At 46.9% G+C, this 144,179-nt stretch overlaps 1 protein-coding gene across 1 annotated transcript; it reads left to right on the forward strand.

Annotated features, from left to right (window-relative positions):
- Window positions 1-542: 542 nt before the first annotated feature.
- On the forward strand, window positions 543-95,550 carry LOC138246460 (uncharacterized). The gene is made up of 6 exons (XM_069201096.1): window positions 543-754; window positions 32,931-33,254; window positions 71,596-71,742; window positions 76,813-76,852; window positions 91,104-91,241; window positions 94,714-95,550. The coding sequence occupies exons 1-6, from the start codon at window positions 670-672 to the stop codon at window positions 94,733-94,735; spliced, it is 756 nt and encodes a 251-aa protein (XP_069057197.1). The 5' UTR covers window positions 543-669; the 3' UTR covers window positions 94,736-95,550.
- The last annotated feature ends 48,629 nt before the right edge of the window (window positions 95,551-144,179 follow it).

Here is a 144,179-nt window from a genome sequence, read left to right on the forward strand (position 1 = left end):
GTAATTGCAGGTAAGTCAAAATCAGGATTGCACTAAAAAATGGAAGAGGGACATTGTGAAGGCAGAGGCTGAAAAGTCAGTGGAGACGTTGATGTCCTGGGGCGTGGATTACCAGAGGTGTAACAGGGCGTGCAGATGTGAGGTACGCCGCGACCTCTGGAGGCAAGAGCGCGTCCCTCTTGCATTTTTCACTCAATACCGGGGTCATTTCTTCTTCTTTATTCTGGTATCGTTCGGTGCTTGAAAGTGCCTGATTGAGGTATCAGATGAAGGGGAGATGCTGCCCTTTGCCAGTGCTGCTCAGTGGTAGGCCAGGGCAATGTTTCATCAGGAGAGCTTTCTACTTCCTTGCCAATAGTAAACTCGTGTCCTTGTGGGAGCGTCAGCCCTCACATTCCTTGCCCTCTTCCTGTTGGTGCCCAGGAGGTAAGTTGCCTCTCTTCTCTCTGGTGAGGGCATTTGAGCTATTTTTAGAGCTGGCTGGAAGGACAGGTTTAGTGACGCACCTTGCACTTCATGGTTGACATTCCTGCCTCTGAAGTTGATAAGCAACAGGCAAAGCATTGTCACCAGCAGAACTGGCTGTGTGCGTGGGCTTTCGACACACTCCTGGATTGTGAGTGACTGTGACTCCCACCGGTGCCAATCCTCCTACCTGTTCCAGAACAAATGCCTCGGGCTGCACCGATGTGGGTCTTTGGCCTCCTTCTCGCCTACCAAGTGGTCCTTGGACGCACTGATGAATCTGAAGAAAGTAAGGCACGAGTTAATTTTTAAGGCCAATTGCACCCTGGGGCTGAAAATAATTCTGTGGTGCCATTTTATGGTGTGGTAGTAGCACTGTTGACTACCACCCCTGTGAACTCTTCCAGTGTGAGCACGGTGTAGCTTCGTGGGCGGGGGGAGGGGTGGTACACCCCCCTAATAAATGAATGTTCTGATAACTAGCTGGGCACAGAACCTTTCAGTCGTTATGGGGAGACGTCTGCAGGATTTCACCAGGATTTTTTACATTCATTCAGACAAAAACGCACACACACTCTCTCCCTCTCAGTTTTTAAAGTCATCAAACCTATTGTTAATTTTTCAAAATATTGTGATTTCCCTCTCATGGTACCCTTAACAATCCGCATTCCCCTCCCTTTCCACTGCCCCTTAGGGCCCTCCAATGCACCCTGCTTGCGGTATGATGTATTTTTACATTATATGACAGTCTGCTCGTCGGATAATCTAACGCGCACACCCCACAATCTTACTGACCAAGCTACTCCCCTGAGTGTAATGCACTGCTCGTGTACATGCGAAAAGTGGCCTCTGCCTGCTCCCAGGACTCCGTCCTGGCATTGTGCTGTGAGCCCAAGTCCCACACTTCGATAATGAATCTGTGACCTGACTGCTTAATGCTTGCAGTGCTGATAACCAACTGAGCGGCGTGGGCTTCACGCCCCTTGCCCTGTGCTTGCCTGCTACTGCCTGAGGGCACGGGACCCTGAGAACCTGGATTATCATTTATTTCTTGTAGCTCTCTTCCTAACGTTGGTGATGCAGTATGGTAAGTCTGATTGTAGCCATAGTGAACTGACATCCTAATCCTTCGCTGCTTTCCCGGCTTTGCACGGTATGGTACAAACCCACAATACAGACGCCACAGCCCGTGTGTGGATCTATAGCGTTGCCATAGCACCCCCACAGGCCTGGGACATCTTTATTGTGTTTCCAGACTCAGCCACAGATCTGAATAAAACTGCTTTTTTCCCTGTTTCTCCTGCTTTCTATTGTTCTTCTGAGAGTCAAACCTCAACCTTGAATAGAGTTGGTTTAACCAGAAGCAGGGTTCACGTCTTCACTTCTAAATACGTGATATAGGACATAATTTGGTAAAAAAGCGCATTGACCAGAGCTCTATGGTGTGAGCCAACTGTTGTGTTGCGCGCTAACACCAGAAGAATACCTTCCATCTAAACTGTCACTGACTAGCCTGTACTTACTAGCCTGAACTCAGTTCAGATTATTTTTCTCAATTTTTTTTATATACTTCTTTATGGGCTAATCCTAATGTAAAATAATTAAAAAAGATAAACATCTTCAGCATGTGTGAGAGTAAATATTGACTTAAACTTGACTAACAATCTCAGTGTGAATATAAATTAGAAAAACCCTCTTAACAATTGTTAAACATTAAAATTGTCAAAGTGAGAGTTTTAAAATATTACCTTTATATATTGAATAATTTTGTTTCCTGGAAAAATTGAAACGCAAGAAGTCGAACTATAGTTCAACAATCCCTGATCAAGTTGGAATAGTGCCAAGATTATCTCATTGGTGAAATATGAGGAAGGTGTCTAGAAATCTAGGCTAGGTTTAGCATGAGAGCAGCACCAGGATTGCTGGGACACCAGAAGAGAAGAGGAGCGAGGCGTCGTGAACAGTAAGGCCCATATTTATACTTTTTGACGCAAAACTGCGGAAACACAGTTTTGCATCAAAAAGTATAGCGCCAGCTTGCGTCATTCCAGAGTGCCAGCTGGGTGCCAAATTTGTGGAGTCCCGCAAGCCAGCACTCAGGGTGGGCTAGCGTCAGAAAAAATGACGTTAGGCATGTGGGGGTGGTGGTCTAGCGGAAGAGGGTTTTGCCTCAAAAAATGACGCTAGGCTTGTTAGAGGCAAAAAATAATTCCTCTAACCAGCCTAGCATCATTTCCTGATGGAAAACCATCCATACCACATGACTCCTGTCTTAGAAAAGACAAGAGTCATGCTCACCACCCCAATGCCAGCACAGGGAACCACGGACCCCTGGGTATGGCCATTGTACCCATGCAGGGGGCCCCAAGTTGGGCCCCCAATGGCATTTTAATTTAAAAAAAAATACCTCTACTTACCTGGGATGCCCCCCCCATCCTCCGGTGTCCCTCTAGTGTGGGTGGGGGTGTTCCTGAGGCTTGGGGAGGGCACCTGTGGACCCATTCCATGGGGTTAAACCATTAAAATGGGTCCACAGGTCCCCTAACGCCTAGTCTGACGCAGGTGTTGGATAATGTTGCAAGGCAAGCTTTGCTCCATTAGTTAGCCCCTCCCTCCACCCGTGCGTCATTTTAGCACAGGAGGATAAATATGGGGCTATGGGGTTAGAACCATTTTTTAGATGGGAATGCCTACCTTGCATCTCCTTGACACAAGGTAGGTTCATTCATCTCAAAAATAATGCAAACTCCGATGTTTTGACGTTAGACGGGTCTAATGTCAAAATATTAATATGGAGTTAGATTTGCACTGAATTTGTGTAAACAAATGGCACAAATTTGGTGCAAAGCAGGTATAAATATGGGCCTAAGTTTTTTAATTTATTATTTATTCCCCCCGTTCCTGTCCTTCCCCGCCCCACCCCCTTTGAGATTTGCAGCTGCTGGAACTAGATAGGTTAATAGAAACATTATGGGGGTGATTCCAACTTTGACGGGCGGTGGAGGCCGCCCGCCAAAGTTCCCCCAACAGAATACCGCTACGCGGTCAGAAGACCGCCGCGGTTATTCTGTGTTTCCCGCTGGGCTGGCGGGCGACCGCCAGAAGGCCGCCCGCCAGCCCAGCGGGAAACCCCTTCCCACGAGGAAGCCGGCTCCGAATGGAGCCGGCGGAGTGGGAAGGGTGCGACGGGTGCAGTTGCACCCGTCGCGATTTTCAGTGTCTGCATGGCAGACACTGAAAATCTTTGTGGGGCCCTCTTATGGGGGCCCCTGCAGTGCCCATGCCATTGGCATGGGCACTGCAGGGGCCCCCAGGGGCCCCACGACACCCCTCACTGCCATCCTGTTCCTGGCGGTCAAAACCGCCAGGAACAGGATGGCGGTGAGGGGGTCGGAATCCCCCATGGAGGATTCCTCAGGGCAGCGGAAAACCGGCGGGACACCGCCGGTTTTCCGTTCCTGACCGCGGCCAAACCGCCGCGGTCAGAATGCCCTTAGGAGCACCGCCAGCCTGTTGGCGGTGCTCCCGCGGTCGTTGACCCTGGCGGTCAATGACCGCCAGGGTCAGAATGACCCCCTATATCCCTTAAATTGCCCCCCATTTTTGGATTTTGAACCATACCTGAATAACCACTATTAAAAGGTATCCCTTGGTTGTGGTTCTAGTTATTTTTAATCTGAGAGGAACCTGGTTGCAATGTATATCAAAATGCTCTGTGGAATATGTTTGAGCCCATCCTGGTTTTTAGGGACCAGAATGAGACCCAATGATAAAGCATGCCACTACTAGAATATGTGAGAGTCTAACAAAGAAACCTTTTTGCTTAGTGTGAGACTCATAGGCTATTATAATAACCAACAAACTTTGCTTATATAGGATTGTATACCTTTAGATATACTGTAAGAAATATTTAAGGCATTTTTGAAAAATACCTGTAACACTCTGATCGCAGGCAACCCTAGGAAATGTTATACAGAGACATTCTGCAATAAATATTAGCATTCATCTATTGACTGACCAATACTTTCTCTATTCCAGAGACTTCTGGGCAGTCAAAGGGACTCTTCAGACCACAGTCCTTAACAAATTCTGGTACAATACCCTTCTTTTAGCCATTTCTGTAGAAGAATATGAAAATATAGGCCTCTCTTTCCTTGAGACTCAGCTACTGAACATCTAGAATCATGTTCCAAGGCCAGAACGTTTTTTAGCTTTCTGAAAGCCTTCAATAGCTTCCTGTATGTTTCATGCACTGCTCATGGTGTAGTAGGAACTTCAAGCAGCTGGGTCTCACTACACCTAAAGGTGGTTTCATTCATAGTACGTGCATTACAAATTCATTACCCAAATTCATTATCCCCTTACCAAACTCGTGACATTGGTGGCTGGATTACAGAAATTACAGACGTGTCCAAGCAGATTCAGTGGCATGTTTTTGTATTACGGGGGCATGTCCATAATACAGATGGTCGTTGCACTGTAGTACACCCCTATCTTTAATGGCTAATATGCAGGCACAAACGTATCAAACACACAATGATATATGTATGGGCTTCATTTGTATGGACATACCCCCTGACAATTAGGGAATGTCTTTGCCTGGTCTATATTACTAGATCGGCCACCGGAGTAAATTGTGATCCAGACCATGAAACGTGCCCCTCTAGTGGACCACATCAACGCCAGAACCAACAGTAACAAATACATCTTTGCCATTGTGAAGGAGTTCACCTCACAGGAGGCTGCCTTCAACTTGATTACCTTATTCTTAGGACCTCTGCAACAATCTCTCTCAATTCTTCATCAAAACAATCACTGCCATTTACGGCACTTCAACTCACTATTTGACCTGACAGTCTTTGCCAAATGCCTCCCATTCTTTTCTAAAGAACTAATATTAGAACCTGTCACCACGATGAAGCCCATCCACTTAGGGCCACATTAGACTCCTGTCCCACCACACCTTTTCCAGGGTACTGCAAGCTATCAGCGCCATGCTCACACCCGTTATGAACACGTCCACCTCTTCTGTGACCCTCCCAGATCACTGGAAATATACTGCTGTCCTCCTATTGCTGATGAAAACCTCGAAGGGCCCTTCAACGCTTGGCAACTACAGACCAATATTCTTGCTAATATTCCAACCAAGGTCTTAGAAAAAATCAACAGACATCTCGCTGAACACCAACTCCTTGACATCACTTTGTCAGGTTTCTGATACAACCATAGCAGTTAAACAGCCATTATTGCAACATTGGATGGCATCCACATGACTGTGGACAGAGGAGGCACAGCAGCCCTCATCCTCCTGGACCTCTCTGTAGCATTTGCCATGGTCTCCCACCACATCTTCTACCAATGCATACATAACATCGAAATTCGAGTACATGCACTCCAATGGATATGCCCCTTCCTGGCTGGAAGGACCCAGTCTGTCAGCTGGCGCAATACACCTCAGACTCTTGTTGCAACTTAATATGTGTAGTTCTGTAAGAATCTAACCTGATTCTGACCCTCTTCAGCTCACTCTCACTCTGATCCCTCTAGCCAGTGTTGTTCACTCTCACAATATCAACATCCTCTCTTATGCTGATGACAACCAACTCATTCTCTCTGTCATGGACAAGACGCCCAGTACCCGGATCAGGTTCAATGCCTGTGTTGCTAATGTCGCCCATGGGAGGAAGACAAACTGTCTAAAGCTGTACACCAGTAAGACCAAAATCATAATCTTTGGGAAGAGCAAGTCACTGAGGGATTCTGTTTAGTGTCCAACAGAGCTAGGACCGACACCTACCCACATCAAGAACCTCAGGATCGTTATCAACAACAAACTCGCCTATGTCAACCCCTCACCACCTCAGGCTCCCATACTCTGAAGATGCTAAGGAGGATTTTCAAATGGCTCCTAATCAGCACCTGGAAAACTGTCACTCACTCCCTGGTCAGAAGCAAACTGGACTACAGGAATGCGTTCTATGCCGGGATCATAGGCTCTCACTCTGGCTTCCAATACACAAACAAACACAATTTATACTCCTGACCCCCACTTTCAGGGCACTACAGCATACCTTCACAATTGCATCTGTTTTAACCAGACTTCCAGACACCTCCACTTGTCCAGACTCCTACTTACAAACATCACACGCATATGCAAAACCAGATCTGGTGGTACAGCCATGTCCTACGCTATCGCTCCTAAAGCATGGAATGACTTGCCACTACACATAAGTGCCTCCTCCTCACTTCTTGAGTTCTACAAGAAGCTGAGGAACTGACTTTTAAGTAGCCCCAATAGACCCTCAGTTTGGCTAGACTCTCAGCTGCTAGTGACAGGATACCTTCCGAAGTGATAGTATGCTCTGCAAATCTGCACAGCATAACATAACATAGGAAGGCTTTTTAAAATAAATCATCCTCGTATTCTTAGGGCCAGGGACAATAGGAGGTGCTAGATAGGGTTAAAAGGCAGGGGAGAGGGGCTGATGGAACCTCCAACCTGCAAAGTGACTAAATAAAAATGAATCTAAGTGAAGGTAGGGAAGTGTTGTGTCATGTGGCCTGGCAGAAAAACTTGCTGCTTTAAAACGGTGGCAGAATGGCAACCTGAAAGAAAATAAATCAGCAAGAAGGGTAGTCACCTGTTTTTTTCATCAATTGGTGGAAAAATCAGACAAAATACACTCAACAAGAAAGAGTCATCAGAACCACTTCCTTCAAGTGATAGTTTTGGTCAATAGCCTAGTGTTCCTGTCTGTGCCATAAAGAGTGCATTTTGTGCAAATTGATGCACTTTCTCAGTGTCTGCTGGTTGCACACAAAGAGAGTCTGCACTAGTGCACACAGTGCTATGGGCATACCTTGGTGATACAGAATCAGGGGATTAGTAGGTACGTATATTTCTGTAACTATAAACATCACATGCATTTTGATGTTTTGCTATGGTTGTGTGGTTGCTAGTGCTCACAAAATATCTCTATATGATTCATCTGTATACACATACTTAAATGAACAAATACAAATTAACATGTCTTAGATTTTGATAACTGTGAAAGTGAAAAATGTTTGCTGTTCAACAACAAGCTCTCTGAATGAAATGTAATGCTTTGTGAGTGTTAAATGAGCTCCTGTGACCGCACAATGGTTTGCTGATTTGCGTTGCATGAAAATTTGGTAAATATGCCACTATGGGCCATATTTCAAGTTTGGTGGATGGGAAAGCCTGTCTGCCAAACTCCCAACAGGGTAGTCGCCACCTACGCAACGACCACCCCGCCAGAGTTATCATGTGTTTCCTGCTAGGTCGGGAGGCAGAAACCTAAGTTTCGCCCGCTGGCTTAGCGGGAAACATGCTACAGCATTGTCTCCAGCTCGTAATTGAGCCGATGGCAATGCTGCAGCCCTCAGGGTGAACCAGGACACTTGCAATGTTCACTGCAAGGGTGCTTGTCAGGGGGGACGATGCACTGCCCATTGCAAGTACATGGCCCCCCCTGGGGTCCCCTGCACCCCTTCTCCGCCAGCCTTTTCATGGTGGTGTTACCACCATGAAACCACTGGTGGAGAAAGGGGTCGTAACCCCCAGGGTAATGCTGCTTGCACCACTGCCCTGGCAGATTAGGACCGCCACCTTCCTCCAGACTGCCAGGATCTCAGATACTGGCGGAGCTGGCAGTCCGACCGCCAGGGTTTTAATGTCTATAGACTGCCACAGTCGTAATCAGGTCCTAAGTGTTGAAATGCAATATTAATGTGGAAGTGTATGAAAGCTCAAAAACATTCCGTACAAATTAACACAGTACCTTTATCACATAGTCCCTTTTGTTCCTCATAATGTTAATTTTTATTAACTTTATATCACTTCATTACCTCACAATTGTTATACTCTGAAGTAACAATACCTACATATTAACACATACTAAAACCAATAAGTATTTATTTGTTAATATTTCTAACGCAAAGCAATGTCAGGGTTCCAGCTTCTAGGAACAGTCCAGTATGAAAGAAGGATAAACATACAGGTCTGAACAATACAGTACAGATGGAAGGAGAAAGAACACTGCAGCTAAAATGGAGGGAGAACATAAAGCTAGAAAATACTTAGGGGAGGAAGACAAGTGAGATGCTAGAGAGGGCAGAGAAAGGTGTTGAGGAATCAAGTTAAATGAGAGTAGGCAATTGTGAAAGTCATTTCTCATGGAGGGTTGGAGAGATCAAGAGGTCTGAATATACTGAATCCATAAGCATGAGAAGATAAAGAATCAGGTGGACTTTGAGGGCAGAGCTGATAATATGTCGTTTTAGTTTTTGATAGTGGAAAATAAGTAGAACTACATTTTTCAGAAGAGTAGCAGTTGTTTCAGGACGTTTTTAAAGAATTAGCTCAATTTCCCAAGTTCCTTGTGTCAAATGTTCTGACATTTCCCCCCTTCAACTTTCAAGGCTTACCTCCGGAACTTGCTAGTTTACATTTTGATATAATCAGGTAAGGGGCAGATATGGATCGTAGTATAATTCATTTTTGATTGCATTTAAAGAGGTCTGGTAGGTATGTGGATGTTTTTGTGCTGCTGTTTTTCCATACAAGATCTAGAAACCTGTGTTGTATTTTGTGTTTACTGGTTAGTCAGGGCTGCTGTGAACCTAAATAGAAAAGGTGGTGATGTTGTAAAGCAAAGAGGATCCTTTTGTCTCTACTTTGTTCATGCTGTAGTTTTACAATGTATATAGCAATGCAATAATGTAGCCTGGAAAGGATGACTGCCTGGATCAGTTGTTTTCTGTATTGGATGGTTAGACGAGGGCTGATTGTTGAAATGGCATAAAGGTGATAATGTGTTGATATGATGATTGCTTGGATTTGGGCTATGAAAGTTAACTGAGAGTCAAGAAGAACTCTTAGGTTATGGACCACCTATATTGGTAGGGAGGGGGCTGGTTTAATAAAGGAGGGTTAGAGTTTGGGTCTCTAGTTGACAGAGGTATGCACCCTGTCCAAGAAGGGACCACAGTCCTACTGAGGGTAAGTCAGATACACACCCTAAAATAACCTGAGCTCACCCTCTGGTAGCTAGACAGAGGGGTTTCAGGTTTAACTTAAGAGGCAATGTATAAAATACTTGAGCAAAACAAACACACAGTAACACAAGACAAACACCACCAAAATTACTCCACAGTAGTTTAGAAAAATAGAGAATATTTATCAGAGAAAACCAAGACCAAAACGGCAAACGTCCAACCAGTAGAAGTTGAGATATGATTTTTTAAATATTAAATGAAAAACAGAGCTTAGAAGTCACTAGTGGTCAAAAGCTTACTAGAGGTCGTGAGGGATAGGTACAAATCCAAAGTTCAGGCTGACTGTGAGGGAGGGTAGGCTGGCTACAGAACCCACGCAGGGTCTTCTGAAACAGTACCTTTGATGGAGCAAAGCGTCAATGTCAGCACAATGTTATGGTTTCAATCCTCATAGTCGGGTCTCGCGTCCGTGTTCAACTCCGTTAAAGTAAATGGGATACTTTGATGTCGAACCGCACAGGCTGTGAATCCACTGTCGTCAAATAGCCTCTGTGTCATTGTCAAGGGAGGGATGCACCGGAATTTCTCCCACACTCGAGGCAAATTGTCAGTTTTTGCAGAAATCAGCTGCAGAACCCACTTCTGAGACCCAGCACTGGAGAGTGGCACCTCAGGCAAGGTGGGGATTCACAGATGGCAGAGTCCAACATCACCAAGAGAGTTGCAGGCATTCTTTGATCTTCCTGGGACTGCAGAAGAACACAGGCAAGCCAGCTAGCCCTTGGAGTCATTCTGGTCAGCAAGATGGGTCCAGTCCTTGTTCTCAGCAGGTCAGAGATCAGCAGGCAGCAGGGCAGCTCATCAAAGCAGAGAATCAGATCCTTGGAACAGTCAGTCCAGGCAGAGTGCCAGTCCTTACAGCACAGCAGTCTTTACCCCAGCAGAGTTCTTCCCAAGTCCAGAAGGTGCCTTTGAAGTGGGGGTGACTTTAAAGCAGCTCTTTGAAGTGCACATATCCCTCTTTCATCACAGCCCTGGCTCCAGACTATCAGTATGGGGTAAACAGCCGTTTGTGTGGGCACAGGCACTTCCCCATTGAAGTGTGAGCTCCCTTCCAACCTTCCAGCCCAGGAAGGCCCGTCAGAATGCAGATGAATGCAGATCAGTCCTTTGTTATTGTTAACCACACGCTTCTTGTGTTTGTGGCTGTCTTGGGGGAATTCACTTAGTGTAGTTGTCACCTAGCCCAGATGTGTTATAGAGTCAGGCAGCAAGGCACACAGAGCGGTAAGAGCAGAGAAATGTAATTTTCCTAAAACTGGCATTTCCAAAATAGTAATGCTAAATCTGACTTTACCATTAACCCCTTCGCTGCCAGGCCTTTTCCCCCTCAGGTGCCAAGCCTTTTTTTTGATATTTGGGGCAGTTTGCGCTTAGGCCCTCATAACTTTTTGTCCACATAAGCTACCCACGCCAAATTTGCGTCCTTTTTTTCCAACATCCTAGGGATCCTAGAGGTACCCAGACTTTGTGGGTTCCCCTGAAGGAGACCAAGAAATTAGCCAAAATACAGTGAAAATTTCTTTTTTTTTTTTTAAATGGGAAAAAAGGGCTGCAGAAGGCTTGTGGTTTTTCCCCTGAAAATGGCATCAACAAAGGGTTTGTGGTGCTAAAATCACCATCTCCTCAGCTTTCAGGAACGGGCAAACTTGAATCAGAAAACCCAATTTTTCAACACAATTTTGGCATTTTACTGGGACATACCCCATTGTTACTATTTTTTGCGCTTTCAGGCTCCTTCCAGTTAGTGACAGAAATGGTTGTGAAACTAATGCTGGATCCCAGAAAGCTAAACATTCCTGAAAAGTAGACAAAATTCTGGATTCAGCAAGGGGTTATTTGTGTAGATCCTACAAGGGTTTCCTACAGAAAACAACAGCTAAAATAAAAAAATATTGAAATTGAGGTGAAAAAAACTGCAATTTTTCTCCACGTTTTACTCTGTAACTTTTTCCTGCAATGTCAGATCTTTGAAAGCAATATACCGTTACGTCAGCTGGACTCTTCTGGTTGCAGGGATATATAGGGCTTGTAGGTTCATCAAGAACCCTAGGTACCCAGAGCCAATAAATGAGCTGCACTTTGCAATGGGTTTTCATTCTATACCGGGTATACAGCAATTAATTTGTTGAAATATAAAAAGTGAAAAATAGGTATCAAGAAAACCTTTGTATTTCCAAAAAGGCCACAAGATAAGGTGTTGAGAAGCAGTGGTTATTTGCACATCTCTGAGTTCTGGGGTCCCCATAGTAGCATGTGAATTACAGGGCATTTCTCAAATAGACGTCTTTTTTTACACACTGTCTTACATTTGGAAGGAAAAAATGTAGAGAAAGACAAGGGACAATAACACTTGTTTTCCTATTTGGAATTCCCCCAAGTCTCCCGATAAAAATGGTGCCTCACTTACGTTGGTAGGCCTAGTACCCGCGACAGGATATGCCCCAAAACACAACGTGGACACATCACATTTTCAGAAAGAAAACAGAGCTGTTTTTTACAAAGTGCCTAGCTGTGGATTTTCGCGTCTAGCTCAGCTAGCACCTGGGGAAACCTAGCAAACTAGTGCATTTTTTAAAACTAGACACCTAGGGGAATCCAATATGGGGTGACTTGTGGGGCTCTGACCAGGTTCTGTTACCCAGAATCCTTTGCAAACCTCAAAATGTGGCCAAAAAAAACACTGTTTCCTCTCATTTCGGTGACAAAAAGTTCTGGGATCTGAGAGGAGCCACAAATTTCCTTCCACCCAGCGTTCCCCCAAGTCTCCCGTAAAAAATGGTACCTCACTTGTGTGGGTAGGCCTGGCGCCCACGAAAGGAAATGGTCCAAAACACAACGTGGACACATCACATTTTTTCACAGAAAACAGAGGTGTTTTTTACAAAATGCCTAGCTGTGGATTTTGGCCTCTAGCTCAGCGGGCACCTAGGAAAACCTAGCAAACCGTGCGCAGTTTTGAAAACTAGACACCTAGGGGAATCCAAGATGGAGTGACTTGTGGGGCTCTGACCAGGTTCTGTTACCCAGAATCCTCTGCAAAACTCAAACTGTGGCCAAAAAAACACTTTTTTCTCTCATTTCGGTGACAGAAAGTTCTGAAATCTGAGAGGAGCCACACATTTCCTTCTACAGAGCGTTCTCCCAAGTCTCCCGATAAAAATGGTACCTCACTTGTGGGGGTAGGCCTAGCGCCCACGAAAGGAAATGGCCCAACACACAACGTGGACACGTCACATTTTTTCACAGAAAACAGAGGTGTTTTTTACGAAGTGCCTACCTGTGGATTTTGGCGTCTAGCTCAGCCGGCACCTAGGGAAACCTAGCAATCATGCACAGTTTTGAAAACTAGACACCAAGGGGAATCCAAGATGCGGTGACTTGTGGGGCTCTGATCAGGTTCTGTTACCCAGAATCCTTTGCAAACCTCAATGGCCAAAAAAACACTTTTTCCTCTCATTTTGGTGACAGAAAATTCTGGTATCTGAGAGGTGCCACAAATTTCCTTCCCCCCATCGTTCCCCCCAAGTCTCCCAATAGAAATGGTACCTCACTTGTGTGGGTAGGCCTAGCGCCCACGAAAGGAAATGGCCCAAAACACAACGTGGGCACATCACATTTTTTCACAGAAAACAGAGGTGTTTTTTACAAAGTGCCTAGCTGTGGATTTTGGCCTCTAGCACAGCCGGCACCTAGGGAAACCTAGCAAACATGCACAGTTTTGAAAACTAGACACCAAGGGGAATCCAAGATGCGGTGACTTGTGGGGCTCTGACCAGGTTCTGTTACCCAGAATCCTTTGCAAACCTCACAATTTGCCAAAAAAACACGTTTTCCTCTCATTTCGGTGACAGAAAGTTCTGGAATCTGAGAGGAGCCACAAATTTCCTTCCACCCAGCATTCCCCCAAGTCTCTCTATAAAAATGGTACCTCACTTGTGGGGGTGGGCCAGGTGCCTGCAACAGAAAAAGGGCCAAAACTTGTAGAGATTGAGTGGATAGCACAGCAAGTGGATAAGCACATATTTTTCTACATCGTTTAGGCTGACTCTGCTTTAGGGTCCCATGCAAGTGAGGTATCATTTTACTTGGGGGAATGATAGGAACGCTGGGTGGTAGGAAATTTGTGCCGCAGCAGTGATCCTACAAAGAAAAGTGAGGAAAATATGATTTTTTAATGCAAATTTTGAGGTTTACCGAGGAGTCTGGGTAAGAAAATGATGGGGGATCCAGGCAAGCCACACCTCCTTGGACTCCTCGGGATGTCTATTTTTAAAACATGTCTGGGTTTGGTAGGTTTACCTAGATGAAGGCTGCACCCAGGACCAAAACCATAGCTGCCCCCTCCCCACCAACACAGGTAGTTTTGCAATAGATCATTTTGGTGTGTCCACATACTTATGTGATGTTCAAAACACTAACATTGTGAAAAGAAATGCACTTAGGTTATGTTAAAAAGACCCCTCACCCACCAACTAAGTTGGTGGCATGCTTCATCTTTGGGGTCCCACCCAAGGCACCTAGCGTGTCACAGGTGTGCTGCAACGCCTGATTACATCGGAGCAGGTTTTGCCATTTTTACCACACATACTGGTTGGATTTGGCACGAGGGTGAGTGATGGTTCAGTGGATAAAACTTTATTAACAAGAGATTTCACAAAAATGAAAAGCACTGTTAATAACTGAAAGGCCAAAAAACTGAACCAATGACTCACAGCTCGTGAGCTATAAAGCCACGGCAAGGCACCAACCGCTATACAGTCCATTCACACACCTTTCATACATGACACGCACAAGACCATTCACGCCGCCAGCCACAGGCCCAGCACTTTACAACACTCGCATCGACAGACAGCGCCACTCAAGGGCCCATCACTTACATACGCCCACATGCCTGATACAGCAATCACACTAGCTGATGGGAGTGTGTGCCCTGGTGTTTGGCTGGCAGTGTGTTGCAGTAACCAACAGCAAGCCAACATGTACACTATGTACACCCTCAGCCAAGCGCCACTCCACACACAATGGCATCACTTTTTTTTTTAAACAAAGAAACCACTAACTAATTAGAAATTATTACAAAACTACAAACACAAAAGATCTAACTAAGTACATGACAGAAATGCCAACCATGAAACTGAACACATGAAAATACAAAACAGGCAGTTTACACTCATGGTTGTTCCCAGTAATTCTTCTGGGTGTGCTAATTCTTACAACAACCACCCACACACAGCCCAGGCTTTGAAGGACAATCTGGGCAGTACATTCAAGTCTCCCTCCGGATACCTCTTCGAAAACACACTCTACATTTCTTAGCTGGAAAGTCTTTTTTGGGTGTGGGAGGAATGTGCTCATCAAAGTGGCGATCTTTCAATCTAGCCACATCCTCCACCACTGCTTCTCTAGGAACTCCAGCATGTTCCACCACAATAAGGCTCTCTATCACTGACTCCTGAAATTTCACATGTCATCTTTGACTCTGGAGACCTATCCTTAAACACAATAAAAGCATTAAAAGTTGTTAAGTGGAAGAGGTGAATTGCTAACTTCTTATACCAAACGTAAGACTTACGAATAGCAGTATAAGGTTCAAACCTTTGATCAACTCTATCTACACCTCCCATGTGCTTATTATAATCTAAAATGCACACAGGTTTGCGCACTTCAGCAACCTGGCCCCAGTCACGGTGGAAGTACTCTCATCATGGATGGTACTTAGCATGTAGACATCCCTCCTGTCTGAAAATTTCAAAGCTAGCATTCATCATTCCGCAAGGCACTGCACTGTCCCCTCTGAAGTTTCTTACAGACAAGCTCCCTTGGATAGCCTTTCTGGTTACAACGAATTGTGCCACAAGCAACAGTGTCCACTCTAAACAATTCCTTGAACAACTGCACTCCAGTGTAAAAGTTATCTACATACAAATGGTGACCTTTGTTGAACAGTCGTCTACCAAGTTCCCACATAATTTTCTCAGTAACTCCAAAAGTGGGAGGACAATCAGTGGGGTCAATACTGGAATCCCTACCAGTGTAGACACGGAAATTATACAAATATCCTGTACTACTTTCAGACAGCATATACAATTTAATTCCATATTGTGCCCTCTTGCTAGGAATGTACTGCCTAAAAACCAAACGACCCTTGAAGAGGACCAAAGACTCCTCCACAGCTATTTCTTTGCCTGGAACATAGATTTCTGAAAAACGATCTACAAAAGGATCAAGGACAGGCCTAATCTTAAAAAGACGGTCAGAATCAGGGTGAGCTCGTGTTAATGCATTGTCAATAAAATGCAGCATCCTAAGAAGAAACAAATACCGATTACGACTCATGGTTGCAGAAAATATAGCAGTTGCCATCAAGGGACTAGTAGACCAATAAGAAGCTAGTGACGGCTTCCTTATCAACCCCATCAAAAGAGTCAAACCCAAAAGCCTTTTCATCTCCTCCAAATTTGTGGGAATCCACTGGGTAGCTCTAGAGTGTGGCCTAAGTCTAGCAGCGTTGTCCCTCAAATACTGCTCCGCATACAAATTAGTCTGCTCAACAATCTCTTCCAAAAACACATCTTCCACAAATAACTCAAAGAAATTGACAGGCAAAATGTTCTCTGTATTGACTCTACACACCGGGAGACCAGTAAAGGCAGGTAACTCTGGCTGCTCCATGTTTGGGGATACCCAGAGTTCAGGTCTTCTAACGGGAAACCTTTCAGCCCCAGGTTGCTGCACTAATGGCACATCAGTGTCCTTCTCTAAAACAGGCCCTTCATCTGCACTGAGTGTGGCTTCCTCATCAGAAGATTCCTCTCCGACAGAAACTTCCCTGACAGAATCTCTCACTTCCTCCTCTGCCTCAGATGCAGAGTCCATCTCATAATCATGAGCAGACAATGACTCAAAAAGCGTACCAACCACCTGCTGAGCGGTCATCCTGTGGCTAGCCATGATCTTTCCTATGAAAATTAACTGGACAAATGCACTACCAACAACCATCACTGTGTAAGATAAGTCAGTGGTTCCCAAACTGTGCGCCACGGCGCCCAGGTGCGCTATCAAAACAAGACAGGGGCGCCATGAGCTGCATCATTACCGATAGCAGTGACCTAATTCTGCAGCTTCATATTAGAATTGAGATAATCCCCTCCATTAAAAAAAAGTCAGAAGCCGTTTTCCTTGTTTAGCGTGCACAGCTCGTGATTGTGGAATTTCTAGTGAGAAATTGAAATACAGCAAGGAAGGGCCTTGAAGTTTAATCCTCAAACACCATCTAATGGAAGTAATTATAGTACACACGAGTTCTATTCACAAAAACCTGCATAATGAATGTGTACTAGGTCTTCAGCTAGAAAATTAGACAACCAAGCATTTTCCAATGCCAAGACCATAAATGAATATAGGAAGAATGTGGTGAGCGGTTTAAATGATTTTAATTTCTTATGCTCCTTGTAAAAGCAAGGATGTATATTTGGAATGCCAGAGTACCCCAATCCTCGGCTGAGTTATTCTGTTCAAGACAGGAGGTAGGTATTGGTACACCCAATCGAGACCAAAAGCTTTTTAGTTTAACCATGGAGATCCTGCTTTGCCACAGAGTTCTGGTAGCCTGCTCTGCCAGTCCATATTTCTCTTCTCTTCTGCAGTTCCTGCAGACATCTGTCACCTACATGGCAAATGACGTACATGGCGTGCATTTCAAGTTATTTTATTCATGATAACCACCACTTTCTGACTGTATTTTATGTTTGAGCGACTAGTTGAGACGGATTTGCTGCCTCTGGCAACAGTGATTACCACAAACTTAACGCAGTGCTAACTTGCCAGAGCAGTAATTAAAACAGCAGTACTTGATCCCCAATTTTAACAGAAATTTACTCTTCTCTAAAGACCAGTAAATTACTACTCGTAGTATTTTACCACTAACATAAGAAGTGCTATTCCTTCTGTTACTTTTATTTAAAAAACTGTTATTTTGGTGGACAAGTGAAAGACTAATATAGTAAAATGCTGACAGAAGGAAACCTACAGCAATACAAATATTCAGTTGGCAGAAAAAAGACAGGTCAGCATTATTTCATGGGTAATGTATACTACTGTAATCCCCCAAAGGTAGCAAACCTAGATAGGCCATATTTTTAATGCTCAGCTCCTCAACACAATAAAGATATGAGAATGAAATAAGAGAACATGCATTGATGGTAAAGTCATCCTGAAAAAAAGAGCCTTTACACACTATTTATAGTACTCAAAGGGAAATTGACATACAGGCTCAAGTTTACTAAGATTTCACACAATGCGATGAAACTTCGAATTTTGCTCTGCATTGTTGCATTAAAGAGAAAACAGAGTGCAGCACCATATATCCATACCTTTGCATGCTGCTGGTGTCACTCCCAGATCTAGCACACAAATAGGCTGCTTTGTGCGACCCACAGTCAAACACCAGAGTGCAGAGGAGAGCATATGCTGTCTAGCATAGGATTAGTACTGGAGACATTCCCCTCAGTACAGATTTCTAAGCATAGTTTATATTGTTTCTGACTTAACCAGTTATATATTTTTTTAATTAAACAACTATTTTTATGTTGTTACATCTATGATTATAATACCTTCATTGGCTTTATCCCAATTATTTTCAGCGTGAAAAATGTAAGTACTCCTGAGGCCCGGCTCACATTCCCCCTACCCGCCCCAAAAAAATTAGCATAATGGGGAGCCGCGGCCAATAGGTCAAGGGAGCCGCGGGCCAAAAAAGTTTGGGAACCACTGAGATAAGTAATAAAGTGTAGCTTTATTAGTAAGAGTTATAAACTCAAAAACTATACCGCTCACTCGCCTGAAAAAGCTTGAATCACCAGCAACTACTCTGCACAGACACAGCAATCACCAATGATATCCCACTAAAAAGAAAAAAAGAAAGAAAAGCAAAATAGAAATAACACAACACAAATATCATTGTGCACAAATCTAAGGACAATTTCACACAAGCCTGCATTTAGTACACCACCTACAAACATGTAATTCATGCATGGCAACAATACTCCTTTGGAGTAAATTGTTTTTACTTACCTAAAACATGCAACTGTGCAAACCGCAGGTCAACCACCGCCAAAACCGCAAGGAGCCACAGCAAAGAAAGCAAAAGCTTTGAACTAGAACAAAAAGGAAATACTTCGTCAGTTGACGAACATCCCACCATCAAGCATTTAGAAATTGGTGCCTAAGTGGATTCTGCCATAGGGTCAGATGGGCCTACTAAAAAATAGGCCTATCTGCCCCAAGGAAAGCAGAAAATACCTTTAGTAGTGTGTCACCCCCCCAAGCAAAAAAAAAAACACACACACACTATCCCTGGTGCCTACGTGGCTTCTGCCCCCTTGGGGACAATGGGCCTAAAAAAAATAGGGGGGCAGAAATGGCCGCGGTACACGTGCCCCCAAAAGGGTGCGACCCTTGCCCAAGGGGCCACCACCCCATCCACTAACACACACTATCCCTGGTGTCTAAGTGGCTTTTGCCCCCCGTGGGGGCAGATGGGCCTAAAACAAATAGCGGCAGAAATGCCCAACAGTTCAATACCTCCCTAAACATATAGAAAAATCCCTGGCGTTCTGGTGGTTTCTGCCCCCGTTGGGGGCAGATCAGCCTAAAAATAATAGGCCCATCTGCCCACAACAATCATGCCCCCCACATGGGAGCGACCCTTGCCCAAGGGGCCGCTCCCCAGCACAAAACACAACATAAATAATGAAAAAAAGAAAATCCCTGGCGTCTAGTAGTTTCTGCCCCCCTTGAGGACAGATCAGCCTAAAAATATTAGGCCGATCTGCCCCCAAGGGGGGCAGAAATGGGCACACAAACACGCCCCCCTAATGGGCGCGACCCTTGGCTAAGGGGCCGCTCCCCAACACAAAAACATTCCCACAATAAACAAAAAAAATCCCTGGCATCTAGTGGGCATTCCTGCTGCCTGATCAAAACGCGATCGGGCAGCAGGAATGCTCAAAGAGACACAGGGGAAAAGGAAAACCCTTTCCTTTTCCCCGGTGCCTCTTATTTTACAACCCCCCACCCGCTGGAGGAGAAAATCACCTGTTTCTCCGGCCGCGCACTGGAAGCAAATGGCTTCCAGTGTGAACGGCACTGTGTAATGATGTCATCACGCGATCGCGTGCTGATGTCATTACGGGGGTGGTGGAAGGGGAAGGGCATCCCCTTCCATCCCTGCCTTGGGGGGGGGAACTCCACGGGGGGAGCGCTAGCGCTCCCTCCGGGCTCCGGGGTTAAGGACGTAATGGTTACGTCCTCGGCACAGGAGCACTGTGCCGCAGGACGTAACCATTACGTCCGCGGCACAGAAGGGGTTAAAATGAATCCTTTCGATCCCGAGTGGCAATGATAGAGATTTTTCCGCCTCTCAGATTCCCATTTGGGAAAATCAAAGATTTATATTCATTAATTTGAAGACAGGAGTATTCCCCGTAAATCTCAAACATTTCTCTAATCCTGTCTGAATATGTATCAGGATAGGCCAAACATAGCAGTACGTCATGCCCATTACAAGGATTTACGTTCTTCTCAGGATGAATCCCACCTCCAACCTTCAATTTGCGCATCACCTCTCACCCATTCTGCAAATGGCTCTATACTTAATGCAAACAGTAAAGAAGAACGGGGACATCCGTGGTGCGTTCCCTCTCTATCTGGAATATTTTGGATAGAATGCCATTCACCTTCACTCTCGCTTGCGGTGTGGTGTATAGTAAATGAATCCATTTGCGGAATTTCGGGCCAAGTCCCTTTTTTTGTTAGAATTGCAAACATATAGGGCCATTCCACTGAATCAAATGCTTTCTGAGCATTAGGGACACTACAGCCAGTGGTGCTTGCAGTTTCGCCGCTGGCATCATATCACTGTATAATCTCCTAACATTAAAGCAGGTAGAATGATGCGGCATAACGTTTTTTTGGGTCTGGGTATATTAGATCTAAGATCACTCCCCTTATTCTGTTCATCACTGCATTTGCCAATATCTTTGTATGCACATTAAGCAAGGATATCAGTCTATACGACTCCCATCTATCCGCTGGTTTTCCTGGCTTTATAATAGGAATTACCATCATCGTCCTTAAATCCCCAGGCTATTCCCCTGTTTCATAAGCCTTAATGTGCATGTAGGGGAAGTACCACCTTTGCAGCCAGATGATGAAAAACTTCCACCAGTAATCCATTAGGATCAGAGGCTTTCCCCAATTGTAATTGCATAAGCTTTGTCTTTTTCTCATCTTCAGTTAAATCTGCCTCTAATTCTAGGGCTGTCATCCTATTCAATGTTCTGCACAAACAGTCATTCACAAAGGCTTGTAACTCCGCATCAGGATAACTATGATTCCCCCTATAGAACACCTGCAAATAGCCTGCCAAGGTCTCAGCTAGAAGCTTGCTAGTGTGCACCTTGTGCCGTCTGGGGTGTATCTTCTCCTTTTATGTGATCTCACTGTCTCCCTTGTTGCCAAACATGCAAGTAGTTTCCTTGTCTTATGTCCCCCTTCGTATATTCTACATTGTTGTGCTTGATATACTAACTTAACCTCATTTGTGGCTACTGGCTTATATTCTGCTTGTCTGTGTTCTAATTGTCAAGTTATGTGTCCATTGTGACTGGGCCTGTCTAATCTCTAGGTGCCTTATCACCTCCTCCAACTCCATGCATTTTTGGTCCTTCTTTCGTTTATCCCCTACCTCTCCAGCTATTATCTCACCTCTTAGTGTCACTTTATATACCTTCCATAGGACAGTTTCATCCACGTCTGCCTCCCTATTTTCTTAAAAATTATTATATGTGACTTGGGTCAGTCTCTCCACTTCCTCCAAGGAGGTCAGGTGCCAAGTCACCATCAGCCAGGTGCCCATCTGTCCCTCAGTATGTGCCTGCAACCTGATCTCAAGGGGGGGGGAAAAATTGGAAATACCTCAAGCTTTAAAATGTGCATCTCTACATCTGTGTACTGAGAAATGTGGGAATAAACATATAGGCCCAGATTTAAGAGGGCCTAGCACCTCCTTGCGCCACATTAGCGTCATTTGTTTACGCTAATGTGGCCCAAAGAGGCCAAAATTGTGGCACCAGATTTACAAAGTGGCACAACGCATGCATTGTGTCACTTTGTAACCCCTTGAGCCACATTATGCTTGCACCAGGTATAATGTATGCAAGGGGGGTGTTCAGCATTTTTGACTCCTGCTCAGAGCTTGCGTTAAAAGGGGGCACACCATTGATTACAATGGGCCCCTATGTACGGGAGTCCCAGAGAAATAAAAGTATGTCTTATCTTGAAGATGTGGGGAACACCACAGATTCCACCATGCCCAATGCCTTAATAAATCCACTAAGTTTCTCTCCATGGACTATTCATATTTGTTTTGTACAAGTCCTTTCTACAGAGGGGTCCATTATCATATGAAAATCTCCCTCCAATATCTTCAAAGCCTGTGGAATATCTGTCACTACTCTGCTTACTACCCAGAGTGTATCAGATTGGAGACCTGGAGGAACATATACGTTAATGAGCACCATCACCTCTCCCTCCCAATGGCCCATTATTAGTATATACCAGCCTAAGGTATCTCTCATTATTTTATTTATTTCATAGGGGAGAGACGATCCCTTTTATTTCCTTCTATTCAATGCAGATGCATTCATACCACACATATGTTTCTTTTGTAGAAACACCAGATGTACCCATACTGTGATAGGGGTTTATGTACAAGGACCTGCTTAGTTTTGTGACCCAGCTCATTAACATTCTGTTACAATACTGTTAAACTGTTAGCATTCCTGTATGATTGTCTCTTTGGTTATGTCCCAGCATCTCTGTAGAAATTACTCAGCAACGTCCTCCCTGTTGTATTCCCCAGAACCTAACACAGACTAATAACCCCTCCCCCAAATCCCCACCCACTCTATCTTACTGCGCTGCAGACATCCAACTAGCCACTCCCCTAATTCACTGTACACTATGCACCCCTCAAGAAGAAACAGGAAAAAAAAGATAAGGAAATGAATCAATTACCACTTATATCAAGGGCGGATCCTGATGTCTTGGGTAGCAACGTGAAATCTGTCAGGGTTATACATCTATCCCATCTGGTTCTCCACCAATATCTAGATTATTTCCCCTGAGGTCACTGACATCACTACTGGTGCCGGCGGCTCTGTCTCAGAGGGAATCGACCTCGAGCCATCGGCCTCCAAATCTTCTGTATCTTCCTGTTGCACATCCCATCTTGTACCATCCAATGCTGCTTGTTGCCAATGTAACCCTTCCACAGCCTTTGACCTTTCACTTTCCGCATAATCATGGGTGGGTTTCTGCCTGGATTGTTGACGTGGCTTATGTTTCCATTTTGATTCGATCTAGTTACTTTCTGCACCATCTTTCCTGTGGGGGCAGGTACCCCCTCTTTTCCAGCCACTCCTAGACTTCAAGGTCAAGAAGACATGTGTCTCACCTCCCACAATAACACAGAGTCTTGCTGGGAAGAATAGTGCATATTGGATATTTAGCGACCAGAAATGATGCTTGACTGCCAGATAAGTAGCTCTCTGTTTCTGCACCGCCATTGTAAAATCTAAGTATAGAGTCACATTGGTTCCCTCCAATTGCCAGGGTCATGTGTTCTTTCCTTCTGTAATAGTGCACCTCTGTCTCTGTAGTTTAGAAGTCTCACTATCGTCACTCTGGGAGGTGTACCCTGTTGCAGCATTATGGCAGGCACTCAGTGCGCTCTTTCCTGCATAAACTATTTGGAGGTCTTACCCTCTAGCATTGTATCTGTTAACCAGGTTTCTATATACAGTTCTATGGATGGGCCCTCCACATTCTCAGGGAGACATACCACTCTAATGCTGTTTTGTTGTGATTGTCCTTCCATGTCTTCCATCTGTTCTCGGAGTGCTTTTGCCTCCTTCTCCAATCAGGTTAAGTGCTCACTGTGGCATAAGTTTATGAGCCTTGTACGTGCTAGAGTCGATTTGGTGTCTGACACTCTGTCCACCAATTTCTTGTGATTTTCCCTTAGGAGGTCTGTACATACACATAAGTACACTATTCCCACTGTAATGTGCCACGTAGACATACTGCATGCATACCTTCTTACATCCTGAACGAATGTGAAAGTGTAGCTGGTGATAGTCCACCATTTTACAGTCCTTTACAATGGTCCTAAAACATTAGGCTACTTGTGTCATTTAGAATTGTAACAACACCTCTAGGTTTTGATGCATCACAGAAGCTGCATCAATTCTGAGGCCAACTTCGGTGATGAGCCACTTTTTGGGCAGAATTGTTACATCATAGTTACCATAGATGTGTCAGAATTTCTGATGCACCTTGGGTCCTTGCGCCATGGTGCCCCAAATTGTAAATATAGCACATCCATGGCGTCGTAATGGATTCATGTGCATCTGAACTGTTTTTGATGCATTGCTGCCGCAATGCAGCGATGTGTCATTTCTTGTAAATATGGCCCTCACTTTGTAAACATTGAGCACTGAAAGCGCCTCCGCTGCATCAAAAAAATGATGCAGGGACGGTGCATACTCCTTATAAATATGCTCCAATCTCAGTCTGGGCCCCCCAGCCCAGATATTGTGCTTTGTATTATTACTGTTCTCCCTCGCCCAAATGTAAGAGTACCATATCTTCCCGGGTCTTAATGACAAAGGCTGAGAGCTCCATGCCCCCAGGCTCTCATTATTGTTTCAAAGGCTCCCTCCCGGTTTCTCTGTTGCCCGCGCCAAGAACAGGCTCCCTTTCATCTCTCTCATTCAAATATACTTGAGAATCACCGAGGGCACTAACTTTTTACACCGGCCAGGCAGGGGCTCCGTAGCAAGTTTCTCCTGGGGCTCTCAATAAGGAAACAATGTTGCATGCGGTCCGAACAGGATCCGAGGAGAGGAGCAGGACGCAAGTCACTCTGGTCCTGTAATCTCTCCTTGCCGCCTTGGTATCCCTAGTTCTCCAATGATAGGGCCACTTGGAGGCCGGAAATTTAGTCAGCCCATGACAATCAGGCCTTAGTCTGCAGTTCTATTTCAATCGAGCACCACATTTGCAACCTCTGGCCACAGCATAGACTTGCTCCGTTTCTCAGTTCCGAGGCAGTGGAGCAATGTTAAGGAGCTAGGCTGACATGGTGATGCCTCATCAGACTTTCTGCTCTTCCTGCCGGTGGAGGGGTGCTGTCCTTTACCTGTTGAGCAGGGGGTTCCTATTCAAGTTCACAGGGGTTTTAAGCAGGATATTTGTCACTTACACCAGGGTGGACCATGCAGTAATTTTTGAGCCCAAAACTCAAAATTCAAATGCAAGCAGCAGTGTTTTGAATGTTTGAATGTGAGTGGCCAGAAATCATCTCGAAATTATATTTTTGAGTTGAATATTTACCCAAATGGACCATTTGAATGTGCAAAGCATTTTGCATAATAATGTGTAATTTCACTTAATTTTGTGGTAATTGTGCGTAATCACGCTGCAGCAAGTCATCTAAGTTTTGCACATCCCTAACTTTGTTACATTGTATGTATTGCTCAAGTTTATTGCCTACTTCTATTTCAATGATACTTTACAGGAAAGGTTGGATATTGATGGGACGGTAGTTGCTTGGTGGGAAGTATTTAGATTTATTTTTTTAAGCAGAGATTGAACAATGATATGCTCTACAGTGTCACAGAAATTATACCTGTGTATTGACAATACAGATGGTATCGCCTGCTAAGGCTTCAAAGTTCTCTGTTTTGAATCTCACAGACCATGCATCTAGTTTTTATCCAAAAACATAATATATTGATCATCATCACAATAATAGTCCTACCATAATGTGATTTGTAATCTCACCTGAAGGTCATTTTGACACTTGTACTTGCATCTATGATGTCAAAGAGGCAGTTAAGACCATTGCCTTTGGTGTGGAAGTTATCATTTGTTTTAAGCCTGGTGTGCATAGTGTGGTTCCCCTAACTTTTTGCCTTCTGACTTCATTTTTGCTGGCTTTAGGATTCTGTGCTCTTTGCCACTGCTAACCAGTGCTAAAGTGCAGTTGCTTTGAACTCTAAAATATTGTGGTATTAGCTTATTCACATTTGGCATATTAAATGTACTTGTAAGTCCCTAGTAAAGTGCATTCTACGCACATGGGTCTGAAAATTAAATTGTACTGGTCGGCTTGCAGCAATGATTGTGCCACCCACAAGAGTAGCCCTTTAAAGATGTTTAAGGCCTGCCACTGCAGAGCCTGTATGTGTAGTTTGGAACCTCCAGTTCGACCTGGCAAGAGTATCCACTTGCCAAGGTCAAACGTTCCTTTTTATTACATATGTCATCCCTAAGGTAGGCCCTGGGTATCCCCAAGTGCAGGCTGCAGTGTATTTAAAAAGTTATATATGTACTTCTAAGTTTAAGATGTCCTGGTAGTGAAAAACTATTCATTTTTTTCCCACTACTGCAAGATGTGTATCTCTCCTATAGGTTAACACTGGAGGAGCCTTGAAGTAATGTCTAATTGGGAAAAGATAGAAATTTGGAGTTAGAGTTTAGTGCATCTGGATTCACAATTTAAAATCACAATTTATGGTGAAGTCAGACTTTTAACTGTAAGTCTGAAAATGGCACTATTAGAAAGTTGGAATGTCCTTACTTTAACCATTCTGTGCCTCTGCTTGTCTCTGAATACACATCTGGAGTGGGTGACAGCTAGGGTTTTGTGCATTGGCTCCAAGCAGTCATACACATTCGGAGCTGGGTGTGATTTTTCATCACCAGGCTGATGAGTCTTCCTGGGCTAAATGGGAGGGAGTAGCTCACACACCTGAGTAGGGCTGTTCCTCTCCCCACACAAGTGGCTGAATAATCCTCTGTAGAGTGTCTGGAGCCAGGAAAGGAAGGACATTGGCCTTGTGCATTTTGTAGGCCTCTCTTTGAAATTTTCCCCACTTCAAAGGCTCAACTGGGTATAAGTACTGGACCCCAAACCTCACCAAATCAGTACACTTCAGGATATGAAGGACATTCTACCAGGAAGAAGGGCTGCTGTGTGCCAGGAGGGCCTGCCACTCTGCTCAACTGCATTGCTGTGTTGGCTTGCTGCCTCTTGTCTGGGAGTGAGGAGGACTGGACTTTGCTCTCTATATCCTTTACAAAACCAAGTGGCTCCAAGGGCTTGCTGACTTGCCCCCTGTTCTTGCATTCCAAGGACATTAAAGAATGCCAGCAAATCTGTTCCTGCTGCTCGACTTTACCACTTGTGATTCCAACCCTTTCCTGATGTGTCACTCCAGTCGTGGGCCTTAAAAGTGGGTTTTGCCAGTGGTAGCTTGTGACATTTGAAAGTGGTGGGGGGTAAAAGTTGAGTATGACTTTTATGTAGCGAGTGAAGCACACAAGCTTTATGGACAAACGTGGGGTCCAAGGTTGGTCCTACTCCCAAGACAACATTGAAAAAAGATTGACAAATGGTGCATTTGAAGGCAAATGAATTTAATGAGAAAGGAATGTTTATAAAGCAGTGGGAATGTACAGTCTTGAAATTTTAATCACATTAAAAACTGCCCTACATCCTACTGCATTAATACATTCAACAGTTAATTTAATGTGCAAATTGGAAAGCGCGACAACTTCAGGCCTTTAAAGTGAGTGCTTGCCCAGGAGCTTGCACTGCATGTGGCAAGAACTTTGGAAGAAAATGATCTAACCAGGAATCAGGCAGCACCCCCAGCTGCTGGCTGCAATCAAAATACAGAAATGTGGGCAGACAGGTCTTTAAGTGGAATGTAAAAAGAGGGGGCTCTCTAAAGGGAACATGTAAAATAAATGTCTGTGATTCTCATAGTACCCTACACGGCCTGTATTTTGGTTTCTTCCTGAGATGGTATTGCATCCAGAAATATAACAAAACAACTGACATACACCTAAAACCTGTTAATACTATTAGCTTTGTCAATGGTTGTTAGCTGTTTAAGATAAATTAATAACAACACAGATTATTTAAAATAATTAACATTGGAAATGTTTAAATTCTGAAATTGTGAGACTGTGAATTAAATATTATTGAAACCTATGGAAGGAGTATGGCCTTCAGTTATGTTTGCTTTACGTTAGACATGTATGCACTTTTTCTCTTCACATCTCATCCATCTTCACATTTTCAATCTTCTCTCTTTTTTCTTCAGCACCCACTTTTCACTCTCCCCTGAATGCACTCCCTCGCATCTCCCTCATTTTACCACCCCAAACATACACTGCACTCATTCACATTAAGCATGTTATTTAATTTTGCTTTTGCCTTCTAAATATTTTGACCCCTATGCTTCCCTTCACACACATTTACACTAAATTTCATTTGCAAGTGGAATACATCTGCAGAGAGACCAACACACTGAGAGGCACTTTGTTTTGCCTTCAGCCTCAGCACCAGCGCTCTCAATCAAACCCTCTTACAAACACCTGGCATGAGTCAAAGTATGCACCATGCAAGAGTAACACAATGCACAGAAACACAGCATGATGAAACAGCTAACTCTTTGGGGAATGCAACAATAATTTAAACGTCAAATAAGAGGAACTAAAGGGCTGGCAACATTAGACACATTTTAATCTTCATTGTTGGCATATCAATCCATGTTTTTGGCATTAATGTTAAGGACATGAAGATGGGGCCAATTTTAACTCCATGCAGCAGATAACTGCCTTTTCTGTAAGCATGTAGTTCTCCCCTTGTGCTTGCTCGGATATTTGGAACAATTTTGCAAGGGAACAAAAACACTGCTCGTCTTCTGGTACAATTTTGCGAGGAACAGATATAACAGCTGCACTTCTAGAGGAGCCACTGATCCGCAGCCAAGGTCTGGGGTGTGACATGGGGGAGGTTAGCGTAACAAGGGGTCTCAGTACAATACAAATAACACAACAGTAGCATTATAACCCTTACCCAAGACAAGGCACTTAGGACCGGATGTAGCAATATTCTGAATTGTGACCCGCAAATTGTGAGTCAGAGCGACTCGCAATTTGCGAGTTGCAATTTGGAATGTTGAATGGTGTACCTGACACCATCTGGAACTCGCAAGGGGGTCGCAAAGTCCCGCCTCATGAATATTCATGAGGTGGGTCGCAATTTGTGACCCGCCTTGCGAGTACCGGCATTCACAGGGATGGTGGCCTGCTGCGGACAGCAGACCACCATGTCTGTGACTGCTTTTTAATAAAGCCATTTTTTTTTGTAATGCAGCCCGTTTTCCTTAACCACTGACCACTTTTCCATAGGACCACTGCCTGCTCTGAGAAAATGCTTGCAGTGCCATTCAAAACGGGGAAGGGGTCCCATGGGTACCCCTTCTCTTTTGCGAATGGGTTAGCACCCATTTCAAAAGGGTGCAAGCTGCGATTGGTTTGCGACCGTGTTCGTGGTCACAAAGCAATCCTGCATTGCACTGCGACTCACAATTAGGAAGGGGACACTCCTTCCTAATTGCGACTTACAAACACGTTTTGCGATTCGGTAACCAGGTTACCGAATCGCAAAACGGGTTTTCTGCATTGCAGAGTGCATTTTGCATGTGGCAAAAAGTGAAATATGCTGTTTGCGACGTGCAAACTGCTTCCTACATCTGGCCCTATCTCCCATGTGTTTGCATCCACTCCCATTGCGTGACAAATTGGAAGAAAGGGTGGGATCTTTGCCGGTGAATGACAGATGGCTGCCCTCACGCAGGGATGAAGACTCCAAGCCCAAAATCATGATGCTACAAGTGTCACTGGCCTATAGTGGATATATAGTGGTGTGCGTCACAGTGTAGAAAGTTGCTTTACTGCCTTGCTTCCATCACATGCTACAAAATAAGGCGGGCACACAGCATGGGATAGACAGTCCAGACTTAAATGCATCGATTTGTTTAGGTTCGACTATGACATATCGGCTATCCGAGGATACGATGTGCAGCTCAATGACAACACATCACATGCATCTCAACAGTGCTCGACAGCAACGTGGGACAGAACTGCGCAGCTTGACACCAACATATCTACACGATTGCGTGGATCAGAACAGACTCATTGCCTTCGCAATGCTCCTCAACATTGACGTTTGCTCTATCAAATGTACTTTTTCAGCTGGCTCTGCATGAGTCCTGTAGCCGGCCTACCCTCCATCGCGATCAGCCTGAATGTTAGATTTGCCCCGGTTTAGCGTGACCTCAAGTAACTTTTAAGCTTTTGACTAAAAGCTCCACATTGCAGTTTATTCTTTAAAGTTTATACTTTCAAAAATCATATCTCAAAATCCGCTTATTGGATTTTTGTTGTTTTGGTCTTGTTGTGGTCTAGTTTTGCTCAGATAAATATTCTCTATTTTTCTAAACTGGTGTCGAGTCTTTTTCTGCTGTCCATCACTGTGTTACTGTAATCTAAGTGTTGCACAAATACTTTACACATTGCTTTTTAAGTTAAGCCTGACTGCTCTGTGCCAAACTACCAGAAGGTAAGCACAGGCTATTATAGGGTGTGTATCTGACTTACCCTGAGTAGGATTGTGGTCCTTACTTGGACAGGGTGCATACATCTGCCAACTAGAGACCCAATTGCTAACAGTTTGCATGGTTTTTGTGTGAAATATGCATATGGTGAATTTGAGGGCGCTCAACCCCAACGGGTGGTCAACCCTCACCACACATGGCCTTTGACTGTGCAGAGAATGAGATTGACCACAGGTCCTGGTCTCCCAACCCCCATTGTGCACCCAACCACACACGAGCAGCAAGGATACTATTGCCTCAGTTGACATCATGAACCATTAGGCCAAAGGACCAATTGTTATAAATATCACCAGAACGTTGGAATGACAATGTCTGACCACATTTCACGTTATCTGTTATGAATTATTATTACATGTAATGTCGGATTAGATAGCTTAAAAAAGTTGTTTTATCAATGAGCACTAATTGGAGTTATGATGGAAACCTTTCAGGAATAAATTGCTACTAAAATAATGAACAATAGTGAATGCCCGTGGATTTATTAGATTCTTTAACGGCAGCATTTACTGCATGATTATTGATAAACCACATTTTGCACATTATTTGCCACATTTTGCACAGATTTGCAGATTTCACAAAAATATTTGCTTCTAGCTTACAGTAATGCATCCATGGAATGTGTTGCATAATATGGGTTTTTATGTTGCTGCATTTTGAGAAATAAAATCATCCAAACACGATGTAACATTTACCAAGCAAGCTGAACCATCAATCATTGTTACATGATTCAGGCAATAGAGTTGAGTTGCTGTACAGTTTATTTCCAGTTTTTTAGATGCCATTCAACCCCTTAAAAAGTCCTTGTTCTTGGAACCCATGGAGAGAAACATGACAATAGGTTGGCAACGGCATGTATCCTGGTGTTGGGCTGCGTTCATACATCTTTGTGCTGCAACATTATTTGGGTCATTAATAGACATATAACACTATCCATTTTCTCAGCTGTCTGTTGCCTTTTTGACACATCCACTGTCTTCCATTGCATGTCTCACCCATACTTCAGTCACAACCGTCCATCTCTTCCTGTCCTCCCTCTGCTTTTTCGTCCAGCTTATTAGCTCACGGCTCACTTTCTAGGATCTCACCCCTGTGCTTGGAACAAAACATTCTTCCTGGGGTTTTAGACTGCTTTATTAATCCTCCCTTACAGTCTGCCCTTCAGAGTCTCTGGTCTCCATCACTCTCAGCAGAAATTGAGGTGCATGTATTTGGGATGAGAAGCAAAGTATCAATCCTCTATCTGCACTGGGATAAGCGGATTGCACCTTTAGCTATAGAATCGTTGCTTAGTCATACAATTTACCATATATTTTTGGGCTCTGATGGGTGCTTGGGTCAGAGGGCTCTCAAATAAATTACAATTACCCATTTTGCAGTGCAAAGTAAATTATTTTATTTTTCCCATACACATTTTTCTCAGTAGAACTTGACAAATTTAGAATTCAAACGATTTTTGTGTTTATCCAGTGTAGCCAAAGTTGTCAAAGTCTATCTGGCCTTATGTATTGTGTGAGCATTAACGAATGAACTCACCTGACGTGTTTCATTTGAGGTTACTATAAGGACTATATTTAAGCATTTGCAGCAGTATACCAGGTGCAAAGATATATTGTTAATGTCTGCTCTTACTGGGTATCACTTGATATAAGTTCTTCTCAATATCAAACGATTCTAACTATACAAAAAGATCTAAGAAACATAAACCTGGATCTTTAAGGGCTGAGCAGAAACATTCTGGTCTCTTAAAAGCAGGTTATGAGCCTAAAATGTTGTTTTTAGTTGTGAAGAGCGATATATCTGTGGGCAGCCCTGGTCATCTGTTTACATGTTTATATCAGAAACACAAACACACACACTTCTAGTTCAGTCAGACTTCGCCATCTTTATCAGTCCCTGTTCAGTCCTCATAGCATACGCGTAACACAGCAGCCGTTCACACACACGCACACACCCACACACCCACACAAACACATTTCTAGCCTTGATTAATCCTATTGCATTAGAGATAATACACACTATACACAGAAGTTGCCCCATCAGCAAACTCGCCTTACACTGTTGCACTCAGTCAATAAGATACTGTTGGTGTCTCCTGATACTTTCATCAGTACGTCTGCCTCAGCAGAGTCCCACTGGAGGCCAGATTTGTAACCCTGTATCAGTCCATACTCCAAGGCATCAGCCCAAATTGGCAGGCATACACACCATAGCACCTGGGAGAAAACCATCACTTTCAGCATGGTTCAAGCCGAGTCAAGTGTATTGCTTGTGGTGGTTGTAATGTGTTTGCCCCTCAATCACTGCATTTGTCTCCACATACTAGAAGCAGAAATGACAGCCGACCCAGGGGCTTAGATGTAGACTATGGTTAAATTATTTTCCCCTTTCAGCATACAGAGATAATGTGGCATAATTCCTACAGCTGCCGACTTTGCAACTGGGGAACAAAGTTCGAGGCTTGGCCTTGACTTAACCTCCGGTGATTCCGAGCAAATCACTGAAGGCCGTATGTAGTAAAGCTTTTTCCCATAGACACAGAATGGGTACAATCTTTTGATACGCCTGGCCCTTAATTTCCCCGTGCGTACAAAAACTGAACACGTGCTTGTGTAGTGTAACTGGGGCTCACGTAGAGCGCTCAAATACCTTCGTGTTGAGTTCCCACGATATACAACTGCAAAAAAAATTGATTGGTCAGTGGGTGAGAGTGCATAATGTCTGCTGGTCACTCAAACAGCTGGACTGCCATGTTTCATGCTATTCACACTATTTCTTCTACATTTCTAGGACCTCACGACATTGATTTCCAGAACACCACTAAGAAAATCAAGATCCAGACAGGACAGACAATCACCTTTGAATGTGCCACGCAAAAGAAGACCCCCATTGTCTTCTTCATCTTCACCAACGGCAACAGCAGCGACATCAGATGCCCTGAAAGTTCAAAGGTGGTACTTAACGACAGGATAGAGGCAGTCTGCCATTTGGAAGGAGAAGATAGCCTCAGAGCCACCTGGACCATCAGGCAGGTGGACAAGGTCGACAACGGGACACAGGTGATCTGCAGTGCTGTGGGGCAGAAGAACATCACGTCATTCTTAAGTGTGGAAGGTAATCCAATGCTTCCTTTATGCCCACTCTGCCTGTGGTAAATCGAGTGCATACATTAACTACGATGAGTCATGTTTACCCAGGTTCCGTGAAATTCAGATTTGTCCCTCTTATGATACACTTTTTCATTTTATGACCTGTGGTAAAAAGATTTTTTACAGCTCATTTTAAAATGTGTGTTACATTTGATTATCAATGATTTGCATTTTTTAGGGTCGGGCGCGAGCACTCTCACCCCTGTTGCAATCTCCTCGAGGGCACCGGCAAACTACTGAAAACATAAAAGGCTCTCTGTTTTCTTCATGGCTTCTGGACTACTTATTTTTAATTTCCTACACAGCGTGATCTCACTGGGCAGTAGTCAAGCGCTTTGCATGAAATTGACCCTGTTACATGGAAAATTGCACTTTTGCCGGTTACATGGATAATTGCACTTTCGTTGATACGTTTGACTAGGAGCAAACGTCTGTTTCCTTTTGTGTGTCTCCTTCAGGCTCATGGAGGCTCTCGGCTCACTTATGTGAAACTTTTTTACTTTTCATTTTCAGTTTATATGGCAAGTAAAGTCCAGTTAGGAGTTTACAAGGCTAATAGCTCTACCTCGAGCAAATGCGAGACCCATTGCATTGTAAATGCTTGTTTCTATTACTCTGTTATTTTACATGTCTGCCCTCAAACACTGTTGCACCAAGTTGCTATCTTGAATTTCTTTGTGAACTCTTACAATTTCCTAGTTGCCCTTCTGTGAGTGAATTCGCTGTGATGCCTGTTGCATTTTCTGGTGCATCGGCTAATGAATTGTTTGAATGGCTTCAATGCAAACAGGGAACGATCCAGCAGCTTGTTTCTATGGTGGTGAAAGTGTTCAATTAAAAAGAGAAAGCACAGCTTTCTAATTCAAAATTACCTACTAGCACCTTTAGGAACCTGATCTGGGTTGTAGGGGCACATAATCTAGGGGACTGGGACACTTTACATAATATTTTTCCCTCCAGCTGCAATGTTTACTCTTCAAAGACTAAACGAAAACAAGCATTGGTAAATGCAATACGTTTTGCCAATCGATTAATAATAAGCTGTTTTTTTTTGTTGTAAGTTGTAGCTTGGTGAGCAGCAGAGCAATATAAATTATTGAAAATCCGTTAAAGTGTTATAACTTGTTTATTGAGAAAGACAATATATTGTGCTGTAACTGGTGGTACTATAAAGAGGTGAGTACCGGCCCATTGAAAGCACTGGCTATGTCTAGAACTATTCAAGTGATAGTTCTACCAAACCCACAAGGTGTCAGTGGGATAGATTGGATCTGGCTGGATTGGGGTGAGGTGAATTGGATTGGTGTGACAGGCACTGGATAATAATGGGGTTGAGTGGGGTGGATTGGAGTGGGGCAGACTGGAGTAGGGAAGGTATTTTTGGATTGAAGTAGGGAAGATTAGAGTGGGGAAGATTGTTTTGGATTGGAGTAGGGCAAATTGGAGTGGGGCAGACTATTTTGGATTGGAGTGTGGTTGACTGGAGTGGGACAGACTGTTTGGGATTGGAGTGGGGCTGATTGGAGTGAGAGCAGACTGTCTGGATTGAAGTAGGGTAGATTGATGTGGGGCAGATTGGAGTGGGTCATATTGTTTTGGACTGGAGCAGGACTGTTTGGTGTGGAGCAGATTGGAGTGGGGCAGATTGGAGTGGGGCAGATTGTTTTTGATTGGACTGGGGCAGATTGGAGTGGGCGAAATTTATTTGGATTTGGAGTGGGGCAGATTGCTTTGGTTAGGGGTGGGACAGATTGTTTTCGATTTGGAGTGGGGCAGATTGTTTTTGTTTGAAGTGGGGCCGATTGTTTTGGTTTGGAGTGGGGCTGATTATTTTAGATTGGAGTGGGGCAGATTGTTTTGGGTTGGAGTGAGGCAGATTGGAGTGGGGCAGATTCTTTTGGATTAGAGGGGGGCAGATTGTTTTGAACTGGAGTGGGGCAAATTGATTGGTCCAAAGAAGTGTGATCATTTGGTAGTTGCTGGCTTAGACACCCTTAGGTTAGTTGAAATTCTGAGGAACAGATCTGTAAGGTCCATATGGTCAGATTACTTGGAATATTTTTTGTCATATTCCGAAGAGCATATTTTTTTGTATGTTCCTGTTTTCTTTAGCGTACATACTTCGGAATAATGGAAGCCAGAGCAAACAACTTTGTACCTGAACCGTCAATTTCAAGTCCTTTCATGGACTCATCATCCTTTGATTCTGGACAAATCATTGAATCTTTCCCTTCCTAATAATCATAATTTGATCTCCTGTAATGTAGTCTGGTGCTCATGTAGAGCTCTCTTATGCCCTTAGGCCAAGTTCACAAAATAATAAAAAAGTTTAATGGTCATCCACCCGTTATTTGTCCCCTCAAAAGAAAATCACTTTTTTCAATCATGAAGCAACACAACTGGAATACGACCCGTAGTGCAGAACGCATACACAATTTCCTATAATGCCTAATAATCTGTCAAGTAGGGAAGCAGCCTTATGCAGTATTCTGAAAATAACTATGTTTTGAGTGCCTTAAGTTCATCTAAGTTTGCGTTGATATCTTCCGTCAAGATTTGTTAATAGCAATGCATGCTGCACTGAAAGCTGCACATCTTAATTAGATTGAAATATAAGTAATCTGATAAATACACTGGCCAAATCCACAGCGAAACTGTCAGCACTGAAAATGTTTCAGGGCAGATGTAAGAGCCCCTAGCGCCTCTTGCGCCACATTAGCATCATTCGTTTTATGCTAAAGAGGCCCAATGATGCCAAAATCACTGCACTGGATTTACAAAGTGGCACAATGCATGCATTGTCCCACTTTATAACCCTTTTCACTACATTATGCCTATGCCAGGCATAATGTATGCAAAAGGGGCATTCCCTTGTTATGGGGGGTGAAAAAATGGCGCAAAGAAATCTAAAAGATTTCTTTGCTTCATTTTTTCAGCACTTTTAAAGCCTGCTCAGAGCAGGCGTTAAAAGGAAGCTCCCACTGGTTTCAATGTGCCTCAGTGGGCTTTGCAGGAATAGCTTTAGCACTAATCATGCAAAGCTCCCAACTGGCCTAAAAAATATTGACGCCAGTTCCCTAACACCCACAATGATGTGCCATATCTTAGATACGGCACACACATGGTGGCATTAGGGGGGTCCTAAGGGGCGCAAGGAAAGTGGTGTTGCACTGGGTGCAGCACCACTTTCCTTAAATCAGGCCATCTGTATTTAACTTCTCTGCTTGCAGTTTACCTGACCTTTGTGAAAGTGAGCCACCTGGTGGTTATCTTGGGGAATGAAGAAGACTAATTGAGCCAGTAGAGCATCACAGGGAGAAGAGTTTGCCACCAAATGGATGCTCGTTTGCGAAATGCAGCATTACAAAACTGGAACTGAGCTTTTATCATGCATTCAAATTAATACAGAAATACAGTTCTGTGAGAAGAGTAGTTGAGGGCTTGTCCCTAAGATCAACGTTGCATTGCACAGCCTGACCACTCTTGCACCACCTTACAACATGAATATACATGCATGGTGTCAGAGTCACCAGATCCTCGGGGTCTGCGCACGTTCCCAACATGTGCACCACCAGACAGCGCCAATACTCTGATTAGAATGTCACAAAGTCTAAGAGAGTCCAAGTGGGGAAAAGGGGATTAGGTAGGGAACAGCTGGGAAGGAGACCTGTAGGAAACAAAAGGTTAAACAACACAACATCAGAATAAAACCACATTTAGATTCATAAAAACTCTCTGTTGAATCTAGGATTCAATGATACTCGGAACATTAAACAACACTCTATTGCGTCTAGAGTTCAGTGATACTCGGAACATAAAATAACACTCTGTTGAGTCTAGAGCTCTGTGACACTCAGAACATGAAATAATACTCTGTTGAGTCTAGAGTTCTGTGATACTCGGAACATGAAATAACACTCTGTTGAGTCTAGAGCTCTGTGATACTCGGAACATGAAATAATACTTGGACTGAGGAAACATGAATGGTCTAGAACTAATTAGTCTCTAATTAGGCCTCATGAAATCTAGGTACCTGGAAAAGAATCAAGAATGGTTTGTACAATGTTTTATATGGAATTTTCATGAATTGTAACATACTGTTCTAGGAATACAAGAAAACTTCTAGAACAATGTCCCAGAACAAACACTGCCTCATTAGATGAGGATAAAAGCCCATCCAAACATCCCTTGGAAAACAATAGGAATTGTACTAAAGACTTAACATGCACATAGAATGTAACATCTTGAATTTAACACCTCTGCAGAAAATTGAAGGGCCCTGGATAATTGTGTGCACTTCAGGAAACACTACACATCAAAGTTTTGATTGCCATAAAATGATAGCGCAAATTATAAGCGATCTGACATCAAGTTTTAAATGCGGGAAAAGAAACGTGCACACTGCTGATTTCAACAAGAATATGCAAATGCTTGAAATGATCGCGCACACTGCAAGCGATCTGAAACATCAAGGTTTAATTGCGGAAATGAATCAAGCGTCTTGCCGATTCGAATGCCCCCATGTAAATGCCATGAAATGATCGCGCACAATGAATATCATGAGTTAAGCACAAGAAATGAATCGCGCGTCTTGCCGATTCGAAAGCCACCATGTAAATGCCATGAAATGGTAGCGCACACTGAATATCAAGAGTTCAACACAAGAAATGAATTGCGCGTCTTGCCGATTCGAATGACACCATGTAAATACCATGAAATGGTAGCCCACAATGAATATCACGAGTTCAACACAAGAAATGAATCGTGCGACTTGCCGATTCGAATGCCACCATGTGAATGTCAAGAAATGATAGCACCCAATGAATATCACGAGTTAAGCACAAGAAATGAATCGCGTGTCTTGCTCATTCGAATGCCACCATGTGAATGCCAAGAAATGGTAGCGCACACTAAATACCACAAGTTAAACACAGGAAATGAATTGCGCGTCTCGCCGATTCAAATATCAGCATGCAAATGCCAGAAAAAGCCAAGTGCACATTCACACGCACAAGGTAAAATCTTTTATCATGAAAATTAGGCCCAAGAACTCGAAAGCCTTCGAGAACGGGATCGGGGGCCCAGCCTGACCTCCGTCTTACCGCCCTGATCAAGAATCACCAACAAAGTGAAGGGCAAGGCCTGGAAGATCAAAGTAGTAGCTCAGGAAGTTGCTGCTGCTCTGCACCGGGACCTCTGAATAGTGAGCACGTGGAGCTGGGCTGGCTCCCTTATATAGAGTCTTGGCACAGCCCACAAACCACACCCAGTCATGCTGCAGAGGAAGCTTCTAGAAGGCCCTGGAAAAGGACCACACCCTGACACACTCTGAAAGTCTGCAGCAATACATTGCAAATGAACAGTATTTATAAGCACCTTGAATATAAGTCTTCAGGATTAAACTCTGCAATGCAAAAGGTTAAACAACAGCACATCAGCATAATGCATGAAATACGTTGTCTTGGAAGTGCTGGGTTTTTGCATTCCAGTCGCCCGTAGAGCACGCTCTGCCCTGATGTTGACACATGGTTGAAAATGCATGAGAACAACTAATCAAACAAGTTGGCCGGCGTTACTTTGGAACGCACAACGGGAATGCATTTCAATTGTGCCTTCCAAAGGAGTGCCAACCATCTTGTATGCTGATATGCTTAAATCCATCGACCTTGAAACTGGGGAACAGGGTTCAAGTCTCGCAAAAGGCTCAAAATCCTGAGATTCAGGGCAAATCACTTTCACTCAATCTGTCTCTGCCACTTAATCCCTCTGGTTCTGGAATGTGTCTGTCTGTAATAGAATTGGTGCTCGTGTTTTGTGGTATGTAAAATTGCACCAAAGTGCTGTGCAGTGGAAGCCTAAATAATAGAACTGGTGCTCTTATATCGCGCATTGTAAAAGTGCACAAAAAAGCGCTGTGCAGGGGAAACCTAAAAAAAAGAAGTTCCAAAAGTGGATGAAAATAGTAATTGAGCAATGTGACACTGATAAGAGAAACACACAGAGAAACACAAAAAAATAATATGCTGCAGCCAAAAGAAAAGGAGGAAAGGTAAGTGGCAAACACAGTAACCAATGAAAAGCAAGGGCGGGATGCATGCCCCTTTCAAGATTTATATTAAATACAATAGATTTCACATGCACAGTCGAGTGCTCTGTAGGCGAAACATAAACAGAACTTGTATCATGGTTCTTTTATGAGAGCCTTCTTATGGCAGAATTAAAAACTGTTGCACATACATTACAAACTAGTACACATAGACCTGAAGCATTAATCATTGATAGGGATGTCCATATATATTAAGGTGACAAAATTGTAACATTTGAAGTGGACTGTGAATTTTAAAAAAAGGTGGGGACCGGCAATTACTTTGTTGCAAATTAAGCAACAGTTAGCACAAGTTCAATATATCAAGGCCCTTGTTACCTGTTTGGAGAAAATAGTGATTCCTGCAGAAACAGAAATAAGTGCCTAAATTGGAATCATAAAAGTACACATTCCAACATTTTCACTCTTGAGGTTTCGAAGGGAATCATTTGGTAAACTGTGTACAGTGAATTTGAGTTGGATGAGGGAAACAGTGAAATCAGTGCATAGAGCAATGATTTCTGTGGTTACCGTCAACTAGCACTTGGGAGAAAATTCCTCACCTGGTAATTATCTCTCTCCATGGTGTAGGTTAACCAGTGTGGGACGTCTGACCTAATTTACACTAAACTCATGACAAGGGTCCTATTATGATACTTTGACACAAAAGATGTGTTAAAGGAGCCATAGCAGACAACTGATTTCATTCTCAAATGCAGGACTGTACAGGTTTATCCTAGACTTATGGCCACCCTGTGTAAATGACCCTCCTGTACCAAATATCCCTTAGCAGCACCCTGAGTCCCGATTTTTTGCTGCTCTAGGCACCCTATGAACAGCTTGTATTGTCTGGAAAGATGACTATTATTGAAAATTGTTCAGAGCCAAACACTTAGGATCCATGTCAGGTACGTACATGTAGAATGAAGTCAGATGCAGCTTTCTGCATTGATAGGAAGGACCTCCCCCTTTTTTCCCTTCAAGTTGCACAGCATGATGATCTGTGCTTTTTTCGTACATCCTGAAATTGTTTGAGTGGGAGCAACAGAAAAAGGTTCTTATACTTCATAGAGCAAGCAGTAAGTATGTGCAAATCTTTAGTCTCTAAACCTTTACAACACCACTGGGTTGACACCATTATCACAGAGAAATTCCCAGTTTAATTAATCCTGAAAATACCTACGGCTATATTTACAAAATGTTGGCACAGAGCAGCACATCAAGTCATCTTGCTGTGTTGCCCTTGTTAGCGCGGCCTTGGCCTATCTATTTTGTGTAACAATAGTAAGCATTCAGCCTTGCTTAAGGTCGATGAACCTTTTGACTCATTTAAATTAATATTGTAAGGTTTTGTAACGCACATCAATAATAAACAGTTCAACAACAAAGGAGAGTCAGTAAATGACGCATCATGACCAATTTGGCCAAGAATAACCACACCATTGCTATGAATTAAAATGTTTATTTCCCTATATTAACAACGTGGAAGTCATGAAAATTAGTTTCAACATCAAATGATAAAGAAAAAGAAACATCACAGTCTGACCATATCTCCAAAAGTATCTTAACTTGAACAAGCCAACAAGAACGAGAATCTCAACAGTGTGAAAACACTCATTAATAGCAGCAATATTTGAGAAAGAGATATATAATACATTTGTTCAGCAAGCAAAATTAATATCAGTTAATTGGTGTAATGAAACACCTCCCTAACCTCAAAGTAGCATTACCATGTTGGGCTTCATGCAAATGTTTTAGAAACATTCAGGCCACATAATTTTTCTTTCCGATGCAAAACTGCACAAATTACGTCATTCCAAAGCACCAGCCAGGTGCCAAATTTATGGAATTCCGCAAGCCGGCGCAAAGGGTGGACTAACGTCTGGGAAAATGACATTAGCTGAGTGGCGGTATGGGGGAGGGGTTTTGCACCAAAAAATGACGTTAGGCTGGTTAAAGACAAAAAAAATGCCTCTGACCAGCCTAGCGTCATTTCTTGATGCAAAACCATTCATATCACATGACTCCTGTTTTATAAAAGACAGGAGTCATGCCCACCACCCCAATGGCCAGCACAGGGGACAAGGGTATACTTACCTATACTTACCCTACTTACCTGGGATGGGGTCCCCCCATCATCCGGTGTGGGTGGAGGTGTTCCTGGAACTGGGGTGGGCACCTGTAGGCTATTTCCATGGTGTTTGACCATGGAAATGGGTCCACAGGTCCCCAACACCTGTCCTGACCACGTGTTAAATAATGGCGCTAAGGAGGCTTATCGCTATTATTTAGGCCCGCTTCCCTCCTGTGCACCATTTTTGCACAGGAGGATAAATAAGGAGCTAAGGCCTCAGAGTCATTGTTTGGATGGGAACGCCTACCTTGCATCTCATTGAGGCAAAGTGGTTTCACGCATCCCAAAAATGACTTTAAATCCAATATTTTGGGGCTAGACGGGTCTAGCGCCAAAATATAAATATGGAGTTAAGTTTGCCCTGAATTAGCGTGAAAAATATGACGCTAATTCAGCGCAAACAGAGTATAAATATGGGCCTAATTTGGAAAACATCTAACTATGGCACTAACAAATAATCAGCAGTTTTGGAGCAGTAGCAGTTGGTACCTGAAAAACAAAAAAACAAAAGACAAATAACAATACATAGATTAAACATGATTACCTATCCCTAAGGAAAGTGAGCAAAGTGGCTACGACTTCATCAGGGGGACAGCAGTGTCAGCTTTAGGATAGGGCATGGTAATGGGGACGGTTTAGGATTTGGACTCTAAGATCACTAAACGATCACAGCATTCGTTCAGCATTTGAACAGACAATAAACTCAGAAAATGATAAAATACCAAGACATCAGTAGACTGTTTGGTAAGGCATGAAATGTCAAAGTGTGCCAGAACAAAGAACGAGCTCCGGAACAAGAGTGACAGAATGCCAGAATGGACTAGAGCTCTCAGTGAGCTGCTCATTTAATTAAAATGCATACATAATTTCTATTGGTCAAAAGCATCAGGAGAAGTAAGAACATCCAATCATAAAAACATTAGATATCGGAAATACATTTGAAAAGACACAATATTAGTTTGCAAGACGTTGATTTGTCGTTTTTCCCATTTACGTAACTCCAAATGATACTAATTGTAGCTTCTTGGACTTGCTTCCTTCTGGTGTCAGTGGAGCCTTTTGTTCAACCATTCCAAAATACGTTGCTACCGGACAATAGTTCCAAAGATGTGAAAACATTTTCATATCAGCTCATTTCCTCGAGAGAAATACATTTCATTAATTCCATGCACAGAATAAACTTGTGACTTAAACAAAAGGAGTTTGTTATACAACGGACATGTCAAGATCTGAATGTTTCTTTCGTGGGCACATTTGTTAGATAAACAGTCACTGTAAACTCATCTGCTTGAGGCCCAGCAGAAAAAAATAAATGCTCATATTATTTTGTCCATTTAATTCATAATTGAAAGTGACCTTTCGATCAGTACAGCATTAGTATATTATTTTCAAAGCATAAATGCACTTTTTCACACATGATGGTTGCCAATCATGAAACCACAATTTTAGGTTATTAGACATTTTCACGTTAATACAGTTTATATGATCAAAGCAAATGCTAAAATTATTAGTACTAAATTTCCGCTCTCATAATCCCTCCTCTGATGACTATATATGTCATCACACACACATCTCAAATACATTTATTTATTTATTCTGCACATGTTTTCAAAATTGTGTTTCTCTCACATTTTTATACATTTTCTCCTTTTTTGAGTTTTTCCCTTATAATCTTTCTAATTGCAATTCTTTCCTCCTCTGTTTCTTTTCTACTTATCTCTTTTTGATCACTTTGTACAATTTGCATATTCCACATATTCCAATTAGACAAATTGCAATAATTGAAACTCCTTGTATTATTTTCATTATCATCCCATTTCCCAAGTTGCCAATCCAGTTTCCCAAGCAGTCATCCCTTTGCCAGCTCTTTCCCAAACATTGGACTCTTTTAGTTCTTTCAATTTAGTTTCTTCTTTTGTTAGATTGTTAACCAAGCTTTTAACTGCTTTGCTGTTATCCGGTATGTAGGAGCAACGATGACGCGGACCTAGCAATTGACAAACTCCGCCCTCTTTTGCCAAGAGGATGTCTAATGCAAGGTGGTTCTGAAGAGTCATAGCTCTTACTGCAGCCAACTCAGTATCCAAAAGTACAATGGCGCCTGAATAACTTGTCAGCATGTTATCCACAACTGTAGGCAACTGTTGAATTTTGATAGAATTCAGAACAACTCCAGCTGAAGAAATTATTGCTCCAAATATGTATCCAACAATGCTAGAAGCTGATTCTCTCTTCTGTCTCTTTTGTTGTAATTCAGTAATTTTAGGAAATTTACTCAAGTTGGTACATTTTCAGGAAAACTATTCCCAAATAACATGTGCCATACCATCCTCTAGGAAGACGGTAATATGCATTTTTCCCATAGATATAGTATATCCCAGTTACCAGCAGGTCCTGACCATTCAGCATAAATGTTCACTTATTCACAAACAAAAACACATGCCTACATCCACTCATTCCCAAAAATATTTTATCAACTCTAGATTGTGGCCTATACAAAACTTTCCTACATGTTGTGCATCTAAAGTTAGTTTCCTTTGTTTAGTAATGCCAGTGAATGCATAGTCAATCCCAGGACTATGTAAAACTAATCCCTAATCTATTTTAGCCTTAATTTCTCTTCTTCTATCTTCTGTGTAATCTAAGAAACTCTGTTATAAGGGCGAAAGTAAAGAGGTGAGATTATTTCTATGGGTGAAAGTAGGTACAAAGAAATCCCTCATTATTACTATATTATTGCCCCTAGCTATCTTATGAAGATCTCTAATGATAGGTACAAAAGAAAACACAATATCAAAATTAGAGTAGAAATATTATATATACTCTTGGTTATAGAATCGTATTAATAAAAGACTGCAACTTATGCAATAAGTTAACGGCAGACTGTGATAGGCAATTCCCTCCTCAACAGAGGCTGACATCTGTGTACAAACATAACAATCTCTTGCATCCATCACATCAACATACTCATGAAATAAGTGACAGAAGACATTAGAAGAAAGTTCTCCCTGAACATGCAAATATTTCTCATCTACTTAAATTTATTGGTGAAAGGGTAGGTACTAGTCTAAAGATGTAGTTTCTGTAGCTGTGGTATGGTTTGGTCCAGTCTTATCAACAACTATTACACCCACAATCAATCTCAAACATACAATTGCACACACAATCACCAAGCCAATACCAATATATTTACAGCATCTATACTTAATGCTCTGTTGGTTTTGGTTATCTATGGTCTAGAAAGAGTCAGAAGTTAGTGATAAAAACAAAGAATATGCCACTGAACCACTACTGCCTAAACAACGACTGCCTAAACAATGACTGCCCAACACCGAAAATGCCTAAACAACGAATTTTTTAACAACAAAGTCTAAACAATGAAAAAAACGCATAAACTGAATGATGCCTAAACAACGACCTCCTATATAACGAATACGGGAACCACTCCAGTAAGAATATTCCACTGAACCACTACTACCTAAACAACGACTACCTAAACAACTACTACCCAAACAAAGACTGCCCAACACCGAAAACGCCTCAACAACTAGGGGGCATATTTATACTCTGTTTGCACCGAATTAGTATCATTTTTTTTTACTCTAATTCGGTGCAAAACTAACTCCATATTTATACTTTGGTGCTAGACCCCTCTAGCACCAAATTTATGGAGTTAAAGTCATTTTTTGAAAGTGGAGACCTACTTTGCCTTAATGAGATGCAAGGTAGGCGTTCCCATGCAAAAAATGTATTTTCTGAAATTTTTAATTAAATAATAAATGTAAATAAAATAATATTAATTTAATTTTATTTATATATTTTAAATTATACATCCAAAACTAGTACTCTTTTTAAAAAAAATCATATTAATTTTACATCACCAAAAATATTCAAAAATGTTCCCAAAAAATATATATTTTACTAATTATTGAAAATAATAAAAACAAATTTAAATTAATCAAACATAACATTATTTTAAATATTATAGTTTTACATATTTACCATCAATGTTCTTAACTACAAAATACTATTAAAATAAACATTTAAATATAAATTTTATTACATAACTATTTTGAAACTAAAAAATCTAAACATCTTTAACACCAAAAAGTTTAAAAATAAAAAATAAAAAATAAATTATTAATAAAATAAAATCACCTTTATTAATTAAAAAAATTCACTATCAAAACACTCCCAAATCGTTATCCCCAATAGACAATATACCATGCCTAAAAAAAAATAACACCAATGTAAAAAATACCCAAATGTATAAATATCCCACCCCCAATCCTACCCATATTTTTAAGAACATAATAAAAAAAATTGCTCAATTATATAAAATAATACCTGAGTATTAATATACTCACCACCCACAAACCCTAGATACCAAATATCCTAACCATTATATCACACTGTGTTTGTAAAAAACAAATACAAAATAACCCGTGTACAAATTAATACCCAAATACTAAAACACTTCCACACCCATAACTCCTCCATACAATCCCTTCACCCAGAGTTTATTTTTTAAAAATAAATTAAAAATTACCCAAGCAAATAAAAAATACCCGAGTATTAATATACTTCCCACCCATAACGCCTACATCCCATATATTCCATCTGTTATCCCACAACTTATTTATAAAAAAACAAATAAAATATTACCCAAACGTACAAAATAATCCCCAAAGTACTAATACACTTCCCCACCCATAGCCCATCCATCCCATATATCCCACCCCTAATCCTGTAGCATATTATTAAAATTATATAAAAAACTACTCAACTATATCAATTAATACTTCAGTATTAATACACTGACCCATCCATAACCCCTGTATCTCATATATCCCACACCTAACTCCACAACAAATTTTCCAAAAATACAAAAAGAAATCCCAATTTTATAAATAAATACCTCAGTATTAATAGATTTTCCTACCCATAACCCCTACAACCGATATAAACCATACCTTACGCCATATAATATTATAAAAAAATGAGTAAAAATTAACCAAACTATTTAAAATAATACCTAAGTATTAACAAACTATCCCACCCATAACACCTCCATTCCATCTATACCGTCCCTTATCCCACAATTTAGTTAAAAACAACAAAATAAAAATTAACCAACAGTATCAATTAATACCTAAGTACTAATACACTTCAACAGCTATAAAAAGCTGCATCCCATATATCCCACCCCTTACCCACATATATGCTTAAAATTACAATAATAAATGTTCCCAAAGTATAAGTTAATACCTGGTGGTTAATACACTCCCCCACGCATAACACCTTCATCCCATACCTCCCACCCCTAAATCCACAGCAAAAATTACCAAAAAAAAAAAAAAACAAGTGTATAAATTAATACCTTAGTATTAATACACTTCCCCACCCATAACGTCTACAACGCATACATTCCGTCCCTTAATCCACACCATATCCTAAACAAAATTAAAAATAAATACTGAAAGTCCTAATAAAACACACAATTATTAATACACTCTCCCAGCCAGAAATCACAAAATAAAAAAAAATTCCCAAATATATAAATTAATTCCCAATTACTAATACACTTCCCCACCCATAACCCCTACATCCCATATATCCCACCCCTAAATCCACAACATACATTTCAATTTTTTTTAAAAAACAAGTGTAAAAATTTATACCTGAGTATTAATACACTTCCCCACCGATAACATCCACAACACACACATTCCATCCCTTAATCCACAGCATATCCTTAATTTTTTTTTAAAAAGAATACTCAAACTCCTAATAAAATACCCAAGTATTAAAATACTCCCTAGCCAGATTTCTCAAAATAAATAAAAAATACCCAAATATATAAATTAATACCCAATTACTAATACACTTCCCCACCCATAACCCCTACATCCCACATATCCCGTCCCTTAACCCACAGCATACCACCCCATAAAAAAAATACTCAAACACATATTTTAATACCTGAGTAATAATACCCATCCCTGCTCATAACCCCTCCATCCCACACATACCACCGCTAAATACACAGAATGAATTAAAAATGTTAAAAAAATACCCAAGTATTTACATTATTACCTAATACCTAATACTTAAAAAAATAAAAACATTAATAAAAAAAAATATTCATACATATATACATTAAAATATACAAACACAAACATTAATAAATACAACATATCCAATAATATAAATATTAAATATACATGTATATACATTTAAACACATAGGGGGTTATTACAACTTTGGGGGAGGTGTTAATCCGTCCCAAATGTGACGGATATACCACCAGCCGTATTACGAGTTCCATAGGATATAATGGACTCGTAATACGGCTGGTGGTATATCCGTCACTTTACAGTCAGTTTTGGGACCGATTAACACCTCCTCCAAAGTTGTAATAACCCCCATAATAATTAAAATCTAATAAATAAAATACCAAACACAAAACTTACCTTAAAATTCATTATTAAAAAAAGCACTTACCTTAAAATTCGTTGTTCTGGCATTCGTTGTTGAGGCAAACTCGTTCCTAAGGCAGTAGTTGTTCTGAACTTTGTTGTTAAGACCTAGTAGTTGTTCAGGATTCGTTGTTAAGGCAAGTAGTTCTTCCAACGTAGTTGTTCAGGTTGTTTCCCAAAAACAAAAAATATGGCTATGCAGCAAAAATCAAAGCTTAAACAAAACAAAAACAAAAACCAAAATGTTCAATTCTTCAATCTTCAGTCTTCTATCTCTCCTTATTTTTTTTTCTCTTTAAAATAACTTTCACAGCTTCATTCACACTGGACCCTTTTTGTCAAAAATCAGTAGTGTTGTCAAATTCAGTTTAGCAGCTTGTCAAAATCAGTTTAGCAGCTTGTCAAAATCAATTTATCAGAGTCTCTCAAAATATTTTCAGCAATGTCATTCCTTTTATATTTTTAAATTCATAATTTTTCCACTAAAATGTTCATTAATTTATTTTCATGTACCAAAATATAGACCCGGAATGTCTCTGTCAAAACAAAAATTCTAAAATGCTTCTTGCCACCCTTTGGTAGCTACATATGCCCAATCAGGACCTGAGTATCTTCGATTGGCAAGTCTCTTTCTTTTCAATTTTCGACCTTCATTCGATTCAGCATCACTCAAATCTTAATTTCTGATGTTTTGGCTTCCTTTTGAATTGTTGGCATCACATTTGTCTTCTTGTTGACTTTGATTTTGTTTCTGGCCAGTTGTCACCTTTCAGAGATCCCCCTATTAATGCTCTTTTCAGGTAACTGGACACAAACTCTTCTCCTTTGACGCTCCCGCAAGCATTTCAGGAGGAGTCAAACCACTTTGGCTTGGATCTCCCTCAACTCCTTTCTCTCTTGGGCTAGTCACTTGTTCAGTCTGGTTTCTCAGCCCATCTGTTCTGAGGACACCCTCCTCTGAGCAGGTATTCTATGAACCGATTCCTTTGCTTGTTCTGTCGGGAACGGTTCTCTTACTGCTTCATTCGTAGGTGTTGAGGATGTCTCATCCTCATTTGCCAGGATTTCTTCCACTTCGTCTTTTACAGGTGTAGGCACGCTAACTAGAGTATGTTCAAGCTCTGTTTCTAGCTCACTGCGCCTTCTGTCTTGCCCTGGAATGCGTTTAGGTGGAGGTAATTGCAGCACCTCTTCTTCTTGTTCTGTTGGGTTGTTCACTTTCTGAGTGTGGCTTGCGTGCATCCAGTTCGAAAGTCATGCACACTTCACAGCTGTGCCTGTCACCAATACTACCTGATAGAGTCCTTTCCACCGTGGCTCCAAGCATGACTTTCTCACATGCTTTGGAATAACAACCCAGTCACCAGCCCTCAGGTTTTGTCCTTGATCTTGAGGATGTGGCAATGGGGTAGCTTCAACCTGATGAGAGAAAGAGTGAACCACATAAGCTAGACCCTTGCAGTAGTCTAACACTATATCATCTGTAATGTTCACAAGAGCATTTGCAGGTACAGCTGGCAACCTTATTGCCCTTTCCCTGAGGATTACATGGGGTGACAATCCTTTTTTATTGTCGGGGGTGCTTCTCATTGACATTAGAACCAACAGCAAAGCATCTGGCCATTTCAGGTTTGTGGCTGCACCTCCATCATAAGTAAAGGGCAAGAATGTGCCATATCTATGCAATTTGGCACATACCTGTCCCTTCCAACAGTGCTGGCAAAATGTTGGTTGTCTAGCACCAATGTAGGCACCCTTGCACCATGATGCAAGGGTGTCTCTGTTGCCGGCAGGATTGCTTTTGTGCAGGAAAAGGCGCCTTTATGAAGAAAAACAATATTGGGAGGCTTTTTCCAGAATGCAACATACATAGAAAGAGTAAATAAATGAGGAGAAAAGAAGATATTGCTCCTCATCGAGCCTCCCCTGGGCAGCGTAAGGTTTTGATACATCCCCAGGTTTACAGGTTCTCATAAATCTGGGGATGCGACAAAATCCATCAATGTTGCATGGGAAAACCCACCGCCATGCCGATGGAATGCCTCCCTGGTGCAGAGTAAGTCAAAGCAGCGACTTTCACTTGCTTCCCTTACTCCACATCTATGAGGCCATTCAAAGCTGTGTGAAGTGGCTTTGCATGGCCTTATTGTTATGGTTGAGAGGTTTGTGATGCTGCTGCGTTATTAAAAGTGACTCAACAGCGACACAAGCCTCTCATAAATATGACCCCAAGTTTCTATAGAATAGACAAATCGAGATGTCACTTGTTTTATTATGAGGTCACTTGTTTTAATATGATGTCTAGTAATCCAGGAATTTATTAGTAGTGTTGTATTCATTTGCTTTTGTTCACTTATTCCACTCTGATTGTTCAAATAAATCTGAGCTACACCACTCTATTGTGCATTTCTTCCCTAACACTCTTTCAGGCCACAGTTGCCTAGTGCTTTGAATAGGCTGAAATATCACAAAAGATGGCACAGACAAGAGAATGTGGTTTCTCCACAGTAGGATTAAAATTTACAAATCTCTGCTTTCTGTGCAGCCTTACTTTAAACCATTATTACCTTCAGCTTTTCCACAGTACTCATTTTGCATGTCCCAAAAGCTCTAATATCTAATACTCTGAGTGTAAATACATCAATGGCCACAATAGGTCAACTGGAAAGCTCAACTTGATTAGTTTATGCCATAATGGGGCACGGTCCACACAGTCTAGAGTGCTACTAAAATCCACAAAAGCCACACAGAGCTTTATTTTGCATTGACAAACATATTTTTCACCTACCTTTCTTCTACTATGTTATCAATCATAGAACATCCTTCCTGAAAGCAATATTGTTCAATGGGTAAAAGGTGATGTGTTTTAACCCAAGCTGTTAATTGCTTTAAAAGTGCTTTGGTGAATATCTTCCCTGTTATATCAACACTGGCATATTGTAATATCGTGTAATAATTCTCAGGTGAATTAGGATCGCCTTTCTTATATAGAGAATCTATGTAAGTGGCCTTCAGTGATAGCTCTTACACAATAGTCCAATAGACCCACAAGATTGTATCAATTGTGATTATATCGTCTGTTATAGCATCTGGATCTTGTGCTTAGTAGTCCCAGAATTATGTGTGTCATCTCCTCCCATCCCAGGAACAAGTCAATAAAAACTGAGCTAAGATCTTGATTATAGTTTTGTGGTATGTCTTGCACAGTGGTTACGCCATTGCTCATTATCTATTGTTTTTTTTAAGGCAATCCATGCTTAATCTTTAGACGATTATATAATACTAAAATTTGCATATGTTGTCATACGTTACAGCAGAGTGCAAGGAAAACCCATATTTAGCAACCATGTTGTTTTTGAATGGTTTTGTAATTTTGTATATATTTTCTTTCAATTGTAACAATAGTCTGTTTATCTTTTCTGAAGATGAAGCAAAATATTATAATCTAGAAAATAACTGTGAGAAACTGGGTTGTTGCTTGAGATTGATGATGGCTCTTCTGAAGCAACACCCACAGTCCATGTCAGGGTGAACCACAAAAGTCACCAAATTAACTTGTGCTTGAATCTCTGGTAGAATGGCACAAAAACAATCAGGCTTACCTTAGAGGCTATGTGTAAAATATTTATGCAACACTTAAACAGTAATGCAGTGAAAACACCTCACAAGAAAAAGCCCTGCACTAATTTAGAAAAATAATACAGTGAAAACACCTCACAAGAAAAAACCCTGCACTAATTTAGAAAAATAGAGTAAAGTGTAATAACGTATTTGGCACCAAATCTACCAAAATCCAATCAGTAGAACCAGAGCCATGCAATTTTGAAGATTTAAGGCAAGTATAGCATCTAAATGCTACTCACAGTTACCTGGTCTTGTAATCCCAGAGACAGTTAATCGTTCAGGGCGGCCATAATAGAGCATGGGACTGATATAGTGTCCAGGCTAGTCCCTCTGAAAAAGTTATCTTTTAAAAGTCCAGTGCAGAGTCCTGTTCACAGAACCAGGGAGCGAGTTGGAGATAGTCATTACTGTAGGGCAAAGAACAGGCTGGGTATTAGGGGCAGTCTCTGCTGTGGTACAAAGATCTTGTCAGCAATCACACATGGTCATTGCTGGAGCTTCATTTTGGCGGGCAATGCAGGCTATTGATGCTGTAACACGAAGTGCAGACACGTTGCCGGTTCTCACTGGAAGTTGCTGTTGCTCGAGCTGTGTGTATTGGAGCTTTGCAGTGGCAGTCATTGTGGACAGCAAGATCTTGGCACAAACAGACCCCTTCATGGTCATGAAGAGCAAAAAAACTTTAGTGTTTTCTCCTTTTCTTTACAGGAGGAACTCAACTAATGCCAACCAAGAGTTCAGGACCTGGCCAGCACCTCCTGGGTATCAGGAACCCACTCTAGCAGAGGCTAGTAGGGTCTAGTTGTAGGTCCAGTGCAGCAGGTCAGAAAGGCAATTACAGGGTGAGCTCTGGAGCTTATTATGTCTCTGTAGCTCTGAACAGGAGGTCAGTCATGAGACATTTGGAACCACTCTGTAGCCTCCTTCTCAGACATAAGGGCAGGCATCAGCCAGCAGGGCAGTCTTTTTGCAGCAGGGCAGTCCTTCATCTGTAGTATCTACAAGTTCAGGAGTGTACTGAAGAGTCGATGTGAAGGTCCACTATTTATACCTGGTGCCAGCTTTGAAGTGGAAGACTATTCTGAGGATTTTTCTCCACATATGGGCCTGGAATTTCCTTCCTCCCTGCCCTGTTTCCAGGATGTCTGTGGTGACAAAAGGCTAGTGTGAAGTCCTTTGTGTGTGTGCAGAGGCAGCTTCTTTGAAGTGTGTGATAGGTGACAGCTACATCCGCACCCATCTTGTCAGGATGGCTCAACCTGACTCATCCTGATAACAAGCAGTCCTCCTTTGTGACACAAAAATTGTCTTAAAGAATGTAATAAATCAGATCATTTGTTAAAGGGAGTGAGAACCCACGTCAAACAATAATCACAATAATTGAAAGGGTAATGATTAAAGTCACTAAATAAACCTTTGTTTAATCATTGAGTATCTTGGCGCAAGGTAATCAGGCTTAACTTAGAGGCAATGTGTGAAGTGTTTATGCAACACTCAAACAGCAATACAGTGAATATACAACATGCGAAAAACCCAAACCCAATTTTAATCAAATAGAGAATATTTAAATAAATAAAATGACACCAAACCAAAAAAAATCAATAAGTAGAACCAGAGATGAGTCATAATTTTTTTGGGCAAAAATAGAACTAGGAGGCGTGAATTGCAAACTCCAGGTATTTGATCGCATAGGACCGGAGTTCTGGGTACAGGACCAGGTTCGTCTCACAGAAAGTTTTACTTTCTGACTTAGGTGCAGGGATTGCAAGCGGTTGCTCTGTGTAGCTCGACATCTGATCCAGTGAAGCGTGCTGTTGGAAGCTGCATGGTTCTATGGGGCTATGCATCATTCTGCATTGGATTGTGTGAAGCTTTGAAGTTGGAAGCTGCATAGAGTGGGTCTCAATCTCCCTTGGTATTGCTCTGCAAGATGAATCATTTGTTTAAGAGTTGCGTGGTTCTGTTGGGCTCTGCGTCAAATCCAATTAAACCTTTTGTAAGGCAGGGAGAAGTATATTCTATCTCCTGCCAAAGGTTCAGGAGTTTGAGGACAGCCCTTGGGGTCAGGAGTCACTCCCACAGATATCAGCAGAGGAGACCAGGTTGGGTCCAGTTGGGTCTGGTTAGCTTAGAAAGCAGTAAATGCCTCTGAAAACATGTACCCCTGTGGCCCACACAGAAGGTCAGCCAACTGACCCTTGGAATCACTTCTGGGATCCTGGGTACATGGCAAGCAATCCAGTCTTCCTTCAGGCTTCAGACAGCAGGAAAATACTTCCTATGAGTCTGCCCATGCCCAGGAGAGTTGTGATGTCAGGCTCTAGAGATGCTATTTTTATGCCCAGTGGCAGCCTTTGGGAAGGGGACACCTGCTTGCCTATCTCCAAAGCTGATTCTGATCAGTTCCTACCTCTCCCACAGGTTTGGCTCTAGTCTGGCTAGTGAAACAAAGGGCAGGCAGACCCAGGTATGAGCTGCATTATCCAATGACAGGGTGTGCCTCTTCTGAAATGAGGAAGGGGCTGTATATAGACCCCCGGCTACCCTTTAAAGTGGAACTGGGCTAGGGGCACAACTCCTACCCTGGCTATCCTGTCATGAAAATGCATACCTTCCCACATATCCTTTTGTCTACTGTCTGGAAGCAATATACATCACACTACAGGACAGTCATTAATAGCCAGGTGACCCTAGAACTGGCAGAAGGCGACTTTCCTTCCTGGGTACAAGTGAGAACAAGCACAGCTCATAAAGTGCTCCCCCCAAGTCTCATACACAGGTGCTTCTGTCTTCCACAGGTCCACCAGTCTTCTGAATAGGTGTCCTAGGGTGGCACTTTAGTGCCTGAAACTAATCTGTGGGTGGGGGTGACTCTTGAACCATCCTGACCAATAAGGAAAATGTTTCAAAAGGTAACCCTACCCACTTTGGCAGAGGTTTGTGCATGCCCTACTGCAAACAATTCAACAGAGCCCCTCTATATCTGAAATCAAAATGGTGGAATATTTCCCACCTTTGGGTAGAGGTTCTGTGCCCATTCTAGGGGTCTGGTGAGGAGAATATGCAATCCCCCCCCCTCTGATCCCTCAAAATCAGTTCTGGAGGCAGCTCCTCTCCCACTGGGATTGGAGCCTGGCTTGATAGGAGGCCAATGGAGGGAGCAGGCCGAGATGTGAGCTACATCTGCTAGTGACCTGCTAGGCATCCTTTGAAGCTCAGGAAAGGGCTAAGCACAGCCACCAGACCATCCTGCCCAAGGGAAGCAAACACCTCCCGGTACCCAAGCCCTTTGACCTCTGTCTGGGAGAAATCCACAGCCCAGAAAAGGGGAGTCATTAGCAGTCATGTGCCACTGGACACTGGCAGAAAGGTACTTTTGGCTTAGGCAGGAAAATGCTAACTTTCTAAAAGTTGTGTGGTCAAAATAGAAATTTAAACTCAATATTGGCCATTAGGTTGGACTTTAAATTCCTATTACAATGAGGCCTTGAATCATTTTTTTTATAGTTCAAAACTGGAGCTATGCATTATAAGGTTCTATAGTGTGATCCAGCGCTTTTCTTTGAGAGAGCCAGCGTTGCTACAGTGAAAAAAGACTTTGCAGGTTTTTCACTATCAAGACATGTGACCCTCTAATTATACATGTTATGCACTCTGACCTATGGACTTTTAAGGCCAATCTTAGGGGTGAAATAAAGTATTTGAAAGGTTTAGGCCTGGCAAAATGTGCAATCTATAACAATATATGGGGTTAACTCAATAATCCTAAATCCTTTTGACAAACTCTCCTGATGACAGCCCTGGTCAGTTTCACCATTGGGCTGAAACGTCCACTTTTACCATATAATATGGACTGTATGAATCTGCATGAGTTGCAATTGAATATTCTCAATTGATTTTTAGAATGTTCACGTATTTTTCTTTAATTGCAGCCTATTAGTTCGAATTTTATATCAGACTTTTTGTATGCATCTGCATTTCTTAATACACTGTATTATTGTTTTAATTCTTTTTTTTAATTTAGCAATTTCTCATGATTTGAGTATTTTGTATATTTAAAAATTATTTTATAATATTTGTTTCAGTGTGTTTTCAGTTATTTGTCAAGAGAATACAAATTTAATGTACGGACATTCCTTGGCTTACCTTGGTTGCTTCTCTAATTTTGATTCTCCTGAGTGAACTCAAGTCTTTTGATACAGCAACAGGCTCCAATGACAGGTCTGACACATGTTTTACTGTTTTACTTTATTGGGTGGCACAATGTGTGCTGCAGTCTACTAGTAACATTTAGTTTACATGGCCTAGGTACAATTAGTACCATATACTAGGGACTTATAAGTAAATTAAGTGTACCAATCAGGTGTATACCTTTACCATGTTTGAAAAGGAGAGCACAGACACTTTACCATTGGGTAGCAGTAAAGTAAAGTGCACAGAGTCCGAAAGCCAACAAAAACAGGTTCAGCTAAAGAGGGAATAATTTGGGGTGACCCTATAGGAATGGTGAATTTCCAACAAAGGACACAGAAATCTTCAATTATGCATTGTTAATACGATTAATGACAGCTTCAATAGATTGCTGCAACCATAATATCATGTCATACCAACAATCTTTAAATCACATATGTAAACAATTGGCGTGATATTGTAATTCCAGTGGTAGTTAGATAACAAAGAGTTGTGGATGATCACTCCACATATTTTATTTTATTTCAAATTTCATCACACATTTCAATCCAGAATAAATAATAAAGATGTAATCAAACAGTGAGTTTTGAGTTTTTCTTTGCCATGAATAACTACCAACCTTTAGATCCTTAAGTATTAGATTCAATAAAGACACATTTAACTCAAGGACAGAAGCTAAGAAGCTATTTGATTGACTAGTAAAGTTAATCTCTATTTGGTGAGATTTGCAAGAACAAGACACAGACTGTATCTAAATTTGTCAAATCTGATTTCTTATATGTAAAATTGGTTGCTTGAGTGCTAAAAACACTTGCAACTACAATAGAGAATGTACCACCTAAAGTAATTGGAAATAAAATAACTAAGACAATGAATATTCAAAGTTACAAGAATATTATACATATATGTGTGTGTATATATATATATATATATATATATATATATATATATATATATATACAAATATTCATGCAAAATAACATGTGAACCTAGAAAAGCATTGCATAATCAGAGTACGTTGTAAAGAATCAACCAATGGTGTGGGTGTGGTCTTCCAATTCAAACTTCCAATTGAAAAGTCGCCCACCGCCCCCTCCCCTTTAGGCCTTTTTTCAGACGGAATTGCTTGGCAAGAAAATACTTTATATGTATTCATATCAAAAACCTTTGTCAACCATGTCTTCTTCAAGCATATTATTTGAGCATGATTGGTCCAATATTCTCTGGGGCAAGAAAACCCTCTAGATCATCATTTTCAGCCACATAACTTTTAATTGGCATTTGGGCTGTGCATTGTATTTAACTGGATTCTGGACCAGTTCATATGTTGTTGGTATTGTAACCCCTGTCTCTTTATACAGTTTGACTCTCTATAGAGGATGTTGCAGAAATTAATGTTACCATACTATGCAGACCTCTTTCTCCGCACCCCTAGCCTACTGCGTGCATTTTAAAAAATGTCTCTAGGCTCATTAATGTTTATGAAGCAGTTTTTGTTTTTGACTGCTTGCAAATATCCACTTTGCACTGTGCTGTATTGATATACCTAGCACAGCTCAAACATCTGCCTGAGAGGCATCCCATAATGTGCACAAAGCATGTGTTATGTGTGTCTGTGATGTAGTTTGGGAACAAATACACAGGGGCCACACAAGATCCTTCTCTATGATTCTTTGACCTGCCCCCCCATCTATGTACAATTGTTGCTCTATCCTTACATACTTGCTGTTCAATAAAACCTTTCTGTGTTTTTCAAAGTAATAATTCTCCTCTGCAGCAGTTGGGCAGTCGCTCTGTTGCTCCTCAGCACCCCACAAATCCTGCTTTGACTTTGTTTTTAGGTCGAGCATAGCAGCGTGCATGCGCTGCTTTTCCGACGTGTTGGTATGCATCTGGGCTTTTAACATCGCCCACCTTACGCCAATCACTATCACTGGTTGGTGGACTTGCCTTTCAAAAATCCTTTGATGACATTGGTAAAGGGTTTACGTTGGTCTCTCCTTGAGCGGTTTAGTAAGCCTTGGCTATGGACACTGCTACATGGCTAATAGCACTTTTGCCGATAAGTTTGACTGAGAGCGAACTTCTTTTTCCTTTTGTGTCTTACGTTATCGCTGATGCTCATGGCGGCCGTGGCGCTGTGAATCAGCTCGCTTATATGAAACTGTTCTACTTTTGATTTTCAAGTTATGTGGCAAGAAAAGTCCGTTTAGGAGTTTATAACGTTAGTAGCTTTAACTCGAGCAAATACGAGACCAATTGCATTGCAAATGCTTGTTTATTTAAGCAGTTAAATCTCCCAATGGTTTTCAAAGTGACTTGTTTTTCTCCAGAGCAGGACCTGCTTTCCTACGTTGAGCAGAGCTGAACACAATGTTGGCACCTGGCATTACAATTAAGGCTGTGTGTGAAATTTTGTAAAACATTTAACGAAATAGAACTCTGGAATGTAGACAGTATATTTTAGTGTGGAATGTGCCCTTGTGTTCACTTTGGATGCGAGGATGTGTTTCGCACAAAGAATAGTGCAAAATACACAAGTGCCACAAACAACTGCTGTTCACGCTCTGTTGGTTTACGTTGTTCCTGGGCTCATGCAATAATATTTTTGACTGTCTTGAAATTCAACAACAAGTCATAAATGCATAATTTTGGGTATTTTGCATCGGATGCATAACACAAAATGTTGTAAATTACTCCAGATTAAAATACCATTTTACCTAAACTAAATCTGACCAGCTGCTATATTTGGACAAACATTGGCGTCGCCAACTGGTCTCGGCAATTCGAGAGTTAGTGACATTGTCAATGTCAATGCCTTTTAGTGATGTTGTATAGCAGCACGGCGCTGTCTAGTCGAGTCCTAAGAAGTCACACAGAGTAACATGGAACTCTGATTAACTACACTGTAGCCGCAGAAAAAGTGAAGAAAGAACAAGACTAAAGTAAACTGTAACAAAAACTCACAAAACACTCCTCCGATCCTTTGGATCCATCTGGTCTCACAAAGGCAGGGTTTGCAATTCCCGAAGTCCGTATAAAATCAGCAACAACAGAAAGGGAATTGAAACAGTTGTTGCACGAAGTACCCATTGACATAGAAGTTCGGCGCCGCCTGAATATCAAACGGCATCAAATAATGATATGTAACGTAATATTCAATTATATTAAGTACTTTATAAGTTGGTTATATTTTATTTATGCCACCTGTGCTTTTGTTAAAGCGCTGCAGTACCTCCTGGGCAGCACATCTAGGCTTGTGACAGTTTAAAAAAAATATATAATTATTAAACATTATAAAGATTTTGCATTTTTAATAGACTGAGATGAAGTGTACCAAAGAAAGTACATTGTCCCAGATTTCAGAGGCCTTGCGCCCTTCTAATGCCACAGTAGTGTAATTTTTTTTATGCCAAAGTGGCGTTAGAAGGGCAAAAATTCCGTGCCATATTTACAAAGTGGCGCAATGCATGCATTGCACAACTCAGTAACCCTTTGCACCACATTATGCCTGCGCCATACATAAGGTATGCAAAGGGGGCGTTCCCCCGTTAGGGGGGCCAAAAAAAGGCGCAAGGAAATCTATGAGATTTCCTTGCACCATTTTTTTCAGCACTTTTAACGCCTGCTCAGAGCAGGCATTATAAGGAGGCTTCCATTATTTTCAATAGGTCTCCAAGTACTTTGCAGGAGTAGCATCGACATTTTTTACGCTAATCCTGCCAATCGCCGGACTAGCATAAAAAATTATGTGCTAGTACCCCTGGCTACCGCCATGGGGCTGCTAAGGGGTGCAAGAAAAATGGAGCTGCACTGGTTGCAGCGCCACTTTTCATGAATATGCCCCATTATTTAAAAAATATTATGAAAATGGTACAACGACTCTACAAATGTTTTTGTTGCAACAAGTGCCCATTAAAACAGACATTAAATGTGGTACAAATGTCAGAAAGAAAACTAGCCCTTTTGGATGTGTTCCTCTGTGTTTTCTGAGAGTTAGAATGCTACCCATATGCAAAGTGCTTAACGCCTCTTCAGATATAGTAAGAGCTATATAAATCCCATTGGGGTCTCCTCCGCTAAGGCTAAGGCTGAGGAGCGTCGCCCGCTGCTTTCAGCAGAAGAACAATAACATGATAATAATGGATCGTTGTTAAGATTTTATTTTTTGCTGAGCCAGGATAGGGCGAGGCGGGGTTGGAGAGGGCTGGCGGGAGGAGTGGTGGCATGTGCACCTTAAGCCGGCCGTGTTGGGTAGTCCAAACAGACATGTATACCTTGCATTTGTCCACCCAGCTGTATTTCATAGTCGGGAGGAGAAAGTGCACAGGTGCCACTTCCTCTGTGACTGCCGAAACAGGCCGCACACACCACTCTGGGTGCTGCTGTCATGCTGGTGAGAGCAGTGTTGTGATTGGTTGAAGGGAGTCTGGAAGCCGGAGTGCTTTTAGAAGAAGAGGACGGAAGAGAAGAACGCGTCTCCTGACCTGAACATGTAAGTGGGTTTCTTTAAAAATGTTTAAAACATTTTGTTTTAATCCCCACCACACTCACCACCCTTGTTCAGTGGCAGCCACCACTGACAAATCCTCATACAATATTATTTTTGTACCGTTTTCCAGTGCTGGATGTGGTAGGAGATCCTAAATTACTTCACACTGGAAATAACTCAAGGGTTTACCCGCTCTTTCAATAATATCCACTTGGCGGCGCTGTCGGACTTTCAATATGCATGGCAGTTAAATGTAATTCTGAGAGAAAGCTACTACTAGGTGGTATTAATTAACTAGAAATAAATAACTGGCGATTGATCATAATTACTGAAAAGGTATAAGATACAAATTGTGGAATTTAAAAGGCGGATTAGTATAGTCACAGCATTTCTGAGTCAGTCATTCGTTTTCAGGAGTAAAGACTGACTAATGGGCATTGCTTCCAACAAATAAACAAAAAAATAAAGTACACAAAAGCGGATTGTCGGTGGAAAATATATGTAAAAGAAAAATGGGAATATAAAAGCAAGTTAGTGAACTTTCTACCCCATTGTGTGAAAAGAAGCAACTTCTGCATTCTGTCATGTTAAACACCAGCGTGCATTCAAGCCCCAGAAGCCTGGCATTTAAAAACAAATGTTAGTCGATGTAAATTCAGTGATTCTTCTGATGATCGTTTATGATCCGTGGCGTCACTGTTTCTGAGGTTGAGAGGGAGAACAACTACTTGACCTGATGCCTCATGCAACAGCATTTCTAGGAATTGTCATTCCAAGAAAAGGGCCAGGCCTGATGATGTGCTCACATGAAGACTTCTCTTGTGTATTTTTTCTGTACACAACCCGTGTTTTCTTTCTGTTTTTCCCTAAAAATGTATGGATTTTAAAAACAAAATAAAATTACAATTCATTGACATGTCCCATACCCACTCCCCCTATAAAAAGAGAGAGATTTGTTTTTCATATTTTTTTCATAATGTTTTTCGCACATACAGAAAAGTAAGTACACCGACAGATTATGCTAATGCAATAAAGATATGGAAAAAGTACTCAAAAGAAGTGCAATTATATTTTAAACATTTGGAATACGCACTATGAAAGCTAAATGCAGTGTACCCTGATGTGGTCTAAGAAAAAACTTAGGGGGTGATTCTGACCTCGGCGGTAAAATGCCCTTACCGCCGGTCATAAGACCGCCATAACACCGCCGCGGCCGCGGTCAACCGCCACAGTCATTCTGACCCACAACGGCCAAACCTCCAAAAATCCGTCCTCCACTGCAGCCCGCCACATCGGCGGGCAGCGATAAACTGGAGATGACCAAACCTCCACCGTCACGCCAACAGAAATACGCCCATGCCATTACGACCCACGAATCCACACGGCGGTCATTCAAACGCGGTATTCCATTGGCGGTACACACCGCCGCGGTCAGAATACACACACATCACCAAAACACAGCCACATTGGACAATTTGAAATACACACACCTGATACACATACACACACCACTCCCACACAATCAACCAACTATAAAACACACACCCACATCACCCACAAACCCCTGCGACCATAATTACTGAGAGAAGGAGAGAGAGACACAGCAGACAATCCATAGCAAGACACACTGAGGCACACTACACCATCACACACACCACATAGTAGCACAAAGGACCACACACCAACATACTCATCATCACATACACCACCCCACACCTCACCCACACCACCCCATGGCACCCCAAAGGCACCCACACTTTTCGGACCAAGAACTCCGGGTCATGGTGGAGGAAATCCTAAGAGTGGAACCCCAGCTCTTCGGCTCGCAGGTGCAGCACACCAGTATAGCCAGGAAGGCGGAGCTATGGCAGCGGATCGTGGACAGGGTCAACGCGGTGGGAAAGCATCCCAGGAATAGGGAGGACATCCGCAAAAGATGGAACGACCTATGGGGGAAGGTCCGATCGATGGTCTCCAGGCATAACATCGCGGTCCAGAAGACTGGCGGCGGACCCCCACCCACCCCTCCCGAATTTACATCGTGGGAGCAAGAGGTCTTGACCATCCTGCATCCTCAGGGCCTCGCAGGAGTAGCCGGAGGAATGGACTCTGGTAAGTCCCATCTCAACTACTATATCCCCCCCACCCCACCAGCATGCCAACCCACACCCCCACCCTCACCCCCAACCCCCCAGCACATATCCTCCCTGACAATGTCTCACCAGCACAACCCACCCATCCCAACACCAACTCCTGCATGCCAACACAAATCATGGGCACCCATCACCTATGCATGACCACTGCACTAACCCCTCCCCCCCACTAAATACCCTCACAACACCTCCCTCAAGGGAATGCCTGCACTGGGGAACAAGGGCACCCATAACACGCACGCTATTGCACACACAGAAACAATAACCAAACTCTCTTACCCCATGCAGGACCCGAACGACAACACACCAGCCAGGAGGGTCCAGAAGTGTCCATCCCACCACCGGAACAGGCCCACACTGAGGATAGCAGCTCTGTCGACAGTGAACCTGATGACCAGCCCGGACCATCGGGGACCTCTGGGCAGTCGGTTCCCCTCAGGCAGCCACAGGCCACACCAGACCCGACCCCCTCTGCCGACACCAGCACAGCTCCCACCCAGCGGGCCCATGCCTCTGTCTCTAGGACAGCTCAATCAGCGGTGTGTCCGCCACTACAGGGCACCCAGGCTAACCCAACACCCCAACAACAATAGGGACCTGGGGACAGTGGGAGCGGGCACACCGGCCAGGGGACAGAGGTCGGGGGAAACCGGGCAGCTCGGAGGGCTGCTGTGCGACAGGGGGGGGAGGAGAGGCCCAGGGAACCCACTCTCCAAGAGGCCCTCACCACCATCATGGCAGCCTACCACCACTCCCAAGAAACGATGGCGACGGTACTGGCCAGGTTCACTGAGATCCAGGCACAGCAGGAAGAACGCTACATGGGGTTCAGGGAGGAGCTGAGAATCATCGGGACCGCAATGGGGACCATCGTCCTGGCCCTCCACAGGATAGAGGACGCGTTGCGGGACCATGGTGCACCACACAGGGCCCCTGTCACTAGGCCGGACCAGGAACAGCCTACCACCTCCGCCGGCGCTAGTGGACAGGAGGTCCCAACACCTCGACAGCCCCCCAGAACCCCACCTCCTGCTGAAGAACAACCACCCCGTAAGAGGAGCCTGAGACCAAAGAAAAAGACAGAGTAGGATGTCAAGACCCCCGCCAGCAGGACATACCCCCTGAACTCTTCCCACTGTCCCACATTGCCACCCTGTCCAACCATGAACTGCCTATGCTCCATCCTTCCACAGGCAAAAGAACAATGCACCTGTGAGACTGAGAACTGGACTCTGCCATGGATATTCCTCCACCCCCACCCATCACCCTTAGAATCACATGTACCGATATCTAGCACTGTAAATAAATCACATTTTGCACACTAATCTGTTTTGAGTCATGCTGTCTTATTAACAAATGTATTACATATTACTGTTCAATTTCTGTTCTGTCAATTAGTCATGACAACATACCAATGTCAATACGCTGTATTTCATGGGCGAACCAAGCAGAAGTCAGGTACTGAGTCAGACAGCACTGAGAAGGGAAGGGAAAGGCAAAAATTACTGAAAAACATCTGTGGGGAACTACAGAAAGTACAGATGCAGGAGGCTAGAAGCAATTGGGAAATGGCGTGGGTGATTCTTACCTGGGTGTCACTGGAAATACTGTTGTATCACTCTATCCCTATTGTCTGTGTCGTCCTCTGAGTCTTCCTCCTCTTCACTCTCCACAGGCTCCACGGCTTCTACAACACCACCATCTGGACCATCCTCCTGCAGGAAAGGCACCTGGTGTCGCAAAGCCAGGTTGTGAAGCATACAGCAGGCCACGATGATATGGCACACCTTCTTTGGTGAGTACATTAGGGATCCACCAGTCATATGCAGGCACCTAAACCTGGCCTTCAGGAGTCCAAAGGTTCGCTCAATCACCCTCCTAGTACGCCCATGGGCCTCATTGTAGCGTTCCTCTGCCCTTGTCCGGGGATTCCTTACTGGGGTCAGTAGCCACGGCAGGTTGGGGTAACCAGAGTCACCTATTAGCCACACACGTTGTCTCTGTAGCTGCTCCATCACATAGGGGATGCTGCTATTTCGCATCACATACGCGTCATGCACTGACCCTGGGAACTTGGCATTTACATGGGAGATGTACTGGTCAGCCAAACAGACCACCTGGACATTCATCGAATGATAATTTTTTCTGTTTCGGTACACCTGCTCATCGTCTTTTGGGGGTACCAAAGCCACATGGGTCCCATCAATGGCACCAATGATGTTGGGGATATGTCCAAGGGCATAGAAATCACCCTTCACTGTAGGCAAGTCACCCTCCTCGGGGAAAATGATGTAGCTCCGCATGAGTTTCATCAGGGCAGACAACACTCTGCTCAAAATCTTAGAAAACATAGGCTGAGACATTCCAGATGACATGGCCACTGTGGTCTGGAATGACCCACTGGCCAAAAAATGGAGGACTGACAAAACCTGCACCAGAGGGGGAATCCCTGTGGGTTGGCGGATGGGGGACATCAGGGCTGGCTCCAGCTGGGCACACAGTTCATGGATAGTGGCACGGTCAAGTCTGTATCGAAGTATTATATGGCGTTCTTCCATTGTCGACAGGTCCACCAGCGGTCGGTACACGCCAGGATTCCTCCTTCTCATCGCAAGTCCCAGCGGACGGTGCCTAGGAAGGACAACATGGAGCACAGAGTCAGCCAAACCACAGGTACGTACAGACAGCTTGCACAGTTAAAGAATGGCAATGGGTTGAAAGGCGTGTATGTGTGGCAATGCAAGGCCTAGGCCTGTGTGTCGCAGTCAAAATTAAGCCATGTGGGCCCTTGAAATGGCGGCTGCCTGACCTGTGAAGTGGGACAATGGGATGTGAGGTCAATGCGCTGGCGGGGCACACCGTGGCGGTAGGCGGTCGCAGACCGCGGCGCAAAGCCGCATTGGTTAACATTGAAGCCTATGGGTTTCAGGAGCCAATAACGAAGTGCGCCGGCGGTCGCGGTACGCACCGCCGCGGTACGCACCGCCGCGGACGTGACCGCCATTTTCTATCTGCTTAATCACTCGAGACCTGATCATCCACAGGAGAGGACCTATACTGCAAGTGCTGCTGTGACCTCGGTCTGGAAGATACAATGGCTGCTGCAACTGGGGAAAGGGCCCCTGCCTTCACGTCTGAAGAGTTGGAGAAGCTCGTGGATGGGGTCCTCCCCCAGTATGCGCTACTCTACGGTCCTCCAGACCAACAAGTGAGTACACCGGGTGCTAATGGAATGGGCTATGCCTGTGTGGATTGGGGTGGATGTAAGTTGGTGGGGTGGGGGGCGAATGAGGAGTGCAACGCCCGACAGATGAGAGCATGTGCCATATGGCAAAGTGGGTGGGGGGGGGCAATTACATCTAACATGCAGGTCATTGATGAGTTCCTCCTTTCCACCCTGTACATGTCTAATAGGTCAGCGCCCATCAGAAGATCGACATTTGGCGTGCCATCGCCAAGGAAGTCCGGATCTTGGGGGTCCACAACAGACGGGGCACCCACTGCCGCAAGAGGTGGGAGGACATCCGCCGCGGAACAAGGAAGACAGCAGAAACACTGCTGGGGATGGCCTCCCAACCTAGGAGGGGTGCCAGTCGCACCATGACCCCCCTGATGTCCCGGATCCTGGCGGTGGCCTACCCTGAATTGGATGGGCGCTTTAAGACATCACAGCAGACACAAGGGGGTGAGTATCAGCACATTCTCCTATCTTTCTGCGCAGTGGAGGCGTCTGGGTGGGGGAGGAGGGCTGTGGGTGACATTAGGCCAGGGCGCTTTCTGTAGTGTAGTCCTCTCCCTTAGGCATGGCCCTGTGCCCCCGGCCCCCACCTCGGTAGGGTGACAAGTACAGCCATTGAAGGTCCAGCATCTCCCATGTGCGCGTTTGACGTCTCTTGGCCTGTTGTCTTAGTCAGTAGTACTGAGTAGTGTACCCCGAATGCGCGGCTTAGTGCATTAGGCACCTGTGTCTGTCCTCTCCGCCAACGGTGTTGACATTGCATGAACTCAACCTGGTCTTCTTTTTTCTCCCCCCACCCTTTCTCTTCATCTTCTTGTGCATGTGTGCATTAGCATCATCAGGCGGAGGAGATATGGCATCGGAGCACGAGGGAGCTGCAGGACACAAGGCCCCGGTGGGCCCAGGAACAGACACCGAGGGCACCAGTGATCCGGAGGGCGAGGGGAGCACCACGACGGGGACCGCTGGTGAGAGCAGCGAAAGCGACACGTCCTCGGATGGGAGCTCCCTAGGGGTGGCGGCAACATCCGTGCCCCCCGCCTCTACAGGTACAGCCGCCACCCAGCGCACCAGCCCCGCCCTCCCAGCAGCCCCTCAGTCTTCGCTCCGTGCCGGTTCGACCCAGGAAGGCGCGCGTCTCCTTCGCCCCAGGCACCTCAGCCCCTGCCCCTGTTGCCCCTGCTGCCCTCAGTGCGGAGCTCATTGACCTGGTAAGGACGCTCATTGTTGGGCAGACGACCCTTTTGAATGCCATCCAGGGTGTGCAAAGGGAGGTGCAACAGAGCAATGCGTACCTGGAGGGCATTCATTCGGGTCAGGCTGCCCATCAACGAGCGTTCACTGCTCTGGCCTCAGCACTGACGGCAGCCATTGTCCCTGTTTCCAGCCTCCCTCTTCTGACTGCCTCCAGCCTGTCTCTGTCTCCTGTTCCTCAGCCTATCCCATCCACACCATCAGACCAGCCTGCACACACCTCAACACCCAAGAGCAGCTCATCCAAACACAAGCACCACAGATCCCGCAAACACTCACCCGAGCAACACCCAGATGCAGACATGCCAACAGCCACTGCCACCCCTGTGTCCCCCTCCTCCTCGTCTCCCTCCTCCCTCCCTGTGACGTCTACACTCACACCGCCTTGCACCCCAACATCAGCCAGTGCTTCCATCACCACCTCACCCTCCAGTACAGTCCACACTCGTGCAGTCACCACCCCCACTGCCATGTACACGTCCCCTGTGTCCTCTCCCACTGTGTCTGTCACCCCATCTTCCAAGACACACAAACGCAGGCAGCCACCCACCCAACAGCCATCCACCTCACGACAGCCTACAGCACCAGCACCTTCACCCAATGACAGCACACCTGACTCTCCTACAACCACCTCCTCTACCTCCACTTCCATCTCCACTTCTCCTACCCTTTACCTTGGCCCTAAAAAACTTTTCCTGGCTAACCTTAACCTCTTTCCCCCCGATGACCTCCCCCATCCATCTTCAAAGAGTCCCAAGAGCACCGCAGCCACCACCAGCCCAGCTTCGGGTGTCACTGTTGTGCCTGGGTTCTGGAGCCCACCCTTTGCCAGCAGTGGCACATCGATCAGCAGCAAGGACACGTCCAGCCCCCCCCCCGGCAAGGGGACCCGCAAAACCAAGGACCGCCGTGCGAGGACCGACAGGGCTGCCCCCAAGGAGCAATGTGCGCCCACTTCACCACCCACACCATCTGGGGGAGGCAAGGGCCCGAGAGCCCCATCAAAGGAGCGGAAGGGCAGCAGGAGCGCGGAGAAGGTGGACCCCACATGCCACATCCCAGCTGGGAAGGAGGACACTAAGGAGGCCAGGAGTCCGTCCCCGAAGGGTCCAGAAACGTCACGGTCCGAGGGCGACTGAGCAGGGAGTCGAGGCCAGGTCTGGCTCCCTTGACCTGCTGGATGAGCACCGCTGAACAGGGCCCGCGGTGCAGAAGAGCACCGCTGAACAGGGCCCCGCCGTGGAGAAGAGCACCGCTGAACAGGGCCCGCGGTGCAGAAGAGCACCGCTGAACAGGGCCCCGCCGTGGAGATAGGCACCGCTGAACAGGGCCCCGCCGTGGAGAAGAGCACCGCTGAATAGGGCCCGCGGTGCAGAAGAGCACCGCTGAACAGGGCCCCGCCGTGGAGAAGAGCACCGCTGAACAGGGCCCCGCCGTGGAGAAGAGCACCGCTGAACAGGGCCCGCGGTGCAGAAGAGCACCGCTGAACAGGGCCCGCCGTGGAGAAGAGCACCGCTGAACAGGGCCCGCGGTGCAGAAGAGCACCGCTGAACAGGGCCCCGCCGTGGAGAAGAGCACCGCTGAACAGGGCCCCGCCGTCTCAAGCACCGCTCCGCTGGGCACCGCCGTCTCAAGCACCGCTCCGCTGGGCCCTTCTTCTCAAGCACCGCTCCGCTGGGCCCTTCTTCTCAAGCACCGCTCCGCTGGGCCCTTCTTCTCAAGCACCGCTCCGCTGGGCCCTTCTTCTCAAGCACCGCTCCGCTGGGCCCTTCTTCTCAAGCACCGCTCCGCTGGGCCCTTCTTCTCAAGCACCGCTCCGCTGGGCCCTTCCTCTCAAGCACCGCTCCGCTGGGCCCTTCTTCTCAAGCACCGCTCCGCTGGGCCCTTCTTCTCAAGCACCGCTCCGCTGGGCCCTTCCTCTCAAGCACTGCTCCGCTGGGCCCCGCCGTCTCAAGCACCGCTCCGCTGGGCCCTTCCTCTCAAGCACCGCTCCGCTGGGCACCGCCGTCGCAAGCACCGTTTATGGTTCACTGTGCCCACCATGCCTCCTCCTTGACCAGTGGAGACTGTCATCCACCTGATGGACTGTGGCTTTGCACTCCCCAGGATGGTCCAGTGGGCAGCCCACCCACTGTAGAGACATTGAGAGACTGTGGCTTTGCACTCCCCAGGATGGTCCAGTGGGCAGCCCACCCACTGTAGAGACATTGAGAGACTGTGGCTTTGCACTCCCCAGGATGGCCCAGTGGGCAGGCCACCCACTGTAGAGACATTGAGAGACTGTGGCTTTGCACTCCCCAGGATGGTCCAGTGGGCATGGTGGCTCCTCGTGGATCTGGCGTCGTGGACTCATGTGGCTGTGGTGCCCCCCCCTTCCCTTCCCCCTGAGGTGCCTGTAGTTTTTACATCTGATGCCCCTGCAGTGTTCTCTCCAAAGGACTCAGGTCTCCTGTGTGGGCTTTGCCCTTGTTTCTCAAGACTTTGGCCCACGGACATGCTGAAATCGTAGGTTGTGCAGGACTTGGTACTTCAGTTATACACTGATGTGTGTGTCATTAGTTTTGTTGTGGATATCTTTCATGGTTGTACGCTAATTTTCTGGAGCTTTTTGGTACATAAATATTTATTCAAAATATGATTATGTCCTAGCATTTTTCAGGGGTGTTTGGGTGGTGTCACTGTGACTTGGTGCGCTGCATTGGTGAGTACATAGTTGGGGGGGGGTCGCATATGTGTGTGCCCGTAACCTTTCGTCCTCTCCCTCCCGTGTGTCGTAGGTGCAGTACTCACCGTTGTCGTCTGCGCCGGACTTCGTACTCGTGGTAGATGAGAAGGTAGACGAGAGCAGGTAGGATGTTTAATTCGGGTTCCATGCTGTCCTCCTTCCTCCTGGAGTGCGTAGTGGTGAGCGTTTTCCCGTCCGTAGTCTGTTTCCGCCGTGTTTTTATCGGCGGTGCTCCCGCCCCGGAAAAGGTGGCGGATTGGTGAGTTGGAATAGTGTGGGCGGTACATTGTCTGCCGCCTGTCTGTTGGCGGTGACCGCCGCGCTGTTTGTTTGTACCGCCGTGGCGGTCGGAGTGTTAAGGTGGCTGTCTGTGTTGGCGGTTCCCGCCAGGGTCAGAATCCCATATTTTTTACCGCCAGCCTGTTGGCGGGTTGGCCGCCGCTTTAACACCGACCGCCAGGGTTAGAATCACCCCCTTAGTCTCTCCACCCTCCTTTGCTAAACAATCACAGGATCTCTTTTCTATGCGTTTGTTTACAAAATACCACACCAACTCCTTTTGATCACGCTAAGCCAAGTCTCCAGACCAACTTGCAGGAATATTTATAGCCTGGCAATTTGTCAACAGCACTTAGAAGACCATTATTCAAAAGAAAATAAACCCAAACACGCTAACCAAAAAAGATCCTTGCATGCAGATGGTGCTACAATAAGCACCTGAGAGTTGTGGGGCAGAGGGCATACTGGAAAGCCTCATTATGTACTTCCCAGCCAGAATAATACTTTAAAACAGAGCAACGCTAAATCACCCATGCCAAAAAATAGAAGCAGCTGCTCACTGAGCAAGCAGCTCTTCAAGACTATATGAAACAAAAGGGTACTTTCAATGCGATTACCAACACACACATCTAGTGCCATGTGCTTTCCTGCAGATGGTTGGTCTACAAAACAGCTGGCAGCCTGGAGGCACATCTCTAGAGTGTTAACTAGCTAATAAAAACAAAAACAAGATAAGAACCAGATTTATAGGCCTGTTTTTAAATGCGCTTGAAATCGAAAGACAGGAAAGCAGTGTGAGCTCTAACTGAACATGGACCCACCAGTAACACAAGCAGGAAGGAAAGAAAAACATAGTCCAACAGAACAAACACATAAACAACCAGAGTGTTAAAATACATTACTTGGGCAGTGCTCCGTGAGAGGAAGCAAAACACAAAAAAAAGGAGAGACAAAGAACAAGGATTGACCACTAGCAAGCAAGCATTTTTAAAGGACAATGAAAGGAACAAATAAAAAGCCAGTGGGCCGGCTGTAAGTCACTAAGAATATACAGCATGTGTAAAAAAAGACAGCCCAAGCACTGTCTAGCCATGACCTAAAAAAACAGATCTTGGTAATGTTTTTCTTAAATTGGTATAAAATTGGTTATGCTGTCTTGATGATGCATGTATGAAAAGCCCATTTTATGAACTGCATAATTTTGATCAGAGGAGTTTCTGACCAAGTCAGAGATAGACCCTCCTGATGAAACCTGCATGACCTTCGCAAGTGAAAAAGAATGTAATAATGAAATAACATGCAAAAATCAGTGCCATAGCATGGATTTCCACATGTTAGTTCTCATTTCGCAGGTGCCTATATGGATGTCACTTGTTATTCCCCAGTAATCCAGCTACACAGATTTATTGGCTCTGTCTTTATCAGTTATACTGGGTAATGTATTCCCAGTATGAAAATACCAAATGAGGTGTGACCATTGGCAGGATCTGGCACATAGAAAAGGAGATTAAGCACTTATGGGAAGCTTTGAAACCCTATGATCCTGTGTGAGCTTGTTTACATTTTACTAAAAATCGCAAACCCATTAAACTGCATGTTGTTTCACTGCAAGTGGTTTTAAGTACCTGATCATAAGCTCTGTTTTTCTCTAGAATCTACAGGAGAAACAGTGGCCAGTTATGTTGCAACCCCAATCGCTGGCCCTGTCCTAGGTGGATTTCTGGGATTCCTCTTCATCTTTGCTTTAATAGTATGTTGCCTGATATGCTACGCCAGGTGCAAGAGATCAGAGGATGATGGTGAGTCACCCAGTAATGTTCTGACATAGTAAAATGTGCTATATCCACTCTGCTTATAATCTGTGCTGTCTGCAGAATATGCGCACATTAGGAGAAATTGCTTTTTAAATTGATGCCATTTAGACAGTACACTACTACACACGAAGACCGATATAGAGCACCAAAGATGTCAGAGAAGAAGAACAGTTTGGGGAAGGATTTCAGTTTTTATTACCAGTGAAAAGACTCCAAGAAAATATGGGGGAAGGTATTCAAAGCTGAATAAGTCAAGGCCATTTTGTCATGCAATATCAAGTATCTATTTGTATTCCTAGAAATTCAATGCAGGGTCTTATATTCAAAAGTGTTTAATTTCAAACACTTCCAAAACACTTTGTCAATTGACAGTTATCCACTCCGAACTATTTCTGAACTCTACTCACCACATCTCAACCTTACCACATTAGAATTTCCCTGCCCTGTCCAATCCATCTGTCCATGTTAAGTAATCTCCATTACTCCAAGCTCAGGTCTTCTTTGTCACAGTCCTCAGTTTCCGAACCAAACTTCAGAGGGAGATAAAGAGAGTCAAAATCCTAAAAATATTTGTATTTTCATTACTTGGCTGCCCTCTTCTTTCTGATTATGGACATAGAAGTGGTCTGCACATGGTATGCTTCCTGTAGGTACCAAAGCCAAGTAATGAAACCCCTAATATTCTGCTGTTTGGCTCTCTTTATCTCACTTGGGAGGTTGGTTAGTAAGTAACTGGGTCATTACTTCCTTGTCATTCTTCCTCATCCCAGTTCTCACAAGCTTGAGTACCTACCCAAGCAGAAAATTGGCCAGAATGCACTGCTATAAAAAGCAATAAAAGAAATGCATAACCAGACCAAACAATGCAACACTGACTGATGTTTTAATTGACCTAAAATTGAATTCTCAACAGACTCGTGTACTTCAACTCCAAATCTGAAAACAGACCTTAAACACTTTAAGCTGGAATAAGTTATAAACGTGTGCACTGTCTGCCAAGTGGCTGTAGTGCAGTTGTCGTACATTGACATTCCTTTTAAAAATCCCCATGATAAAGGCATGCCATGAGCTTATCTGTGCAGGACATTCCATGGTAAATCTGCACCCTCATTCTCATAAGCTAGAATGAAAATCTTCTTCAGCACACTGTTGATCCCACCTCGAGACTGGCTACACCAGTACTAACTGGAGCAGTGCTAGAGGGATTCTTTTTGGGACAGACCAAGTCTCTAGTTTCGTGTCCATGCTGTTTACAGCTGTGAAACTAGGCCTTCTTGGGATCAAAGTTTTTACCCGTATGCCCATTTGTGGACTGCAAAGAGGTTCAGGCCCACCCTCCTGAGCAGGGTTTTGGGGCCCTTTTGAAGTCTTTTTGTTTTTGTCCTTAGGTGTCTCACCAATCTTCCCATGGGGAGGCTTTGTGACCCCTTTCGTTTGCCCCCCCTGTGGAAGTCTTGGCCACCCTAGTCTTGACCCAATGGTCTGTCTCCTTTCCCAATAATTCGGTAGAAATTGGACCTAGGTCTACCAGATGTTGAGTCAACTTGTCATTTAAGCAGTTACTTAACAGGTGTTCCTTCATAAACAAATTATAAAGCCCATCGTAGTCATGCACTCCACTGCCAGTTATCCAACCATCTAGTGTTTTCACTGAGTAGTCTATAAAATCAGGACTGGCTCGAGATTTTGTAGCCCCCCGGAACCTAATTCTATACTCCTCAGTGGTGAATCCAAAGCCCTTAATCAGGGTAGCCTTCATGTGGTCATAGGATTCAGCATAAGCACCAGTGAGTGTGAGGAGTCTATCCCTACACTTACCAGTAAAGAGTTTCCAAAGGAGAGCTTCCCAGTGAGATCTGTTTAACTTTGTAGTTGTATAAGCTCTGTCAAAAGCTGTGAATCATTTGGTGATATCATCACCTTCTTCATATTTTGAGACAATCCCTTTGGGGATTTGTAGGAGATCAATATTCTATCTGACCCTATTTATATTTCTGCCTCCATTAATGGGTGCTAAGCCCATTTCTGCTTTTCCCTTTCTGTAGCTAGAAGTTGTTAATCCAAAGCTAAGGTTTTGGCCCTCCTTGCTGAAAAGAGGTCTTTTTCATTGAGGCTGCCCTCAATGTTCCCAGAGGAGCTGGTCTCCCCTGTGGAAGATTCAGATCCTGTGAGCACTATTCTTGGAGATGAGGGCTTTGGGGCCCTGGTCTCCCTAGTTAGGTGAGGAGGGGGAGGTCATCCTCCTCATCTCTAACATCTTCCCTGTCTGAGTGGAGGTGGTCCCTTGAATAATCTGTCAAGAGCTCCTGGAGCTTGACCTTGGTAGGTTTGGACCCTGTTATTATCTTTTTCAGCTTACAAAGGTACCTTAACTCTTTCCTCCGAGCTGCTCATTATGTTACTAACGTTGGGATCACTTTTTAGAAACTAAAAGCTCCTGCTAGTCTAGCAAATGCAGTCATAGACCCACGGCTGATCCACCAATGTAGGAAGCTGGCTCTGTATATACTACATCAAAATGAGATATAGTGTGCACACAGTCCAGGGGTTCCCCAGAGGCTTAACAGAGGCTAAAGTAGCTAATACTAATGCTCTCTTTTGTGGTAGTGCGGTCGAGCAGTTAGGCTTATCAGAGGGTAGTGCAAAGCATTTGTTGTCCACACACAACCAATAGAAGAAGCACACACTCAATGACTTAACTCCAGACCAATAGTTTTTATATAGCAAAAATACCTTTTCTTAATTTATTTCTAGAACTACAAAATTCATGTTGCAGGTAAGTACTTCAATAGACTCCTATTTCACACATATATCAATACAACTTAGTTTGAAATCAGTTTTAGAAATATTGGCAATTCTATGTTTTAAAAGTTGACACTGGAATTTTCAGAAACAGTTCCTGGCTGGAAAAAAGGTATTACAATTTAAAGGTAAGTACTCGACTTACAGTTCCAGTGTCCGGGGGTTAGGAAATCCACAGGTTGGGATTCAAGTTAATCCCCAACACTCACCACCAGCAATGCTGGGTTGGCCGGGTGCAGAGGTCAATGTTGAGGCAAAATTAACATGGGCTCCCATGGAGACTGGGGGCACTCAGAATCAGGCCTGCCTGCAGGTAAGTACCCGTGACTTCAGAGGGCAGATCTAGGGGGTTTAGAGGAGCACTGGGGAGTCCAGGTGTAGGCACCAAACATACACCCTCAGCGGCACTGGAGCGGCCAGGTGCAGAGTGCAAACAAGGTGTCAGGTTTCCAATGATTCGCCATGAGGGGCCCCTGGGGGTCACTCAGATGCTGCAGGTGTAGTCCAGGGGGTCGACTGGGGCAAACCACAGACTGGACAGCGTGGAGAGCTGCCTGGCAAACGTAGATGAATCAGAGGTCGGGTTCTCCAAGGCCTGGGGACTGTGGGTGAAGTGATATCTTCGTCCGGAGCTTTCGTGGTCAGGTGTGTCCTTGGGATCCCTCTGCAGGCGTCGTCCTGGAGGGGTGGAGAGGTCAACCCAGGGTGGGCACCTTCTCAGAATCGCCTGGGGATTCTCTCTATTGGGTTGGGACACCTGGACACAGGCCGTGGGCGTCAGGTGCAGAGTGGTCAAGACTCACACATCCGGAGTGGGACTGGAGTCCATGGTTGTGGTTTCTTCTTGGACAGGGCCGCTGTCCACAATAGTTCTTGGTCATTTTGGGTGCAACACAGTCCTCTGGAGCTTGGCAGAGGTTGATGGTTCCTCTGGATGGGTTGCTGTTCTTGTGCAGGTTCTTTGAAGCACGGACAGGCCTATAGGGCAGGGAATGAGTCAGTTGTCATCTTCCTTCTTCTTTGCTGGGTGTTCAGCTTAGGAGTCCTTCTTCTTTCTTGTAAGGTCATCAAGAATCTGATGACTTGGGTTCAGGGGAACCCTTAAATCCTGGATTTTTAGGGGTGTTACAGGGGTCTGAGGGCAGAAGTCAATGGCTACTGTCCCTGAGGGTGGCTACACCCTTCCTGTGCACACTCTCTTTGGGGAGGGAGACACATTCCTAACCCTATTGGTCCCTGTCCTCCAAACCAAGATTGAGTATTCTGCAGGGAGGGGGTCACGTCAGCTCTGGACACCTTAGTGGTGGCACTAGCTGGTGAGGTCACTCCTCCCTGTTTTCCCTAATTTTCCCACTGGACTTGCCACCAAAAGTGGAGCTTTGTCCGGGGGGGAGGGCAGCTCCACTAGCTGGAGTGCCCTGTGGCACTGTCACATGAGGCTTGGGCCTTTGAGACTCACCGCCAGGTGTTACAGTTCTTGCAGGGGGGAAGTGTGAAGCACGTCCACCCAAGACAGGCTTTGTTTCTGGCCACAGAGAGCATAAAGGCTCTCACCCTATGTGGTCAGAAACTTGTCTGGAAGTGGCATCCAGGTGCTTTTCTCATGCTGCTTAACAGAACAAGCGCAGACTCTTGATTGGTTAGGGGAGCTCTTCTGACATCGGAGAAGGAGAAGAGCACCAAGGAGGACACGCAGCCTGTGGGTAAGTGACGTTTTTTATTTTAATTGTGTAATGCATGTGTGTGTAATGCATGTATGTGTAATGCATGTATGTGTGTAATGCATGTAAGTGTAATGGTTGTGTTTATTTTGTATTTGGTATTATGGTTGGGGCTTTTGGAGGGAGGTGGTGTTTGTGTTTTGGGAAGTGGTGGGGCACTTCACTTGCCTCATCACTTTCAAAGGGTAGAAGCTGCCTCTGCCTAACCTTGCTGATTGGCTGACGATGCCCCCAGTCTGTCATAAATTAAGGAAAAGAGCTTTGTTTCCAGTAAAGTGGCCTGCTTTTTCCTAACACGTTCCTCGATTCATGGCTGTAAATTGGCAACCAATATCAGTCAATCAATAGGTTCGGAGTCCAAAAATATTTAAAATTCCAAACCAGTTAAAATATTCAAACTTATTTTCGTGGCGCGTATTAGTGGTTTCTTCTGCCAGATGTCCATGCTGCGAACAGTACCATGCTGAGCTGTGAGTGTGTTGTGCTCATGTGTGCATTTCATTGCCTAATGTTTCACGCTTCTTCTTTGTAGATGAGAAACAGATTGTGAACAGCTTCAGCAATCCCAGCTGGTGAGTAATACACACCTTTCTCTCCTGAACAACCCTTTCCTGATCCCAATCCCATCACAGAAGGGACCTGATCAGCAGTGAAAGGATAAGGAGAGACATCGGCCCTGGTTTACTACACTGCTCTTGTATGTCAGATATCATCCCATATGAATTAGGGTGCCAAACAGTCCATTCAGACCATGCCAGAACATGTTCAAAATGATGGTCCTCATTATGGGAGCTGTCATGCTACTAAAACTGTCTTTGGATCATTTTGCATGCATATCACATGTGCGAGGCCTGACATTCTTGGTGTGGTTTCCACTGACTATTTCTCTTCAGACCTCCAGTTAGTTTTTGCCGAGTTTGTTTTTGCTGGCCTTAGAATTCTGCACACTTTACCGCTGCTGACCAGTGCTTGGGATCTTTCCTTAAAACGTGGTAACATTAGCTTATCCACAATGGCATATTTATTTGACTTATAAGTCCCTAGTATGAGTATGTATCTGTGCCCCGGCCAGTAAAATATATGTTTCTAGTGGGCCTGCAGCACTGGTTGTGCCACCCACTTAAGAAGCTGCTTAAACATGTTCCACACCTTCCATTGCAGAGCCTATGTGTGCAGTTTAAAACTGCTATGTCGACCTGACAAGTTAATCCTCTTGCCAAGCCCAAACCTTCCTTTTTAGTACATATAAGTCACCCCTAAGGTAGGCCCGTACAGCCAAGGGACAGGATATATATATATATATATATATATATATATATGGGTATATACTTTTAGGTTTTACTTGTCCTGGTAGTGAAACATCTCTTAGGTTCATTTGTCACTACTTCAAGCCCTATGTCTCCCATAGGGTAGTCTTAGCATTACCTTATTACATTTTATAAGAGTAATTTCCAAATGGGAAGATATAACTGATTTAAGTTTGGTGTCTCTCGAATCACAATTTAAAATCACAACTTAACGTAAGTCGGATTTTAATTTGCAAGTGCCGTTTGGTACATGCTTCTTGTCTTTGATCACATGTCTGGGGCAGTTGAGAGTGGGTTTTTGTATTCCTCCTAGACTGTCACACCCAAGATGACCTTAGGTGTCACTTGATGGGCCAGACCGGCCCAATGGGAGGGAGAAGCTGTACCCAGTCTCACTTAAACCTCACTTAAGCCTGAATAGGTCGTGTCCTATCCCCACACAAATGGCTGGAACCCTCCCTGTACTGAGTCTGGAGCAGGGGCAGGAAGTACAGGGACTCGGTACACTTCAAAGGCATATCTTTGAATTCTCCCCCACTTCAAAGGCACAACTGGGTATAAAAACTGGAATGCAATCTGAGCTATATGCCCTCTGTTAGAAATGGGGTCTTTGGTTGGCAGTCAGGTTACCCCCTTCACAAGCAAGGACCCTCACGCTAGTCAGTGTAAGTCACACACAATCCAAATTATCCTGTGCCCACCCTCTGGTAGCTTGGCACTGAGCAGTCAGGCTTAACTTAGAAGGCAATAGGTAAAGTATTTGTGCAATAAATCATACAATAACACAATAAAGCACCACAAAAATACACCACACAGTGTTTAGAAAAATATATAATATTTATCTGTATAAATGCAGGTCAAAACGATTAAAATGCAATAAGTATATGCTGAGATATTACTGAAAAGTGATATAAAGTGTCTTAAGTCCTTTTAAAGGAAACAAAGTCTCTTTCAAGCACAAAGTACCTGGGCTGCATGAAAAATCTCTGCAAAGGACCGCAGAAGAGGAGATGTGTGGAAACAAGGGGATGTGAGTCGATTTTTCGGACCGCACACAGTGATGTGTCATTTAGTTTTCACGCAGAGCCGGCTTTGCATCAATTTCCGGCACCCGGTCGTGAATCCTCTTCGGGTTGGGGGGTTTTCAGATGCCCCGGGGACAATGTGTTGATTTCCGGCGCTCCTAGTACGAAGTGTCAGGAGCTGCGTCGATCCGGTAGGTGTTGGGTCGAATTTTCTACCGCACGACAGGCACTGTGTCGATTCCTCTCTGAAAGTCAGGCTCGGCTGTGCGTCGATCCGGTGAGGCCGTGCGTCGAATTTCCAGTCGATACACTGGCACTGTGTCAATCTTCTTTTTGCACAGTCGGGCTGCGTCATTCCGGTTCGGCGTGCAGTGAAATTTTTATTGTGGTGCAGGATATGCGTTGTTTCTGTCAGGCTTTTCGCTGCACAAGGAGTCCTTCTTGCAGAGATGAAGTCTTTTTGGTCCTGAGACTTTAGGGGACAGGAGGCAAGCTCTATCCAAGCCCTTGGAGAGCACGTATTCACCACAGCCAGAGAGCAGCAAGGCAGCAGGGCAACAGCAAGGCAGCAGTCCTTCACAGAAAGCAGACAGGTGAGTCCTTTCAGCAGCCAGGCAGGTCTTCTTGGCAGGATGCGGGTTCTGGTTCAGGTTGTCTTCTCCAGGAAGTGTCTGAGTTGGTAGGGGCAGAGGCCCTATTTAAATACTCAAATGTGCCTTTGATGAGGGGGTCTTCAAAGAGTGGCTTAGAAGTGCACAAGATCCCCTTTCAGGTCAATCCTGTCTGCCAGGGTCCCAGTAGGGGGTGTGGCAGTCCTTTATGTGAGGGCAGACCCTCCACCCTACCCGCATTTAAAATGCAGATGTATGCAAGTAAGGCTGAGTATCCTATGTTTGGGGTGTGTCTGAGTGAATGCACAAGGGAGCTGTCAACTAACCCCAGCCAGACGTGGATTGTGAGGCACAGAAAGATTTAAGTGCAAAGAAATGCTCACTTTCAAAAGTGGCATTTCTAAAATACTAATATTAAATCCAACTTCACCAGTCAGCAGGAACTTGTATTACTATTCTGGCCATATTAAATATGACCATCCTACTCCTTTCAGATCAGCAGGTACCACTCAAACAATGCATGAGGGTAGCCCCAATGTTAGCCTATGAAGGGAGCAGGTCTCACAGCAGTGTAAAACACATTTAGGTGTTTTACACTACCAGGACATGTAAACTACATGGGTACATGTCCTGTCTTTTGCCTACACAGCACCCTACCCTATGGGTTACCTAGGGCATACCTTAGGGGTGTTTTGTATGTAGAAAAAGGGGAGGTTTAGGCTTGGCAAGTACTTTTAAATGCCAAGTCGAATTGGCAGTGAAACTGCACAAACAGGCCTTGCAATGGCAGTCCTGAGACAAGGTTATGGGGCTACTGAAGTGGGTGGCACAATCAGTGCTTCAGGCCCGCTAGTAGCATTTAATCTACAGGCCCTGGGCACATATAGTGCACTCTACTAGGGACTTATAAGTAAATTAAATAACCCAATTGGTTATGATCCAATGTTACCATGTTGAAAGGGAGAGAGCATATGCACTTTAGCACTGGTTAGCAGTGGTAAAGTGTGCAGAGTCTGAAAACCATCCAAAACAGTATATCAAGAGTGGAGGGAGGCAAGCAAAAAGTTAGGGGTGACCACCCTAAGGGTGTCAGGTTTAACACCCTCTCATAGGCCCGCCTTGTTCCTGGTGCTAAACTGGCTGCCATGAGGTCTGGTAAGCTGGGACACCGAGCCGCCTTAGTTGCTCTGGGAACAGAGTTGCTTCTGAGTGGTAGGACCTGAAGTCCTGCAACTTAAAATGAGACAGAGCATCTGCTGATTTGTTCAATACACCCAGCACAAGCTTAGCTTTAAAAATGACATAAAATCTGTAGCACAGGAGCAAAAGCTCTTTCAGAAGACTCATTATCATCCTGCACTCGTCTGCCTGCTAGTTAATGCTCTCAACCACCGCCATGTTGTTTGACAAGAACCCTCCTGACTTACTGCGATACTGCCCTTGCCAGATCGTGAGGGACACTGGGATGGGAAAACCCTTTGCCACCAAACCAGATTCCAGCCACTCCTTTGGCCAACCCTGAGCACTTTAAATCTCCTCATTAATCTGTCCGGGCTTGGCCATATCCCTATTAAAATACTTAAAAATGCCTCCCAGACTCTTATATCCTTGTGGACCTCGCTCAGTATCCTAGTATGGTGAGGCCTCTGCTTCTGACCATACATGGCCTGAGCAATTGAACATGTAAATGTGTGACCCATAGGAATGATACAGAGAGCAACATTCTGTTGACCAGCCACCACCTGCAACTGATGCAATGTTACCTTCTTGGCTGCCAGGCACCTGTGAAAAGGGCATGACCTTCTCTTGGGGGTGCCTAGAGATACCTGCTAGAGAGTCTAATTCAATTCTCAGGGACCCAATAGTTATAGCCGGGCCACAGGTCTTGCCTTGCACCAGGGGTTCCCCAAAGCCCCTATCAATTCCCAGGAAGACTTGAGGGCCCCACCACACTCCACCGTACCAGGGGCACCAAGAAAAAGGAAGTCATCCAAATAGCGCAACACCCACTGGTGCCGTAACCTATGTCTGACTACCCACTCAAGAAAACTGCTCAAAATAAGCACAGGAGACAGAAAAAACCCATGTGCATGCACTTGTCAAAGTAGAAAGAACCTTCAAACTGGAAACCCAGGAGATGGAAATCGTCAGGGTGTACAGGTAGTATCTGGAAAGTGGAATCAATATCTGCCTTTGCTAGCAACTTCCCTGGGCCCAATCCCTGCAGCATCCTGGTCACCTGATCTAGTGAGGCATATTTATTGAAGCACAGTGCTCCATCAATAGCTTTATTAACAGACTGACCCCTAGGTGCTGAGAGGTTGTGGACGGTACTCGCCAGGGTCTTTTTTTGGGACCATCCACAACTGGGAACAGACAAAATTATCAAGAAGGACTGACTCAAAAGGGACTACCACCCTCCCAAGGTTCCTTTTCTTCAAGATCTTAGCCTCGGTGATGCTATGGTTAGCCTTAAGGAACTGCTGCTTCTTGCTGAATGGGACCCCACCAAGCCTGCTGCAGGAATCCTGAAGCCATCCGTAAAATACTCATACAAGGACTGTGACACCGCTGCATTGCTATAAAAAACAAACCATGAAACCATTGCCTGCCAGTTAAACGGGGAAGGGGCCTTCACCAGAAGGGAAAGCTCAATCCTATTTCTTAGGGAAATGAAAACATGTGGACTCTACGTGGGAAGAAAGATTGCAGAAGGAATAACAGTGTTTGAACTTGCACATCACAGTGGGTCTAGAACCAGATTGCTTATTGAAATCCCAACAAGGCCATTCTTTGCTGCCCTTCTGGAATACTGCTCACCCCTGTCCCTGACTGAAAGGCCTGACTAGGGACACCATCCAATCATTGAAACTTCTTAAAGCGCTGCCATGTGATAATGTTGATTTGGTCCCAGGCCATTGTGGTCCCACTGGTCTTAATCCTCCTAAATTTTTTGTCATAATCTCCTCCTGTCGTGCCTTCAAACTCGTGGTGAGCACACACAATACTATTTTGGTACCATACCAACTGGTCCCCGATTGTTGAGAAATGCTCTGCCATGATTGCCTGGAAGATTGTAGAGCCCTTGATCCAATTCAGCAATGTTTCCTCCATCCTCTTTTTATATTGCGAGTGGCCACAGTCCCTAGAGTGAGAGCACTCCTTGCAACGCTTGCTCTCTTCCAACTCAGGTCTATCTGCAATTAGGAAATGTTTTCCTTCTCTTCCATTGGTACATGCTCGCCCACCCTATCATGTTTGGAACACACATCCCTCAACCCAGTGCTTGGCAAAGACGCCACCGTACCTGTTGGTGCTGTCTGCTGGGGATGCGGTGCAGCACCCATTGGTGCCAGAACTACTTGCTGAGAACTGCTTGAGTTCAGGAAACTGTCCCTGGTTACCCCTGCATCCTTTCTCCAGCTGATGCCATCCCACTGACCTCAGTAGCCTGCCCTTGACCACCCTGCCTCCCTACACCTTCAAGGTGGACCACCAGCCTTCTGGCCCTTTCAACAATGGCAGCGTCAGCTATACCAGCCAAAGCACCCCCCATCAGGGGCTCTGACAACATCCCTACCTTAGAAAGCCAAGGCAAAACACTGGCTAAATTTGTGACCATATCTGGCTGCCCAGTGCCTCGAGCAGGCATGTCCCCAATCGCCATACAACTGTTGCAGTTCTGCCCAATGTTATTACTAGCCACCTGGAACATCAAAGTAAAAACACCACCCTGCCTTCCCATGTACTGCTCATGGGGGGTAGCCGAAGCAACCCCTGTGCTCTGTCCTTTTCCTTCCTAGGTGCTTGTCCCCAAGCATGCTTCTTTACTGGGGGACCTGCCACCCAGGGTACCACACTTGGGGCCTTATTTATACTTTTTGGTGCAAAACTGCACTAACGCAGTTTTGCACCAAAACATTTTGCACCGGCTTGCACCATTTTTTAGCACCAGCTGGGCACCATATGTATGGAATGGTGCAAGCCGGTGCAAAGGGTAGGGTAGCGTAAAAAAAAATGACGTTAGGTAGGTTAGAGTCAAAATAAATGACTCTAACCAGATTAGCTTCATTTTTTGACGCTAAGGGGCATATTTATACTATGTTTGCACTGAATAAGCATGATTTATTTTTATTCTAATTCGGTGCAAAACTTTGGAAGTGGAAACCTACCTTGCCTTAATGAGATGCAAGGTAGGCGTTCCTGTGCAAAAAATTACTCTATGGCCTTAACGCCATATTTATACTCCCATGCAAAAATGGTGCATGGGAGGGGTCAAAAAATGGTGCAAAGCTTGCTTTTCCCCATTTTTTAAAGCCTGGGTAAGGGCAGGAGTTAGGGGACCTGTGGGCCTATTTCCCTGATGGAACACCATGGAATAAGCCCACAGGTGCCCTCCCCAGGCCCCAGGCCCCAGGGGCACTTCCACCCACACCAGAGGGACTGCAGAGGATGGGGGACCCCATCCCAGGTAAATACAGCTAAGATTGCATTTTATTTTTGAAAGTGCCATAGGGGGCCCTGAAATGGGCCCCCATACATGGCACGGGGTCCAATGGCCATGCCCAGGGGACCCTTGTCCTCTGTGCTGGCCATTGGGGTGGTGGGCATGACTCCTGCCTTTTCTAAGGCAGGAGTCATGTAGCATGGTAGGTTTAGTACCATAAAATTACGCAAATCTGGTTAGAGTAATTTTTTTACTCTAACCTGCTTTAAGTCATTTTTGGTGCTAAACCCTCTTCTTCTATACTGCCAGCCCCACCCGACTAAAGTCATTTTTTTTAACTCTATCCTACCCTTTGCACCGGCTTGCACCATTCCTCTAATATGGTGCCAGGCTGGTGCACAGAAATGGTGCAAGCCGGTGCTAAACCTTTTGGTGCAAAACTAAATTGGTGCAGTTTTGCAGCAAAACGTACAAATAAGGGGGAATATTTTGTAAGTTTGCGCCACTTTTGCATCAAAAAATTACATTAATGCGGTGCAAAAAAAGTATAAATCAGGGCCTTGGTGTTAGACGGGTCTAGCACCAAAGTATAAATATGGAGTTAGTTTTGCACCGAATTAGAGTGAAAAAAATGATGCTAATTCGGTGCAAACAGAGTATAAATATGCCCCTAAATATGGCGTTAAGGCCATAGAGTCATTTTTTGCACAGGAACACCTACCTTGCATCTTATTAAGGCAAGGTAGGTCTCCACTTCCAAAAAATTACTTTAACTCCATAAATTTGGTGCTAGATGGGTCTAGCACCAAAGTATAAATATGGAGTTAGTTTTGCACCGAATTAGAGTTAAACAAAAATTACGCTAATTCAGTGCAAACAGAGTATAAATATGCCCCTTGGTGTCCTTGGGCTCTCCGCAGTAACTACTGGCTCCCTAGCTTGCCCCTTGAGGTTCTTGTGGGTGCAGCAAAGCCAGGATCTTGTCCATTGTGTCCATTTGATACATCAAAGCCTCTATATCAACCCCATTGCAACCGTGCATAGAACCATTTTTCACACTCCCTGCCATCCTGTCTAGGGACATGAACGCCCCCTAAAAAAAAAATCAGAAAGCACACTGTTGCATGGCCCGCTGAGCAGACAATAAACAATGCATTCAACCACTTCCTGGGACTAGAGATAAAGTGAAAATATCCTACCAAAAATCCAGAAAAAAGGCACTGAGGACTGCACCACTGCTCCCTACTAGAGTTGTAAAACATCACTGTCTAGACAGTCCAATTCTTCGCCAGTACCCAGGTCGAGCACTAGATTGCCAGACCACCCCCAAATTGAGCCCCACTCTGTCCCTAGGATCTCACTCCAGCTGCTGCAGATCAGGGCCACAAATTCTCCTCAAAATTAAATGTTTGTCACAACTAGGCCAAAACCCTCAAAGAAAGGCTTCCCACTCAGCCTCCCATGCCACTTCTAATGATACCCAGAAGACACAGCCTGCACTCCAAACCAGATAAAGTAATGCCCAAGAAACAAAGGATGCCTCCTAAAGCATAAAACACCATGGAATAGGGGGGAGCCCCACTTTCTGCACCCACACACCCACCGCAGCCACCTCCAAGCAATCAACAACTTAGGGCGGGCAACAAGATCAAGTCTCTGGAGCTCCCAGTGATGCTCTTGGGGACCCAAACAGATCCACTGTGCAGAGCTGCAGTGAGAAACATGTTGCAGTTCACAAACAAATCAGGGAAACAAAACATAATCATGGGCTAAATTTGGCTGTGCGTGGTGGGGAAAAGCATGGGGAGGTTCCCCTCTGGTGACTTGAGTGGTGAGCGGGAACCAAAGAGCCCCACTTGCTGCGTGTATCGCCTTTTATAGGGGCGGGTCGACTTCCAACTTGGGTCAGGACTCCAAAAGCACTGTAGTGCTTCCAGAGGTCACGTTCAGCTGGCCAATCCAGCCCAGTCAGCCTCAGAGCCTGACACGGGCCATGGCTCCCCAACATAATATGAGGCCCCGCCGAGTTGGAGAAGCCTCTGTAATGTCCTTTAAGTTTTCTGTACTTCAAAGGCAGAACTTCCTTTGGATACTCTGCCAGGAAGATGGACTGCTGTGCTGTTGAAAGGACTGCCACTCTGCAGCACTGCCACTCTGAAGGAGCTGCTGCCTTGCTGTGCTGACCTGCTGCCTGCTTGGCTGGAGAGGAAGAACTGGACCTGGAGCCCATCCTGAACACAGGACCTCAAAGTTACTCAAAGGGCAAGCCTGCTGGCCTCCTGATCGCTGACCCTCAGGGACAAAACAGTCTGCCTATAGCTTCTTTACCCGTCGTCAACAAGCTTCTGACCCCCAAGAGGTGCCTCTCAGATGCTGACCCCTTGTAAGGGGTCTTTTTTTACAAGTTAAGCTTTTTGACTCTTCTCAAATGTGAACAGAACCTGGTGTAGTGTAGCCCTAGATACATTTTATTCAGCCTCGCACTGTTATTTTACAATAACCAGTTTTACGGTCTTGTTCTAATTTCCTTTTATCACACTGTTTAGCTTAGTTCAGCAGTGCGTTCTCAGACAATACATTCTTGATCGCCTTGTGCTTCAGTCAAGGCTATAATCTGGTACATTGCCGGTAAATGTGGTAGAAGTTTAGTCTCTAGTATTCGTAGAAAATACACATCCTTACATAGGGACATTTTCTTAGAACATCTGCGTGTTAGTTATAAAAACACTTTCTAGCCCTAGTACACGTCAGATGGAGATTCCGACCAGGAACCTACAACTAGATGCTGACTTCCCCGTTGCAGATGCTGATGCAGATTACAGGCCTTTGCTCAGGTATGAGGGTTGATGTCCTCCCGGGGGAACCTCAAAGGCAGGCTTAGAGCTTCACATGCTGTGCTCAGAATATAACTTAGAGAGAACATAATCTAGTTGCACTATGATAGCCTTATTCTTGTGTTTCACTCTCATCGTTACTATTTTAATCCTACTGTGTTGTGTAGTTCTGGTTATCGCAGCTCACACTTTGCTATCTAAAATGCAGTTGTTTTATTAAACCAATCTTTAAAACTTAAAACTGCCTTTGTCATTTCTATATGAAACCGTACTGTGTATGAGAGAAACAGTTGTGACCTGAGTGACCACGACTTCCCTGGGAAGTACTAAAGATGTCATGCGCTCGGCTGCCCAATTGTCTCTTCCTTTTGGGAAAGATAAGGCACTGCTAGTTAGCCGGAGCAAAACCCAGATTTAGAGTGACAAGGGTCCTTCACCGTGGGTCAGACTTAGTTCCCCACACAGTGAACGATCTTGCCGCTCAAAATCCAGTAGTCTCAGTAGGATAATTAGAGCCTACGCGACACTGGCTTGCATGATTTCGAACAAAACCTTATCAATGTATGACTTAATCAGTAGAATAGAATGTATGAAAGCTTACTTTAGAATGTTGGAAATCACAGGTACACACAGAGGGATAAGGATGTGTGATTTACAGCTCTGTGTGTGGCCTAGTCGTTCAGTGGATACCGGACTGGGGAAGATACTACACAGTCCATCCATCCCCGATGCCTACCCGGCTCTTCATGCCCCACCGATTATTGCCAGCGATGCTCTCCTTGCTCCCAGCAAACTTTTTTCCCATGAACAGGCCTCTTGCCATAAATCTTGAGATAGTAAAATGGCAGCTGGACTAGTCTGGGACTTTATTCAACTTGCGCTCCATCTTGGAATGCCTGAACCTTTTGATTTGACCTCGTTCTGTATGGCCAAATATCCCCGATTGTCTCTTTGTGCATCTAAGAAGTATTTTACTATTTAGTCTTAAAACAATCATAATTCAGGTTCTACTTATTTGATTTTTGCTGTTTTGGTCTTGTTTTATTTGTAACATTAAGCTCTATTTTTCTTTTTGTGTGGTGTTTTCACTGTTTAGTGTTTCAAGTGCTTCAAAAATACTTTACACATTGCCTCCAAAGCTAAGCCTGACTGCACTGTGCGAAGCTACCAGACGGTGAGCACAGGTTAATTTAGTGTGTTTTTGTGACCTACCTTGACTAGGATTGTGGTTATTACTTCACCAGGGTTTATACCCAGTCACCCAGGAGCCCAGTTTCCAACAACCTGGTTTTTACTGCAGTTCAATCTGTTCCATATACTGCAGAGTGCTTTGATGTCCATGTTTTGAAAGAGCTAGTTAAGTGATGATGAAGGATTGTATATATGTATCAAAATACTAATAACAGAAGAGACATGAGAGGAAAGTGAATGGTCTTCTGTAGTATGATCGCTGGTGACAAGGAAGGGTATGGGAAGGTTGAGGTTGCCTGGGGGGAGGGGTTAAAAACAGCTCCTTCAAGACAAAAGATGAACTCACAAACTGCTCAGACAGCCAGTTTCTCTTCAGAACCAGTACCAGTTGGTTCAAAGCCTACAGAACACTCATATTTGGAGTTATTCCTAAATCTTTAGAGGAACTACTCTGTTTTTCAGTGGGTGTTTTACATTTCTGTAATGCCACTTATGTTTCCTTGGGCATCCTTTGTTAAGCTGCTGGAGCTAGCTTCATCAATGGAAGGTGAGCACAGTTCAGCTTTCCTGCACTGTTAGAAATTTTGTGAATGCAAATCACACACACATACATACACTTTATCTCACTCTCCATCTCTCATTATCTCATTTTCACTCTTACCTGTTGATTGGCCAATGGAGAGAGAGGGAAAGTGGGAGCACCACATGGACATATACATAAAATAGGGATTACTTCTATGACTACATTAACCATACAAAGCAGCAGTCAAAGCTGGCCATTTGATAGATACAGGGAGATTATAACTGGGGATTCCCCACTCCAAAATTATCTAAGCACTACCCACACACACACATCTCTTGAGCTGAGGGGCATCTCATGAACTAAGGGGCATGTTTATAAAAAAATTGGCTTAGCGCAGCACCGCAAGTCCTTTTGCTGCGCTGACCTACGCCAATTTGAGCAAGAATGCACCGTGTTTATGAGCTATGTTGCATTCCTGTCCTTTTCAGCCAACGCACAAGGGTTGGAGGCAGGTTTGACCTTCTATAGGAAGGGCACCTTCCTGCACAAAAACAATGCATGGAGGTTTTTCACTCTGTCTATGTGTACTGCAGAATGCAGCACATAGAAAGAGTAAAAAAACAGGAAAAATAAAGATATTTCTCCTCGTTACGCCTCCCCTGAGGCAGGTGTATGGTTTTGACACATTCCCAGGTTTACATGTCCTTGTAAGTCTGGGAATGTGTCAAAACCCATGGGTGATGCATGGGAAAACGCATTGCAACACCCATGGAACACCCCCCTTTCACAGTGTAACGCAGTGCAGGAACTTGTGCTGCATTGCCTTACACCATATCTACGAGGCCATGAAGAGCCACACCAACTGGCATTGCATGGCTTCCTAGATATGGGCCTGCACTCTGTGCTGCCAGAGCGTCACAGTGACACACCAGCAGCACAAGGGATTTGTAAATATACCCATGAGTTTCTTGTGTGCTTGCTTGAGCATTCACTTGGTTATTTGCCAGTGATGTGCCCTTTGAAGAATGTTGAGCAGCTTCCTGAAATGGAGGAGGGGATGTGGCATCTGTTTTTCTCTTTCCTCCATTTTCTGTCCTCCAGACATGAAGTGCTACTACTGCAGTTTTTCCATAATGCCACGGGAGACAAGATCGTGGTACCACATATGATGTAATGCCATTGTTTAATGCGAAGAATATAGAGAGTCGGTTAATGACTTAACCATATGGAGTAGCTGAAGGGTAGAGTGGTTGGTAGAGTGGGTGCAATTCTTTTTTTCATTCTCTAATAAGCTGATGCAAAGCTGTGGGCAATTTCACAGTTTCTGCTGTCTTAGCATCCATCTGCCCAGGATTGAAAACAGACAGAATGGAGGCAAAAAGCCCTTCATGGCTCCAATTCATCATCCCACATAGACAGGAATGTATGGAAGGAGAAATGATAGCCATCCAGCAATGTAATTCCCTTAATGATAACTGCGTAAGTTGCCAACACTAACCCACCGCTAACAGTGCTCCTCTAAGCAACTTTTCCACACAAGAGCTTGTGTGTGGCACCTGCGTGCTAGAGTGCCAGGAAGTCCCTGCAGACAGGCACTGCACACAGACTCCCCTGCTGGGGAAATCGCTTTGAGCATTGTCAGAGATCTGGCCAATTTAGTTAGTGTAATAGATTTAGCATTAAATTACATACATTGCCTGACTCATCAGAATGCGTTTGGCTTCAGGGTTTTCCTCCTCCCACAAAGCAGTGGATCAGTGCCTGCGCTCTATTATGATGAATGTGCTTCTCTAAAGGCATTCAGTGAAACACAGAGCGGCTGCTTCATAACCGCTCCATGTTTCACAGTGCAGGCTGCAACCTGCCTGTGCTTTGAAGAAAGACTAGAGATCTCTCAGTAGGCAGCTGCACTGAGTGACTCAAGCTGCCTGCAGGGGGAGTTCTGGGGGTGCAGAGAACCCCTTATCAGCCCTTAAGACAGCAGCCCTCAGGGGGTGCCACCCTTTTGTGTCTCACTTTCAGGGCTCCTTCAATGGGCATGTTTGCCTCTGGACCCACATCTGTAATACAGATACAAAGTGATTCCCTGAAGTGCATGAGACCACTCCTTCTTGCAAATGTGGGAACACCCTCTGACTATAGCAATAGTGCTACACGTGCGCCAAAGTTATAAGTATTACAGAAGGTGTCGCACAAGAGTCTGCGTCCCCTTATGTAAGTTGATTGTGACCTTGGGGCATACAAAACGAGGAGCTCCCCGGGCACTTTTGTTAACACATCCCATGATGTGATCCAATGGACGAAGTTCACTTGTTTCAAAATTCCCCTGAATTCTTCTCCTTACCATTTGTGAGGCATCATTTCCACTGTTCTTGCCATTTTTAGGAATTGATGTAAATAGATAGAGAGTTTTTATGTTTTGAAAAATGTGGGAGTGTGGAGAGACTGAACTTTAGGTTATATCATGGTGGTGGTGACTTGCTTCAGAACGCAATGCTTACAATTCAGCAATGTCAGCAGTTTTGAGTTTGTTCCACAGACTTATGAAGGTTAATACACATATTTGAGCATACTTTTGAAATTAGGATACTAATTAGTTTGTCGGTAAGCATCCACTCCAGTTGTTTCAATCTACATTTTTCAATGTTTTACATACCTTTATTCTGTGGTTGTGAATGGTACCTTTTTGTAAATGAGGGGTGGCCTGCTGGAGGTGCATTCAGCACTGCAGAATACATTATCCTCGAGAAGAATCTGTACAGAAGCGCTTACTGTTATCATATCTGTCAATAATCTAAATGTGATCAGAATACAGTAAATGTACCTGAGGTAAAAGCATTGCTAATTCTGCCATTGCTAGAGTTCAGTTTATTTTGTGTGTCTAGGTCTGGGAATACCAACAGTACACTAGAAAAAGGGTCAATTCCCAATGACTATGAAGAACCTGAGAGGCTTGAATCTACAAATCATTCTTCAAAGCATTTTACTGTCACAAGCACAACTTCAGGATTCTCTGAGAACACGTGAGTAATTCTTCACACCCTCTCCTAGAACATCTGTCTCACCTTGAGAAGATTTTCTTCCATCACCTTTTCCTTTTCTTTTCAACTCAATTCACCATTCACTCTTCCTCCAAGCTCCATCATCTTCAGCATCCATGTGCCTTATTTCCTGACCTGCTTAATATCATTTCCCATCCTTCCCATCTTTCCTTGGACCTCTTAACCATACTTATCCTCATTCAATAATGTCCTCTCATTCATCTCTCACGTTGAGACCATTTTCCCTCTCTCAGTTCTCAACCTTTTCATCATTCCATGCTTCTTTCTTGTTCGCTCTCTCATAACATTGTTGTCTTAATCCAGTTATGAGCCCTCTCTTCTCTGCCTGTCATCCATTTGTCCTCCTGCATCTCCACTTTTTTTTCACCTGACCCAAATTTCCCCTTCTCCCTGTTGAAGGCTGGTTATTAGTAGAGGTAGGTACACACCTATCACTTGCAATAATGCCTCCAGACAATGTTGGGCTCAGTCAAGGTCTTAAAAACATCAGCCTCTGGCTCAACTGCTGGTAGCTTGGCAATGAGCAGACCGGTTTAACTCAGGAGACAGGTATGTAAAACATTTAAATACACCAATACAGTAAATAAGTAAGACACAACGAACAATAAAATCCTGCACCAATTTATAAAAATAGTAAATACTTTTATCTTAAAGTTACATCATAATGACAAACATCCAATATAGGAAACCTGAGTTATGAATTTTTAAAGATTAAATAAAAAAAATTGCTTTTTAGTGCTTAAAAATCAGTAGCGTCAAGCGGGAACATCTGGTCACACTTGGTCAAAGTTTGAGGCCGACCCCGATGGAGCCCTGCCTGGATACACTGAGCCAAACTTTTACCTTCACACTTAGAAACCTTTCTGGAGCTTTTTTCTTTCAATGTTGTGCAGTCCTCCTCAGCAAGCCGATTTCAATCTGATGGCATTGGACTGCTTTTCTGCAGGGCCTGTATCAAATACTGGAAGTCAGGAGCTCCGGAGCTTTCACTGGAATGAATTTGAAACCTGGCCGGGTCGCAGTTGAAAGTAGTCGGCTTGACTCACAACAGCGAGTTGGGCCACTTATGGAACCTTTTCCAAAAGTTGCTCCAAACTTCTGGAACTTCTTCCTGAAGTTCTTCTTGAGGGTTTCAAGTGTCAAAACACACACATCCAAAGGTCTAGAAGCTCTGAGATGGTCCTCAGAAGTTTAGGACTACAATTCCCACAATGCACCTTGCCAAATCCTTAAAAGTTTATGTTGGAAAGTGGATTATTGGTAAGGGCAGGTCACTACCAACACTTAGCAGTAGGCCACTAAACCCCCTAGGTCCAGTTAGGTTTCTATAAATGAACCCCAGCTCAATCTTGGTAGCTTGGCAATGAGCAACAGGGCTTAACTTAGGAGACAAAGGCCCATATTTATACTTTTTTAGCGCTGCATTTCTGCCGCTTTTTGACGACAAAATGGTGCAAACTTACAAAATCAATAGAATTTTGAAAGTTTGTGCCGCTTTTGCGTCAAAAAATGATGCAAATGCGAAGCGAAAAAAGTATAAATATGGGCCAAAGTGTGTAAATCTTTCAAAAATCACAAAACACTAATAAAATAAAACACTGGAAACAGTTGAAAAATCCATAACCAATTTCTAAAAATAGGAAATATTTTAATTTAAAGAATACCAACAGATTATTTATTTGGTGGCAACGTATTTCAACCTTGTGGTCTTCTTCACAGCCGAAGACCAAATTATGGGCACCATCACTCTTAAAAAAATATAGTAACCAGAGATATAGAAAACATACTCCTTCTGTTTGCTTAAACATGTTTTAAATGTTGTTATTCAAATGCAAATAACTTCTTTAAATATTTTATAAATCATATACAATTAAATTGGCAACAAAGGAAAATTAATATCCAAAGTGTACTTCACATTATCAGCTTTCTAGGTGTAGCAGTACTTATAGATTTAACATAGAATACTGCCATGTGGCCATATCTCTCCTATGTATTTACTAAAAAACAAAAAACAAACTGAATGTAAATAAGGTACAATACAAAACAAAAATATATGAAGTGATAGTAGCTATTCTTCATCATCGCATGTTACTGCAATAAGGCAGACCACATATGTCCCATGTATGCGACTCCTCTCTAATGAGGGAAACATAGACCACATATTAAATGTGCATTCATACATTTCTAAATGCTGCACTAGGGAAACAACCCAAGAAAGCATAATAAGAGTACAAAGGCACCTGCCAGATTGTACAGTCCGAATAACCAAACATCAGGGACACATTGCCAAACAAACAAAAATGAGAATAAGGGCAAACAGGACATTAAAATTGTGAGAAAATTACAAAGGATCAAAGTCTCAGCCTGTATGCACAAAGACTTTAATGTCATCATTGAGGCCTCAGGGATACATGCTGTTCAGGTTGCAATGTACTAAGATTCAAATTTTTCCCTCAGTGCCCACCTGTCACAGTCACAGGGATCCTGGCAATTCCAGAAAATGAAAGACTGTCACTTCTCTGTTTATGTGCCTGCTGCAGTGCCATAACATAAGCCCCTGCATTCCCTGCGGAGTGGGGTGGCCCGAGCTCCAGGGGGCCACCTCAGAAAATGTAGTAAGTATTGGGGTGGGGGCCCCCTCCATGTAATTTTGCAGGGTGGCTCCCGCAAGTGTCATTATGCCACGCAACACAAAATCCTGTTATCATATATATAATGTCAATCAATCAATCAATCAGGAAATTGTAAAGCACACGACTCACCCGTGAGGGTCTCAAGGCGCTGAGGAGGGGGTGAGAACAGGGGCGGGGAGGTGCTGCTACTGCTCCAAAAGCCAGGTCTTGAGAAGTTTCCTGAAGGTAAGGAGGTCTTTGGTCTGGCGCAGGTGGGTGGGAAGAGTGTTCCATGTTTTGGCGGCGAGGTGCGAGAATGATCTACCGCCGGTCGTAGTTCTGCGGATGCCTGGAACAGTTGCGAGGGCGAGGTCGGCGGAGTGGAGATGCCGGGTCGGGGTGTAGAAGGAGAGTCGGCTGTTGAGGTATTCTGGTCCGGTGGTGTGCAGTGCCTTGTGAGCATGGGTGAGGAGTTTGAAGGTAATTCTGTTGTTGACTGGGAGCCAGTGCAGGTTTTTCAGGTGGTCTGTGATGTGGCAGTGGCTGGGTATGTCCAGGATGAGGCATGCAGAGGGGTTCAGGATGGTTGCTGCCTCTTCTGGAGTGTGGCCATGGTTCCTGCGTGGAGGGCATTTCAGTAGTGAAACCAGTCCTGAAGTTTTGTGTGTTAAAATAGCCGAAGAACCAGTTAGTCGGAGGCTACAGAGGGATAAAAGAAGCATCATTAGAATAATTATAATTAAAAAGCTCATCCTTATAATTTGTGTTGCACTTGAGTTTATCATGTTCCTAATAAAATTCCTCTTCTGATTCCTTCACAGCACCGACAGTGTCAGCGGGTGAGATGAAGGCATGCAGAAGCCTGCAGACTTGAGGCCACTGGGAAACTATTTTAAAGAAACCATTGAGAGCACTCTTTCCTTAACATATCACCCCATTACAGAACCTTCCCTTAAAATTTTAATGAGTGCAGAGGAAAGACAAAGGGACCATAATACCAAACGTTGAGATCACTGATTTACTTTTAGGGTTCTACTTCTGAGGTATCATTTGCAGAGTCCCAAAAGTTTTGCGTTCTTCCAAGCCAAACACCCAAATGTGGGGCGTTGTTATGAGTATGGGTTCCCCACTAAGAGCACCTTCTTACAGAATACATTCCTCTCTTAGTGCAATGGTAATGGTGTGTTTTCTTCTCTCATCCTAAATTTCTTCAATATTTATCTAGAAAATGATTCAGCTAGTGTGGCATGGATATCGTTGGTTAGTTTGCTAGTGGCTGTGAGCAGAGGAGCATGAGACAAAGATGTGATAGTCTTTGCCAATACAAAGACTAGCGAGCTGTGGCACCGATTAAATACAGGATTAAACATAACCACTTACAAAGCGAACAGATCTACTTGATATGGAGACTTGTGTACAAAGACATTCATGGCAAAGTAGGAAACATACATCAAGTGATGCCTGATGCTATTTCATCATTAGAAACTGTGCAGTTCAAAGTTTTATTGTTATTTGTAATGCAAACTCTAAGGGAAGTAAGAGATTATCATAACAATAAGTAAAAGGAACTTAAAATATGTTTAAATATGTTTATGGGAGAATTATATTATACATGCCTTTGTGGTATTCCTAGTAAAATATGAACCAGACTATGTGAATCGTGTACTGTTTTTTTTAACAGCAGGGGTATGTTGAAGTAGATATTAAATTTAAGAAGCATACTTATTTCTACGGAGTGCATGATTCAATGAAAGGAAGTACATTCAGAGATAAAAACTGACACTTGCCCTACCTTTACACTTTTTGTCAATTCACAAACAAAATCAAGGCACAGACATGCTACTGGGAATGTTCTGTGGGCTTTTTTAAATTGTTTTTATTTATTTATGCATTTATGTTAACAGCATACAACAGACGAACAGAAGAGCCCCCTCTACCCACACAGCATTGAAACAAGGCAGTTACCGCCACATTGAACCACCAGGTCTCCTAACGCACCGACTGTGCTGCATGTCTCTGAAGGTCCTCTAGGTTCAATCAGATAAAGTCCGGTAACAATATCAAATGTCCATGCACATGCAGCCTGCAGCCGAACAGTCTCAGCAAGCCGCCGAGCCCAAGGGCAGGCCCATAAACACATGTAGCAGAAAAGGAAAAACAAAAAACCAAGAGGAAAGAAGGAAGGAAAGGCCGGGAGGAGCAATCAGCACCTTCAGCAATCATCGCAGTCCCCTGCAGTATATAGAAGCGAGGACAGCACTCAATATATCAGGATACAAATCCTCAAAATAGACTCTTCAGACAGATGCAGACTCAAGATAGGGTCGAAGGGGTGCCCAGGTATCACGTGGCCTGGAGCCAACCGGTGTCAGCTCCCAATAATTTGTTAATTGCTCCTGGCAAAAAGCAGCATCTCGCAGCCAATCTGAGACTTGAGGAGACCGGACTCGGCCCCAACAAATTGCCACCCTGCGCTTAGCTAACAACAACAGCATACCAACTAAGCGCCGCACTGTCGACTGCACTCCGCTCACACTGAATTCTCCAGCCCAATCATCTCAGTAAGCACACAAAAAACCTCCCTCCAGAAGGCATACACTTCCGCACAATTCCACACCAAGTGTATAAAATCAGCGGCAGGGGCCCGGCATCTTACACAAGCATCATCCGCTCGCAGCCCCATAGCGCACAAACTTCGAGGAGTATAATATAAGCGGTGCAGAAACTTAAAGTGAACAAGGCGCAGCCTGTAATTGGGCGACAACTCCTTCATATGCGCACAGCACGCCCTCCAAACATCATCTGCAATGTCCTCCACCACATCTTCCGCCCACTTCATCCTAGCAGTCATCTCCGACCCCCCCCTGCTCCTGCACACAGCCATACAATTTCGTAATAAGCTTCTTCGGCGACTGTGCACTCCATAACGCCTCCAATGGGCGGCAAGTCGGCGGAGTCGCAGGCAGGCTGGGGTACTGTACAGGCAGCATAGCACATATCCGCAACACATATAAGCAGTGCAGCGCATTGGCAGGCCCATCCCCCAGGAGCTCCCCCGGGGACATCAATCTACCATCAACAAACCAATCTTTGAGGGATACCAAATCGAAGGTCCGGAGTAAATTCCGCAGTTGCAAGTCATGAAACCTTGCCTCATCCCCCGCAGCCGCCACATACATAGACGGCGCAAAAGGCGCACTCATCCCGGAACGCTTCAACAAGATCGACCATGCCCGGACCGTATCTACACCACGAGGCCGAGCCCTGGTTAGGCTACCCAGCACTTTCTCAAGGCCTTACGGCCACACCGCATCACTCTCCGGGGCCAGATGTGGCAAATAACGAATCGGTCGGACCCCATAATACGCAAAGTGGGCCTGCACACAGTGATAATAAAGCTCCAGATCAGGAGCCGCAAGTCCACCTAACTCAAATGGTAACACTAATGTTCTCCAGGCAATGCGAGGCTGACCCCCCGCCCAGACTAGACGAATCAGCGCAGATTGGAGTTGCTGCAAAAAAACAGTCGTAAGCACCAGCGGAAGATTAATAAACAAGTACAGATATTTAGGCAATACAAGCATCTTTGCCACTGCAATCTGCCCGGTTAGAGACAAGGGCAAAGAGCGCCATGCTGCAATTCTGTCCTCTAGCCAAGACATAGCTTTACCGTAATTGGCAAGCCAGAGCGTCTCAACATCGCAGCTCAGCCAAAGTCCCAAATACTTAACAGGCCCATCCGCCCATATAATAGGATAACGGGACCAACATACTGCCGTTCCAAGCGAAAGAGGCAGCATGACAGACTTAGACCAGTTTATCGCTACGCCAGAGATTCCCCCGAACCTGACAATCTCATCTAATAACACGTCTAAGTTGCGCGCAGGATCACGCACATACAGCACAACGTCATCAGCAGACATGGATATCAGAATCGATCTCTGACGAAACGGTAGCCCTCGCACAACATGGTGCTGTCGCAAATAGGCCGCCAGTTGCTCCATCGCAATCGCAAAAAGCAGCGGCGACAGTGGGCACCCCTGCCTGGTTCCGCGCGCCACTGCAAAGGACTCCGACACACACCCATTCATCCGTAAGCGAGCCACCGGCTGCAAGTATAAAAAACTTATCCAGTTCACAAAGCGCCTGCTCATTCCCACTCTCTCAAAAAGCACAAACAGATATTGCCACAACAATGAATCAAACGCCTTCATATCGTCTAGAAACACCGCCACAGCCACGTTGTCAACGGTGACTGAACAAGCAACGGCAAAACATGTGCGCAGATTATGCGCTGTAGACCGTCCCGGAATAAACGCTGACTGATCCGGCAGCACCAGTTTCGTCATGAGCGTCTGTAACCGTGCCGCAATCATTTTTGCCAAGATTTCATTGTCTATGTTAATCATCGAGAGAGGGCGATATGAATCGCAACTAAATACAGCCTTCCCAGGCTTAAGAACCGTAACAATGAGCGCCTCCCGCAGGGAAGCTGGAAGGACTCAATTCTGTAGGGCCTCATCATACACCTCTAGCAAATAGGGCACCATAATGTCAGCATATTCTTTATAAAACGCCGGGGTCAGCCCATCCAAACCAGGGGCCTTATCTCCAGGAAGGCTTCAAATCGCAGCTTTAACCTCTTCCTCAGTAAAGAGAGCATCGAAATATTCCCTATGCGCTCTGTCAAACCTAAGGGGACTAATTTCAGAAAAGTATCCCTGAATCACCTCCTCAGGCACTGCAGCAGAAGCAGAGTAAAGATCTTAGAAAAATGTGGTGAAAACCCTCAAAACTTCAGCCGTACCCGTTACCCGCTCCCCTCCTGAATCATCCATTTCAGTCACATAGCTGCTGGCCCACGGCCTGCGGAGTAAATTCGCCAAGGTGCGTCCAGCTCTGTCACCCTCTCCGTAACGCCTGGCCTGCGCAAATTTCCCTAAAAAATGCAGTTCTCTCAGAGACGCCTCTTCATACGGGGAGACTGCAGCCCTCAAGACCGCCAATGTATCACCGGACCAGTCCTGCACTAACCGAGCCTCCAGGTCCGCTATCCGTGCCTCCAGCTCAGCCAACTCACGACGCAGTGCACGCAACACCGCGTGTTGCTTTGAAATGCATATCCCACGTACGACCACCTTAAAGGCCTCCCACAGCATACCAGCCGATTGCACTGTGCCCACATTCTGGTCAAAATATTGAGCAATGTCGCGGCGTAACTCCTCACGAAACAGCTCATCTCGAAGTGCCCCGAGCGGCAACCTCCACATATAAACCTGAGCAGGCCCACCAGGTACCTTCAGCTCTATTCAAACCGGGGAATGATCCAACAGCGTGCGAGCCAAATGATCAGCCGATCGGGTCCATAAAGCCACATCGCGCGAGCCTAGCCAGCGGTCAAGGCGTGACCAACTATTATGCACATAATTAACACAGGTACCCTCCCGATCCGCAGGGTGCCTCATCCGCCACAGGTCCACCAACAAAGCATCCTCCATAATCGCTGACAAAACACGAGCAGCAGCAGGATGCTGCACCCGAGCCACACTTTCTCTATCCAGAATGGGGTTGAGAGTCACATTAAAGTACCCCCCCAAAGCACAGTTCCTCCCCCCAGCGACTCCGTCAGTCGCCAGACCTCACTAAAAAACTCAGGATCATCGGAATTAGGTCCATACACCGACACGAGGCAACTCAGCCTGACCAATAGCACTCCACTGAGCATAACATTCCGCCCCAAAGGATCAACCATAACCCTACGAGTACACCACTGCAGCCCCTTGGGTATCAAAATCCCTACTCCTCTAGCACAGCGTGAATAAACAGAGCTGTGACATTCCCCAATCCACCCGCCTTTAAATAATGCAGAGAAGTCTCCACTAGGTGCGTCTCCTGCAACATGCATATATCTATATTCTGCCGCTTGACATACGCCGACATAAGACACACCTTCCGTCTGTCATTCAAGCCTCGCACATTCCATGTTAGACAGCGAATCAGAGCCACTCCCACTGGTGTCATCCCCGCCTCCCACCAGACCTATACCGCAGTACTGCCACTCCTCCATCCCGGCCAACCTCACGCAACCACAGAACATAATAAGAAGAACATAAAGAAACATAGTGCAACAGCTCCAGAATCCCCCCCAACCCCCACCCACACAGACCCCCCAATTGGATCGAATCCAAGACCCTCCCACCAGAAAACACAGATACCCAAATATGCAAAGAAAAAGGACTCATCCAGAGGGCGGAGAGCTAACCACCCAACCCAGGACAGGGAACGGCGGGCATGGGGCCCAACAAAAAAGAGCGTCTTCAAGAAGAAAGGCACAAAAAATTCCCACAGCAGAATGCAGTGGCACATTCAAATGCCAGATGGTGTCTATGCCAGTCAATCATTATCACTTAGGGACTCCCGCTCCACAGCACGATCATCCGTGGGCGCCGCCTCAGACTTCCGAGCAAGAGACTTGGCATACCTCGCCGCCAGCTTAGGATCCGTAAATAATTGAAGAGTCTCACCATGTTGCACTTTTAGCTTCGCCGGGTATATGAGAGAGAACAAGAATGCCCTATGCGCAGCCTGCACGCCAGGGGTATAGTTCGGAAAAAAACTCAGTTCAGTATTTTTATAGATCACCGGGCGGCGCTCCCTAGCCAATCGCAGAATCGTATCTCAATCCCGATAATTCAGGAGTCGAATAATGATGGGGCGCGGAGGAGTCCCAGGGGGAGGCCCTGGCCCTAGCGATATATGCGCTCTCTCCACCACCAACAGATGTGATAACTGGCCGGGGAAGAGGTCAGAGAGCATTCCCTCCACAAAATCCTCCATTCAGCCCATATCGGTGGACTCTGGAAGCCCAATCAGCCTAAGGTTATTCCGGCGCGACCGGGCCTCCAAATCCTCATTTTAGCCTGGATGACCTCCAGCACCCTCTCCATGTGCAGCAACTGTTCATGCTCATCTCGCTGCGTATCCTCCAGCCCGGAGGTGCGCGTCTCCAGCTGATCAAAGCGGGAGTCATGATCGTCCACCCGAGTCTTGATTCGATCAAGCTGCTCCATCACATGATCCAGCTTCCCATCTATGACCACCAGGCTCGTCTTCAAGTCCAGAAACATAGCCTTCACTGACCCATCCGAAGGCCCCTCTTCCATCGCCAGCTCCTCGGACTGAGCAGCAGGTGTTCCCCCCTTCCGCCGGCCCCCCTCAAATGAGAGCTTCGCTTGTCTCTGCTCCGCCTTCCCCATCAAGCAATCAGCAGGCCGTCACCGGGCACACGCTACCAATATCCGTAATTATCTGGGCAAGGTAAACCAACTATACCGTCCACCAACACAGAGTTCACTGGGATCTCCACTAATCAGCCCTACCCAGCACCATCAGCTCCGGTCAACTTCTAATATGTCCAGCACCAGGCCAGGCCACTTCACCAAAGGCAGAAGGTCAGAGCTCTACTGCACCATCCTCCGATCTCCACACCAGTGGCCTCCACAGTCGGTCCCCTCCTCCACCACCACAGCCAGCCGGTCCAGCTGCAGCCGCGCGAACCCAGGCCCCGCCGCAATCCTCCTCCTTCCATTGCTCACCAGGCATCAACTGCGTTGTTCAGGCCGCACAGCAGACTCCATACCACGTGCAGTCCCACGACAGTTACATCAGGGAGACACTGCAGCACCAATGTCCTCCTGCGACCAGGCCCACAGCACCAAGTGCCAAATTGCACCAATCCGCAGCTCTACTCACCGCACTGCGCCCATCCAGTCCAGCCACCAGCCAACAGTGTACTGGCAGCCCGACCGCCCAGTCAAGCAGCACCAGCAGGGGGCCGCGGTCCGACCCAACCGCCAAGCGCCCCCCCTGGCACTCCCAGGTACCAATGAGCGTCAGCTGCATCTGTGGCCGCAGAAATTACCATCTCCAACCCCAAAAAAGGCCCTGAGTGCCTGTCCAGCGGTGATTCTGTGTCCTTTCCGGGCCGGCGCAAGTCGGCCCCAGCAGCGAGAACCGCGGCCAAGGAACCCGCCAAGCCACGAGGCTGCCGGCCCTGCCACCTCTATCCTTGGTGCCGCTGCAAGTTCAGCCACTTCAGCTGCAGGGGTGGAACAACACCAACGCTAGGCGCCCCCCCCGCTGCACCGTTACCCAGCCAGCTCCGTCCTGACTGGAGAAATGTGCTGAACGGGCCCCAGCTGAAGCAGAGCCTCACAGAGTGCCGGCCATCTTGCTGGCTGGCTAGCTCCGCCCCCCCCATGTTCTGTGGGCTTTATATATTCTATAGTTGTACTACAGAAAGACAGTCCAATTTGCATATGCAATTTTTTCAAAGTGGATATTTTTTTCCCATGGAGAAGGCACTTCATTCCCACCAAGAATGAGGTAGATCCATTCCCCTTCTCATTCTGAAAGAGGAGATAATCCAGCTGTTTGCTGAAGTAAAACTCAGACCATGTCCAGGGTGGGAAATGGTCAGATAGGAGTTTGAGCATGCTCCCAGACTTTAAAGTATTAAAACAATCACAAACTGGCATGGCTAGCTGCTCTTTGTCCCTCACACTCTCCACCCCTTTGTGGGGTTTAGTACTGAGTAATTATGTGCATTTGTGATGGATAATGACCCAATAATAAAATCACTTACGACTTTCATGTATACACTTTTTGTTTGTCAGGAATAAATGGAACAATTTACAGACGTAAATATGCCTTTGAATCCCACCCAGAGTTTCTACTGATGGATTATTTGAGCCTTTTCTCAGTGTGCGAGGAAGGATATGTTGCTGCCTGTGGCTTTTTCACGATTGTTTTGAGGACATAGGAGAGGTAAAAGTTCTTGCTTTCCACTTTTCCTTTGCCTGTCCCAAGAGTGTGTTTCTGCAACATCTATTTTTGTTACTTTCGACATAGAAATGGATTGAGAGTTCTACATTTGGCCAGAAGGTTCAGTGTTTACTTTTGACATCTTGTGTGTCTTTTGGACATAAGTTTGAATCCAGGAATAGCCAACTCAATCTTTGATCTATTCAAGCTCAATGGTACTCAATCATAAGAGTACCATTAAAATGGGTGATAACACTCATGGCCATATTATAATTATGTTGCATTGTCCTTGTTTGTACCACTGCACACCTTTAATTAGGTGTGCTGGACACAAACAGGGACAGTGCACTCTATCATAAATAGCGTGCATTAGTGGAACGCATAGACTGTTTGAAGCAACTTTTCCATCTTTCACAGTGCAGGCAGCACCTGCCCTGCACTTCCAAGAGGACGAGAGGAGGCAGAGATTCCCCTGCAGTTTGGTGCAATTTGGTGCAATTTGGTGCAGTGTGTGACTGCATTCGCCCCTCGCTGGATGCACTGACTGTGCACCACCACTTGATGGAGCACAGTCTGTGTGACTCTTGATGCCCTTTTTGATTCTGTGTCTAGTGGTAATGAGGGAATGACCCTTTAAAATAGCATCAGAGTTATATGTGCTTCGGTGATATCTGCCTTGCAGAATGGGCCGCACAAGCATCTGTGCTGAAAAGAGGCACACATGCCTGTTTCGGCCCAGAGGCACTGTAAGTAATACTACTCTGTTGTGTAGCGCCTTTTTAGATCTGGCTTGACATTGTAGTTGTCACCATACATAGTCCCTCATTATGATGTTGGCGGTAAATCCCACTTATCGCCACGCTGACTGCCACCAACTTACCGCCGCGGATATCCGTCCACCATATTATGACACACACACACCAATCCGTCACTATTCAGCCACAGACACAATTCCGCCACACCAAAGGTCAGTGATGAAGTGGCAGTATCAAAACCCACACCGTTACTCCAACAGAACAACGCACATCACATTATGACCCACAAACCACCACGGCGGACATTCAATGGCAGTAAACCATTGGCGGTACATACCGCTGCGCTCAAAATATACACACTCAAACAAAACAGCACCACATTGGACAATTCAAACAACACACACCTGACACCCAAACACATACTACACCCACCCACTCACACCACTATAAAACACACACCCACATTACCCACAACCCTTTACTATTACAAACAATTGCCACCAGAGAGACAGAAAACCATAGACACAACCAGAGCCACACACTACCTACAGCTATACACCACCTGCGCACCCCACATCACACCCCCAACACATAACCCGACACACCCTCACCTACACATCTCACACACTACCCATGGCACTACAAAGACACCCCTGGTTCTCAGGAGCTAAGGGTCATGGTGGAGGAACTCATCCAGGTAGAGCCACAGCTATTTGGAGCGCAGGTGCAGCAGATATCGATAGCTAGGAAGATGGAGCTATGGCGGAGAATCGTGGACAAGGTCAATGCCATGGGACAGCACCCAAGAACTATGGATCACATCAGGAAGAGGTGGAACAACCAATGGGGAAGGTATGTCCCATTGCAGCACGACACCAACTCGCTGTACAGAGGACTGGTGGTAGACCCCCACCTCCTACCCCACAACTAACATGGGAGGAGCAAGTCTTGGCAATCATGCATCCTGAGGGCCTGGTTGGAGAAGGAGGAGGACTGGACTCTGGTAAGCCAACTCTCTACAACTATCACCCCCCTACCTGCATGCCATCTCATACCCTCACCTTCACGCCCAGCACATCACCACATCCCCCACCATCACATCGCACTCATTGCAATGCGAAGCCCTGCATGCTATACCAATGCATGGACACCACTCACAGCCCTGCATGGACACCTATCACTAAAGCATGCACACTAGAGAGAATCAGGTATCCCACCACATATCAACGTACACAAGTGAAAGCTGCCAGGCCAAATACAACCAAAGAGGGCAAGCCACGGATGCACAAGACACAGAAACCATAACACATAATTTACATCCCCACAGGTACCACAGCCAAAGTCAGAGGAGAGAAGGTGCCAGCTATATCCAGTCCCCCAACTGAAGAGGCCCACAGTAATGACAGTAACTCTGGACTTCAGGATCTGGATTAACAACCTAGCCCATCAGGGACCACTGGGCTATCGGTCACCCCAGCCCCCTCACATTCCACCACAGAGCCTCCCCTGTCAGTATCCAACACCACAGCACCCACCCAGCATCCCCACACCTCTGTCCCCAGGACAAGTCAATCAGCAGGGTGCCCACCTGTTCAGGGACCCTAGTCCACACCTCACAGCCAAGACAATCAGGGACCTGGGGTCAGTGGCAGTGGGCACACCGTTCAGGGGACAGAGGCACAGGGGAACAGGGACACTCGGAGGACCGTTGTGCGCCGGGGAAGGACAGGCCCAGGGAACCTACTCTCCAGGAGGCACTCACTAAGATCCTGGGTGCCTACCAATAATCCCAGGACATGATGGGCCAGATCCTTGACAACATGCAGGAGAACAAGCAGCTGCAGGAGGAACACCATCGGGAGATCAGGGAGGAATTGCAGGCTCTCAACGCCACCATGATCTCCATAGCAGGGGTGTTGGCAGACATGGCCAACATCATGAGGGAATTGACAGCACACCAGCGGGCCCCTGCCACTAGCCAGTCTATTAACCAGCCCACCACCTCTGCTGCAGCTAGTGGGTAGAAGGCCCCACCACAGGACCCACAGGCCTCCAGCACCCCTCCCCCTGCAGAAGGTGAGCCACCCTGCAAACATTCCCTGTGACCCGGACAGAAGCCAGAGACACTTGCCAAGACCAAGACCTCTGCCAGGAAATGAGACTCTCCTGATTGTCACCATCATGTCCAACCCTGTCACCTTGTCCACTTTGAAATGCCTTTGCTCCCCTTCCTCTGGCCCCTTGGATACTGAACCTGTGCTACAAACAGACTGGAACAATACCCTGGACTTTCTTCTACCATCACCCCATTCCATTGGACTTTACCCTCAATTTTATCACACCACAATAAACACCCTTGAACACAACTTGACTGATAGTATTTATGTGTTGAAAATGTACATTTAGGAGAACAGTCACATCTGGTGCAAATTATATGGTCACTGTGATAGCATACAATTAATGACCTGTAACTGTCTGTAGTAATCACATCAGGACACTGTTGTCATATCACCACCATCTGTACAAATGGCAAGCCATAGGTGACAGTAAGTTGAGATGCAAAGGAAGCAAATGCCAACATGCCACAGTCACACAATTTAAATCAATATTCAGAGCAATGATCAGTTTCTCTGTCTCACCTGTGTGCCATTGGAAGTATTGACGTATAACTGATGTTCTGCTGTCCACATCCTCATCCTCTGCCTCCTCAGCCTCACTGTCCTAAGGGTCCACTGCTGCCACAGGGTCATCTCCAGTCTCCTCCTCCTGCAGAAAAAGCACATGCCGTCTGAGGGCCAGGTTGTGCAACATACAGCATGTCACTACTATCTGGCAGACCTTCCGGGTGAGTAGCACAGGGATTCACCTGTCATATGGAGGCACCTGAACCTGGCCTTCAGGAGGCCGAAGGTCCTTTCAATTAGTCTTCTGGTTCACCCATGTGCCTCATTATAATGGTTCTCAGCCCCTGTCCTGGCATTCCTCACAGGGGTCAGGAGCCACGATAGGTGTGGTTAGCCAGAGTCACCTGCAAATAGTGATGGACAAACTTTAGCCTTACACAATCCTATGGGGATAAGACTTCAAGGCATACACTGACATACAGTCAGTGGGGACTCTGGCTCACCATTAGCCACACCCTGTGCCTCTGTAGTTGGGCCATCACATTTGGGATACTGCTATTCCTCAGGACAAAGGTGTCATGCACCGACCCAGGATACTTGGCAGTGACGTGGGAGATGTACTGGTTAGCCGAGCACACCATTTGCACATTGAGTGAGTGGAACTTCTTCTGATTCCTGAACACCTGTTCATTCTGGCAGGGAGGGGGACTAACGCAACATGCGTACAGTCTATCGCCCCAATAATATTGGGAATATTCCCCATTGCATAGAATCCTGTCTTAACCGTGGCCAAATCTTCCACCTAGGGGAAAACAATGTAGCTGCGCATGTGCTTCACCTGGGCAGGCCAAACCCTTGCCAGCACGATTGAAAACATTGGCTGCGACATTCCTGCTGCCAAGCCCACTGTCACTTGGAAAGAACCAGTTGCAAGGAAATAGAGCACTGATAGCACTTGCACAAGAGGGGGGATCCCAATGGGATGACGGATGGCTGATATCTGGTCAGTTTCCAATTGGACACACAGCTCTGTGATTGTGTCCCTGTCCAGTCTATAGGTGAGTATAATTTGCCTGTCCTCCAGCGTAGCCAAGTCCACAAGGGGTCTGTACGCAGGGGTTTATCTCCTCCTCCTATTCATCCGCAGTGGTAGGTATCAAAGGGACACAAGAGTGAATAGGCTGTCACAATTTGAACAATGGAAACACCACCTGAGTGTACATACAAAATCAATGTGATGGAACAGTGGGAATGACAATGTATGTGCTATTTTAGGCAATGACGCAGTTATGGTTTATCTGATCGTTGTCCACCACCATGAAATGGGGACCGCCTGTCCTGTATCTTGGGACAGGTGAAAGTGAGGTAACTCTGCCAATGTTAGGTGTCATGGCAGAAGGCTCTATGGAGTTCAGTGGCCAATGGGCATCAGCGCTGGTGGTGACGGTATACACCGCTGCGGACATGACCGCCATTTTCTATCCAAATCCTCACTTGTCTCCTGACTTTCCACAGGACAACACCTACACTGCATTTGCTGCTGTGACCTGTGTCTGGAACCTACCATGGCCCGTGTGACTGGGGAAAGGGCCCCTGCCTTCACTTCAGAAGAGTTGGAATGAATGGTAGATGGGGTCCTACTCCAGTATGGACTGCTATATGGGCCTCCAGACCAACAGGTGAGTTGGGCACTTTAGGCACCATGCATGTGGGAAGGATGTATGGGGATGTGTGTGCAAGCATCGTGTCATCAGTGGATGTCTGTTGGTAGTGTACATGGTGGGTGCCGGACGATGTGTGTGCCAATGGTGATGGAAATGGGATTGGTGGGCCATATGTGTGACAGCCTGGATTGTATGTGTAATGGCGTTCTCCTGTCTGCATTCCCTCTGCAGGTCAGTGCCCATCAAAAGAAGGGATTGTGGTGTGCCATCGCCAAGGACGTGCGCACCCTGGGGGTCTACAGCAGGCAGAGCACCCACTGTAGTAAGCGGTGGGAGGACCTGAGATGGTGGGCACGGAAGACCATGGAGACCTAGCTAGGGATGGCTTCCCAACGAGGATGGGGTGCCTGTTGGAACCTGACCCCCCTGATGGCCCGCATACTGGCGGTGGCCTACCCAGAGCTGGATGGGCATTTGAGGGCATCACGGCAGCCACAAGGGGGTGAGTACAGTGGGCATTACTACAATAATTGGTAGGTGGCATGGGATCCGGGTGCTGCGTGTGAGTTAGTGGGTGCCCCTTAATGCTAAACCAGACATTGCAGTGTGATCCAGCTCAAGGGTAATGGGTGCATGGCAAATGCAGGCAACCTAGCTTGTTTGCATTCCATGCAGCTGGCAGTGCTTGGCCCTCATCTTGCCGTGGCATCTACCCAAATCAATGGCAGTGCAATGCAATGCATAGTGCTCAATCCTGATCCCTGTGTGTGACGGTGGTGTGTATGCCAACTGTGGTGTTGGTGCTGTAATTGACCCAGTGGTCCCTTTCTCTCTCTCTCCCTTTTTCCTTCTCTCATCCTGTCCATGTGTGCATTAGCATCATCTGGCAGAGGAGCAGGGGCGCCAGAGACAGAGGGAGCTGCATCCCACAGGACCCAGGAGGCAGAGTCCCCCGATGCCGAGGGAACCAGTGGGACGGAAGGTGAGGGGAGCACCACGGCGGAGACAGGAAGTGACAACACTGACTCAGATACCTCCTCCAATGGAAGCTCCCTGGTAGTGACAGACACCTCTGTGACCACCCCAGCTGCAGATACAGCCGCCACCCCCGTACCAGCACTGCCCTCCCCGTAGCCCCTTAGCGAGTTGGCCATGCCCGCTCTCCCAGGAGGGTGGGCATCTCCTTTGCCCCAGGCACCTCAGGCCCTGCCCCAGTGAGCCCTGCTGCCCTGAGTGAGGAGGCTATTGAACTCCTGAGATCCATCTCTGTAGGGCAGTCAACCATTGTGAGTGCCATCTAGGGGCTGGCATCCCAGATGCAGCAATCCAATGCATTACTGGAGGGCATCCACGGTGGATTAGCAGCCCATCAGAGATCAATTCAGGCTCTGGCCTCCTCTCTGATGCCAGCCATTTTCCCTCTTGCTACCATCCCCCTCCAACTACCACTTCCCAGTCCCAGTCTCCTGAACCCCAAACCATCCCACGCAAACATACTGAAGAGCATGCACACAAGACAACACCCAAGAGTGGCACAGTCAAACACAGGCACCACACTTCAGCCCACAAGCACTCACACAAACACAAGACAGTTGCAGACTCAACCACATCCACTGCCTTCACTGTCTCCCCCTCCTCCTACTCCTCCTCCACCTCCCTCACAGTACGTCCACACTCACACCTGCATGAACTGCTTCAACATCAACCACCAGCATCACCACACCACGCAGCACACACACCTCACTTGCAGACACCTCCACGATATCCCAAATGTATTTAAAGAATGAATAGGTATTAAATGGCAGAAAATTGCACTTCCAAAAGGTGTCCGCGATGCTATGTATACAGAGCAATAAAGGATGTTTTAGGTGCGTGCGGTCAAGTGCCCTACTACCTACAGGCACAGTATGGTGTATACGAAAATACAGAGCAAATCATTAACAAATATAACCACAGCACTCAACAACGTACACATTGAAGAAAGTACAAGTGAAAGTTTGCATGTAGCTGCTTTGTCAGTAAATTAGTCAGTATATTTCTTGATGTTCCAAAAGGTTGTTTATTTTGGTTGATTTTTGTAAATCCAGAAATACAGTCAAAAACAGGCACAGCCAACACGTGTTTCGTCACAACGGTGACTTTATCAAGGCTGTAAGGAATATACAGAGTCAAGTTTTCACAATGTACATGGATACTGGAAGGAGAATCATCAACACAAAGAACAAAAAGTGTGTGCAAAGACATGGCAAAATGACCCAGTGAGAGAATTTGTAATGTACAGATATAACTAAAGTAATAGTGAGGTTTCATCCTGTGGTGAAAGAGAGTGGAGCCCAACAAGAGTAGATGAAGAAAAGTGAGTGTGTATTAATTACAAATTAATTCTGATGTGAACGAGACAGAGCCTATCGTTTATCCGCAGTCTGAAGTATCCAGTGGATAACTGGTGAAATCAGAGCAAGTCAAAATTAAACCAAGTAAAAACGTGAACATGAAAGGTAGACATGCCTACCTAGATCGGAAGTATGAGGATGGGATATCCAATGGAGGCAAGTAACGGTGGCACCTGGAAAATTGAGGAGAGGAAAAAAGAGAGGCGAAGGAAGGAAGAGCGAGGGAAAAAATTAAAAGATGAAGAGATGTGAGTAACTAGTTAAAATAAGCGGAGAGGTAAAAAGAGGGAAGAATTGGGTGAAGTACATGAGGGCTACCTGTGTTATAATGAGTAGAAAATAGGACTTCAGTCCTATGTATTGATCGGCTGAGAGTCTTACGCTGTAATCAGAGGTGGTGTATGTCTACAAAAGGTAAGTAAATCCCAAGCAAGTAAAGGTTGGATGGACCTTGGTAAGTCCTAAATTAAAGTACAAAAAACGGCATGGTCAAAAGGCAAGTTGAGCGTGTGCAATATTTGAGGTAGGCTAAGGACAATATGACCAAAGTTAACCGAAATCCATTAGCAAGGGGATAGTACCATCAAAGAACCAGATCAAGATAGTAATGGTTCCAGAGTGATGGACATATAAAAGACTCCAAAGAAAAAATTGGTGGAGATATGTCCTATTCAAGCGTGGTATTAATTTAAGCCAATCTGAGGACCGAGAAAAATGAATAAAAGAAACACGAGTATTACTAAACAATTGCAGTAGGGGCTAGAGTAAATTATAGATAATTATAGAAAAAGTGGCATCCACCGTCCTTTCTAACGATAGAGAGACGATGAAGATGTATATTAAACGGAGGTAATTGAGTAAAAGGTGTATGGCGGCAAACAGTCCATTAAAGGACTGTTAACCTAAATCGAGTAGTTTGGGCGGGTGGCGCACGTTTAAAGCAAAGGTATGCAGGCATACAGAGATACTCAAAACAACGAAAACAGGCCTTAAGGCCAAAACTTACAGACAGAGGGGGTCATTCTAACCCTGGCGGTAAAAACCGCCAGGGCGAATGACCGCGGTAGCACCGCCAACAGGCTGGCGGTGCACCGCCGGGCATTCTGACTGCGGCGGTACAGCCGCGGCCAGAAGCGGAAAGTCGGCGGGCTCCCGCCGACTTTCCGCTGCCCGGGAGAATCCTCCATGGCGGCGGAGTGCGCTCCGCTGCCATAGGGATTCTGACACCCCCTACCGCCATCCTGTTCCTGGCGGGTCTCCCGCCAGGAACAGGATGGCGGTAGGGGGTGCCGCGGGCCCCTGGGGGCCCCTGCAGTGCCCATGCCAGTGGCATGGGCACTGCAGGGGCCCCCGTAAGAGGGCCCCACAAAGTATTTCAGTGTCTGCTCAGCAGACACTGAAATACGCGACGGGTGCAACTGCACCCGTCGCACCTTCCCACTCCGCCGGCTCCATTCGGAGCCGGCTTCCTCGTGGGAAGGGTGTTTCCCACTGGGCTGGCGGGCGGCCTTTTGGCGGTCGCCCGCCAGCCCAGTGGGAAACCCAGAATGACCGCCGCGGTCTTTTGACCGCGGTACGGTCTTCTGGCGGTTCCCGCTTGGCGGGAGAGCTCCTCTTAGTAAGAGAAACAAAGCTGAAGTTCGCGACCGGTGTGGTGGTCTAAATAGAAACGCGGGGCGTCCAAAGTGCCACGGGATGAATCGGATACAGATCATTCCCGGAAGTGCAGCCAAAAGGGGTCAGAATGGCAGCCATATTGGGAGGGTTGGACGGAAAACAGGGCAAGATGTATATAGTAGGAAAGGAGAGCCTCAGTAAAGAGAGCCTTGTTAAGTTGTAACCCATATAGTGAACCCCTTGACAGAAAATAGACATAGGCCCTCATTACAACCCTGGCGGTAAATCCCGCTTACCGCCATGCAGAAGACCGAGTACACACTGCTGCAGCGGCAGAATACTGCTACAGCTATTACGACCCACAGCTCAGAATCCACCAAAATCCAGATACCCACACAAGTCCGCCACACCAAAGGTCAGTGATAAACTTGCAATAACAAAACCTCCACCGTCACGCCAACAGGAATATGCCCACACTATCACGACACACGAATCCATGCGGCGGTATTTCAACCACGGTATTCCATGGCGGTACACACAGCCGCGCTCAAAATACAAAAACATTTACAAAACCCAACCACATTGGACAATTCGAAATACACACACCTGATACACATACACACACCACTCCCACACACCCAATCCAATATAAAACACACACCCACATCACCCACAAACCCTTACGATCAGAATTGCGATAGAAGGCCAGAGAGAGACACCACCAGAAACAACACTAGCATACACAGGCACACAACATCATCACTCACACAACATCCACGCGCCTCAGACAACACACAGAAATACATCCCCTCACACATCACAACCGACACCACCTCACACATCACCCACACCACATCATGGCACCTCAACGACACCCCAGGTTCTCTGAGGAGGAGCTCAGGGTCATGGTGGAGGAAATTGTCCGGGTAGAGCCACAGCTATTTGGATCACAGGTGCAGCACACCTCCATTGCTAGGAAGTTGGAGCTATGGCGCAGAATCGTCAAAAGGGTCAACGCAGTGGGACAGCACCCCAGAACATGGGATGACATCAGGAAGAGGTCGAATGACCTGCTGGGGAAGGTGCGTTCCGTGGACTCCAGACACAAGATTGCAGTACAGAGGACTGGCGGTGGACCCCCACTTCCACCCCCACAACTAACAACAAGGGAGAAGCAAGTCTTGGCAATACTGCATCCTGAGGGCATCGCAGGAGTAGCAGGAGGAATGGACTCTGGGAAGGCAACTCTTAACTATAATATCCCCCACCCTCACCCCCATCACTCCAACACCTCACATATGTCTCACTATCACAACCCATACATCCCAACACCAAGCCCTGCATGCAACACCAAAGCATGGACACCCATCACCAAAGCATGTCCAAACCGATACCCACACAGACCCCAAACCAAATATCACACAAGGACCTAGACAAGAATGCAAGCACTGGAGTACAGGGTCACTCACCCATTGCACACTATGGCACACACAGGTGCAATAATCATTCCTTTACACCCCTGCAGGACCCCTACCCAACATCACTGGACAGGAGGTTCCAGACATGTCCAGTCGCCCCACAGAAGAGGCCCACAGTGATGATAGCAGCTCTGCAAAACTGGATCAAGATGACCAGCCTGGCTCATCTGGGACCTCGGGACAGTCGGTTCCCCTGACACTGTCATAAGCCACCACAGAGCCTCCTCCCTCAGGAAACACCAGCACAGCACCCACCCAGTGGGCCCATCCCTCTGTCCCCAGGACACGTCAAGCAGCAGTGTGTCCACCACTACAGGGAACCCAGGCAAACCCACCACCCCAAGAAAATCAGGGACCAGGGGGCAGTGGCAGTGGGCACACGGTTCAGGGGACAGAGAAACAGGAAAACAGGGGAACTGGAGGACTGCTGTGCGACAGGGGGAGGACAGGCCCAGGGAACCCACTCTCCACGAGGCCCTCTCCAACATCATGGGAGCGTACCATAATTCCCAGGAGACGATGGCAACGGTACTGGCCAACTTTCAGGAGACCCAGTGGCTGCAGGAGGAACACTATCTGGGGATCAGGGAGGAACTCAGGTCCATCAACACCACCCTGGTCACCATTGTAGGGGTGCTGCAGGACCTTGTCAACACCAGGAGGGACACTGTGGCACAACAAGGGGCCCCTGACACTAGCCTGGATGATGAACAGCCCACCACCTCCACCGGCGCTAGTGGACAGGAGTAACCACCACAGGAACACGACACCAGCACCCCAGCCCTTGCAGATGGGGAACCACCCCGCAAACGTTCCCTGAGATCCAGGAACAAGACAGAGAACATTGCCAAGACCCCCACCAGGAAATGGTACCCCCCTGAATGTCATCCTTCTGTCCCACTTTGTCACCCTGTCCATCCTTCAACTGCCCTTGTTCCACTTACCTATGCCCCTTTGGACAATGCACCTGTGAGACAAATAGACTGGACTCTGCCATGGACATTCCTCCACCATCACCCCTGACCATTGTACAACCCCCTCCACTTATTTGCACAAAAATGAACACACATCAATCACAAAACATTCTGGAGTCAGTCTGTGCTTTCACAAATGTGTAATTGCAATAACTATGGAATATAGCAATGTCAATTTAAATATCAACATACCGATGTAGCACAGCTCTAGTCCATGAGGAAATATAGCAGAGGTCACAAAGTGGGACCCACATTTGTTAAATGGAAAGGCAAAGTGACAAGTCAGGGTCCATACACTGGGTGAAAATGACAGACTAATGATAGGTCAAACAATAGTATGATATGTGGGAGGCAGTGATATCTTCTTACCTGTGTCTCACTGGAAGTATTGCTGGATAGGGTTGTTTCTGTTGTCGATATCCTCTTCTTCTGCCTCCTCTTCTTCACTGTTCACAGGCTACACAGCTGTCACAAGACCTCCAGCTGGACCATCCTCCTGCAGAAAAGGCACCTGTCGTCGCAAAGCCAGGTTGTGCAGCATACAGCAAGCCACGATGATCTGACACACATTCTTTGGTGAGTAGTAGAGAGAACCACCTGTCATATGGAGGCACCGGAACCTGGCCTTCAAGAGGCTGAAGTATCTTTCTATAATCCTCCTAGTTCGCCCATGTGCCTTATTGTAGTGTTCCTCTGCCCTTGTCCTGGGATTTCTTACTGGGGTCAGTAGCCATGACAGGTTTGGGTAACCAGAGTCACCTGAAAATATTGAGGGACAACTGTTAGGCACACACAAACCCGTAGGGACAACCCCACACCCAGACACCTATTCACAGGGTATAGGGTCCTTGTCCTCACCTATTAGCCACAAACTGTGCCTCTGTAGTTGCCCCATCACAGAAGGGATGCTGCCATTCCGCAGAATGTAAGTGTCATGCACTGAGCCAGGAAACTTGGCATTCACATGGGAGATGTACTGGTCGGCCAAACACACCATCTGCATATTCATCAAATGGTAGCTCTTCCGGTTTCTGTTCCTGCGGGGGGTACCAAGGCCACATGTGTCCCATCAATGGCACCTATGATGTTGGGGATATGTCCCAGGGCATAGAAGTCACCTTAGGCGGTCGAAGATCGCTGCGCAATCCTGCATTGGTTAACTTTGGATCCTATGGGTCCTAGGAGCCAATGACGCTGTACGCCAGCGGTGACGGTACGTACCACCGCGGACGTGACCGCCATTTTCTGTCTGTTCACTCACTTGATACCTGACCTTCGACAGGAGAGGACCTACACTGCAAGTGCTGCTGTGACCTGGGTCTGGAAGTGACAATGGCTCATGTGTCTGGGGAAAGGGCCCCTGCCTTCACTTCGGAGGAGTTGGAGAAGTTAGTGGATGGGGTCCTCCCCAGTACATGCTACTCTCCGGTCCTCCAGACAAACAGGTGAGTACACTGTGAGCATGCTGCATGGGCAATGCCTGTTTGGAGTGGTGTGGATGGAAGATACATGGGGGGAGACTGAGGCCTGCATGAGAGGATGGTAAGTGTATGTGCGTCAGGGCAAGGGTGGGAACATGGGCCAATGAGTTTGACGGACTGGACTGGTAAAGATTATCCTTTTCCACTGTACTGTTCCTCTAGGTCAGTGCCCACCAGAAGAAGGATATTTGGCGTGCCATCGCCAAGGATGTCCGGACCCTGGGGTCCACCACAGACGGAGCACCCACTGCCGGAAAAGATGGGAGGACATTCGTCGCTGGAGCAAGAAGATGGCGGAGGCCCAGCTGGGGGTGGCCTCCCAACGTGGGAGGGGTGCCCGTCGCACCATGACCCCCCTGGTGTTCCAGATCCTGGTGGTGTCGTATCCGGAGTTGGACGGACGCTTGGGGGCATCACAGCAGCCACAAGGGGGTGAGTACAGTCACAATCATATGATTCTGCATGCATTACGAGGTGTCTGGGTAGGGGAGGTGGCCAGTGGGTTCCCTCTAGGCCAGGGCGAGCTTGGTAGGCAAGGTCCCTTGTGAGGCAGGCTCAGTGGCACCCCAACCCGACTAGTGGTTTTTGCCATCTACACCTAGTCAGGCTCCTGTGACTTCCATGTGTGCAGCAAGCGGACATAGGCCTTGTACCCCATGGCCCTGTGAATAATCTAGGAACTATAAGTGCATGGCGTAGTGCAAAGGTCTGCTGTGTTTGTAGTGTCCGCCAACGGTAGTGGTGTTGCATGCACTGAACATATCTTTCTTCTGTCTACCCCCCCTTTTGTGGTCTCCTTGTTCTTGTGTGCAATAGCATCATCAGGTGGAGGAGCAGTGGCACGGGAGCAGGAGGGGGCTGCATCCCACTCGCCCCTGGAGGGAGAAACAACGGAGTCTGAAGCCACCAGTGGGACGGAGGGCGAGGGGAGCTCCACGGCGGTGACAGGCGGTGACAGCAGTGACAGCGACTCCTCCTCTGATGGGAGCTCCCTTGTGGTGGCGGGCCCCTCTGTGCCCCCCACATCAACAGGTACAGCCACCACCCCCCATACCAGCACCGCCCTCCCAGCAGCCCCTCAGCGTGTGTCCCGTTCCCACTCACCCAGGAGGGTGGGCATCTCCTTCGCCCCAGGCACCGAAGGCCCTGCCCCAGTCAGCCCTGCTGCCCTCAGTGAGGAGGCTATTGACCTCCTGAGATCCCTCACTGTTGGGAAGTCTACCATTCTGAATGCCATCCAGGGTGTTGAGAGGCATTGGCAACAAACAAATGCTTACCTGTAGGGCATTCATTCTGGCCAGGCAGCCCAACAGAGAGGACTTCAGGCATTGTCCCTGTGTCCACACTCCCCCCTCCAACTTCCTCCACCCAGACCCAATCCCCTGTACCGCAGCCTATCCCAAGCACACCATCAGACCAGCATTCACACACGTCAACACACAAGGGTGGTTCTGGCAAACATAAGCACCACACATCCCACAGGCACTCACACAAGCACCATACCCATGCAGATATACCAACATCCACTGCCTCCACTGTGTCCCCCTCCTCCCTCCCAGTCTCATCTCCACTCACACCTGCATGCACTACATCTTCAGCCACTACCTCCATCACCAGCACGCCCATCACCACACACCACTCACGTGCACTCACCACCCCAACTACCATTCACACATCCCATGTGTCCTCTACCAGTGTGTCTGTGAGCCCTCCTCCCAAAGTACACAAACGCAGGCACACACCCACCCAACAGCCATCCACCTCACAAAAGCCTCCAGCCCATGCACCTTCACCCAACTTCAGCAGACGTACACCTCCTACAACCACTACCTCTTCCTTCACTCCCAAACCCACTCCATCTTCCCATCCCAGTGTGTCTAAAAAACTTTTCCTGGCTAATAATGACCTCTTCCCTACACCTCCCCCCCTGTCCGTCCCCTAGGGCCAGGCTTTCCAGGTCCCAGCCCAGCACTTCAGCCACCACATCCCCAGGCACATTGGTGTCAGCAACTGCGGGCTATTGGAGTGCCCAACCATCAGGGCTGCCAGTGTGCCACGGAGCGAGGGCAAGGACATTCTGCCACCTGCAAAACTAAAAAAGTTGCCCACATCCCAGAGGGAGAAGCAGAAAACACCTGCCACTAAGGGCTCAGGGAAAACGAAAGGCGATAGTGGCAAGACAGCTGTGCCACCATCCAGGGTGAAGAAGGGCCAGAAACTGAAGGGCAGGTCAGGAGAGGGCATGGTGGCACTAAGTGAGGGACCAGTGTCACACCTTCTGTCCACGTCGACACTAACCTGTACAGCGGAGAAGACTGCCACCTGCACTGCCACCTGCACCGCCACAGAGCCCGCCACCAGCACCACCACCACAGAGCCCGCCGCCAGCACCACTGTCATTGAGCCTGCTACCAGCACTGCCACCACAGAGCCCGCCCCCAGCACCACTGTCATTGAGCCCGCCACCAGCACCGCCGCCACAGAGCTCACCGCCAGAACTACTGTCATTGAGCCTGCCACCAGCACCGCCACCACAGAGCCCGCAGCCAGCACCGCTTCCACAGAGCCCGCAGCCAGCACCGCTGCACAGATCCCGCAGCCAGCACCGCCGCGACTGACACCGCCGCAAGCACTGCCGCGACTGACACCGCCGCCAGTGGCACCACCGCAGACATGGCTGCCATCCCCAGTGGTCATTCGTTCGATGAGGCACTCTGGGCACCAAGCCCCCTCCAGAACCAGTGGAGTATCACATCCACTACCTCTGTCCTTGGCAGGATGAAGCACTCTGGGCACCAAGCCCCCTCCAGAACCAGTGGAGTATCACATCCACTACCTCTGTCCTTGGCAGGATAAAGCACTCTGGGCACCAAGCCCCCTCCAGAACCAGTGGAGTATCACATCCACTACCTCTGTCCTTGGCATTAAATCATTAAATCATTAAATCATTAACATTTATAAAGCGCGCTACTCACCCGTGCGGGTCTCAAGGCGCTAAATGTAGCAGGGAAGCGCAGGATAAAGCACTCTGGGCACCAAGCCCCCTCCAGAACCAGTGTAGTATCACATCCACTACCTCTGTCCTTGGCAGGATGAAACACTCTGGGCATAAAGCCCCCTCCAGAACCAGTGTAGAATCACATCCACTAGCTCTGTCCTAGGCAGGATGAAGCACTCTGGGCACAAAGCCCCCTCCAGAACCAGTGGAGTATCACATCCACTACCTGTGTCCTTGGCAGGATGAAGCACTCTGGGCACAAAGCCCCCTCCAGAACCAGTGGAGAAAGGCATCCACTTGTGATACTGTGGCTTTGCACTCCCCAGGATAAAGCAGTGGGCAACCCACCGACTGAAAAGACTTGAGAGACTGTGGCTTTGCACTCCCCAGGATAAAGCAGTGGGCAACCCACCCACTGAAAAGACTTGAGAGACTGTGGCTTTGCACTCCCCAGGATAAAGCAGTGGGCAACCCACCCACTGAAAAGACTTGAGAGACTGTGGCTTTGCTCTCCCCAGGATAAAGCAGTGGGCAACCCACCCACTGAAAAGACTTGGGAGACTGTGGCTTTGCACTCCCCAGGATAAAGCAGTGGGCAACCCACCCACTGAAAAGACTTGGGAGACTGTGGTTTTGCACTCCCCAGGATAAAGCAGTGGGCATGGAGCCCCCTCATGGAGTAGTGGCTTTGTACGTTCATCAGGCTGAGGTGCCCCCTATCTCTCCCCCTGAAGTGCCTGTTTATTTTCCATCTAATGCCCCTTCAGTGTTCTCTCCGTTTGCAGTCAGGTATCTAGCATGGGCCTGGCCCATGCATTTTTGGCCCAGTGGTCCACGGACAATGATTGGTGCACTCTCTGGACTTGTGTAGTTGGTGTACATAATTGTATATACTGTATTTAGAGTTTTAGTACTGGATTTTTATTGATTACAATCATTCAAATCAATTCCTTTTGTCCTTGCGTTTTTCAAGGGGGTGGTGGTGTATATGTAATGTTGCAGCATGTATTTGTGTGAATGGTGTTGTGGGTGAGGGTGGGGGTGTTGCATGTGTGTGTCACTTTCTTTTCCCTCCCCCTTCCCTGTGTTGTAGGTGCAGTACTCACCGCTGTCATCGCCGCCGTCTCTGGAGCTCCTGATAGAGGAGCAGGAAGACCATCGCCGGCAGGATGTGAAGTTCTGGCTCCATGGCGTCCTGGTTCCTTGTGGGGGGGTAGAGAGGTGAGTGATTTCCCCTTGCCGCTGTTTCCACCGTGTTTTTGTTCGCGTTGGTTTCGTCCAGAAAAAGTGGCGGATTGGCATCTTGTGATAGGGTAGGCGGTACATTGTCTTCCGCTTGCCTCTTGGTGGTTACCGCTGCGCTGTTTGTTTGTACCGCCGTGGCGGTCAGAGTGTTAAAGTGGCTGTCTATGTTGCCGGTTTCCGCCGTGGTTGTAATCCCATTTTTCTTTCCGCCGGCCTGTTGGCGGTATTACCGCCGCTTTCATACCGACCGCCAGGGTTGTAATGAGGGCCATAGTGTCATCAGGTTAATTGGACAGTATATACATTGTAGAAAAATGGTTCATAGTAACATAGAGTCATAAATAACATATGTATTTGATAGAATGTTAACAGTAATGTGTTATCTTAAGGTAAACCCATTGATAATAATAATAGATAGTAACCAAGCACTAGTATGGAGTAGACATTTATGTTAAAGTACAATATTACATACATTCATGAGATCTAGTAGTGTTATATAATACAGAGGCGAGAAGGGTTTTAGTTAATGATACAGGGATGAGGTAAAGTTAAACCAGAAATCACTCATTTGTGAGAACCAGTTAGCAACAGAATAATGTGAAGGGGTACATATATTGGTAACTGACTGTCACAAACAGTTGATACATTTACCAATAAAGATTGAGCAATGTTATATATTAAAACAGAGAACCCCCAAAGAAGATAGGGTTTAGTAATGAGAATCAGAAAAGCATATTCTGTGTCAATTTTTTTTTTTCTTCCCAATATGAGAACAAATCGTCCCATGATTGGTAGCTATTGCTATTAGGTATTACCCTCAAACACGTGTCACGTGAGTCAGTTTGTGGTAACACGTAAAAGTAATGTAAACCCATTTGTATGTTCCTGTCAGGGAGTCAGCATAATCTACACAGATAGAAGTCGGTCTAAGTAAGGAACATGTGAAGTTCCTTGTCAGTGTTCAGACCTTTCTCCACAGCTCGTAGTTGAAGTATCCATTTGGCCTCACATTTGTGAAGTTCTTTGGTCCTATCGCCCCCTCTTGGGGATGTACTGACATGTGTTATTCCAAAGAATCTGCTTCTGGGAATGTCAGACTCATCATGTAGAGAGTTAAAGTGTACAGCCACGGGATAGTTACAGTTGAAATTTCTGATGGCCCTGATATGTTCTTGTATGCGTTCCTTGGAAGGGCGTAAAGTACTGCCCACATATATTAGTCCACTTACACAGATGATGCAATAAATAGTGTCAAAATTGCAAATTGGCACGAAATGCAACAGCCACATTTATAGAAACCAGGCGGTTTGTTGGGTAGCCACATTCGTGAGTCAGTAGGGGAGAGGGGCGCTATAAAACTGGGACACAAAATATTCCTCAAAGTACATCCCATGCTGTGGGTGACGGACGGTGTCTGTCCGATCAACTCTCCCAATTTAGAGTCAAGAAGTAGCAGATGCCGGTGTTTTTGGAGTATTCGGTATAGAGCACCACTGACTGGACTATACTTGGTGATAAAAGAGATATTTCTTCTCAAGTTCTTGTTGGGTTTCTTTTGGCCTCTAATGAGAAGTGTGTCACGCTGTTTTGAAAGTGTGCGTTTCCTGGCTAAGTCAATGGTAGTCTCAGAGTATCCCCTATTGAGAAAACATTTTGTCAATAGTCCCATTTCTTGTGTGAAGATATCATTGTCACTACAGTTGCGCCTAGTCCTTATCATTTCACCATAGGGAATGGCCTTGATCTGGGCCTTAGGGTGCACCCTGTGTGCCTGTAAGATGGAGTTGCATGCAGTGGGTTTCCTGTAAAGTCTTGAGGAGATCCTGTTGTCTGTAACGTATAAAAGAAGGACCAGGAATTCAATGCGGCTGCTATCAATCTTGTGTGTAAAGGTTATATTGAAATCATTGGTATTAATATGGTCTATAAGTTTGACCAAGTCCTGTCTGTTACCCGTCCACATAGTGAGAATATCGTCAATATATCTCCCTCAGAAGAGGATGTGTTGGGTAATATTGTTAGGGCATTTGGACCAAAGGTGTAGTTTCTCAAATTGGCCCATGTATAGGTTGGCGTAGGAAGGTGAATATTTGGAACCCATTGCCACCCCCTGGGATTGTTTATACCAGTGGCACTTATGTAAGAACACATTATTCTCTAGTTTTGTGAGGTCAAGCAGCATCTTGGTATGTTCATAAAGTGTGGCATCTCTGTTTGAGAGTGCCAAAGACAGAGACTCCAGACCCCGTCCTAATGGGATGGATGTGTAGAGAGAGTTAACATCTAAGGTAACGATACAGCAATCATCAGTCCAATCTATATCTTCTAGTTGACACAGCAAATCCTTGGTGTCCTAAATGAAAGAAGGCAGGTTGCGTACCAGAGGTTGTAAAAACTGGTCATTGTACTCTGAACTATGTTCTGTAGGTGAGTCTATACCAGAGATAATGGGTCTGCCTGGAGGAAAGTCTCCCAGTTTATGGACATTAGGTAATATATAGATGCAGGGAGATCTTTGTGTTGTATTGTACATGTATTTATATTCAAGGTCTGAGATAAGGCACAGATTTTTCCAATATGCTTGTCTGTCACCTATTTCTTTGGTTATCCTGACCAGGTGGTTATCTGTGAGGTGTGTATAAGCATGTACGTCTTCCAACTGTCTGTCTATTTCTGCAATGTAGTCAATCTTATTCATTGACATGTCCCATGTCCTTTCCCACCCTGTCTGCCCCCCCCTTAAGGACACAAACGCAGGCACTCAGACATCCAACAGCCATCCACCTCACATCAGCACACCTGCACCCAAGTCCAGCAGAGGTACTCCTCAAACAACCACCCTCTCAACCTCCACTCCCATCCCTCCTCCCTTATTCAGCCCCACCGTCCCTAAAAATCTTTTCCTTGCCCAACATGAAGTCTTCCCTCCCCCTCCCTCCTCCTTTCCTGCCAATAAGAGCAGAGTCCCAATGACCCAGCCCAGCACCTCAGCCAAACAGTCCACAGGAACAGTGGAGGCACCTCCTAGTTGTGGAGACAAGACAGTGAAGTACCCCACTCCACCAGCCAGGAAGGGGAAGGATCCCACTCCACCAGCCAAGACAGGGAAAAGGCCCTCACCTCCTGGCATGAAAGTGAAGAAGCCCTCACCTCCAGCTGCCACACAGCAGCCTTCCTCTAACTGAGGCTGCCCAGGAGGCACCTTCCACAGCTGAGACACAGCAGCCCTTGCCTCCAACGGAGGCTACCCAGGAGGCACCTTCTACAGCTGAGACACAGCAGCCCTTGCCTCCAACTGAGGCTGCCCAGGAGGCATCTTCCACAGCTGAGACACTGCAGCCCTCACCTCCAGCAGAGGCTGGCTGGGTACCACCACCATTACCAGTGGTCACGGAGCCCTCACCTCCATCTGAGACAGTGCAGCCCTCACCTCCAGCAGCAGACATGTAGGCCACCCTCCAGGGACTGCTGCACAAGAAGCCCCCTCCAGAAGCAGTGGGCGATTTCCGTACCTCAGAGATTGTGACCTTGCACTCCCCAGCATTGGGAAAGGGGCATGGAGCCCCCTCAAGAAGGTGGGCAAGTCCCCCACCTCAGAGACTGTGACCTTACACTCCCCAGCAAAGGATAATTGGCATGAGGCCCCCTCCAGAAGCAATGGGCAGGTTCCCCACCTCAGAGACTGTGACCTTGCAATCCCCAACAAAGGATAATGGGCATGGAGCCCCCTCCAGAACCTGTGGGCAAGTTCCCTGCCTCAGAGATTGTGACCTTGCACTCCCCAGCAAAGAGAAATGGGCATGGAGCCCCCTCCAGAAGCAGTGGGCAAGTCCCCCAGCTCAGCGACTGTGACCTTGCACTCCCCAACAAAGGATAATGGGCATAGAGCCCCCTCCAGAACCAGTGGGCAAGCACCCCACCTCAGAGACTGTGACCTTACACTCCCCAGCAAAGAGAAATGGGCATGGAGCCCCCTCCAGAACCAGTGGGCATGTCCCCCACATCAGAGACTGTGACCTTGCACTCCCCAGCAAGGGATAATGGGCATGGAGCACCCTCTAGAACCGGTGGGTAAGTTCCCCACCTCAAAAACTGTGACCTTGCACTCCCCAGCAAAGAGAAATGGGCATGGAGCCTCCTCCAGAACCAGTGGGCACGTTCCCGACTTCATCTCATGTGCACCACACCCCCCTTCCCCCTGAGGTGCCTGCTCACTTCAATAATGATGTCCCTTCACAGTTCTGTGAAGATGTCATCAAGAAATGAATTGGGCCTTGGACTGTGCCCTGTGGCCACATTAGCCCTTAGTACTTTGGACTGAGCATTGGCCCTTTGTGGACAATTGTGCATATCTGGTTCATGTGGTGGCTTTTACCTTGCTAATACATTTTCAGTACTTCCGACCTCTAGTCCTTGTATTATTCTGCCATGTGTCGCGTGCCATTGCTTTATTTCTGCAGCTGGTTGTGTGTATGGTAAGTGGGTGTCTGGTGTGTGTCATGTGTGTTTGTGTGACTCTCCTTTTCCCCCCTCCCTCCCTTGTGTGCTAGGTGTCTGTCCTCATTGTTATCGGCTTCATCGGCGTTGGTTTTCCAGGTGGAGCATGGCATAGAAGAGCATCGAGAAGACTTGCAGTTCCGGTTTCATGGAGGCGTTGTACTTCTCTGTGTCTCTGATGGTGAGTCTTTGGTCTTCTGTGCAGTGTTTCTGCCAGGCTTTTGATGGCGTTGATTCTGCTCCAGAAATTGTGGAGGTGTGCTGTGTCATAATATGGTGGGCGGTTCCTTGTCTTCTGCATGGCTGTTGATGGATACCGCCATGGTGAGTGGTGTTAACACCCTGGCGGATGGTGTGGTACATTGGCTGTCTATGGGAGTTCTCACTGCCATGGTCATAATTTGGTGGTAATTACCACCAGCCTGTTGGCAGTATTTCCGCCACTTTATCACTCACTACCAGTGTCATAATGACCACCATAATATTCATACATACACATTGGTCTAATCCATTTATTGATTGTTTAGTTTGAGAAGTTGTGTTAAATGCAGATTTTGAAAAGCATTTGCCAAAATCCATAGACATTTAATTATTGATTTTTTTTTTTAGAACAGACTTGATTGGGTTTTATACACATTAATGTCATTGAAGGTCCTGGAGGACCTTACATAGGATTGATACATACCATTATGCATGTTGAAAAGAGACACAGATATAAAGCCAAAACAATAGAGGTAACAATTTGCAGAAGCCAGCCCTCCCCATTCCAACCCAATCATCCACATGTTAGTGAATGTCTAGATACCTGCAGTTGGGCACCTAACCCCCAGGTGTGGGCCACCATCATGGATGTCTTCATTGGCCCACAGGTCCTGGGGGTGTATCGGTTCCAGCACAATACCCCGGTAATCCGCCCATCTTTGCCAAATCTTAAAGTGTTTCTGAGGGAACCTCTAGACCTATTGACAGCCACTTTAAGCCCCATACAGTGGTTGATACCCCTCTTCTAGGCTGCGACAGGGGGTGGGGCCTCATCCTGCCAATGTTTCGCTATATCACGTTTGGCACATTGGACAATTCGAAATACACACACCTGATACACATACACACAACACTCCCACACACCCATCACAATATAAAACACACACCCACATCACCCACAAACCCCCACAAATCGAAATTCTGAGACAAGGCGCAATACACAGAGAGAGAGCACAGGGAACGCAAACCACAACACACACAGGAACCCAACATCATCACCCACACCACATCTACGCACACATCACCACACACCACCACTCACATCACCACAAACAGCACCCCACACCTCATCCACACCACCCCATGGCACCCCAAAGACACCCCAGGTTCTCGGACCAAGAACTCAGGGTCATGGTGGAGGAAATAATTAGGGTAGAGCCCCAGCTCTTCGGCACACAGGTGCAGCACACCACAATAGCCAGGAAGGCAGAGCTATGGCAAAGGATCGTCGACGGGGTCAACACTGTGGGACAGCATCCCAGAAATCGGGAAGACATCCGAAAGCGCTGGAACGACCTACGGGGGAAGGTGCGGTCGATTGTGTCAAGACACAACATCGCTGTGCAGAAGACTGGTGGCGGACCCCCACCCACACCACCCGAATTCACAGCATGGGAGCAAGAGGTCTTTAACATCCTGCATCCTGATGGCCTCGCTGGAGTAGCCAGAGGAATGGACTCTGGTAAGTCTAATCTCAACTACTTCACCCCCCCACCCACCAGCATGCCAACCCACACCCCCACCCTCACCCCCAACCCCCCAGCACACATCCTCCCTGCCAATGTCTCACCAGCACAACCCACCCAACCCAACACCAATCCCTGAATGCCAACACAAACCATGGGCACCCATAACCTATGCATGACCACTGCACATACCCATCCCCCCCCACAAACCACCCTCACAACTCCTCCCACAAGGGAATGCCAGCACTGGGGGACAAGGGCACCCACAAATCGCACGCCATGGCACACACAGAAGCAATAACCATACTCTCTTACCCCTGCAGGGCCCGAACGCCAACACACCGGCCAGGAGGGTCCAGATTTGTCCATCCCACCCCCAGAACAGGCCCCCAGTGATGACAGCAGCTCTGTCGACCTAGAACCTGATGACTAGCCCGGAACATCGGGGACCTCTGGACAGTCGGTTCCCCACACACAGACACAGGCCACAGCAGACCTGACCCCCTCTGGGAATACCAGCACAGCTCCCACCCAGCGGGCCCATGCCTCTGTCTCCAGGACGCGTCAATCAGCGGTGTGTCCGCCACCACAGGGCACCCAGGCTGACCCACCACCCCAACAACAACAGGGACCTGGGGGCAGTGGTAGTGGGCACACCGTCCAGGGGACAGAGGCCCGGGGAAACAGGGGAACTGGGAGGGCTGCTGTGCGACGGGGGGGACAGGCCCAGAGAACCCACTCTCCAAGAGGCCCTCACCGCCATCATGGGAGCATACCACCACTCCCAGGAGACGATGGCGACGGTACTGGCCAGGTTCCAGGAGATCCAGGCACAGCAGGAGGAACGGTACATGGGGTTCAGAGACGAACTCAGGAACATCGGTTCCGCAATGGGGACCATCGTCCTGTCCCTCAACCAGATAGTCACCACATTGCGGGACCATGTGGCACCACAAAGGGCCCCTGTCACTAGCCAGGACCACGAACAGCCTACCACCTCCGCCGGCGCTAGTGGACAGGAGGCCCCCACACAACGACAGGCCACCAGAACCCCACCTCCTGCTGAAGAACAACCACCCCGCCAGCGGAACCTGAGATCACACAAGAAGACAGAGTAGGATGCCAAGACCCCCGCCAGCATAAGATACCCCCTGATGTCATCCCACTGTCCCACATTGTCACCCTGTCCAACCGTAAACCGCCCCTGCTCCATCCTTCCACAGGCATATGGACAATGCACCTGTGAGACTGAGAACTGGACACTGCCATGGACCTTACTCCACCCCCACCCATCACCGTTTTACTATCATGGACCTATATGTAGCACTTAAAATAAATCACTAATTGCACTTCAAAAATCAGGAGTCTGCTTGTATTCCTAACAAATGTATTACACATAACGGTGCAATAATGTTCAGTTACATTGTGATGACAACATACCAATGTCAATAAGCTTTCGTCCATGGGCAAACAAAGCAGAAGTCACGCAGTGGGTCATACAGCTCTGAAAAGGGAAGGGAAAGTCAAAAATCAGTTAAAAGGAACTGGGGGGAAACACAGAAAGTAGAGATGCAGGAGGCCAGAAGTAAATGTAAAATGTCGTGGGTGATTCTTACCTGTGTGCTACTGAAAATACTGTTGTATAACTGTGTCCCTGTTGTCCGTGTCGTCCCCGTCGTCTTCCTCCTCTTCACTCTCCACAGGCTCCACAGCTGCTACAACACCACCATCTGGACCATCCTCCTGCAGGAAAGGCACCTGGCGTCGCAATGCAAGGTTGTGAAGCATACAGCAGGCCACGATGATATGGCACACCTTCTTTGGTGAGTACATAAGGGATCCACCTGTCATATGCAGGCACCTAAACCTGGCCTTCAGGACCCCGAAGGTCCGTTCTATAATCCTCCTAGTTCGCCCATGGGCCTCATTGTACCGTTCCTCTGCCCTGGTCCGGGGATTCCTCACTGGGGTCAATAGCCAAGGCAGGTTGGGGTAACCAGAGTCACCTATTAGCCACACACGGTGTCTCTGTAGCTGTTCCATCACATAAGGGATGCTGCTATTTCGCATGACATACGCGTCATGCACTGACCCAGGGAACTTGGCATTTACATGGGAGATGTACTGGTCAGCCAAACAGACCACCTGGACATTCATCGAATGGTAATTTTTTCTATTTCTGTACACCTGCTCATTGTCTTTTGGGGGTACTAAAGCCACATGGGTCCCATCAATGGCACCAATGATGTTGGGGATATGTCCAAGGGCATAGAAATCACCCTTCACAGTGGCCAAATCACCCTCCTCAGGGAAAACAATGTAGCTCCGCATGTATTTCATCAGGGCAGACAACACTCTGGACAAAACCTTAGAAAACATAGGCTGAGACATCCCTGATGACATGGACACTGTTGTCTGAAAAGACCCACTTGCCAAAAAATGGAGTACTGATAGAACCTGCGCCAGAGGAGGAATTCCTGTGGGTTGGCGGATGGGGGACATCAGGTCTGGCTCCAGCTGGGCACACAGTTCATGTATAGTGGCTCGGTCAAGTCGGTATCGAAGTATAATATGTCGTTCTTCCATTGTCGACAGCTCCACCAGCGGTCGGTACACGGGAGGATTCATCCTTCTCCTCGCAAGTCCCAGCGGACGGTGCCTAGGAAGGACAACATGGAGTACAGAGTCAAGCAACCCACAGGTACGTTCACACAGCTTGCACAGTACACGAATCGCTATGCATTGAAAGGCTTGTATGAGTGGCAATGCAAGGCCTAGGCCTGTGTGACGCAGTAGAAATTAAGCTATGTGGGCCCTTGAAATGGCGGCTCCCTGAGAAGTGTGACAGTGGGATGTGAGGTCAACGCGCTGGCGTGGCACACCGTGGCGGTAGGCGGTCGAAGACCGCAGTGCGAAGGCGCATTGGTTAACATTGAACCCTATGGGTTTCAGGAGCCAATGACGATGTGCGCCGGCGGTCGCGGTACGCACCGCCGCGGCACACACCGCCGCGGGCGTGACCGCCATTTTATATCTGCTTAATCACTCGAGACCTGATCATCCACAGGAGAGGACCTATACTGCAAGTGCTGCTGTGACCTCGGTCTGGAAGAGACAATGGCTGCTGCGACTGGGGAAAGGGCCCCTGCCTTCACTTCAGAAGAGTTGGAGAAACTTGTGGATGGGGTCCTGCCCCAGTATGCGCTACTCTACGGTCCTCCAGACCAACAGGTAAGTACACTGGGTGCACGTTGAATGGGCTATGCCTGGGTTGTGTATGGTGGATGTAAGATGGTGGGGTGGGGAGCGAATGAGGAGTGCAAGGTACGACAGATGAGAGCATGTGCCACATGGCAAGGTTGGGGAGGGGGGGGCAATCACATCTAACATGCAGAAAAATGATGATATTTCATTTCCCACCCTGTACATGTCAAATAGGTCAGCGCCCATCAGAAAGTCGACATTTGGCGTGCCATCGCCAAGGAAGTCCGGGCCCTGGGGGTCCACAACAGACAGGGCACCCACTGCCGAAAGAGGTGGGAGGACATCCGCCGCGGGACCAGGAAGACCGCCGAGTCACTGCTGGGGATGGCCTCCCAACGTAGGAAGGGTGCCAGTCGTACCTTGACCCCCCTGATGTCCCGGATCCTGGCGGTGGCCTACCCCGATTTGGATGGGCGCGTGAGGACATCACAGCAGACACAAGGGGGTGAGTACCAGCACATTCTGCAATCTTTACGCGCAGTGGAGGTGTCTGGGTGGGGGAGGAGGGCTGTGGGTGACATTAGGCCAGGGCGCTTTCTGTAGTGTAGTCCCCTCCTTTAGGCATGGCCCTGTGCCCCCGCCCCCCACCTCTGTAGGGTGCCAAGTACAGCAATCCATGGTCCAGCATCACCCATGTGTGCATTTGTTGTCCATAGACCTGTAGGCCTAGTCACAAGTAGTGAGTAGTGTACCCCGATTGCGCGGCGTAGTGCTGGAGGCTCCTGTGTCTGTCCTCTCCGACAACGGTGTTGACAATGCATGCACTCAACCTGTCTTTATTTCTCCCCCCACCCTTTTTCTTTATCTTCTTGTGCATGTGTGCATTAGCATCATCAGGCGGAGGATAATTGGCATTGGAGCATGAGGGAGCTGCAACTCACAAGGCCCCGGTGGGCCATGCTACAGACACCGAGGTCACCAGTGATACGGAGGGCTAGGGGAGCTCCACAACGGGGACCCGCGGTGACACCAGCGACACCGACACGTCCTCGGAAGGGAGCTCCCTAGCGGTGGCGGCAACATCCGTGCCCCCCGCATCAACAGGTACAGCCTACACCCAGCGCACCAGCTCTGCCCTCCCAGCAGCCCCTCAGCCTTCGCTCCGTGCCCGCTCGCCCAAGAAGGCGGGCATCTCCTTCGCCCCAGGCACCTCAGGCCCTGCCCCAGTTACCTCTGCTGCCCTCAGTGAGGAGGTCATTGACCTCCTACAGACCATCATTGTTGGGCAGTCTACCCTTTTGAATGCCATCCAGGGGGTAGGGCGGGAGGTGCATCGGAGCAATGCATACCTGGGGGGCATTCATTCGGGTCAGGCTGCCCATCAACGATCGTTCAATGCTCTGGCCTCAGCACTGACGGCAGCCATTGTCCCTGTTTCCAGCCTCCCTCTTCTAACTGCCTCCACCCTCCCCCAGTCTCCTGTTCCTCAGCCTATCCCATCCACACCATCAGACCAGCCTGCACACACCTCAACACCCAAGGGCAGCTCATCCAGACATAAGCACCACAGATCCCACAAACATTCACCCAAGCAACATCCAGATGCAGACATGGCAACAGTCACTACCACCTCTGTGTCCCCCTCCTCCTCGTCTCCCTCCTCCCTCCCTGTGACGTCTCTACTCACACCTGCATGCACACCACCATCAGCCAGTACTTCCATCACCACCACACCCTCCAGTACAGTCCGCACACGTGCAGTCACTACCCCCACTGCCATTTACACGTCCCCTGTGTCCTCTCCCACTGTGTCTGTCACCCCCTCTTCCAAAACACACAAACGCAGGCAGCCACCCACCCAACAGCCAACCACCTCACGACAGCCTCCGTCACAAGCACCTGCACCCAAAGACAGCACACCTGACTCTCCTACAACCACATCCTCTTCCTCCACTCCCATACCCACTGCACCTACCCTTCCCATTGCTCCTAAAAAACTTTTCCTCTCCAAAGTTAACCTCTTTGCACCCCCTGACCCACCCCCTCCATCTGGTAAGAGTCCGAAGAGCACCTCAGCCACCACCAGCCGTGCATCAAGTCTGACCATTGTGCACGGGTTTTGGAGTCCACCCTTTCCCAGCACAGATACATCGGCCAGCAGCAAGGGGACAGCCAGCCCCCCCCCCCTGGAAAGAGAACCCGTAAAACCAAGGGCCGCCGCGAGAAGGCTGACACGGCTGCCTCCAAGGAGCAAAGTCGTGGGCCGTCACCTGCCACAACATCAAGGGGAGGCAAGGGCCAGAGAGCCTCATCGAAGGAGGGCAAGGGCAGCAGGGCGGAGAAGTCAGCCAGCAGGGGCGCGGACCAGGAGGGCCCCACAAGCCCCATCCCGGGTGTGACGGAGGACACCCACGGGCCCAGGACTCCGTCACAGGAGGGCCCAGCAACTGCACGGTCGGAGGGCGACTAAGCAGGGAGTCCTGGCCAGGTCTGGCTCCCTTGATTGACAAGACAGGCACCGCTGAACAGGGCCCCGCCGTGCAGAAAGGCACCGCTGAACAGGGCCCCGCCGTGGAGAAAGGCACCGCTGAACAGGGCCCCGCCGTGCAGAAAGGAACCGCTGAACAGGGCCCCGCCGTGAAGAAAGGCACCGCTGAACAGGGCCCCGCCGTGAAGAAAGGCACCGCTGAACAGGGCCCTGCCGTCTCAAGCACCGCTGAACAGGGCCCGCCGTCTCAAGCACCGCTCCGCTGGGCCCTTCCTGTCAAGCACCGCTGAACAGGGCCCCGCCGTCTCAAGCACCGCTCCGCTGGGCCCTTCCTGTCAAGCACCGCTAAACAGGGCCCCGCCGTCTCAAGCACCGCTGAACAGGGCCCGCCGTCTCAAGCACCGCTCCGCTGGGCCCCGCCGTCTCAAACACCGCTCTGCTGGGCCCTTCCTGTCAAGCACCGCTCCGCTGGGCCCCGCCGTCTCAAGCACCGCTCCGTTGGGCCCTTCCTGTCAAGCACCGCTCCGCTGGGCCCTTCCTGTCACACACCGCTCCGCTGGGCCCCGCCGTCTCAAGCACCGCTCCGCTGGGCCCTTCCTGTCAAGCACCGCTCCGCTGGGCCCCACCGTCTCAAGCACCGCTCCGCTGGGCATTTCCTGTCAAGCACCGCTCCGCTGGGCCCTTCCTGTCAAGCACCGCTCCGCTGGGCCCTTCCTGTCAAGCACCGCTCCGCTGGGCCCCGCAGTCTCAAGCACCGCTCCGCTGGGCCCTTCCTGTCAAGCACCGCTCCGCTGGGCCCCGCCGTCTCAAGCACCGCTCCGCTGGGCATTTCCTGTCAAGCACCGCTCCGCTGGGCCCCGCCGACTCAAGCACCGCTCCGCTGGGCATTTCCTGTCAAGCACCGCTCCACTGGGCCCCGCCGTCTCAAGCACCGCTCCGCTGGGCATTTCCTGTCAAGCACCGCTCCGCTGGGCCCTTCCTGTCAAGCACCGCTCCGCTGGGCCCTTCCTGTCAAGCACCGCTCCGCTGGGCCCCACCGTCTCAAGCACCGCTCCGCTGGGCCCTTCCTGTCAAGCACCGCTCCGCTGGGCCCCGCCGTCTCAAGCACCGCTCCGCTGGGCCCTTCCTGTCAAGCACCGCTGGCCCATTGACAGTGCCGGTTCTGTGTTGAGCTAGTGTTCACGCTGCACTCTGGGCACCCTGCCTCCTCCATAACCAGTGGAGTCTGTAATCCACCTGATGGACTGTGGCTTTGCACTCCCCAGGATGGCAGAGTGGGCATACCACCCACTGTAGAGACTTGTGAGACTGTGGCTTTGCACTCCCCAGGATGGCACAGTGGGCATACCACCCACTGTATAGACTTGTGAGACTGTGGCTTTGCACTCCCCAGGATGGCACAGTGGGCATACCACCCACTGTAGAGACTTGTGAGACTGTGGCTTTGCACTCCCCAGGATGTAACAGTGGGCATGGTGGCCCCTTCGTGGTTCTGGTGTCGTGGACTCATGTGGCTGAGGTGCCCCCCCTTCCCTTCCCCCTGAGGTGCCTGTAGTTTTGTCATCTGATGCGCCAGCAGTGTTCTCTCCAACGGACTCAGGTCTCCTGTGTGGGCTTTGCCCATGTGCTTGGTAGACATTGGGCCACGGACTGTGGATATTTGACAAACTGAGCAGGACTTATTGACTACGTACATAGCTTTCGCACTGTTCATTATTTTTGCTTTGATATTTCATATTGATAATTTTCCATGACTTCAATGAACCTAATTTATACATAAATTTAAATTAACATTTTTATTATGTCTTTGCATTTTTCAGGGGGGTTTGGAGGGTGTCACTCAGTTGTTGCTCTGCATTGGTATGTTGATATTTGGGGGGGGGCATATGTGTGTGCCTGTAACCTTTCGTCCTCCCCCCTCCCCTGTGTCGTAGGTGCAGTACTCCTCGTTGTCTTCTGCGCCGGAGTTCGTACTCGTGGTAGATGAGCAGGTAGACAATAGCTGGTAGGATGTTTAATTCGGGTTCCATGCTGTCCTCCGTCCTCGTGCAGTGTATAGAGGTGAGCGTTTTCCCGTTCGTAGTCTGTTTCTGCCGTGTTTTTATCGGCGGTGCTCCCGTCCCGGAAAAGGTGGCGGATTGGTGAGTTGTGATAGGGTGGGCGGTACATTGTCTGCCGCCTGCCTGTTGGCGGTGACCGCCGCGCTGTTTGTTTGTCCCGCCGTGGCGGTCGGAGTGTTAAAGTGGTGGGCTGTGTTGGCGGTTCCCGCCAGGGTCAGAATTCCATTTTTTTGACCGCCTGCCTGTTGGCGGGTTGGCCGCCGCTTTATCACCGACCGCCAGGGTTAGAATGACCCCCTTAATCTTCAATTCCCAGAGGGACTGCTTAGCTGCTGTGAAGAATTGGTGTTGTTGCAGCACCAGGCACATATAGGGGGTCATTACAACATTGGCGGTAAAAGCTGCTTACCACCGTGCAGATGAATGCCAACACACCGCCGCGGCCGTGGAATACCGCAACAGCCATTATGACCCACAGCTCGGAATCTGCCAAAATCCAGACACCCACACAAGTCCGCCACACAAGGTCAGTGATAAACTGGTGATAACATAACCTCCACCGTCACGCCAACAGAAATATGCCCACACCAACATGACCCACGAATCCACGCAGCGGTCTTTCAACCGCGGTATTTATTTGACAGTACACACTGCTGCACTCAAAATGTACACACATTTACAAAACACTACCACATTGGAGAATTCCAAATACACACACCTCATACACATACACACACCACTCCCACACACCCAATACAATATAAAACACACACCCACATCACCCACAAACCCTTACGACAACAATTGCAACAGAAGTCCAGAGAGAGACACCACCAAAAAGAGATTAGCATCCACAGGCACTCAACACCATCACTCACACAACATCCAAGCACCTCACACAACACACCTCAAATATCACCCCACACATCACAACACACACCATCCCACACATCACCCACACTACCCCATGGCACCGCAAAGAAAGTTTTCTGAGGAGGAGCTCAGGGTCATGGTGGAGAAAATCATCCGGGTAGAGCCACAGCTATTCAGATCACAGGTGCAGCACACCACCATAGCTAGTAAGATGGAGCTATGGCGAAGAATCGTGGACAGGGTCAACACAGTGGGACAGCACCCAAGAACTAGGGATGACATCAGGAAGAGGTGGAACGACCTACGGGGGAAGGTGCGTTCCGTGGTCTCAAGACACCAGATTGCAGTTCAGAGGACTGGCAGCGGACCCCCACCTCCTCCCCCAGAACTCACAACATGGGAGGAGCAGGTCTTGGCTATACTGCATCCTGAGGGCCTCGCAGGAGTAGCTGGAGGAATGGACTCTGGTAAGTCAAATCTTTCACTACTTCATCCCCCACCCACCTGCATGCTATCACATACCCCCACCCTCGCCCTCACCCCCATCACTCCAACTCCTCACATATGTCCCAATATCGCAAACCACACATCCCAAACCCAAGCCCTGCATGTAACACCAAAGCATGGCCAACCATCACCAAAGCATGTCCACTACACATACCCATACACCCCCCTAAACCATTATCACACAAGGTCCTACACAAGAATGCAAGCACTGGGGTACAGGGTCACCTACCCATTGCACAACATGGCACACACAGATCCAATAAACATTCTTTTACACCCCTGCAGGACCCCCTACCTAACGTCACCGGACAGGAGGATCCGGACATGTCCACTCCACCCACAGAAGAGTCCCACAGTGATGACAGCAGCTCTGTCCAACTGGATCTAGATGACCAGCCCGACCCATCTGGGACCTCGGGACAGTCGGTTCCCCTCACACTAGCACAGGCCACAACAGAGCTTCCCCTCTCTGGAAACACCAGCCCAGCACCCACCCAGCGGGCCCATCCCTCTGTCCCCAGGACACGTCAAGCAGCAGTGTGTCCACCACTACAGGGAACCCAGGCTAACCCACCACCCCAACAACACCAGGGACTTGGGGGCAGTTGTAGTAGGCACACGGTTCAGGGGACAGAGGCTCAGGGAAACAGGGGAACTGGGAGGACTGCTGTGCGACAGGGGGAGGACAGGCCCAGGGAATGCACTCTCCACAAGGCACTCTCCAACATCATGGGAGCATACCACCATTCCCAGGAGACGATGGCAACGGTACTGGCCAAGTATCAGGAGACCCAGCGACTGCAGGAGGAACAGTATTTAGACTTCAGGAAGGAACTCAAATCAATCAATTCCACCCTGGGCACCATTGTAGGGGTGCTGAAGGAACTTATCAACACCAGGAGGGACACTGTGGCACAACAAGGGGCCCCTTACAGTAGCCTGGACGATGAACTGCCCAACACCTCCACTGGCGCTAGTGGACAGGAGGCACCGCCACAGGACCACGACACCAGCACCCCACCCCTTGCAGATGGAGAACCACCCCGCAAACGGTCCCTGAGATCCAGGACAAAGACAGAGAACAATGCCAAGAACCCCGCCAAGAAATCAGACCACCCTGATTGTCATCCTTCTGTCCCACTTTGTCACCCTGTCCATCCTTAAACTGCCACAGCTCCACTTCCCATGCCCCTTTGGACGATGCACCTGTGAGACTAATAGACTGGACTCTGCAATGGACATTCTTCCACCATCTCCCCTGGCCATTTTACAACCCACTCCACTATTTAGCACTTAAATAAACACCCTTAAATCACAATACAATCTGGAGCCAGTCTGTGCTTTCACAAATGTGTATTTGCAATAAATGTGGCAAAATGCTATATCCAATGTAATGTCAACATACCTATGTCACACAGCTCTAGTCCATGTGGAAACGAAGCAGAGGTCACACAGTGGGACCCACATCAGCGAAATTGAAAGGGAAAGTGACAACTCAGTGTCCATACACTGGGTGAAAATGAAAGACAGATGAGAGTTAGAAGAAGTAAATCAGATGTAGCAGGCAGTGTTGTCTTCTTACCTGTGTCTCACTGGAAGTATTGCTGGATCACCGTGTTCCTGTTGTCTATGTCCTCTTCTTCTGCTTCCTCGTCTTCACTGTCCACAGGCTCCACAGCTGCCACAACACCTCCATCTGGACCATCTTCCTGCAGAAAAGGCACCTGTAGTCGCAAAGCCAAGTTGTGAAGCATACAGCACCCCACGATGATCTGGCACACCTTCTTTGGTGAGTAGAATAGGGAACCACCTGTCATATGGAGGCACCTGAACCTGGCCTTCAGGAGGCCGAAGGTCCTCTCTATAATCCTCCTAGTTCGCCCATGTGCCTCATTGTAGCATTCCTCTGCCCTTGTCCTGGGATTCCTCACTGGGGTCAGTAGCCATGACAGGTTGTGGTACCCAGAGTCACCTGCAAATGGTGAGGGACAACTGTTAGACACACACTAACTCTTAGGGACATCCCCAGACCCAGACACCTAGTCACACTGTGATGGGTCCATGTCCTCACCTTATAGCCACACACGGTGCCTCTGGAGTTGCCCCATCACATAAGGGATGCTGCTATTCCGCAGAATGTAAGCGTCATACACTGATCCAGGAAATTTGGCATTCACATGGGAGATGTACTGGTCTGCCAAACACACCAGCTGCACATTCATGGAATGGTAACTCTTCCGGTTTCTGTAAACCTGTTCACTCCTGCGGGGGGGGCAAGGCCACATGTGTTCCATCAATGGCACCTATGACATTGGGGATATGTCCCAGGGCATAGAAGTCACCTTTCACTGTAGGCAAATCCTCCACCTGAGGGAAAATGATGTAGCTCCGCATGTGTTTCAGCAGGGCAGACAACACCCTGGACAACACGTTGGAAAACATCAGCTGGAACATCCCTGATGCTATGGCCACTGTTGTTTGAAAAGACCCACTTGCTAGGAAATGCAGTACTGACAGGACCTGCACTAGAGGGGGGAATCCTGTGGGATGGTGGATAGCTGACATCAGCTCTGGCTCCAACTGGGCACACAATTCATGGATTGTGGCATGATCAGGTCTGTAGGTGATAATCACATGTCGCTCCTCCATTGTTGACAGGTCCACCAGCGGTCTGTACAGTGGAGGATGCCGTGATCTCCTCACCTGCCCCAGTGGCCGTGCCCTATGGAGGCGAACAGTGAGCAGAGAGTCAACCAACACTGAGGTACGTAAACACAACTTAATCGGAAAATGTATTCAAGTCGACATTTGGCTGTTTTAGTGTTTAAGCAAGGCCTTGATTTGTGTGACGCTGTCAAATATAAAGCCATGTGGCCCCCTGAAATGGTGGCTGCCTGACCTGTAAGGTGGGACAAGGGGATATGAAGTAACTGCGCTGGCTTTGTACACCGTTGCGGTAGGCGGTCGAAGACCGCAGCGCAATCCTGCATTGGTTAACATTGGACCCTATGGGTCCCAGGAGCCAATGACGATGTACGCCGGCGGTGATGGTACGCACCGTTGCAGACGTGACCGCCATTTTCTCTCTGTTCAATCACTTGATACATGATCTTCAACAGGAGAGGACCTACACTGCAAGTGCTGCTGTGACATCAGTCTGGAAGAGACAATGGCTCGTGTGTCTGGGGAAAGGGCCCCTGCCTTCAGCACGGAGGAGCTGGAGAAACGAATGGATCGGGTCCTCCCCCAGTACACGCTACTCTACGGTCCTCCAGACAAACAGATGAGTACACTGTGAGCATGCTCCATTGGCAATGGCGGTTTGGAGTGGTGTGGATGGAAGATGGGGGGGAGAATGAGGCATGCATGAAACGATGGTGAGTGCATGTGCATCATGGCAAGGGTAGGGATGCAGGCCAATGACTGTGACGGTGCGGACGGTAATATCTTCTCCTTTTCCCCTGTACTATTCCTGTAGGTCAGCGCCCAACAGAAGAAGGATATTTGGTGTGCCATCGCCAAGGAAGCCCAGACCCTGGAGGTCTACCACAGACGGAGCACCCACTGCCGGAAAAGATGGGAGGACATTCGCCGCTGGAGCAAGAAGACGGCAGAGGCCCAGCTGGGGATGGCCTCCCAATGTGGGAGGGGTGCCCGTTGCACCATGACCCCCCTGATGTTCCAGATCCTGGTGGTAGCGTACCCAGAGTTGGATGGCCGCTTGAGGGCATCACAGCAGCCACAATGGGGTACACTCTCATTCATCTGATTCAGTGCGCATTGTAGGTGTCTGGGTGGGGGAGGTCTGCTGTGGGGTCCCCTAGGCCAGGGCGATTTTAGTAGGTAAGGTCCCTTTCTAAGGCAGGCCCTGTGGCACCCCAACTCCACCAGTGTACAGAGTCAACTACACCTATTCAGGCTCCTGTGACATCCATGTGTGTAGCAATCGGGCATAGCCTTGTAACCCATAGCCCTGGGATTGAATAGGGAACTCCAAGTGCACATCGTAGTGCAGGGGGGTTCTGTGTCTGTAGTGTCCGCCAACGGTAGCGGTATTGTATGCACTCGACATGTCTTTCTTCTGTCTTCCCTCCTTTTTGTGATCTCCATGTGCTTGGGTGCATTTGCATCATCAGGCGGAGGAGCAGTGGCACCGGAGCAGGAGGGAGCTGCATCCCACATGGCCCTGGAGGGCGAGACAACAGAGTCTGAAGCCACCAGTGGGACGGAGGGCGAGGGGAGCTCCATGGCGGGGACAGGAGCTGAGACCAGCGACACAGACTCCTCCTCTAATGGGAGCTCCCTTGCAGTGGCGGGCCCCTCTGTGGCCCCGCATCTACAGGTACAGCTGCCACCCCCCCTACCAGCACCGCCCTCCCAGCAGTCCCTAAGCATTTGCACTGTGGCCGCTCGACCCAGGAGGGTGGGCATCTCCTTCGCCCCAGGCACCTCAGCCCCTGCCCCTGTCACCCCTGCTGCCCTCAGTGAGGAGGCCATTGACCTCCTCTGGTCCCTCACTGTTGGGCAGTCTACCATTTTGAATGCCATCCAGGGTGTAGAGAGGCAGTTGCAACAGACAAATGCATACCTGGAGGGCATTCATTCTGGTCAGGCAGCCCATCAGCGAGCTTTTCAGACTCTGGCCTCAGCACTGATGGCAGCCATTGTCCCTGTCTCTAGCCTCCCCCCTCCAACTTCCTCCACCCAGACCCAAACCTCTGTACCTCAGCCTATCCCAAGCACACCATAGGCCAGCATGCACACACCTCAACACACAAGGGAAGCTCAGGCAAACATAAGCACCACACATCCCACAGGCACTCACACAAGCAGCATACATATGCTGACATATCAACATCCACTGCCTCCACTGTGTCCCACTCCTCGTCTCCCTCCTCCCTCCCTGTCTCGTCTCCACTCACACCTGAATGCACTACATCGTCAGACACTACCTCCATCACCAGCACAGCCACCACCACACCCCGCTCTTGTGCACTCGCCACCCCCACTACCATTCACACATCCCCTGTGTCCTCTCCCAGTGTGTCTGTGAGCCCACCTCCAAACGGTACACAAACGCAGCCACACACTTACCCAACAGCCATCCACCTCACGACAGCCTGCAGCCCATGCACCTTCACCCAAAGTCACCAAACATACACCTCCTACAACTACTACACTTCCTCCACTCCCAAACCCTCTCCATCTACCTGTCCCGGTGTCTCCTAAAAACTTTTCCTGTCCAACCTTGACCTCTTCCCCTCACCTCCCCCACCCCTTCAGTCTCCTAGGGCCCGCCTATCCAGGTTCCAACCTAGCGCCTCAGCCACAACATCTGCTGGAGCAGTGCTGCCAGTAGTAACCGGCTTTTGGAGTGTGCCAGGCAGCAGGTCAGCCAGTGTGCCAAGGAGCCAGAGCACGTACAGTCCCCCACCTCAGAAGCACAAGAAGTTGGCCAGTGCCAGGCGGGAGAGAGGAAAAAAATCTTCCACTAAAGCCACTCCGAGGGGTACATTTGGGAATGTGAAGACAGCTGCGCCACCATCCAAGGTGGGGAAGGGGCACAGTAAAACAGGCAAGTCAGGGAAAACCTGCACTGCGGGCAAGACCGCCACCAGCACCGCTGAAAAGGACACCGCCACCACCAGCACCGCTGAACAGGACACTGCCGCCACCAGCACTGCTGAGCAGGACATTCCCGCAACAAGCACCACTGCCAAGGACACCGCCGCCACCAGCACTGCTGCCAAGGACACCGCCTCCACCATCACCGCTGAACAGGACACCGCAGCCACAAGCACCGCTGAACAGGACACCACCGCATCAAGCACTGCAGGCCAGTGAGCGCCAAAGATTCCGACGCTACTGAGGCCGCCACGAGCAGGATGAAGCACTCTGGGTACCAAGCCCCCTCCAGAACCAGTGGGAAAGACATCCACTATCTCAGTCCTTGGCAGGATGAAGCACTCTGGGCACAAAGCACCTTCCAGAACCAGTGGAGATTCACATCCACTACCTCAGTCCTTGGCAGGATGAAGCACTCTGGGCACAAAGCCCCCTCCAGAACCAGTGGAGAAAGGCATCCACTCCCTCAGTCCTTGGCAGGATGCAGCACTCTGGGCACCAAGCCCCCTCCTGAACCAGTGGAGAAAGACATCCACTACCTCAGTCCTTGGCAGGATGAAGCACTCTGGGCACAAAGCCACCTCCAGAACCAGTGGAGATTCACATCCACTACCTCAGTCCTTGACAGGATGAAGCACTCTGGGCACAAAGCCCCCTCCAGAACTAGTGGAGAAAGGCATCCACTCCCTCAGTCCTTGGCAGGATGAAGCACTCTGGGCACAAAGCCCCATCCAGAACCAGTGGAGATTCACATCCACTACCTCTGTCCTTGGCAGGATGAAGCACTCTGGGCACAAAGCCACCTCCAGAACTAGTGGAGATTCACATCCACTACCTCAGTCCTTGACAGGATGAAGCACTCTGGGCACAAAGCCCCCTCCAGAACCAGTGGAGAAAGGCATCCACTCCCTCAGTCCTTGGCAGGATGAAGCACTCTGGGCACAAAGCCCCATCCAGAACCAGTGGAGATTCACATCCACTACCTCAGTCCTTGACAGGATGAAGCACTCTGGCCACAAAGCCCCCTCCAGAACCAGTGGAGACTGTTATCCACTTGAGAGACTGTTTCTTTGCACTCCCCAGGATAAAGCAGTGGCCAAAACCACCCACTGAAGAGACTTGTGAGACTGTGGCTTTGAACTCCCCAGGATAAAGCAGTGGGCAAACCACCCACTTAAGAGACTTGTGAGACTGTGGCTTTGCACTCCCCAGGATAAAGCAGTGGGCAAACCACCCACTGAAGAGACTAGAGAGACTGTGGCTTTGCAGTCCCCAGGATGCAGCAGTGGGCAAATCACCCACAGTAGAGACTTGAGAGACTGTGGCTTTGCACTCTCCAGGATGCAGCAGTGGGCAATCCACCCACTGTAGAGACTTGTGAGACTGTGGTTTTGCATTCCCCACGATGCAGCAGTGGACAAACCACCCACTGTAGAGACTTGAGAGACTGTGGCTTTGCACTCCCCAGGATGCAGCAGTGGGCATGGAGGCCCCTCGTGGATCTGGCATTGTGCACTCATCCGGCTGAAGTGCCCCACCTTCCTTTCCCGCTGAGGTGCCTGTTTTATTTCTATTTGATGCCCCAGCAGTGTTCTCTCCGTCTTGTCCGGGTATTGAGTGTGGGCCTCGCCCATGCATTTTGGGCCCAGTGGTCCACGTACTTTGATGGTGCAATACCTTGGACTTGTATTCTTGGTGTATATATTTGTTTATAGTGTAAATATCTTTATTTATGTATATATTTTTGATTAATGTATTTGAATATATTACATCGTTCAACTAATTTCCTTTTGTCCTCACATTCTTCTGGGGGGGGTTGTTAATGTAATGTATCAACATGTATTAGTGTGTGTGTTGTAGTGGGTGAGGGTTGGGGTGGGAGTGTTGCGTGTTGTATGTGTGTGTCACTGTTTTTTCCCTCCCCCCTCCCCTGTGTTGTAGGTGCAGTACTCACCGTGGTCTTTGCCGCCGTCTTTGTTGTTCCTGGTAGAGGAGCAGGAAGATAAAAGCTGGTAGAATCTGGAGCTCGGGTTCCATGGCATCCTGGTTCCTCGTGGGATGTCTAGAGGTGAGTGTTTTCCGTTCCAAGTCCTGTTTCCGCCGTGTTTTTGTTTGCGGTGAATCCACCCCGGAAAAGGTGGTGGATTGGACTGTTGTAATGCTGTGGGCGGTACATTGTCTTCCGTTTGTCTGTTGGCCGTATTACTGCTGCTTTAACACCGACCGCCAGGGTTGTAATGAGGGCCATAGTCTGGTGAACTCATTATGTGGTGTGATTGAAACTAGAGTTTGTCTTAAGATCTTGAGAATGGTGTCTCGGTCCATATAATTGCGAATCTTAGCAATCACTGGGAGAGCTTCCCCCCTCCCTTGGGGGGCTTCTTCACAAGTGCCCAGTGGGCATGATGTACATCAAAGCTGATCTAAAGAGTTTCTACCGGCAACAGTGACCTAAGCCACTAGGAGATTAACACATCCATTTCCAGGCCTTTGCACCCCTCCGGGAACCAGACGAATCTCAGGTTGTTTTGGCATGCGCGGTCCCCGGCATCCTCCACCCTCGCTGCCAGATCCTTGAGCACCACTATCAGGGTGAACACTTTCTGCTGTAGGGCCGCAACCGATCCCTCGACTTCCACTATTCTAGTTTCAATCTCCATGATCCTCTTCATGGCGAGGTGGAGGTCCTGGTGCAGGAAAATGATGTCCGATCCCATGTCCCAATCTTGGCGTCAAGTAACTTGCTGTGAGGAGCACTGCATTGTCTGGCAACCCCCCCCCGATGAGAGATCGCTAATAGGTTGCGGCATACTGCCCCCTTGCTCGGCAAACTTATCCAGGGTGCTCTATTTGGCTGCAGAGGGTACCTTGTCTTTTGCCATGTTGACACATAAGAAGCCGGTAGTCTCCTAGTTCGTGGCCCCTATCAATGGTCCGGGCGATCTGCCCGGACCCCCACAAAGAACAAGAAGCCTGGCTTATTTTTTTCCAAAAGCCCATGGTAAAAACAATATGCCTCTGACAGTGGATTGTTATGACACTAAGTTATGTGCCATAGAAAGATACGTGTTTGTATGTAATCTCACAGATTGCAATAGGCAAAAAGGATGTTGGTGTTGGTCATCCATTCTGACAAACTGTGTGATTAGAATTTAACTGTGATAATTTGTGTTAAGTCATATTGAGAGGGGCTGTATTGTTTTATCAACTGTAATTCTTTTTTAGAATGTTATAAATGTATACTTGATGTTTGT

This window comes from Pleurodeles waltl, chromosome 7 (genome assembly GCF_031143425.1).
Source record: "Pleurodeles waltl isolate 20211129_DDA chromosome 7, aPleWal1.hap1.20221129, whole genome shotgun sequence".
Classification (NCBI taxonomy): domain Eukaryota; kingdom Metazoa; phylum Chordata; class Amphibia; order Caudata; family Salamandridae; genus Pleurodeles; species Pleurodeles waltl.

Bases quoted from the DNA above. Each gene is read 5' to 3' on its own strand.
- LOC138246460 (XM_069201096.1), top strand. From the start codon at position 670: ATGCCTCGGGCTGCACCGATGTGGGTCTTTGGCCTCCTTCTCGCCTAC. The intron at 33,255-71,595 runs GTAATCCAATGC...GTTTTTCTCTAG, and splicing joins GTCATTCTTAAGTGTGGAAG to AATCTACAGGAGAAACAGTG. The intron at 76,853-91,103 runs GTGAGTAATACA...TTGTGTGTCTAG, and splicing joins AGCTTCAGCAATCCCAGCTG to GTCTGGGAATACCAACAGTA.